Genomic DNA, 144,179 nt, shown 5'->3' on the forward strand with positions numbered 1-144,179 from the left:
TTAACAAATAATAGTTAAAAATTACTTCATTACCCCTTGCTTGTATGATAACATGCTTTATATATTTGGCTTTAAATAACTGTTGTTTGTTTAAATTTCCGCAATTGTTTGAAATACAAACTGTACACAAACCTTTGCACACAACAGTTCCCTCTATACCCGGGGGCATGAGTGATTAACCATAGGGAGTGGATGTTAGTACGGCCGGTTGTCGAATGGGTCTATAGGTGCCCGTAGACCGTTGTCGGAAAACATCACTCAAGGTGATAACCATGAACTTGAGTCCGACGGTGCGTTGGAACTTTCCATCGACCTACGACGAGAGGAATTGGGTCCCTATAATGGGGGCACCTTGGGGGCCTCAGACCAAGTGAGAACAGTTAGAACCTCCTTGAATATGCACTTTTCTGCAGGAGACCCCTACCTCGTGATTCGCTCGTGACTGTTCGTGGATGAGTGAATTGTTTGTGCATTTTTATGTGACATTGTATGAGCATACATTTGCACCTTTTAAACATACAACATTCTTTTTTAAATAAAAAGAATAAATAGAAATAAAGATCTTCTAGTACATGGTGTTAACATCTACCTTCATTGCATTCATATAGGTAGTTTCCCTTTTCACCCAAAAAATACAAAAAAAGATACAAAATATTCAAAAGAAAAATATGTATTTACCCAAACCAAGCAATATCATGCATCATCTTAGGAAAATCCTAAAAACATGATAATGCTTAGTTCAATAAACACAATGCATGCATATTCAACATCATCATCTCATGCATATAGATCATGGAGGGATCTAGGAATCATTCATTTCATACATCCCTCCTAGTAATTCAGTAATAAACATAAATAAAAAGAAAGGATTAAATCGATGCGTATGTTCAAAAATGGATCGCGCACCGTTCGTCATCAAGTGTAAGCCAACAACCGCGCCAAGCGAGCGCACATCAACTCCGTTGTTGGTAATCAAGACGAATAAAGGGGAAGGTCCGACACCATTAAGGATCACCGCTCCAAGACCTTTCCCCTACGAATCAAATAAGGCTGTGCCGTGGATATACGACATCCACTCTTCTGCCGACAGCGATATCTCCAACATCGCTGGACTTGGGGGCATGACTAGGAGTGGCAGGATCTACACTCCCGAAGATCTTCATGATAAAGCCCCCAAGAATAAAGAAAAAGAAGAAAAGAAAACCGAGGAAAAAGAATCCGAGGAGGAGACAGACGAGCTGTTAAAGTTTATCCGACAGAGCGAGTACTCCATCGTGGATCAACTTCATAGGACGCCAGCAAAGATTACGCTGTTGTCGTTGATCCTAAGTTCCGAACCGCATCGGCAAGCTCTGTCGAAAGTCTTGAACGAGGCATACGTGTCGCACACTATCTCCCAAGACGAGTTTGAGGGGATTGTTAGTCACATCAAGGCTAATGATCACCTCACCTTCATCGATGAAGAAATCCCCGCCGAGGGATCAAACCACAACAAGCCCTTGCACATCTCTATAAAGTGCAAGGAGTATCACATCGCTAAAGTCTTGGTAGATAATGGATCTTCCTTGAATGTGATGCCAAAAAGAACGCTCAAGCAATTGGCAATCAAGGGAGTCCAAATGCGCCCGAGCAACATGATCGTTCGAGCCTTCGATGGTTCTAAAAGAGAAGTGGTGGGAGAGATCAATCTTCCAATCCAAATTGGACCCACTATCTTTAATGTCGAATTCCAAGTGATGGACATTACTCCCGCATACAGTTGTCTCCTCGGCCGACCTTGGATTCATGATGCGAAAGCTGTACCTTCTACGCTCCACCAGAAAGTCAAATTCATTGTGGGTGACAAGCTGGTGACTGTACAAGATGAAGATGATATACTCATCAGTTAGCCATCCACCATACCTTACGTGGATGCAACGGAGGAAGCTTTAGAAACCGCCTTCCAAGCATTGGAAATCGCCAATGTCGAAACGTTTCCCCGAGAAATGAAGAAGGTAGCCTCCATGCTCACCAAGAACGGATACTTGCCAGGACAAGGATTAGGCAAGGATTCCCAAGGAATCCCGGAGCTACCCATTATCAAGGATAATCCGGGGAAACAAGGGTTAGGATACAACCCTAACAAAGATCAAAGAACGAAGAGGAATCAAGATCCTTCTCGACGTTCTTTAAGCCAGATCTTTAGGAAGGCCGGTTCACAATCGTCAAGGCCGGTCGTCGTCGTCGTCAAATGTTTTTCTCCTTCCGATAGGGATGTATAGACTCAGTGACTATTAGAGATCACTCCTCGGGGACAGCCCGACCCCCGAGCCTCGATAGGGCACATGTTTCCATTATGATTATAATAAAATCATTCTTCATTAATTGCTTCTTTTCTCGCTTGCAATAAAATTCTAGACCACATTATTTAACCCTGTTTGAATGAACATAAGTGAGGTTAAAATCGTCTTAAATAATCAATAAACCCGCATCATTTTTATGTGGAAGTGTGCATGACAGCTTGGAGCACCTTTTCTTGGCATCAATAAGTGCCATCATGGATAAAAGAAATCCTAAAGATAATAAGCTCGGCAGGAAACCCAAAAAGGGGACTGCGCAAAAATAAGAGCAAAAGACCCGCTAGGAACCCAACAAAAGGGTGACCTAGGCAAAAGTTAGGGTTACAAAATGAAGACAAAAACCCGCTAGGAATCCCACGAAAAGGGTGACCTAGGCAAAAATTAGGGTTACAAAATAATGAACAAAAACAAAAGCCCGCTAAGACATCACAAATGGGTGTTTTAGGCAAAAGTTAGGGCCGTCAAAAAAGAAAAACAAAATAAATCCATGATGGTACCATCAATTGAATTCAACAAGGGGCTCAAGAAAAGCTATCCAAGTTGTCAAAACACAATCATTAATAACAAAGATGTGCTTAACCTCATAAGTGTTTAATCAAACAAGCCTAAACACATAAGCCTACCATGGCCAGCCATTCTTACAAAATCCATTTTTCAAAAATAAAATAATCCCCTCTAAAACACAAACTTTTGAAAATATATATCCTTTCCTTCTTTTCTCTCTTGTCCCAACGATTTTTGAATAATCTAGTGGAAACATGGAGATATAGTGGTCAATAGGAGAGTTGACACATCTTCTAAAGAAAGGGAAGAATCATTTGGTTGATGACACCAAAATCAAATATGCATCATTCCTCGGTAACAGAAATCGGCAGAGCACAGTCCGTCTGGAGGAATGGCAAAATCCAAACACAAAAACGCATCGGTTAATTCTTTTGAAAAAAGAATCAAATAGAATTAGGTGCATCATACTGCATACATGCATACAGATGATAGGTGTACTGGAAGATTACTTATTCTCTGTTCATTGAAAAAACAAAAAATATATAAACTTCAGAAAAAACAATACGCCCGTATCATGTTCAGTACGCCCGTACCAAAATTAGGGTTATGAACAAATTTTCAATTCAATACGGGCATACTGAAATGGATGCGGCCGTATTGGCCATAAAGAAATTTTCAAAGACCTCGTCATGAGGCAACTACATAAATTAGAAAAAATAGGAAAAATTGCTTGTGTATGACAGCAGCAAACAAAATGCAAAGATTCAGAAAATCAACAGCGTCATACAAAATAACTGAGCCTGGAGAGGCTTGCCGAAAGAATACTCTCAAAATAACTGAGCCTGGAGAGGCTTGCCGAAAGAATACTCTCAGAATAACTGAGCCTGGAGAGGCTTGCCGAAAGAATACTCTCTCAAAATAACCGAGCCTGGAGAGGCTCGCCGAAATAATACTCTCTCAAAATAACTGAGCCTGGAGAGGCTCGCCGAAATAATACTCTCTCAGAATAATTGAGCCTGGAGAGGCTTGCCGAAATAATACTCTCTCAGAATAACTGAGACATTTCTGTACAGAAAAAGCCGAAAAACAACAGAAAAGGCAAAAATACAGAAAAAGCCAAAAAATGACAAAAAAGGCAAAAATACAGAAAAAGCCAAAAAATGACAAAAAAGGCAAACATACAGAAAAAGTCAAAAGTCGACAAAAAAGACAAAGATTTCACATCTTTCAGAATAACTGAGCCTGGAGAGGCTCGCCGAAATAATACTCTCAGAATAATTGAGCCTGGAGAGGCTTGCTGAAATAATACTCTTTCAGAATAATTGAGCCTGGAGAGGCTTGCAGAAATAATACTCCCTCAGAATAACTAAAGCCTGGAGAGGCTTGCAGAAATAATACTCCCCCAACTGTATAGAATAATTGAGCCTGGAGAGGCTTGCTGAAATAATACTCTCATCAGAATAACTGAGCCTGGAGAGGCTTACTGAAATAATACTCTCTCAGAAATAACTGAGCCTGGAGAGGCTTGCCGAAACAATACTCATTCAGAATAATTGAGCCTGGAGAGGCTCGCCAAAATAATACTCCACATCAAAGAATAAATGAGCCTGGAGAGGCTCGCAGAAATAATACTCCCCAGAGAAAACCTCAACTCAAGCTCATGGAACGAATCCCCAGCGAAGAGCTATCAAAGCAAAATCGACGCAATCCCCAATGGAAGTGCGATCACCCAAGCAGAATATCCAAGTCAAAGGACTTAAACTTCCTCAGTGGAAGATAGCTCTCCGACTCAAAGCGCTGAGCGAGGCTAAGCCTGTAGAGGCTTCCTAAATAATACTCTGGGATACAATAAGATCCCCAAATCCCCAGTCGCCTACTCAAGAGGCATCCCTGCAAAAAGGAGAAGAAAATCAAAAATATCAATAAGTATTCCCCAAGTGGAATCCGGCTCTTAGCCAAACATCGAACGTCAAGCCGATACGCCTAACAGAAGAGGCTAATCAAAATCAACGACGAAATCCCCCAGCGGATAATAGCCTACACAGAGGCAACACAATCAGAAAATCAAAGAGAGAAACCCGAATAAGGACAACCGGGATGCTCCACTCACGTCAAAAGGACGTCAGCCAAACATAAGGCATCGCTCAACTCAGAGAGAGAGCATCTGTGTCTACACCCCAAGGAGTCAAAAATTCCCATGGGTACCAACTAAGCAATGCAAGTTGGGACACAAGAACCTATGAATGACTGCACATCCCCTAGACGGATCCCTGCGTTATCCAGCCCTCAGCGGCACAAAATCAGAAAAACAAACCGTCGAAGCAGCATTGTGGACTGTGGAGACAAACTATACTCAACTACCTCATCTTTGAGAGGCAAAGTCTGGAGAGACGATACTCAAACGAAGTCTGGAGAGACAGTACTCAAACAAGGTCTGGAGAGACAATACTCAAACAAGGTCTGGAGAGACAATACTCAAACAAGGTCTGGAGAGACAATACTCAAACAAGGTCTGGAGAGACAATACTCAAACGAGGTCTGGAGAGACAATACTCAAACAAGGTCTGGAGAGACAATACTCAAACAAGGTCTGGAGAGACAATACTCAAACGAGGTCTGGAGAGACGATACTCAAACAAGGTCTGGAGAGACAATACTCAAACAAGGTCTGGAGAGACAATACTCAAACAAGGTCTGGAGAGACAATACTCAAACGAGGTCTGGAGAGACAATACTCAAACAAGGTCTGGAGAGACAATACTCAAACAAGGTCTGGAGAGACAATACTCAAACGAGGTCTGGAGAGACAATACTCAAACGAGGTCTGGAGAGACGATACTCAAACAAGGTCTGGAGAGACAATACTCAAACAAGGTCTGGAGAGACAATACTCAAACGAGGTCTGGAGAGACAATACTCAAACAAGGTCTGGAGAGACGGTACTCAAACAAAGTCTGGAGAGACGGTACTCAAAGTCTGGAGAGACAGTACTCAAGGTCTGGAGAGACAGTACTCAAGGTCTGGAGAGACAGTACTCAAGGTCTGGAGAGACAATACTCAGCCATCAGCGTCGTCAAAGGCACGTTGGTGTTAAACTTAGCTACCGAGGTTGTCAGAAGCGCCGAGGTATGCAACAACCTGGAGAGGCTACTCAATAATTTTCCACCGGAAGACGCTACAAGTCAGAAGGTTGGCACATCACCCGGACAATTGGGTCAACTCCTTTACTTGTCAGCCGGTACACCAAAAGACCGTCCGACTAAGTAAAGGGGGGGCAGCTGTAGACCCCTAAAATTGTCCGGGTCGGAAATAAAGCTTGAAGACTCTCGAAGACTGAAGGATAATCAGCCAGAAGGACTCCTCGAAGGCCCTAGGAGGGTTCTCTGTAGGTCCAGAGGTCTTAGAATAGCTCAAAATAAAGAAGTGGAGGGAAAAAGCCCAATACGGCCGTACTGAACTTAATACGGCCGTATTGAAGCTTCAATACGGCCATACTGAAGTCAGTACGACCGTATTGACACTTCAATACAACCGCAGCGAACTCAATACGGGCGTATTGAAATTTCTGAACTTCAATACGACCGTATTGAACTTCAATACGACCGTATTGAAGTTCAAAAATTTCAATACGGCCGTATTGCCCCTGTAGGCCGTATTGCGCCTATTCCCTATAAATATGACGTCAATTGGACGTCATTCGACACTTTTTCACTCAGTTTTGACTCCCTCCTTGAGTATTCTGGGGTTTTTGAGCAGTGTTCTGCCCTAGAAATCTCTCTGGGAGTCGATCCGATGAAGTTCTGGAATTCCGAGCACTTAGCTTGGAGATTCGAACCTAGTCGAAGGGAAATCCTCCGGATTTCCATAGTCAAAATTTTATAGGAGAGAGCGAGCGAGCTTGTAGAGCGAGGGAACGCCAAAAAGCTTCCCAGTTTTACTCAATATATAAAAGCACGCTTCAAGAGGTTTCTTCTTAAATCCTTCCTTTTACTGCTTTCTGTGTGCATATTTAAACTGTCATCATGTAGATAGTTAATTTATAATCGCTTATAATAAATAGGGGTAATTTAGTAATTTTACGCTATTATTTTAGAAATAATCTGTCATAGGGAACCCGAAAGGGGCGCTGTGGGGTGCTAACACCTTCCCCACGCGTAACCGACTCCCTTACCCGACTCTGGTTGTAATGGCCAAAGTTGATTTATAAAATCAATTGCCTTATCCCTTTTTCCAATGTTTTGAGTAAAACATTGGTGGCGACTCCACGAACCCTCCTTTTGCGAAAACCACTAATCCATGGAGGGTCCCGCTTGGGATTAATATGGATTGGTGAGCCTTTTAATAAAATTGCTCGTTTGACGAGGTCTCAGTTTGAGAATAAGTCATTCTAGCAATCCACATTTTCAAACAAATAAAACGAGTCCAACCATCCTTCGCGAATGCCGAAAGCCCGTTTCGGGCCGGTGGCGACAATTCCATTAACAACCTTCGCCATTACTCTCTCTTTCTTCTTTCTTCCTCTTCACAGGCGCACACTGTTTTCCTCTCACACTCGGCACTCAGAGCATAAAGCTTTGATACCAATTTGTAGAAAATAAGAGAGACGAGTAATACTGGTATTGGGTGAACGTAGCAACTCACTGTACTTTTTATTGAATAAGAGATGGTCTTAATTAAATAGTCATTGTACAACGTACCGAATTAACAAGAAGATAATAAAATATCTTATCAAAACAAATCTTATCAAAAACTATCTTATCTAAACTGAAACAAATAAAACAGATAAACTAACTCGGATATCTCTAAAATTTAAGATTATCTAACATGAGTTTAAATTTTAGTCTTGACTATAAAATAAATTATGTCGAAAAAGAATATTTAATTTTGTGTACATCGACGATTTTCAACTAAAATTAATCACTATTTTCAACCAATAAACATAAATTGAGTTGTTGTGGACATGAAGCATAAATCTAATCTATGCATAGCTGTTTTCACGGGGGCTTATTGTGATGGCAATCTTATCACCAACAACAGCCTTATGATGACATCAACTCAATGGATGTGGTTAAATGGAACCAAACGTGAGAAAGTTTCTTAGAATCTACGAGCCAAAACTGTACCTTTGAGAAAGAACCAATGAGTTGTCATATTCTCCAACTAAACCAGAATCTGGACCACAATTGCTAGGCTTCATTGCTCATACCAACAACAGTATATGGAGTGAAAATGACATGCACTTGTGCCATTCAATGGGTACACGAACCACTCACTTATTGCCAATTTGAGATATTTAATAGTATGTGTACGGATAAAAAAAGGTGGAGAAATCATTCAAGTTGTGTTATTCTTATATTTTTGTTGAGAAATGCATGTGTAGGTGAGACACGTAAGGGGTGTGTGTGAAATAAAGAAAGAAATCCGTGCAACTAACATCTCTCGTATTGTTTAAAAATTGCTTCACTTGTCTTGTTTTGATGCTAGCAACCCACACGTACAGAATAATAATCTTCAGTCTTTGACAGGTATTGGACAGTGACCAGCAAAAGGGAATCAATCACTTAGATTGAGCTTGCCCAAAACAAATCACAAAATATAAATACAAGATAAATGTCAACTAGTGCTGATACTTTTTAAGGATTTACAAGTTTTTTTAAAAAAATTACCACATATAAAAAACTTTTACTTTTGACCAAATACTTTTTATTTTAACTCTTTAGTATTTTTCTTTGTAACTTAAGTAATGAAAATTATTGGAAAAATATGAAAAGTTAGGTAGTTGACTTCCTACTATTCAGCATCTATAAGTAAAATTAGAGAGAGAGGAAGAGAAAACATAATTATATAAAAATATAAATTGTATAAATGGACGATAAATTAATTGGTAAGAGAATACTATAATTTAATTAGGAATTTCACATTCAAGTTTATAGAATACACGTGCATTGAGAATTCGGAGAAAGTCTTTGAGGTATATAGTGATATTACTAAACACAACTCATTTTGAGGTATATGTTTAATTTAAAGATTCCACTGGATATGCCAATTTTGGTTGGAACTAGTAAAAAGGTAAGGAAGGAATTAAAGAAAAAACAAATATACACAAGCAAGTTTTTTTTTTTATAAATTTTTTTAATGTATTATACATGTATTTTCAACTTAAAAAATGTAAATCAAAAGAATATATAAATTAAATAAAAATTTCATCATCATCAAACAATTAAGAAAGAAAAAGATATAATAGAAGCCCTTAATCCATATTATTAAGAATCTAGATTTTCTATAAATATATAATACTTTTGTGGAGGAATAAATTAGAATAAATTGTGTAAGTCAAGTATTAATTTGATATGATATGGTATGATAAAATTTAAATTTAAATTTAAATTTATGAACTATGTAAATTTATAAACATAAAATTTTTCTATCAATAAGAAGGTAGATTAAGATTGACTAAAATATAAATAATCATAATGAGTAGATACACCCAAAAATAAACATCTTAGGACAATATGATTGGTTGTTTGCATCCTCTGATGAAGCATTGGCGGCAGTCATTTGTTTAGCATCAAATCAAATGTATGACATTAGATTAGTTGATAGCTTCCACCAATAAAAAGGGCAACAGTACATAATTAACAGATATATTGTTCTTAAAGGTGGCACCTTAACTGAAACTAATCCCACTTACTACCATACAATTGCAAAATTGTTGTTATTTTATCGATCAACACAACCGTCCTACTTATCACAACCTTTCACTTAAAGTTTCTATCATCATCAATTGTTGCTCTATTTTGTTTCTTACTCATTTTTTAATTAGTTGGATTAGATATTTTATCGAAATGTAGCCTACAAGAGCTCATTAGTTGCAAAATCAATATAATATATGTGAGCGTTGAGCCACTATGCTGATAAAGCAATAATATGTTGAGAATTCTGCACATGTATAGAATAATAAATAACATTCCAGAGCCTTCTTAGACTTGTTTAATATAACTTGTGACTTATTTAAAGAGAATTTGCTGGTCTTGATCTTGAAGGGCACCTTGCACTTGCACCTCCAACCACCTCACATTATTTTATTTACTATTTTCTACTTTCTAATTAATCTTTCGGTGAAAAGAAACAGTTTGTTACACTCCAAAACCTTTATAAAGAAAGAGGCGTGAAATTAAACCCAAAATATCGGCCCACGGGCCTTGGGGACCTGGACTAGTTATCCCAAATTCACCTCTTCTAAACAAGACAAGATTACTAGAAAAATATTTTTCTTCTAGAAAAATAAATAAATTAAACTTGTCTCAAAATAAAATCAATTTATACACTTAAATATTTTTCTCTCATATTTAACTTCTCTAAATACATGAATTGATTTCAACATACTTTAAGTTATTTTAACTTGTAAGTAATCTATTTGTTTTCTTCTATAAAAACTTACAACAAAAATATTAAACCAACCACATACTTTATTCACAATTGTGTTTGCAATTCTAACAAGTTTCACATCGCTGAAAATAAATGTTTACAAAAAAATTTCTTTATGGCACATCGAAGAAAATAGTTTTCAAATTATTAAAAGAGACAGGCGTATACTAGTTTTTTTTTATCATACAAAATTATTTAAAAAATCATAAAATATCTAACGCTTAACTTATTTAATATATTTAACATATTTCCCAAATATATAAACTAAACAGCCACAACATATCGCTGTACTGTATCTCAAAGTTGACTGGAAATTCTACTAGGCTATTAGTTGCGGCATTAATTTTACTAAGCAAGATAAAATTTAACATTTGCTGTTAATCATTCAATATCATTTACTAAACAAGAGACAATTTAAAATTTTTAACATATTAATCATTCAATAACATGAAAATTTACAGGAAAAGATATAAAGTATTAATACAAAATAATTAAATCAATTTTCTGATCAAGTATTGCGCGTTATTACATCACACAACATGTAACAAGTCCCACATCGGGGAGGTCTCCTTACCAGGGAGGCCTTATAAGGCGGGAGGTTCTCCAACCTCTTGGGCCGGCTTTTGAGGGATGGTTCCCCTCCTTAGCCTTATGCTCGTTACAATGGTGCTCTCGTTGAGAGCCAGCCAAATCGAGAAGGGCTACCCACGGAGGGTTCTGACCATCGGAGGGTTCTGACCGGACGAGAGTTCCGAGTGAAGTACCGATGAGTTAAGTACCGTGGAGTGCAGCCATCGAGGACGCTGGCTTTCGAAGGGGGTGGTAATGTAACAAGTCCCACATCGGGGAGGTCTCCTTACCAGGGAGTCCTTATAAGGCGGGAGGTTCTCCAACCTCTTGGGCCGGCTTTTGAGGGATGGTTCCCCTCCTTAGCCTTATGCTCGTTACAATGGTGCTTTCATTGAGAGCCAGCCAAATCGAGAAGGGCTACCCACGGAGGGTTCTGACCATCGGAGGGTTCTGACCGGCAAGGGCCGAGTGAAGTGCCGATGAGTGAAGTACCGTGGAGTGCAGCCATCGAGGACGCTGGCTTTCGAAGGGGGTGGTAATGTAACAAGTCCCACATCGGGGAGGTCTCCTTACCAGGGAGGCCTTATAAGGCGGGAGGTTCTCCAACCTCTTGGGCCGGCTTTTGAGGGATGGTTCCCCTCCTTAGCCTTATGCTCGTTACACAACACCAGTTTAATAATGCCACTAAACTTTCACACAAAATGAACACCTGGATGCAGGTGGTAGTATATTTGAATTTGTGCGCGAATATCCCCACATAATCATACACACAACACAAGTGACACAAGGATCAGTTGACACCAATTCAAAATAAGGAAGGTATAAAGCACTGGTTTCCAGCCAACAATCACATTATAACGAAAACCGACTTCATTTTCTCCCCTAAACTATGAACATAACAAAGAAAATAAATTTTTATGTTCACTCGGCAGAATGTTTACACACAACAAAATGAAGATGCTGCTGCCGTGTCTTGGAAAAAAGAAATGGAGATCCAGTGAAGTGCGAATGGTACAGAAACCAAGGAAAGAAAGAGAGTTTTCTGACAAACTTAACCTCAACGTCATTGCCCATAAAAACAATCATTGAAATTCAGTATGCTGTGGTTTTGGAGCAATGCAAAGTGATCACATAATGGTGCAGCGGCTCCTTTCTTCAGTTGGCTGTGAGTTTACTTGCTGGAACCTGTGTGATTCTGATGGGTTGTAAGTAAATTCTGAAGTGTCCAGCCCGTACTGCATATGGAACACTCAATGTCAGACAACCACATATAATTTCACAACCATTGTACAGAACAAGAATAATTATCCGAGTTTTCAATCATCTCTTAAGCAACAAATCAGGGATGGTCCAAAACCAAAACAAAACCAAAAGTAAATACTTAAGTCTTCGCTTCAGATTGCAAAGAGAGTTATTGCAAGAAGTCTATGTACAAAAGGATATCTTGCTTTGCATGACACCTGAGGAACATAAGTGATACGACAAAACAGGTTTAGCATTTATGAAGACATGAAGTCCACAGAATGATCTATATACTTCCTGAGGTCTCGTGAAATTCCTATATTGAAATACTGCTATTATAATGATGCTATATTTGCAGAAACATGTAAAATCTCATCATAATCAATAAACTTGTCAAAATGCTCAATAAAATCATAGATGGAAGAAAATTGTAGACTACTGATCTATTGAAAATAGTTTGTTTTCCTTCCAAAGTAATTTGTTTCAAATTTGATATCGGAATAAACAATTTGAAAGTTTTAGTATGAAATAAATAAGAAAGAGAAATGCTAGCATCACCCTCTTACACCCTTTGACACATTCTTTTAAACACTCTGATTGGTTGAATTTTATTAGAAAATACAAAATTTGGTGGGCCTCACTCTATTTAACTACTCTCTTTTCTGATTTTGTAGTTTTTGATAAATTGTAGCCAATGAAAGTGTGTTAAGAGGAGTGTGTTAGAGAGTGTGTTGCTAGCACTTCTCAATAAAGAAAATAAGGAATAGGATTTCATTTTTAGGATGGTCCTATCAGTTTAAGTGGCGGTGAGAAAGCTTTCCCTGGAAGTAAAAAAGCTCGTATGGTTTTTTCTTGTTTCCTGACTGTGAAAGGTAGTACACTAAAAGTGAATCAAATTTAAACTCTTGTGTTAAAACTGCAATATTTATTCTTTAGTTTTCAGAAAAACATGCTTATTTTTTAAGGAATTGGATTACTTCTAATTATAATTTTAGTTTAATATGAAAACATTAAATAGCACTCATTGTCCTTAAATAGTATACACAATTCATTTGTTATGCATAAAAGATGAACCTCCTTGTCCTGATAAGGCACTGGTTATAAAAGCACAGTTAAGACAAACAAAAGAAAATTTCCCCATAACAAGAAAAATAGATAAAGTTAACTACAAAGATAAAGGATTGCACCTTCTCCCTCATCCGTGTACTCCAAGCATCATTTCTGCTTGGACGCTGATCAAGTGTGCCAGCAGCTGGTGCACCTGATGCTGGGCCTGCTGGTCTGTTGAGCAAAGGCTGACGGGACTGCTGCCTTGGATTAATGTACTCTTCGTCACTATCATACTCTGCTGGCCTATTGGCAGCCCTAACAATAAGGGCCAACACAAAAAGAAGGGCCTGCAATTCCATAAACAACAATTGGTACATCATATTCATATTACCATGTACATCTCTATAACTTTTTCACAGTTGGTCTCTCCTCACTCCTATCATGGTTAAGGAATTCCAAAGGCACTTTGTTTCCAAAACTTCTTAATCTTTAAAATTGAAAATCACTGAATTAGTCAAATTTGCCTATCTTAATCCTGTATGTACTCCATTTCTTCTCCCGCTTCTTGTTGCTTTCTCTCTCTCCTAGCATCAATTAATGAGCAGTTTGTTTAAACTTACTTCTTAGAAAATGCACTTTTTTGATTAATAAAATAAGCAGTTTTATGCTTTCTTAATGTGTCTGTCTAAACTGCTTATTCTAAAATTAAGTAGATTTCTGCTTCTTTTATTTTAAGAAGCAAATTCTACCTGCTTAAAAAAGTTCTTAAAAAGCAATTTTTAAGAAGTGTTTTTTTTTTTTTTTTTTTTTTAAATAATCACCTTTTTTAAGTTTAAACAAACTGGCTCAAGATAAAGCTGCTTTTTCTTGTTCAAAAAGTTAAGTCCCTACAAAACTATATCCCCAGAAGTCCACTTTTAATCAATAAAGTAATACTATAAAAAATGGCTAAAAAATATTATAATTAACAGTTAGCTTAGCTCCCATATAATTATTAAGAGGATGGTGGTAATAATTCAATTAACTCGCATGATCTGTTAATATTTCTATCAACGGAAAAACAGTATTTTCCTGAATCCTGATCAAGGAATCAAACATAAAAAAACAAGGCTATCAAATATCAATTCAAACCATGAAATGCAATGCTATTTTTTTAATTGTAATTTGTGAATCATATGAATTCTAAAGAAGGCACATAAAAAAATAGCTTGAAATATAATATAAATGATGTATGTAGTGTTCAATGCTTGAGTTTGAATGTGTTTACAAACACCTTTGACTGTAAGTCTTGCAAAACAAAATTGTATGTCATGAATGTGTGAAGCCACAACTTCAAAAGAATGAAAACAGAGCACTGAAACACCAAATGAAGTGCATAGAATGAGTGTGTGACTACGTGAGACTACTTTAGAAGAATAAAAAGAGCAGTAGAATAATCTTTCTTTTTTAGAGCAGTAGAATAATCAAATAGGGTGCAGGTGCTTTCATTTGTGCTCCTTCAGTTTCTTATCGGTTACACAATTTAGAATTATGCCTTTTCATTTTATTTGATGATAATTAGTGAAAGAGAATCAAAAAGAAAAGGCTAAAAACCTAATTTGGTCCCTTATAATCTTTTTTTTGTTTCAATTTAGTCCCTCATTAATTTTTTGTTTCAATTTGGTCCCAAACTAATTAATTGGTTTCAATTTAGTCCCAAATTAATTAATTAGTTTCAATGTGGGATTTCTGTCCAAATTATTTAAACGGAGTTAACTTTTGGCCACGTGAATGAGAATTTTTTTGAAAACACCTGGACCGGAACGGCCCGTTCTGAAACCGGAACGGGCCGTTCTGGTTGCAAAATTAAAACACCATCAGTAGAACGGTCCGTTCTGCTTTCAGAACGGCCCGTTCTGGATTCAGAACAGCCCGTTCCAAAACTGTGAATAAAATATTCTTTGCTTAATTGTGTTTTTGATATTATAATTATGCAATTTTGATCTCTAAAGTTTTAATTGAGTAATTTCAGTCCTTAAAAGATTATAGTTGTGTAATTTTAATCTCACAATTTTTAATTGAACAATTTTAATCTCTTAAATATCATAATTGTTCAATTTTAGTCTTTCTCATTAAAAATTTAATAATTTAATAATTTTAATATATATATATATATATATAATGTTTTAAAATTATATAATTGTTTGTTTATTTAAATTAACGTATATTTTTTTTTTTAATGTATCAAATGATATATATTTATTATTACTAAATAAATAAAATTTATATATTATTATTATTTTAATATTACTGATAAATTAATATCAATAATATTTTTACTATATTTATAAATAAACTAATAATTTGATAAATATAACTTAATATATATTAATATACTTTTACAAAAATATAAATATATAAGATCAGATATATATTTCTAATTAATATACTTATATTTTTGTAAAAGTATATTAATATATAACAAGTTATATTTATCAAATTATTAGTTTATCTATAAATATATTAATAATATTATTGATATAATATCGAAAATTATAATATACGTTAATTTGAATAGATAAATAATTATTTAATTTTAAAACATTATATATATATATATATATATTAAAATTATTAATTTTTAATGGGAGAAACAAAAATCATACTATTATGATATTCGAGGGACTAAAATTGTTCAATTAAAAATTGAAGGACCAAAATCGCGCAATTGTAATTCTTTAAGGACTAAAATTATGCAATTAAAATCTTGGAGATCACAAAACTGCACAATTGTAATACTTGAGAGATAAAAAATGCAATTAAACCAATATTCTTGATTAATTTTATTAAAAAATATAATAATTTTGAAAAATATTTTTTTATGGTAAAAATTTTAAAATTACTTATTTTTATAAAATATAATTATCTTATAAATAGAGTAATAATTTTTTCTTTCTCTTTCTGTTTGAAGAAATATTTAAATATCACTTTATAATTTTTTGCAACTTATTTAAGATTAAAAGAATAAAATGATAAAAATTAATAAAATAAACATAATAAAATAAAATATAAAAAAAAATATTAATATATTTATTTTATTAGATATAATAACATAATTAAAATATAGTTAATAATATATATTTTATAAAATTATTAATATTTTATATATATATATAAAATAAAATAAAATAAAACCAGAACGGCCCGTTCTGAAACCGGAACGGGCCGTTCTGGTTGCATTTTCGTTATGTTAATTTTGCACCTGGAACGGGCCGTTCCGGATGCAAAATTAACACACCAAAAGTGAACCCAGAACGGCCCGTTCCGGTTTCAGAACGGGCCGTTCTGGGTCCAGGTGTTTTAAAAAAAATTCTCACGTGGCATCCACGTATGCATCTACGTGGCGTCCACGTGGCCAAAAGTTAACACCGTTAAAGCAATTTGGACGGAAAGTCCCACATTGAAACCAATTAATTAATTTGGGACTAAATTGAAACCAATTAATTAGTTTGAGACCAAATTGAGACCAAAAATTAATGAGGGACTAAATTGAAACAAAAAAAGATTATAAAGGCCCAAATTAGGTTTTTAGCCAAAAGAAAAAAAATGCTGAATCATGAATCATATGAGACAACACCGATTCATCCATGTATCACAATTTAAAGTCCCCTACAATTCTTCACATGATATCAATCGCTAGTTTGCCAAATTGTATTGAAGCATGCAATTCTAACTATGATCCAAAATAGAGTATTTAGTTCTAAGCGTCCTTTCTAGAAATGATTATTTGGCTGAAGAAGTACTTGCACATATTCTCTGTGAGCGCATGCACAACAGCACAAGGACATAAGCATAACCATGAAACAATACTGCTTCTTTGTTTTTAAATGCTGATCATGAATGTACTTGCATACCTCAAAGATAACAATTCCAAGAGCAACCCATTTCACAATATTCCAGTTCTCTCTCAAAAATCCATATATCATGTCAAAATCCCCAGTTTTGTCTGTAGGAATTTCCTGCAAGAAATATAATTATAAGATTAAAAATTTAACTTATTGAATTTCATACCCTAAATTACTAGAGACAACTTACTTCTTTCCAGCTTTTGTCAAAAAATATAAAGCCTGCAAATCCCAGCTCTACTAAGATCAACAACAACACTAAAACTGAATACTTTGTTGGATTAAGGAAGCCAATAACAACTCCTTCAAGATTAACACACACACACAGATTAAGAGAGAGTGGAAGACATATATCATGCCATTAAATTTGCTTGGCAATGTAATTGTAAGACATTCTAGAAGGATACAAAGCTCAGGCAGCACCCGTTCCGTGACACAGCTCCAATACAACCGAAACAAGAAATGACAAAGAGGACTGCACCAATTCCAATAAATAAGTAAATGAACCTGCCAAACAGGATATACACAATCAGTGTAAGACAGTGCAAAGACAATATAGATTGAGCTGGGTCAATGTCTTTTTGTAAAACAATATATATGTGACAACAATTCCATATGGATGAATCCAGTAAAAAACTATCAAGGAGAAAATATACATGTGTCTATTATCAGTATTTGTCCTTATCACACAAATACAAAGGCCGTGTTTGGGGAACCATTTGCATCATTGCAAACAGAGGTTCACTCTTTGCAATGCATCTAATGGAGAAGTAACTTTTTTTCTTTTTTCCGTGGAACAAGGATTTGCAACTTTTCAATGGTAAACCAAACACACGCAAAGATGTCACCAGTAGGTCTAAACATCACAATTCAAATTCATATTTGGTATTGCAATACAAAAAGTGAATAAAGCAAGTTTATTCGAAGTTTGTTTTCTTCAACACTGACAACAAAAAGTAGGGTACCAATTAGCAAGTGATCAAGGATGCTTCCAACTATTACATAACCACAATCAACTGGCAAGCCATTCTTAAAGCTTATTCGAAACATAATTGCTCTTACTGAAGTTGACCAGATTAAGAGCTTAAGATATAGACCATGTCACTGAAACAGATTGAAGAGGTTTGATTCCTATGAGCTTAAGTAAATTTGGTAGCAAGTCCCAATTATGTTTCACCAATTATTGCTTCAAAAGCAAGTTGTAGGGAGTCTTCTCTTTTCCTGAACATTTTATCTTAGACATACAATGCTAAAGAAAATTGACACCCCCCTCCCCAAGCACAGGTGATACTTTCAAACACAAATTACTTCAGTAGATAAAATTAAGGAAACCGTTACAGCAGGAAATACTAATCAAAACAAAAGCATTATTGTCTACTTTATATCCTACAAACTAATCAATACAAGTTACTTATCATTTGATAAGCCCCAAATATTGGCAAGAGATGAGCAGCATTCATACCAAGCCTTGGGCAAATCATCTAAAAAACTGTTGGACAGAGACACAGCCACTAGCATGGGTCGGCCAAGTTGAAGTAGAGTTTGATCACCACCGACAGTGAGAGTATCATCCGAAGCTTTATTGTATTCAACAAACAAATAAATCCCGTAACCCACCATGGCCAGACCAGCAAGGGTCATAATGAAGTTCAAAAGCTTCAAAAGGCATTCCCAGCAACCCCTACAAGCCATCCTCCTCCACCTAATTACGCTTCAATCCCTCAACCAGAACTCTAAAGCGTGACCAGTGCCCACTATGTTTTCTGCACAAAAGACATGTGATTCAGGTTCAATTTTAAGACAGATAAACAAACTTATGCTCCATTTACTACCTTAATAAAAGGCACCAAAACAATACCAACAACTTACATCTTTCAATTTATACACACACGAGTTCAACACCAGGGATTCCAAAAGTCAATTTCACAGGCGTATTCGACACACTAACCTCATTTTCATCAATCATTGTTCATAAACCAAATAGAACGCCTAAGAAGAGGCTCATTCACTGAAACAATATTTTTTTATAATTCTTTTTTTGTGTGAATATTAATACAAACTATATCCCCAATTATTTTATAAAAAAATGATCAAGTCGCTTCGAATGCAATTGAGCATAATCTCCAACAAAATCTAGCTAGGATAACCCTAAACCAAAAAGATATACACAAATCGATAAACTGGGAGAAAAAGTAAAAAAGCGAAGAGAATCGAAAATGTGGACAAAAGCTGCGATTCATAAAAACTGGAATTACTCACAGAAAGAATCGACGATTTGCACAGTAATCGATTCACGAGTTGCGAAGTTGCCCCTTTTCTGAGCCTCTTTGGATCACCCACCCACACCGATAACCAACGAGAGAAAGTAACGGTGACTCACTTCAGAAGAACAAAAAAAACAAACATGAAAATGACAATAGTAAATGACATTAATACCCTTATCCGCTAAACGACGTTTCCTTTTGGATGTATCATGTATTGTCGCTCATATGCACGCTTGCTTTTCAAATTCACACATAATTAATTTCGAGACAGATAAGAATAAGATTTTGGTCGGATAATATATTTATAATTTTTAATGTACAAAAATGTTAATCCGTGGCTTAAAGACGTTTTGGGATTTTATCTTGTTAATTATTAATTATTAATTTCTTAATTAAGAGGGTCCTAATTTGAAATTTCAATTGAAACAGCATATGGATTGACCATCTTGTCAGTCTTTATGTAAAAATTGCCAACTGTATTGTCCATTTATGAATCTAATGATTGTGTGCCACTGTTACAAGTCACAACACTAGAGCCTTATTAATGAATGCAATTAGCTTTTCTTAAATTTTGTTAATCATATTTTTTCTTTTTAATCATGTTACTAGTATAAAAGATTTACTAATTTATTAATAATTGATTTCAGCTTAAAAAACATTAATTGATCACATTTAGTGACTCTCGTTAATGTTTCTATGTTTTCTTTTCTTACTTGGTAATTGGTATCGGTTCATCCGTCCATAACTCCATATGCTTTGTAATAAAATCGTCCTTTTTTTTTTTCTTTCTTCTATTTTGTTGTTTAAAATTACAACCTATAAGTCAATAAAATTACAACCTATAAGTCAATCCAAGAGTGGCCCCATGAAGATGTAGTATGTTCATCTGTCCAACAAAAACCACCCATGTTTATTTTCACATACCTTTTTTTATCTTTCCATTTCCATTTTCTTTTTTTTGGAATTTCCTAATTTAATCACTTATTCACACCTTTTTTTTTTTTCTCACTCCCACTCCTTTTCTTCTGCCGTCTCTTTACATCTTCCATCGTTTTATTGTGTTTTCTTTTATTAATAAAAGTTAGAGTAATATGTATAGAAAAATAATTTTTTTAACTTTATTATCATGTTTTAATTTTTTAGTTAAAAAAAATTACATGAAAATAAAAAGCAATTCATTTTACAAAAATTAAAAATATATTCAAGTCTTAAAAAAAATTTGAGAGCGGAAAATGAAGAAGAAGAAGAAAAAAAGAGTGAGAATAACGTATCTTATGAAGGTTGATGATATATATACCTCCATTTTTTTTATACATACGCCTCCTTTTTTAAAAAAAATATTAAATTCTTAAATTATCCTTAATGTTATTTAGAATAAAAAAAATTATTCTAGAAAGTGTTTTTCAAAGTTAATGATATATACACCTCCTTTTCAAAAAAAATAATTAAAATTTTAAAATATTCTTAATTTTTTGTTTTTTTTTTTAATTTTACATTCACAACATTTAATTTAGTACTTTTTCTTTACAGATCTTTCTTTTTTTTTTTTTTTCAATTTTTACATGCACCCCGTTATCTTTCTTTCACCCCACCTATTTTGGTAGCATGTAAAAATTGAAAGAGAAAAAAAAAGTGTGTGAAAAAAAATAAAAAATTAGAAAATTGAAAGTTAAAGGTATAAAATTAAAAAATATATATAATATTTTATAATTTTTTTAAAAAAATAAAGAAGGTGTACTTATAAAAAAAACACAAGAGGTATATATATCATGAGCCTTCCAAAAAGAACTTTCCGTCAGAATAATTACGGAAAGTACTTTCCGGAATACTAAAATTACTATTTCGAAAATAACTTTCCGTCAAAATAATTATGGAAAATACTTTCTGTAACACTATAATTACTATTGCGAAAATTCTTTCCGGAATATTAACAGTGTGTGTATTTTTTACCATAATTTTGGAAAGAACTTTCCGCAATAGTAATTTTAGTGTTACGGAAAGTACTTTCTATAATTATTCCGACGGAAAGTTATTTCCGGAATAGTAATTTTAGTATTCCGGAAAGAACTTTCCATAATTATGTACAAATACATCTCCGAAAAAAACTTTCCAGGATAATTTTTTTTTATTCCAAATAATATTAAGGATAATTTAAGAATTTAATATTTTTTTTAAAAAGGGGTGTATGTATAAAAAAATGGAGGTGTATATATCATCAGCCTCTTATGAAATGACTAAGGGTCCATTCTCATGAATCTCATCAAAAAAAGCCTAATCTAAATTTTTTTTTTTGCCTAATCAGGCCCACGCCAAGTATCCGTCACAGTTCCTTCTTTTTTCTTTTTCTTTTTTTTGGTTCTTTGATATAATTGCATGACATAACTTCCTATTCTATAAAGTATAAACATTCCTTAATCTTATTAAACCATGAATTCCTTAATCCTATTTTGACTCATGCAAACTATCTACAACAGCAGCATAGATCCAAATCATAGCATCTCCTAATTAAATCTATAATTCGTAAGTATTACAATAGCATAGGCTACATAGCTAAGTCAAAACGCTAAATTTAGTATACAAGTGCTTATGTAATTATCTTATATCAAATTATTTCCTGCAAACAATTTTAAAAAATATGACATTATCGTGCAACATAGCCATAGAAACATTTTGAGTAGGTTGGCTCAATATTTGAATTCCGTTGGAATTGTCATATTTTAATTTCTTGTCTAAAATATATATATATATATATATATATATATATATATATATATATAATGTATTAATATCATGATATGTATTTTTCATTTTATTCTTGTAAAATTAATAACATTCATTAAATGAAGGCGCTCGTATTTATGGTTTGAGGTTTCAATATCCTAAATTGTATGACTGACTTATAGGGTGAGACTTGTTAGTGTCTCCCACAATAGGAAAAGAAATTTCAGCCGTCAGATTTATTAATTTTTAAACTAATGGATTATATTTTTTCAATATTTCTTTTTCTTTTATTTTCACTCATTTTATGCTAATGTCCAAATCAAGCCACCACATACAACCACAGGCCGTAAAATAAAAAATTACACCCAGTTATTTATTATAAGAATATATATATATATATATTCTTGAATATAAGCAAATTTCAACTAGTTTTGCATGATACACTCTTTGAAATGCCCTTTTCTAATGATAATTTTTCAGGGTGAAGTCTCTGATAGGAAAGTTGGAGAAGTGGTCCATCCGTGCTGCATGTGTAAGGTTTATGATGACCGTAGATATAATATTATAATATTGAAGGGTTCAGATTATAATATAATGAGTAAGATGTAATATATTGCAAAGTAGTCCTTGTAAAATTTGTATTTGTCTGTGTTTTAAGGTTTATTAGGGTGTGGTGTTTTGGTTGTGTCAGTTCCGATTACGAGGTGCGATTGGCGTCGTGGTCCTTTTGTGGATCTGTTCGAAGTGGGCCTCCGGTGGCCCGTCCGTTGTTGTTGGTGGTACTCCGCAACCGGTGCGAAGATTTGTTAGGTTTAAGAGGTGACGAATCGATTTTTTTTATTGTTGAAACCTAAAGTGTGGCGTACAAAAGAATCCGTTTTGGAGGTTAACGTTTTTTGTTTATTTTGCATTTGATTTTATATGTATGTGGATTTTTGTTGATACATCTGTTTCTCGTGTGTACAGTTAATAGAGAGATTAACTGCTACGGAAGTGTTTTGATGTTCATAGATTGACTTATTGTTATTAAACGTGAAAGTAGAATGGAGTTTGAGAATTCAAGTATAGAGGTAAGTGACATTTGTGTCATGTTTAGGGTTGTATCCTTTAATATTGCGTTGTGTCATGTGTGTGATAAGTGTGATGATGAAGGTTGATATTGTTTTTAATTTTCTGATGTTCTGAAAAGCTTTAATTGAGGATTAAAACTTTTTAGGTGGCAGTAGCAGTAGATAATTGTGAAAGCATAAATGAAGGAGTAGATAATTTTGAAGGCATAAATGAAGGGGTGTTTAATTTTGAAGGAATAAGTGAAGGAGAAGATAATATAAATGAGAATGAGGAAGATGAGAATTTGGTTATTGATTTACAGGAAATTTGTGATGAAGAAGTGGAAAATGTTGTTAATGAAGGAAGATTTGAGGTTTTTGACAGTGAAAACGGGGTGATAGTTTCTACTTTGGATGATATTTTTAATTTAGATTTGCATTTAAGTCCCCATGAGCTTAGGAATGTTCAATTTGTAAGTGTTGAGATGGCTTATTTATTTTATTACTGGTTTGCAAAAGTTAATGGATTTGCCGCAAGAAAGAGCAAGATTTTGAGAAATATTAAGGGGGAAAAATTACAACAAACCTTTGTTTGTTTCAAGGAAGGATTTAGAGATAACCGTGGTTTGAACATACAGAATCGAAAGCGAAAGCAAACACCGGAGACAAGGTGCGGATGTGAAGCAAAACTAAGAGTGCATATTGATAGCAGATGTGGACTATGGTACATTACATATTTTGTGGATGACCACAACCATAGTTTTTTGGAAGATAAGTATTGTAGAATGTTAGCTTCTCATAGAGATATGAGTGAGTTAGATATAATGCAGTTGAATAAAATGAGAAAAGTTGGCATAAGTACTCCTCAAGTTTATGGGTCACTTGCAGATCACCCTGGAGGGTATGAGAGACTTTCTTTTTGTAAAAAGGACATATACAATCAAATTGGAAGGCAAAGAAGGTTGCAAGGTTTGGATTCAAAATGTGCACTGGAATTTTTGAATGGTTTAAAACGCAGTGATCCTTTAATGTATGTTGGTCACACTGTTGATGAGGAAAACAGATTGCAACATTTGTTCTGGTGTGATGGCATGATGCAGATGGAGTATGAAGTTTTTGGTGATGTGTTAGCATTTGATGCAACCTATGGGAAAAATAAGTATTTATGTCCTGTAGTTGTATTTTCTGGTGTTAATCATCACAATCATACGATAGTATTTGGGAGTGCTATTGTTTCAAATGAAACTGTAGAAACATATATATGGGTACTTGGGCAATTTGTAGAAGCCATGAAAGGAAAGTCTCCAATGTCTATTATCACTGATGGTGATGTTGCAATGAAAAATGCGATAAGAAAGGTATTTCCTAATTCACAGCATAGATTGTGTGCATGGCACTTATTAAGGAATGCGACAACTAACATTAAGAAGCCAGCATTTACAAAGGATCTAAGAAAATGCATGTTGGGTGAGTATGAAATTGGTGAATTTCGAAAGAAGTGGTCTGAAATGTTGAACAAATTTGAGTTGCATGATCATCCTTGGGTTATAGACTTATTTGAAAAGAGGAAGATGTGGTGTACAGCTTATATTAGAGGGGCTTTCTTTGGTGGTTTTAGGGCAACTTCTCGGTGTGAAGGATTACATTCTGAGTTGAAAAAATATATTCATCCGAAGATTAATCTGACAGAGTTTGTTCAACAATTTTATCGTCTTGTGAGTTATATGCGTTATAGGGAAGTTGAAGCTGACTTTGCATCAATTCATGGTGATCCCGTTCCAGAAACAGATTATCATAACCTTGAGCTATCGGGGGCAAAGTGTTATACGAAAGAAATACTAAAATTATTTCGTGATCAGCTTCATAGTTCATCTTTGATGAGGGTGATTGGTTGCAAGCAGACATTTGGTTGTTGTATATACATAGTGAGAAAATATGAAATGATTGACAAACAATGGCATGTGTCATATCAATCAACACCGTGTGATTTGAAGTGTTCGTGCTTAAGAATGGAATCAGTCGGCATTCCATGTGATCATATACTTGCAGTGTTGGTTCATCTGAATTTATCAGAGTTACCTAAATGTTTGGTGTTAAAAAGGTGGACTAAGGTTGCGAAGGATGAAGTGAAGGGCAATGTTAGTAGACATAGGTGGGACTCTGAGAAAGATGCTAGATACTTGTCATTAATGGAGTATTTTAAAGAGCTAAGTACTTTGGCATGTGAAACATATGATGATTATGTTGATAAAAGGGATAAAGTTGTAAATGAATTAGCTGAAATAAGAGGTAAAAAAGGTGATGAATCCGAAGAAGGCAATGCATTGGATGATGAATTAAGTGTAGTGATAAGAAATCCTGCCATTGCTAGAAGTAAAGGAAGGTGTGTTGTTGAAGGTTCATGGCGCAAAGGTAGGAAATCAAAAAAGAGTAATAAGTGTAGTTTGTGTAAACAAATAGGTCATAACATGAGAACGTGTGGAAGACAACAGAATTTGGATGATATGGAACAAAGCACATGTGAAATGAGTATTGAATTTGAAGAAAGTTACGTAGGTTACGAAAATGAAGAGGTAACGAATATAAATTATATTAAAATTATATATTTGTTTGTAAAACAGAGTTAGATGTGATGTGTTTAATGTTGTCATTGTAGGAAGATGAGTACATTGAAGATTTGTTTGACAAATGCGATGAAGTTGATAATGGGGTTGGTGACATGTCTGTTTCACAGTCAGAATCAATATATAGTTATGAAGTGTCGTTATCTCCAGCATTCAGTGATGCAGGTAATGTTTATGAATTAGTAACTCAAGTGTGTTATTGTAGGTGTATGAGAAGTAGTAAGTTAATTTTTATTGTATTAGTATGATGTTATATTATTTTAGTTGTGTATGTGTAATATTGGAACTAATCGATTGCTGATAATTATTGATGGCGGTTGCAGTAGAATGGAAATGCATGAATTCACATAGTTTGGATTGAAAATTTAGATGAATGTGACTTTTGTTGTTATTTATGCAGGAGTTTTATTTTATATTGTATTTAATTGTAGTTGGAAAATATTATTCAGTAATGAAATTATGATACATGAATATTTAAAGATACAAATATTTGAATTTGAAACCAATATATTTTGAATTTTTGAAAAAATTGGGTTGCTATTGCCATTGAGAGTGTTGTTGTATGTTGTTGGCAGGTGGAAAGTGTAATCCCAAAATTGGGGTTTATTGCTGAAATTATTGGGTGAATGACTTCAATGGATATTACGATTTTGAAGGGTGACATGGGTTTTGGTTTGTTTCGTTTAACGTGCCTATAGGTTACCGGAAACATCGTATATATAATATGTATATAGTTGATTGTATTGTAATTAGTTGTTTAATATTATTTTAATTGATTGTATTTAATAATTTATGTTTATGAAATTTGTAATGTGTTTAAATTTTTTGTAATTTTCGTTGTGTTTCGAAACACTGCAATCCCTGCGTCCGACGTCCGGTGGAATACAAGTGTTTATTTAATTTATGCAGCCGTTGATATACATTTAATTTTAGTTTTATATAGTTAAAAAAATTAATTTAAATAAATACATTTTTTTTTGAAATTCAAACCTTAACCAGTTAGAAAAATAAGTAGGTAAAAAAAAAACTTATATAATATAGTTAAAAAAAATTTATTTTGAAATTGCTTTAAATAAAAAGTTATAAATTACTTTCTAAAAAGTTATATATAATTTTAATGAAATACAAATTGTTATTTAAACATAATTTTGATCATATGTTGTTAGTTTATATTAAATAGAAAACATATGATATAATATTGTTATTTTATTTGTTAACATGGTTTGCACCAACATTGAATAACATTATAATTTATGATGGTCTTATCATATGTTACTCTCAAATCATATCGTATTATATATCCCGACTACCAAATACAGTGTCAAGAATTATCCGTCAGCTTATTACATTTATTACAAATTATTTTTAAATTACTAAAATAATTGAAGTTGAACCATAAATTAATCTTTAGAGACACCAATAAGGAATGTTAATTCAACAAAGTGTCATGGATGTGCAATTTGCTTATAAAGTGAAACAAAGAATCCAACAGTAAGGGAGAAAACCACTGGTTCGTAAGTATGATTTACATAATGTAGATTGAAAAATAATCTGAAGCACATCATTGTATTTATCCCTTAAAATGATGCAATCAAAGAATGGAATGAGAAAATGTAACACCCTGTTATATTCGTATGATGAAAATACCTATCTCAACGTCTGATTGAAATGACGATCATATAAAAGGCTAAACATATATAAAAGGCTAAACATATATAAAACCCTAAACATATATAAAAGGCTAAACATATTTTAAAAAACATCAGGAACCAATTATGATATAAATTAAAAAATAATACTGTAAAAAAAATGAAGTTGGTTTAAATTACGCAATAAGTTAAATAGATTTTAAAAGTACCGTGAAATTGTCATGATTGTTAATTGGGATACTGATAAAAAAAACAGAATGTCATGATACAGAACCAGTAAAATGAAGTGAAAGAGTTATAAAAGATGCATAAAATAAGAAGGCCAAGTCAGGGTTTCGTAACATGGAGGATCAGGAACTTGAAGTTTCCAAGTTTTTGAATCTTAAGTCGTATGCCTGTGTTGTATTGTTGGCCTTTAATAAGCTGCCCCCATTCCTTGCCAACATAAAACTCCCTTTTGTTTCGTTGTGTTGATGTTTTTTTAATCTCAGCTTCAACCATCTGTCCATGTTGGTTGATTAAGACACAAGAATTGTAATTGTCTATGCCCCAAACATCAACGTATTTGACCGGAAAATACTGGAAATAAGAATGAAAGTGAATTATTAACATCATTATGTATATTGATTTTAGAAATAAAATATTTTGTTAATTTAAAAACAATGATGTAATTCCATACCAACGGTTGTCTTCCAGTCGCCGCAGATTTTGTTATAGTATGAAACCAAGGAACAGGATGTGTTGGCATATGATCTGTTGGAAAAGGCAGTTGTAGAAGTTGTTCTTCGGGTGGTGGTGAATCAACCTCTGTTAAATCTATAATCTCATTCTTAGGGTGGAGAAGTGGGACATTAACCTTGCTGAGAAAATTCAAAGTGCAGATTAATAAAAAAATAAATAAATAATGAATAAATTAAAGTTAATGAAATATAGTTTAGGATTATATGTACCTTTTAGAACTCTGGCCTTTTTCGTTTTTAATTTTAGGATAGGATATTTCCTCTTCAGCAGCAGTATAGATACGCAACTTAAATTCGTTTGACCCCTTGTACCAAAACTCAGCAATATGTTTGTTTTTTATACCATAAAAATCAATCATGTCATTTACGCCTTTGTTAAATATAGCAACAGTTTTACATAAATTTTTGAGGTAAACCTTGAAGGAGTTTCCTTGTGGGTCTGTAATCAGACACTCGCCTGGTTCAATTTTACAGATCCAATAGTTGTAAAATTTTGCATTTAAATAGATGCGACCCTAAAGAAAAACAAAACAAAAATATGGAAGAACATAAGTTATGAATACGTTGGAATTCTGTTATTGAATTTGATTTAACATAAAATAAGTTAACCTTATTTGGGTAGACTTCAGATCTGAAGTGTGTTGGTGGGTTTTCCTGATCAGCGTCTTTAAAAGTGTCCATTATATGTCTTGAACAGGAACAAAGGCAAGTAAATTGAAGGCTTCAATTCCACAATCGAACATAAACCCTAAACCGTTGACATAAAAACAACCTTTGACAAAAATAATATATGCAATGTATGAAATGATTATTAAGGATACATGCAATGAAGAACAGTGCTTTTTTATTTTGTATTAGACAATACAGACGAAGAACACTGTAATGGACGAATTTAACATGTAAAGTTTTGGTTTTTATATCAAGTAAAGTATGATAAACATTAAGCCCTAAAAAGAAAATAATTTTGTGCCTCAACAACGATAATGAAGATGATGAAGTTAACTAACCAAGGATTTTGAAGTTTTTCAGATGACTGTGGGCAGAAGATGATTGTTCAGAGAAGATGATTCTTCGGAGAAGATGAAAGTGGGTTGTTGTCTTGTATTTGTTTAGGGTCGAGAGAATGATGAAATGATGGCACTTGTGTGTGTATTGCCGACTTTGTGTTTGTAAAGTGACTGATGTTGGCTGATTGTGTTCAATGGATTTTAGGGTTTACGGATACGCAATAGGAAGAATATGAAAAGGTTGATTTTTTGTTGTGTAACTTTATTTGTGAATTGGTGTTTTGATATTTTGAATTTGGACTTTTGTTAAATGAATTAAAAAAAATATGAATTTACAGTAATTTTAATTATTATCGTTGGATACTGCGTTGGGGTTTTGGATTTTTAAATGCATAGGTGTATGTATGGAAACCAAGTGAAGGGTCAAATCGGTTGATGAGTGATGACCGTCATGAGTAATCATTCTGATTCTTTCGTTTTACGTTCCATTCTGTCTCGTTTGACGTTCCATTCTGTCTCGTTTGACGTTCCATAAATAAGCCATTTTTTTTTTAACTTTTTCCTTCAAATTGCATACAACAAATTTTTTTAAAAAATTATATAATATATAACATATATTATTGAAATACCAATTGATAATATGTTTAACAGATGATGTTAAATATTAAAATAAATTACACATAATAATATAATGTTGTGTTTTTGGTGGTTGATAGATGGAGTTAGGGAGCAATACTCGAAAATGATTTGTAGTATGGTTATTTGTTGAAAATAATATTATATTAGTATAATTTTAAAAATAATTTATAAACCCAAATCTAAAAATTGAGTTGCGATTGAGGTTGGTGTTGTGGTATGTTGTTGGGCTGTGAAAAGTATAATCCGAAGGGTGATTATATATACAGATGGAAAGGTAAGAAGGTGCATGTAAAAATAGAAAAAAAAAATAGGGAAGATGTATAGAAAAAAAGTACTAAAATAAATATTGTACATGTTTAAGTATAAATTAAAAACAAAAAAAATTCAAAACATTTTTGAAATTTTATTAATTTTTTCAAAAAGGAGGTGTAGTTATAAACAAAAGGTGGTGTATATATCATGAACCTAATCCCAAAATTGTGATTTATTGGTATAATGATACTGACAAAATTTAAGTAAAAAATATAAACATGCATCAGAGTAATAATAAAATAAATGATATAAAAATTTAATAATAATTAATAAATAAAAATTAAATTTAATAATGAACAAACCTTTATTATTGTCGACCTGTATTGTTATTTCGTGTGACCTTCAAAGAGAAGCAATGTGTGACTAGGATTTGAGTCACATTAATATCGACTATCGATGGTTGAGTTTAGTCTCATAGAACCAAATATATATTTGGCGAACATAGAACCAAAGTACATAATCCAATTCATGCAACTATTAATGAAAGACATAAAAATTAGTTATAAAAGAATGACAATATTAAAGTATGAGTACCAAATAAAGTAATTACAAAATGTTAAATATTGACTTGGAACAGTGTACGAAAAAACAGAAGGAATCCGGGCAGCATAAACCGTTAAGCCGGCCCCAATAAAAGTATAATATAAACTACTGAATTAAGCTTTTTGAACATTTAAAACTAAATAATTAGGGTGATTGAGTTTTTCAACTTTCAACTTTTGGTGTTGGTTGTATCCTTGTCGCTTAATTAGCTGACCCCACTGTTTGCCCAGGTAAAACTCCTTTTTGTTGCGCTTACTAGACTTCCTGTTAATGTCAGACTTGATCATATTTCCATGCTCATCAATCAAGACAGAAATTTTGTAGTTGTTAATGTTCCAGACATCAACATATTTTACTGGAAAATACTGCAATAACGCAAGTACAAGGTGTTGGTCATAAACATATAATTGATTTAATAAAAAAATAACTACAAATATAATTCATGTAATTGCTCACCAAAGGCTGTCGTCCGGATGAAGCGGCCTTGCTGATGGTTGGAAACCAAGCAATTGGATGTTTATGAAGTTGGGTTGCAGGATGTGATTGAAGTTGGGTTGGTGGAAATGTTTGACGATTGTCAAGTAAATCTTCCTTTTGAATTTCAGGTAGCATAATTTTGACAGTATCGATGCTGAGAAAATGAAAAGTGTAATTTAGTAGTACAAAATACAAATAGTATTAAAATAATAATACATTGGGGTTTATGAGTATGTAAAGTTTACCCCATATTTGTTGAAGTGTTGTTGGTTTCTTTTTTCAACGGAGGATAGCATATTTCCTCCTCAGCAAAATTATAAATACGCATATGAAAAGTGTTAGTGTCATTGTAGTAGAAGTCAACTATGTGTTCGGATGTGAGACCATAGAAATTTACAATTTGTTTTACCCCATAAAACATGCCAACAGTTTGACCTAAATTTTTCAAAATAAGTTTAAACGTATTCCCGTTTGGGTCTGTTATGATGCAGTCGCCTACATCTATCTTACCATTCCAGTGTCTGTAAAAGTTAGCATTTATAAAAATTCGATCATAACAATAACAAAACAATTGAACGAAGAATCAATATTAATATTAATATTTGAATATACTGTTAAATCATTTATATCCAATTGCAAAGAAAAAATATAAAAAAAGATAACCTTATTTGGTGATAACGGACATCTGAACTGTTTCACTATGTTATCCATATCAGAATTCATAACAGGGTCCATTTTCTGCATTATAAATTTTTTTATTTAATATACAACATGCAACAAAGAAAATACATGGGACGAACAAAACACTTTTACAGTCAATGTTTTGTTCATAATAACAGTATAAAAAATGATGAAAAACCCAAACTTACTGAAAGCTAAAACAACATACATACATTTAAGTGTTGTTAATATTTTTGTGTTAAGAAACAAAAGTTAAAAAAATAAAGTTGAAATATGAAGGGGTTTGGAATAAAATAGAACGATACAAGTAGATGTTGTTTACCTTTGCAAAGACAAAGGTGGTGAATTTCAGTGTTTGTCTTCAATGGATATTACCAATTTGGCAGAGGAAGACGAAGAAAAAATTGTTGTTTTGGCCTTTACGATGAGATGCTTTGTATGCCACTTCTGAAAATAAATTTCATTTTGTAGAACGTGTAATTATGGTGTTTTCATCGTGGTTTGGGCAGTTTCGAATTTGAAATGGTTACGTGTATGTATGCAAAGCACATGAAGGGTCACATGGGTTTATTAGCACTAATTTTTTGGTTTACATTTTTGTTTTTTAATGATTTATGTATAAAAAATACTGTATACGTATAAATTATTATTATATTTGTTAAATTTTATCATAATGTAGCATGTATTATATTTGAATTATTTAATATAAATATTATGTTAATACGTTTGTAATTTATTTAAATATTATTTAATTTTATTTTATAATATACAAGAGTTTTTCAACTTTATTATTTATAATTGTTTTTGTTATTTTAAATGTTTGACAATATTATTAAATTATTTGTTTTTCAGTTTCAATACTGATTGTTTGGTTTAACGTTTCGATGTGTGTTAATGTTGGTTAACGCTTAATTTTAAAATAATAAATTCTTTATAAACTATTAATGAATACTTTATAAATAAAATTATATTTAATATAAATTGGTTCAAATTCCATATACAAATGAAATAATATAATATATATATATATAATAAAAAAAATTAAATTGATATATTATATACTGTATACATTACAAATACCAATTGATAACATGTTAAATAATTTATGCTAAACATTAACATACAATGCCTACAGGAAATAAACCAAAAAATTACAGTAAAAAAAGAGAAAAATTACATTAAGTTTAGCTTGAAAGAACTGTCTCTTCACAGACTATCATGTGGTGTTCAAATGGGAGTACATGGTCAAAAGTCGTATATTCTAATGTCTCGTCTATTACATTCCATGTGGCCATACGTCCGGTTTCAGTGTTGACATATACAAGGCAATTCTCAGAAGAACAGGCGGGTAACATATACCCTGGAAAGTGATTACTGACCTGCATACATGTCAACTTAGACCAAGATGTGGTGACACCATATTCCTTCATTTCCCATATGTCCACCGTGTAGTCCCAGTTGTGATCCTGCATGACTGTACATAAAGCCAAATTGTCTCTTATATTTCTCAAACAACACAGCCTATAGTGTTCTAATTCAACTTCATCAAGAATACTTAGTTGATAAAATTTTGACTCAAATAAATTATAAGTCAAAATAACATCAGCATGTGTTTCATAGTTGAAAGTAATCCAGTGAAGAGAATCTCCAAAATACAGTCCCATACATCCCTCATGAACACAAACAGAAGGGTGTGAAATAGTCGAAAGGGAGTCATCTTCGAAATCCCTCCATGAATCATCATTCACAGAATACAGCAAACCGCGATGGGATGAATCTGTTTTACTAAGATAAATTTGAAGGACAACATAATTGTCTTCAGATCGGTCATAACCAAATCCATAGAAGTTCAGACCAAAGACATCACCGCAAATACTGTTTGTACCAGGTGCCCATGGAGAAAATGATCGAGTAAATCCGGTAGAGGGATTCCAAATCAACATGGATGTAGGAACCGATATTAGTACGAGACCCCTACATGTACCAACGATTTTACTGTAGCGAATGGATTTGGCGATTGGGTTTTGAAGAATGCAACTCGCGAGTGGAGCAACAACAGGGTGCGTTACCTCTACGCATAGTATTTCATTTACGAAACAAGAGAAAAACATAATCTTTTTGGCCATTCTATTTTGTGCTACTGCTAGGGCATAGTGCCTTTTGGCCACCACAGATTCAGCAAACAAAGCAAACCAAACCTTACACACGGCTTTGGCTCTGCAAAATGATTTGACTGGTCCCCGCAAAAATATCTCCGTTACTATCTCCAATGGAAGTGCCATTTTTATTCTGATGTTCAGTGTACAAAATGAGACGACTGTATTGGTCCACAAGTGAGACAATGATGAGTAAGAAATGACGATGATGATATTTATACAAAAATCACTTTTACGAACAGTCATAACCATAGTAGATAGAAGTTGCATCTCTTAGTTTCCAAACAGTGCAGTCCCTACGTGCGACGTCCGGTCAAGTACAAGTCTTTGTTTAATTTATGCACCCCTTTGTATACATTTATTTATTATTTTTTATTTTAACTAGATTTAAGTGGATGAGGTTGCAGGGTTTTTACTATTTAATAAATATAAAACTGTGTATTCCAGTAAAAAGATATTATTAAATAAATAAGATATATAGAAGGGTAAATTTTATATTTATTTTTGAATTATATACTGAAGTAATGAAACAAAATGACTTCAATTTGAGAATTTTAAGAGTAAATGTACAGAGAAAAAAAAAGTATTACTTAACATTAAAAATGTAATTTTTAATAATATTTTTAATATTCTATATTATTTTGTGTTTTAAAGTAATTTCCGAAAATCTTACAGAGATGACATGTCTGTCTCATAACACGTGTACTATTGTTAATACTGAACCGCCGTCCTTACTGCGTGTAACACTGTATGATTTGATTTTTACTTTATACTTCTGAAATCATAATTGGTTCTCGATTTGTTAACCGCAGTGATAGGAAGAAGAAATTTATTACATTTTGGCTTTACTGTCGATTGGCCTTATTATTATTTTTTCTTTTTTACATCATTAATATCCAATTATCCATTTGGGTAAAGGGTTGTACCATTTTAGTGTAAAGTACGAACCGTTCATATTTGGTGTTTTCTGTGAAGGGTTTATTGTTGAAAAGAAGAGTCATTTTTTTTCCAGAACACAACCGTTCATACGAGACACGGTATTCATATTTCACCAAAAATATAAAACATTCAAACTGATATTGTATAAAAGTGTTGCGTTGGTTTGGGTTTTATTCAGACTTCAGTTCATCCTTGTGTCATCCAGGTATGTCTGTATTCAGTCTCATTTGGAAATTTATTTTAAGTACAGAATCCAACACCATATATAATTGTTACTAAACAAACATTTTTGTTGACATTTTTAAGATGGCATCTTCATCGACATCTGTTAACAATGGGAAGTTCAAATACTGGTTTAAAACTTCGGGTTCAAAATTAACTCCAGGAGAGGTAATTCATATTATTTATAATGTTAAGTAACAGTGTTTACCAAGTGTTTTCGTTGTCAATGAAACTGTTTATTTTTCAATATACAGGATTCAATGAAAATATGCAAGTACTTTAACAAATTCTGGGGTCATCATCTGGTTACTGATTTATGTTATGCCATGGATCCGAATGGGAATGTCAGCACTCTTGAAATTTCTAAAAGAAAACATAAGCATTGGTTTAGAAGTGGCTGCACTCGAATGGAAACTTTCTATGAAATGAAGACAGTGCATATTATTTTGATGCACTTTATAGGAAATAATTATTTCCATGTACGTATATTCAATGACAAATATGTTGAAATAGATTATCCAATTCCAAACGCATTCATAGACAGAAGTAGTATTGATTTTTCAACCAACTTTTGTCAAACATTCAAAACCAGCATAAATAAGGAACAGGTATTCATCATTTTATACTTAGTCGTCTATAAATAAAATGTCTGCACTTGTCTGTATCAATATGTAATTTTATTTGTTGAAATTTTTCCTTTTATTAATTTATACCAGGATATATTGCCACTTGGAGGAACTTTTAATTTCTTTTGGCAAGATAAGATGAATGTTGGGGTTGCCGTCATTACTGATCCTGCAGGAAATGAATTTTCTTTGCAATTAGCATACGACTCAAGTGGAGTTGATTACCAGTTGACTGGTGCTTTGCAACTAGTACAAAGTTATCATCTTAAAAACAATCATTTGGTTTGGATGCATTATTTGGAACATAATAAGTTCTTAATAAGGGTTTTTTCTGCAAGCAAATTTGAAATTAATTATGAAATTGTAAATGATGAAGAAAATTTACAACAGTTTATGGTTGACAAAAGTTGGATCAAAATAATTACTGAAGATGATTTATTTCAATTTGAACCCCTGGTGAGTTTTTTAACTAATAAAGTACTGACAAGTTTGTTAAATTTTAATTACTAATTTTCATGACTAATAGTTAAAATATGTTGCTGTTGCAGACTATTCCATGTGATGTGGTTACAAATTTTATCCCAGATGAACAACAACAAATAGTCATACAAGATGAAGAAGGTAAAGAATATTTGTGTCAACTTAAGGGAAGTTGTGATAAAAGGTACATGGGTGGAGGATGGTATCACTTCGTCTGCTCAAACAACTTTTTGGTGGACGATGTCCTTCAATTTTATTTTACTCATGATCCGAAAATACTATATGTACAAAAAGGGTAACGTTGTTTCTCTTCATTTGTAAGACATTGTGTATTACATGACTTTCTTTATGTCTTATAATTTGTAATGATTCACTTTACAATTATATTGTTAGGGTTTATAATCAAGTTGACTACATTAAATTAACATAAATTATACACAGAATATGTTTATATTTAACCACTGAATTTAAACATGCACACTACAATGAAATATTAATGAATTTGTCCATCTAAAAACAAAAGAAAATGAAATTAGTAGTATGTAACATATGCCTTTGAATGAATAATAATTGGAGCGCATAAAACAGTGAATGTTAACTGCATAAATAAATAAACACAACGTTGGGTGAGTTGAGTCGGAACTTTAACAATTAAACATAAAAACATACAGAATATGATAAACCAAACGAAACAGCGAATAACCACGGTATGCAAAATGTTCGAAAACCAAAAACAAAAACATTTATCATGTTCTTCAAAATTGAAACAAAATATCCACCCACTACGGGGGAGTAGGATACATGTTTCAGACAATCATTCTTCATCTTTTTCCTTCGCAGCTGTCAAATTTGCCATCTGTTGATTTAACAGACAAACCTCCATCTCCAGCTCCAGATTTTGATTCATTGTTTTTTCAAGTTGGTCCTCCAGGATTTGAACATTATAGTAGTTGTAGTCACGAATCTTTTTACCCGTTGCTGCTAGTAGTCGACGAATCAATGAAGCGGAAACATCCTCTTGAGCATCATAGTCATTTGGTGCAAATTTACCCAATGATACAAGGTTCCCAACATCAGTCGTAACCAATGTTCCGTAGTATCTACGATACTCAACTCCTTCAACAATCTGTTTTCGCTCGACTGTGAAAATTGGCTCCGAATAACCACGAACGGAACATATGTGACACAACAATATTCTCATGCTTTGATGAACAAGAAACACATCAGAATTTGTGTCCTCTGCAATATCATGTGCCTTAAAACCTAAAACGAACATAAAAAAATTAAATATATAATTTCTTCTAATAAATAATATTTCTATAAATTAATGGAAAAATTCACCTTCTCCACTACTGGTTGATTCTTTTGGACATTTTCTGTGACCTTTGTTTTCTTTTTTTTTTCTTCGGTGCGTTGTTTGTTGCAGTACATCATCCAAGCGGACCATGCTTCTTCATACGTCGCATATGATTTATGTTTGTTACCCTTGTAGCCCCTAACCTGTGATTCACATTCTTCCCAACAGTAATAAATTCCTGGGTTCCGTCCCTCAAAGACGACATAAACCTTTGGCTGAGAGCTGCTTGTACTCATGTTTTTGGTGTTCAATGAGGAGGACTCAACCTCACAATACACAATTAGCATTTATAATAAAATTATGACATTGACAAATGCAAACATTATTTTATGTATAAATATTGTACAACACGTATATAATATAAAAAACCATCAACCCATATCATTTCATATTTTCTTTTCCCATCTTATTTGGTCAATGACAAAACCAAAAAAAAAGGTGTACACACTGGAGAACGAATTTGAAAGTTGAAACAATTGCAAAAGAGAAATGATTCAGCTTCCGAATCGTTTCTCCGAATTTTTGTCCCAACAATTAAAATAATAATAATATTTAATTAATTTATTATAAAATAATTATTTTTTAATAAATTTATTATAAAATATTATTATTTTAATTGATCGGAGGATGAGTCGGAAGAAATTTCATACTCTGTATCTAAACTCATTGTAAAACCATTGCCATCATTCAATACAAATGAAACTTGAATCCACGAGTATGCGGGGACTACCTTCTGCGGATGAAGTTGTCACATAATCATGACAATACAAATGATTTGATGTCCTCGGGTTGCTCTCCATCTTGAAAAAATATATCATATATGTATTATACATCATACCTTAATAATACATTAATACCATCTATTATAATTAAATACTTCAATATTAATATTTCCTAAATACATTTTACTTATTCTTTGCTGCTAATTTCTTAAATTTATAATATAAATAAATTTAACACTTGTAATAATTTTTAATTAATTTATTTGAATATTTTATTAATATTAATTTATTTTTATATTTGATTATTCTGTCACATATAACTAAAATTTGTAATGAAAATTTACCTTTTCATTATTAATTTTTAATTCATGTTTTATATTTATTGATGTTATATTAATTTTGAATGTTAAATTTTTATTATATTAAATATTTTTTGAAATATTAATTGTTGACATAACTTAAAGTACCAAAACCTATTAATTTTCATGGATACCATAATATATCATGTTTATATAATGTGTATATATACGAATAGTGTTATTTATTATATTCATTAAAATAGTATAAAATGTACTATAACATTACGTTTGAAATTATTAAACAATAAATTCAACCAAAATTTGTTAAACTGTTAACAGTTGTACAACCTATGAAATTTAAATTTTAATAAACTTGTTTAATTTAGTTAACACGTACTAATATAGTTCTGCTGTTGTGCAATATGAGTGTCTTAAGTGTTAATTTACTTGACTTGTGTTGTGTAGCACATGTTGCCTACCATTGTCTTAAAATACATACCAAACGCATGTCCAATTTCGCGCCTTTTGATCTTTTATTGCTGCATGACGTGACTACTCACCACCATCTGACTGCTGACCAGGGACATGCCGCATCAACTGACTTATGACTAGCCTTTGACCAACCATTCCATTGAAACTCATTAATGTATTTCATTCTCTATTTATACATGATGCATCTCATTCTCTCCACCAACTCTTCCTCCGTTGGTTTGCGTTAATTTCGTCTTCTCCGGTAGACTTCGTTGCTGTGAGTTTTATTTTGTAACACTTTATGTTATGTATATAATCTTTATATGACATTAATATAAGTTATTCATAGTTGTTTTATATTTTCTGAATATATTTGTATTCTTCGTTTGCAGGTTACAAAAAACTATCATCTATTTACTACTACTTTTTACATGTAAGTATAATATAAAAATTATATATTCTCGTTTATCCTCACATTATTGGTTTAATGAAATGTGATGTATGTCAACCAAATTTTAAAATACAAAACTATATTTATTATAACGAATATTCTTACGAAATTCGTACTTAATTTATTAACCATAAACATAAAATAATTGTAAATTCACTTTTTACATTTCAGTATAAAAAATATGTCTTTTGCTATATATAAGTTATATTGCAAGTTAAGATAAATAATATATGTGATGACAACTTTAAATAATTTTTAATAAAATTCCTCAACATACTCAAAATATATTATTTTACACATATTATAAACTATATGACTTTAATTAATTCAAATAAAAGTACATACCGTGTTAAATTTAATTAATAAAAACTATAAATATCATAAATATATATATATATATATATATATATATATATATATATATTGAACGACTGAACGTAGTTATTAAATATTGTAAATAAAAACCATACATCAAATTTAATATCTAAACCCCAAATTCAATAACTTCATAAATAGTAAATAATTTACAAAATTTATAAATATTATTAGAATCATATTTTTTTTTCTTTTATATTAGAAATGTCTCGTAGAGGAGTGGATTACGTACCAGACAGCGATGAGGACGAACACTTAGTTCCCTCAGAGGAAGAAATCATACATCAACAACTACTATCTGAATGGAGAAGGATTAGGGCAGGTAAGGAAGTGGCTGAGGCTACACAACAACAACCATTGTCTCCATTATCACCACCACCCGAGGAACTTGGAGATGACAATGATGACGACACATTTACCTCATGTAACATAGCCACTATTATGCCTGGACCTGCTGGTTTGGTTGAAGCTGAGATCAGGAACAGGCAGTCTGATAATCCTTTGACAACGCAACAACTGCATTCAAATATTGCCCGACTTGCCAACATGGCCTTCAACATTAAACCCTGGCGTTATGCTCTTCATTATGTCATATCCAGAGGTTTTTTCCATTATTCACCTCTGTCTCTTTAAATATTCCAACGCACTTTCAAATTATTATTTTTTGTTTATTAACAATAGGGCTACCAGAAGTGACACCATTGATTAACATAGACCATAATTTAGAAAGAGTTCCAACTGTTGTTGCTTTTGTCGACTCCATGACCCCAACAGGCAACGGCAATTATACAATCAATTTGAAGGTACCAACCCTAAACTTTGGTAAACTTAATACAATGTATTCATTTTAATTATAACATTATCTTTCATTTAGGACCCAACTGCAACGATTGGGGCAAGCTTACATTATAAAGCAAAAGAACACCCACAATACGGCCACCACATTGTCGTTGGTTGTGTTTTAGTTTTGAAGCAGGTAATATTTGTACTATAACAAAATATATGAAATTAATTTTACTTATTTGTTCAATTAATTTATTTCAATTTTGTTCAGATAGTCGTCTTTGCACCAGCGCGTATTCGTGGTCCATACTTTTTGAACATAACACAAAATAATGTGCAACGGGTGAGTATACGCACTGAAAGTATAACTTAATAACATTTTAATATTTAATATAAACCAATTAATATTTTTTTGTAATTGTTTGTTCCATGTTTGTTTCAGGTCATTCAAAAGGATATATGATTTAATGATCATAACATTAATGGATTTTAAGACTATGTTGTTTTTTAATGTCGATCACTGTAACTTAATGTTTTATTTTCATTATTAACTTTTCATTTTCTGCGAATTTATTATTAAATATTACTAAAATTGTCATATGCTGCCTTACGAAGTCATGAATAGTGCATTGTACATGTGTGTACTCTTAATTGAAGTATGTAGTTACCGAAATGGATCCCCTGACTTTGTGGAGGGAAAGTTAGGGTAACTTAATACATTTCAACCATTAGATTTGTAATAAATCATCACATTGTCACACGTGTACATTTAAGTTAAAATATATATTGTACACGTGTCACAATCTGATTTATTTTTATACATCTAACGGTTGAGATGTATTAAGTTACCATAACTTTATTTTCCCAAAGTCAGAGAATCTGGATCCGTGTAGTTACCCTAATTTATATCACTAAAGCCTTTAATGTTAACAAATAATTTAATATATATTATTACAACATATATAAATTTAATATGTTTTATTTAACAATTGTATTTTTAATATTTTACTTCCAAAAATAACCAATATTATATATTCATAAAAACATAAAATTTCAATAATAAAATTCCATAACTAAAAAACTTTTATTCTAAACAGTATAAATTAATAATTTGTATGTAGCGTTTAACATTTACGGTTTCTCATAATAATGACTTGTTTGTATAAAATGTTATATATATATTTTTTTTAAAATACAAATTTTGTTATAATAAATAAATTACCAATTCATTTACCAAATGGCAAAAATATTGTATTTCATTCTTCTATCAAATTATTGTTATATTAATTTTTATTATAAACTGTTATATAAAGAAGTATCATAATGAAAAATTGTACATTTTTAGACTACAAACATCAAATTAATATCAAATTTGTTATCTATCAGACAGAAAATTTTCACTATTTAAAATTATAATTTTCATCTATTTATATTAACTTTTATCAAACTAAATTGATATACTAAAACTTGTCAAAACGGAACCCCAAGCAAAGCAGGTTAATGATGGACGGTGTTACGTCGTTTGATGAACGTTTTACTTTGCCGAGGAGCCTCATTAAATTGCCAACACAGCTGTTTCCCTCCCTCTCATGAATATGTTTGCGTGTCAACAAAATAAATGAACAACTTACAACATCACTGAAGGCTTTTTGGAAATCATAAAATAAATTAAACAGCACTACTCTGTTGTCATTAGACACATGACATGCATATAGTTCACCAATCACCATATCACAGTAGCTGTCACAAAAGATTAGATCAATTAAATAAATTAATAAATTTAATTATTACGCTTTACGGTACAAAAATAGCACACATTTGTTACAAAATAATAATATCACTGCTGCTTGCAATAAATTCTTCCCTCAGTGCATGTCAAACATTCAATCAACTATTAATGCATTTCATTATTAAGCCTAAGTCTAGTTTTTTTTTTATTTTTAATAAAATCAAATCTCAATTACGATAAATAAGCACACTTATATTCCTTTACACACAAATAAACTACATTGTTCACCACTTGCTATGGCTTCTCCTAATGCCAACCGCATGAACATAGAACCAACTACTATTGAAATGGCAGGGCCTTCAACAAAAAAAAGTCCAACCATTACGTCGTCAGCAAATGCTGAAGCCTTTGAAACCACTTCCACTTCTTTTGGGTTAGTTTAACAATGCATTTATTGTAAATCACTTATATTCATTCATGGAAGTTGGATGCTTCCTAAACAATACTTTTTATACAGGCCAATAGAAGTTATTGCTTTAACGAATAATCCTGACACAACCAAACAACATGAAAATCATTCCAAGGTAATACTCTTTATTCTACTACATCTCAAAAATCGTTGTCATTATGTACATATATATGCTCAAACCATTTAATGCTTGATTTTGTAGACTGCACTTGAACTACTGCTTCTTGACAAAACTATTCAGGCCATATACTCCGCAACAAAACTCATTTCTAACATCAGTCAGGTTTGCCATCAAACATTTTATAGTTTTTTCTTTACGCAACAACCTCAATCATATATACTAACTTCATTTTTTTACAAACTTCTTTTATAGGGTGTTAATGATCGTCTGCAGGAAATGGAGAAAAAACAAAATGAAATACATACGAAGCTTGCAAAGATTGAGTCTCAAATTAATATTACAAGAGACATAACTATGACTGCAATTTCTCGCTCAATGAATGTTCAACAAAATTCTCCAACATTAACAACAACAATTCCAGATACTGGACTGAACACCACACCTAAGCGAATATATTCTCGGAATTCATCTCCATTGACAAAGCAATCCCAACGGAAATTTATCAATCAGTCACACATTCTGAATCAAGTTGATACAAGACCAAGTAAGCGTAAGATGATTGGTAAAAGCATTTTGAGCAATAACAATATAGTTGGATATTCATCTTCGAACAAGACGAATGCAATTCAACTGGAAGTTCATCATCGTCAGTCAACCCAACCACCCAACTACAATGAAAATAGTAGTTTTTCCATTCCACTCAAACGGAAGGTCGTATGTATACTTAACTTTACATTTTCTTTATAATACATTCAATTACTTGTCAATGAAATTAGTTTTTCCATTGCACTAAAACTACAATTCCTGTTTTTTTAGCCAACAATTAACGAAGGCTCATTGGAGTCAGCGTTGCCATCCAATGTATACAGAAACTTGACATTTAACGACTCAGCTGCACAAACCAATGTTAAAAACCCTAACATACCAACTGAGTTAACACAGGATGCAAAAAAGCAGGTTCAACAACCAAACAAGACAGATGTGCAAGATATACCATCAAGTGATGATGAGTTAGATGGTCTAGTTGCTGTAGGGCACATTTTGCCACGGGTAAAAATCTTTACATTTACAATTTTTTTTAATTCAACTCCTCTAACACATGTCTATTGCAGAAAATCAACTCAATTTTTAGGCCTACCCAAGACATGGCATTAACAAAAGAAGAATTACTACTTTGCACCTATATTTTTTACCCTGACTATAAACTCAGGTTACCATTTTCATAACTCTTTCATAATGTATTAAATATTTACAACTACAATTTTTTTATTTTTTGTTTACTTATTTTTCTATTTCTTTTGTTCTAGTGAAGTACTCCTAAAAATGAATTACACAGAGGTTACAAGACAACAATTACAATGTTTAAGTCCTGGAAATAAAATCAAACGTCAGGTATACATATAAATTTAATATTTCATAATGTTTAATCATTTACAACATTACTCATTAGCCTTTCTGCTCTCTAACCTCATTAGGTTGTTGCTTGGATGTCAATGAAGATCACTCATATGCAGGACAAGATTACTGACCAAACCATTTGGTCTCTTCCTCCTGAATTTGCGGTAACCTTTCATTGTTATTATTCTTGTAAGAATTCTTTTTTTTTTCCAACTCCACAACCAAATACAGTTTACTTTTCTTTTCTGACTAATAATTTTCACAATTTGTAAATATTATCATATAACTTTTACACTAAAATACTGTAAATTTAATTATCATTTCTTTTTAATGTACAATTATCAACTTTATATAACATCTATTATCAACATTTTCATCATTAATTTTCCTTCCTTACTACACCTAATAACATGTATCCAAATTGTCATATTTCCAGAGAGCTATCATTGAAGGAGACACAATTGAAGACCTATTGGAAACATATGCCAAACACTGGATGAAACCATATAAAAAATTAAAATATGTATACTCCATTCCATATTTCTTTCAAATCAAATACAAAACTATTTATTTAACTACATTTAAATACAACATTTTTGTGTTCATAGATATATGTGCCAATTGAGGAATATAGCGGACACTGGTATTTGATGGTTCTTAGCTTAGAAGACAATGTAATATACCATTTGGATTCTTATCTGAAGGAGGAAAGAATGGCTGGTAGACGTCACAACATGATGCGAATAGTATGTCAGAATTAACTCCAAATAAATCAACCATCCTAACTTCACTATCAATTTGTCACATACTATTTTCCTCTTTCAGTCCAACGTCATAATACAAATGATGGAATCAAGTTTTTTTCCTCAACATTTTGTTAAAGAATTAGTACATGGAGAAAGCTGGGAGATTTTGCAAGGAAGAGCAGTTCCAAATTGTGGACATAGGTAACCAATACTATTCCAATACTATTTTACTTTACATTTTTTTTTCGTAATGAATTTTATATTCACAAATTTTTTTTCCAATGCATAACAGTAACAACTCTATTATTTGGGTTTTACAATGGATGGATATGGAATATGCATTTCAACCAAACTTAATCAAAGTGGTGAGCAAATAATGCAATACATTTGAAATTTCATTTTATTTTACTTATGCATATTAATATATGTCAAACAATGTAACATTTTCAGAGCCTTGATGAAGAAACTGTTCGAATGAAAATTGCGTTAGATTTGGTTTCCGGTGATCATAATGAATGTAAACGCACCATCCACATGAGAGCTGCAGAATTCTGTCAAAGTATTGGACTATCATAACTTCAATTCAACAAAACAACTTGACGAATGAACCTACACCTTTCGGATTAATATCATCGGCTGGGCTGCACATTTTTTTATCCTTATTCTGCAACAAAAAAATTGTATCACTTGGCCCAATTATTTTTTGATTCCTTTTTTGGATACATATATTGCAACAGATCCAATGTAATTCTATCTTTCTTCGCAACTTTCTAAGACTCACCCAAAAACAATCACATTTTTGTGTTTCATATTTTGTGATTTATATTATGCAATTAATCAAATATAATTATAATTTTAATGTACTATTTAAACATGATTTTTATTATATTCTACATCCAAAAACACACGAATCCATTTTTAATCACATGCTTTTAATAAGTATTCCATACTGACATTATTAAACCAGTATTTATGCAATTAACAACTTCCAATCAATACCTAAACACCAATTTCATCTGCTACAAACATGCACAAATCCATACACGGTTACCAACTATCAAAATTTAACAAACCAATATATTCTAAATCTAACATACACTAATCACATTCAATTCTCCACATCACCCAAAATACGTGCAACCAGCACTGTCATTTCTAAATGTTTTACATCCTAAATGATCTTCAACTAAAACCACATACTAACTTAAACCACACCTTACAACACAAATGACCATAACTATAACATATCTATCATGTTTCACATAACCAAACCAAAAAATTTATACTTCCCATACCAAATCCATACTAACTAATCTGTTCAATTTCACGTTTCAACAAATAAACATAGAATATCAACTAACAAATACATATTTTCATTTCATCAAACTGCTACATATCATTTATAATTCCTAATCAATGGTTCTTTAAGCAGACAAATATAATGAACCTGAGTTTTAAACACCATTCTCCTTAAACCATGAATTCATTTGGCCACGACTCTTGTAATTATTAATTACAGACCTCAAAATAACGTATTCTGCTACAATTGTCATTCATCAACTATGACAAAATTTGTATTTTGTTAACAAACCCAACATTCTACAACAATTCACAACATTAAGGATTACACAAACACCACAAACACCTAACCATCACCACCACTTCCTCATAAAGTCTACCTACTTAGTCCACCTTCTTTAAGCTGCAGCTGTGTCTCTGCATTCTCTGCTTCAACTAATCAAATTTTGTGTTTAACAATCTATGGGGCCACATACAGCAATACAAACGTATACACACAAAATCAGGGATCAACTAAACCAAAAAAGGTATAACAACCACATATGCTATCTTCAAATTACAATTTAAAAAAAAGGTATCACAACCAAACAAAAATGTTAACAAACAACTAAAACAAAAAATCCCCAATATTGGATGTTCAACTTCTTTAAGCTGTAGCTGTGTCTCTACATTCTCTGCTTCAACTAATCAAATTTTGAGTTTAACAATCTATGGGGCCACATACAACAATACAAACGTATACACACAAAATCAGGGATCAACTAAACCAAAAAAGGTATAACAACCACATATGCTATCTTCAAATTACAATTTAAAAAAAAGGTATCACAACCAAACAACAATGTTAACAAACAACTAAAACAAAAAATCACCCATCATCAATCCGCTATTCAGACTCCACAATCAACAAACCCTTTACCTCAAATCTCCGCCTCACGGAAAGTAAAATACCGACCAATAATGCATAATGCCTTTGTCATTTGCAAAACACTTCGTTCTTTACAACCCATTTATTTAGATCTAAAAAATCACTCAAACGGATGTTCACAGGGGTTGCTAACTGCGACAAACAAAACACCATCACCGTCAACCGCCCTACTTCAACCATGTCACTCAAACGGATGTTCAAAGGGGTTGCGGACTGCGACAAACAAAACACCACCACCGTCAGCCGCCCTACTTCAACCATGGTTGCCAACAAACTACCCAGACAATCGTAACACCCCCACATGCTAAATGAAACCCTAAACACAATACAAAATGTCCCTCAATAAAAAATCTCAAGGGACTACTCTGCAATTGTTAAAACTTACTCATTAAATTAAATCTCAACCGTTTACTTTTCTTAACACTTAATCTACGGTCATTATTCATTCACCACCCATGCACCACTTCTTTAAATGGTCCGTCAGAGAATTTACCATTTTTCAGTTATATTACTTCTTTTCACATTTATAATCAGAACAATTTAAAAAGAATATTGCAAAATTAATAAGATTTAATACAGATAACTAATTTACTTAATATACACAAAATTAGTATTTTTTATTCTTATAATATAGAACAGTTAATAAAAATTTTCATGCATGATAAATTGCCCGCTCGATCTTATTTATTTTCGCCCCGACCTCTATTGAAATTTACATTACATGGATATAATTCTCCAGTTTTGACCATACCAAACAAAGGGTACTTTTAATCCCTTTTTCACTTCATTAATTTATTTTTCCTTTTCTCTCTTGAACCAAAGAGTGTTATTTTCAGTTTGCATTAAGCATATTATTAATAATTAAAATTTTCTCCATACAAAAGAACAAATACCTAATAACATATTTAAGATATCCAACAATTTACCGTCTGTCCTAGATCTTATTGGTTACATAAAAAAAGTGCCTACTCATTAAAATACCTATTAACAATTGTCTTTGTTAAAAAGCTGAAAAAGTAAAATTGATGAATGAATTTGAAACAAGTCAATTCTAAATTTAGGCAAACATGGGAACAAATTGATGTAGAGAGTCAGCATCCGTCAAAGTGGTGTACTCATCTTTATTATTCACAACGTGCATCCTATCCTCTGAATTATTATTAGGTACCCCACACCCAACAACACAAAAAGAGGCCCCCCCCAAAAATTACTGTTATGGACCATTGTTATTACTTTATGCCCCCCAAAAATCACCACATTTACAACAATAACCCCGTCACAAGTTTGCATGTATTTACAACCACAAAATTGTGTCAAACGATGCGTGGCCATTTCTCAACCTAACGGGTGTCCTGCACAGCATTAAAGCACCTGACTTTTCTCTTCATTTATTTTTGGCATGAAGCTTCGGATAGGAACAATGTCTACTTGGTTTGTTGCATCATGGTATTGTAAAAACAGCATAGGAGAGAACTTAAATTGGTTGTGGGGGTATTGGGACCAACTAAGGCAAAACAAATGGTCCCAACTCCTATTCCCACCAAACTACTAGTTGAAACCTCATACATTTGAGAAACACAAAAATTATTTCAACAGGGTGTGGTGGACCCTGGTAGTTGGTCACCATCAGAACCGCTCTTTCTTTGGTGTCAGCCAGAGTTTGAACCCTTAGGAGGGATGCTGCAAATGCCTTGCCTTGAAAGCTCAACCAACACACTATCTGTGGATGGAGGTTTGAGTCCCAAGGGCAAGGGTAGCCATGGCTTGCTTATTGCCTCTTTCACAACCTTGTCAACCACCTCCTCTGCCTGCATGCATGCATGGTGAGAGATCATGGGGAGTTTGCACTTTTACTCGGACACTAGTTGAATTAGTTAACTATTTAAGTCTTAAGACTCAACAAGTTCAGGCCTGTTCCCATGCAAGTTTGATTTGAACTACCACTTGATTCAGCACTCAAAGGAGATTGATAGAAACTAACAAGATTGATTGGACACAAGATACATGGTCTTTTCCAACTCTTCAAAAGCATCGACATTTAGATGATTGTCATTTCTAAGACTCTACTCAGATAAATTTCTCAATAAATACTGACGAGAAAGAAAAAAAAAAAAAAGAGGTAAAATGAATATAAACTAAAATCAACTTAAACATAAACTAATTTTATCTTATTTCCTTCTCTTGTTCTGATAAGTGTTTACCGAGAAATTTATCTAAACAAGACTTAAGTCTATTGTAACTTGTAAGATGCATGCCTAGTAGAGAAACATTTCGCACCTTCTCAAGGTCCCCAATATATATGTTGCAATTCTACCAAGGGAGTAGAAAGCACTCAAGTTTTCCTGATTTTTAATCTTTTAAAGGCTTTTAGGTAGAGTTTCATCTCAAGATGGACTTAACAGAGGTTCGCAGAAAACCAACAAGAATGTATGTACGTATGAACTGGTGACTGGCCAGTGGCCAGTTATCTCACCATATGATAGAGTAGAAAAAAACTGAAATGAAAGTATTGCATTACCGGATGATGCTCAAAGGAACTTTGTGACATGCTAAACGTATGATTCACCATATCAGCATTGAGCAACGCAGGCATATTCTAAGGTTTGATGAGAAATATCTGATTAGTATCACTCTGATAAATAACTAGCAAGAATGAACTATGCAGGCATAGACACATTAACCATTAGCATGCAAAATAGCATAGATACTAAGTTAAGATCTTCAGTTTGATGATTCTCACCTGAGAGTAGGGAAAACAAGGAGCTTGAGGAGGTGGTACTGGTAACACTGGGCAGCCCCATGCATCTGCATGCACCTGCAATATCAAGTGATCGCAAGTCAAATGGCATAGATAAACATAATTTCTACAACACAAGCCAAAGAGCAAAGTTTGCTAACAATAATATAGAAGAAAAACTTCATATCCTCATTTTTGAATTCAGAAACACAAATATTACCCCTGGAAATGGTTTCCAGTGCCAACTTTCAGCAGTAGGCTGCCACATGGGATAACCAGGAGAGCCCCAGATCTGCATGCCAGCCGTTTGATTTCCAGATTGTCCCCACATAGGATATACAGGAGCCAAAGGAAGGGTGTGATTTGAATGATATGGAGGAAATGCCATAATTGGTCTTTGAACACAATAGCTCTTTTCTCTTGGATTCAACCATTTCCTATCTTCTTCCTTGGGCAAGATTTGTCTCTTATGCATTCTATACTTCTGTTTCATGCAAAAAAGAACTTATCAAGTCTTAGCTAGCAAGGAAGATATCAATATCCACTTTCTATTGCCAGTACCAGATGAGGTGTTGAAAAATAGCTACTCTGCTTACAGTTGTTGATAAATAAGAAACTAATGAATCATATAGGGTCTGTTTGAATAAACTTTTCCAGAAACACTTATAGGAGGTAAAAATAGAAAAGAAAAATGAGATAAGTTTCTTTATAAATAGAAGCCCTCTCATACTAGCTTCTCCAAAAAACTTATTTTTAATTTATTCATAAACTAGTTTTAGTTCATGTAGAAATTTATTTCATTATTTTTTTATATTTTTTTTCTTCTAGAAATACTTCAAGAAAAGTTTATCTAAACAAGTCCATAATCAATAATGTAAATAATGACCTGAAGATGGCTTGCCACATTATGCCTTGTCAAGCCCTCCACTTTCATTAACTCCAATATTCTAGAAGGAATGGCTTGATCAATGCCTAGTTGCTCCACTGCCTTCACAAATTTTTTGTGCAGTTCAGGCGTCCAGTCTACCTGAGGCCAAAAACAAGTACCAAAACTGTAACTTCTTGGAAAGAGTATTTCCTAGATTTCAAATCAAAGACTAGTTAAGATTTGACAATTCCATTACTGATTAAGCTCAGACATATCTCCACTTCATGTTCATAATCATGAATGCATACACTATAAATTGAGAATATCAACAGATTAAACAAAAAGTTTGGAAATATCTTTCAGTTGTGTGCCACAGTCATTGTAATTTGCAAGAAAACAGTATGGGCAAAAGGGTTAGAGGAACAGAAAGATTGTAAGAAGAATGAACAGTCATAAAGCAGCTTACTTTCATCTTTTTCCGATTTGTTCTGATCTCACATGCATCACTATGAACACCTGCTTTATTTGGAGATTTGATATTTCTATCAGTGTTGCTTAGAACTTTTCTTTTTTGTGCATGCAGAGAAGCAACAGTCTCACCCTTGGTAGCATCAACTAAATCCACTTCCTCCTTAGCCAAAGTAGTTTCAGAATTCCTTTGCTGAGGAGTACTTTCAGTTTCAGCATTCAAATTACCACATGTAGTTTCGACAGATTTAGATTCTCCATCATGTTCCCCACATTCTTTCTCTGCTGAGCAATTAATCTGCTCTTGGCAATCACCATCTTCCAACAATCTTGTCCCTTGCCTAAATTGTTCATTGCTCTCCAAATTTCCACATGTAGTTTCGACAGATTTAGATTCTCCATCATTTTCCCCACTTTCTTTCTCTGTTGAGCAATTAGTCTGCTCTTGGCAATCACCATCGTCCAACAATCTTGTTCCTTGCCTTAATTGTGGGGTTGAAGGAGCTGGATATTTATCATTTCCAGGAGACTGCTCATGATCATTATCAGTAAACCTGTATACTTTCTCTATATCAATGGATACTCCACTTTCATGTTGTTCATTGTCTGTTTTGAGCTGCAACATGGACACAACAGATTCCTTGACTGGTTTAAGTGATTCACACAGTACGCTTGCCCCAGCGCTGAATGCCTGCTTGAGTTCAACCACATGAGAAACTATTTTGATCATATTATGTTATGGTTAATGCCATTGTAATATCATCAATATCAAGTTATTAGCATACCTTGTGAACCACATGCTGCCAGATATTTCTGAGCTTATCCTCAGAGAGTGGCTTGCTGAGGAACTCAACTGCACCAAGCTTAAAAAATAAAATGGACCAAAGAGTCAAGAAGTATGCATTAACAATCAGTACAGAATGAAAATGTACTCTGTCAGAAGAGTTAAAGATCATATTTTGGGCAAATATTGAACTGAAAATCCAAATAAGTTATCAGTGGACTGATTTTAAAGGAGAAGTTCAAACTTTGGTCAATAATTTGAATGAATCAAAAGCTAGACTTAAAGAAAAACACAAAACAATGAAATACAAGATTGAAGTTATGTTAGTTCAAGGAATGTAGCATAATCAGATATTGACCTATAAATAATTGGGATGGAAAAACTAAAATCTTACCGCTATGCACTTCATCATGGTGTTCAAGCAATGATTGTTTGAAGTCACTACATAAAAAATTGGAAGTATCAAGGGTTAGAAAATTTATAATTAGCAGAAAATAGCCTTGAAGTAAACCTTCCCTATATTTTCCATGTCATGCTCTCTTCTAGACCATTCATCAATTTCAATAGGTAAAAGCTACTATAAAACAAATGGTTGCAGGTATAAAAGCAACAGCAATCAACAATCACAAGACATATGAAAGAGAAAAGAAAAAAGAATATTACTATTATCCAAATGCTATGTAATATGTGATAGCAAAGATTGAACTTTGGTCTCTGGTGCAACTGGTTTTGGTTCATCTTTTAGACTAGATAATTGACTTTTAAAGGCCATTAAAACAGAGTAAACACTGGAGATTTAAAAAAAAAAAAACTTATGCCCGCGAATTAGGTGTTGGTCTATGTACTTACTAATGGTTGGCAAGTCCTTGGCATTCTCAAGAAATTTGAAACCTCCCTGATTACTGCTTGAACTCACCTGCAATTAGGATGAATGAATATGGTTAAAAAGGACATCATCAAAGCTGTATTATTTTAACAATCACAAGATTAAGATATAGAACTTGGACAAAGAGATACAATAATTCTCATGATTATTATATGAGCAAAATGTATAGGATGATAAAAGTCATCCCTCATGACTAGCATTTCAAAAGTTTCAAGACATGTTATGCCTTGGAAAAAATTACATTTTTTTTTGCCTAAAGTTTGGCAGCAACGAATAATAGTCGGGAGTATCATTCCTCCTCAAAGATGTTCACTTTATTTTCAACACAAAAGCATACAAGATAATGTCATTTTGATGTTTGTTTTCTATTTTTAAATTTTACAATTACTGCATATGATATTTCATTTATATAGAAAATGAAAGTTCATTACCTCCACTATGGCAATGTGGAAGCTTTCAGATCTACTTGAGATCGCTGACAAGGCTTCATTCTCATCACAGAATGTGGAAACTGTACATAAACTCAGAAGCTTACTAAAAAATTTGATAGAGGACAGGCATGTGCAGGAAACAAGAATGTGGGAGATGCAGGAGACAAGGAGCAGAGTAAAAGAACCATGTGACTTCAATAAAAAACAAATTGTACTTACGCTAATCCCTAAGCCATAAGATATAATTTCGGTAAACTTGTTCATGAAAACTTTTGTTTTTAATAAAAGATTCCTGTCTTCAGCAACCAACTAATCCATATTGGCTTGGCAACTGAAAAGCCACTGAATATGCATAAATAATATAGACTCAATAGTTCAGAGTCAGATAACTGACAATTCTTTTATGCTTCATATCTTTACAATTTAGACCCTGTGAATCAGATAACTGAATTCTTTTCTACTTTATATCTTTACAATTTAGACCATATTCACTTTTGAAAACACTTATAGTTGAAGCACAAATGAGAACTTTAGCAGCTTCATAAGATGTAAAGAAAAAATGAATGAGAACGTTGAGCATTGAAAAAAAGGTAAAAGGTATTAATTCTTTCAAATTTCCTAGGCTCCAAAGTGCAAATAAAATCTGTCAAATTTTCTAGACTCCACTGAGCAACTAAGATCTGAGACCACAATTTTACAAATAACCATACAAGGATTCTAAAGCAATGTCACTTTGCAAGATGCCATAGATGGGGACCAACTTTACCACTATGGGGTATGGGCCATAAGTGGGAATTTTAAGATGTAGATAAAGAAGTGAGACATGTCAAAACAAATAGAAGGAATCCAAAAAGTCTTACCATTATAGTCCATGGCCTCAAGCTTTGCCCTTACCTCAGCAGCAGAAACGCTGTCTCCCTCAAGGAGAAGAACCTTGAGTCCTTTGGGAAAATCTTTCCACTCTTGTAAATCATTGGCAGTGCAAACCATAGCTGGCTTGGCATCGTTTCTCAGTCTCCCACAGAAAGTAACAGATCAATGAATACCACTTATCAGCATCCAATTCCTTCAGCACAACCATGAGATCAAAAGTTTGATTCAGTAAGCTAGACTTCAGCATAAGATTACAGAACATTATGGCACACTTAAATTTGTTTAAATGGTAAAAACAGTTCCCAAATAGCTAACAGATAATGCAGAACACTAGCATAGTAGCATGCCATCTAAAGATCACCCCCAGAACAAGATTCAGATCAAAACTGGCATGCCCTTTGATCACCAATGACAGCTGGTAAATCACAAACAACAGGTTCCACAATTTTTTTTTTTTTAGGAATATTTTCTACACAAAACAGAATCAAAAGCCCCTCCTTTTGTATTGCCAAGATCTCATTGGCAGATGCCACTTTTCACAGAACAGAAAACAGGCAAATATCCCATCCCGGTAATTAAGATCTCATGAATACCAAAAAGAAAAGCTCAGCCATCACAAATGGTAACAAAACAAAAGAAGAAAACTTTACAACAAAAATTGGGCCAGGCAAGCTGTTCACAATAGTGAATCAATAATACAAGCAGGAAGCTCAAATGGGTAGACATGCATGCACATATTCTAATCCAAAAAGTACAAAACTCAAAGAAGCAAAAAAGGTGAACCCTTGATCCGAGAGAGAACTGGCATGCACACAAAAAAAAAGATATTAAGAAAAATTGCTCCAGAGCCATTTTCACTACCTTGGCATAAAAGAAAATGCTTCTTGAATTCCATTGCTGAAGCTTTCTCCGTTCTCCTCTTATTGCATTGTTAACAAATAGAAGGGTGAAGAGAGATGAGGAGGGTGAAGATGGGAAGAAAAAGGAAGAGGGAGGTTTAAGTGCTGGCTTTGGAGGGTGCTTCTTGTGACCACTGAATAGTTGCCATCAGCAGTTACGGACCACAAGTAAGCCTCTCGAAAAAGGTCAATGAACCTTTCTGTTGCCACTTCTCCAAAGGTTAATATTCCAACACTACCCTTCTTCTGAGAGTACCAACCAGCAACTTCACCAATCAACTGAGGAAGACATGGTTGCAGGAAAACACGCTCAACTCATTATAGTAAAACATTAAGAGGAATAATATTGGTGTTAGAGGTTTTAACCATTTCTGATAAAGTAAGGTAACTGCATAACGTGTCTTCTTATCAATTATCAGTTTCATTAATGGAGTTATTTTTATTATAATTATTATGCATTTATTTCTCTTAAAAAATAGTTTGTGCATTTAAAGTTGTTGGGTACCCAATCATCGTGCATTGATATTATCTGATGGAATAATCGTCGAGTAACAAGTAGGTAAATGTTTCATCATCTCAGCTCAGGGGGGCCTAGGCAATACAAGGAGTTAAGTTAGTAAACGTTTTATTCGGCTTTCTTTTTAAAATACTTATTGTTTATTAAATAGCTTTTTATTTAGATTTAAGTTGAAACTAGACCTAAAAAAAACACATTATTTGATTTTCTTAGTATTGATGTAAAAAATTACTTGTTGTTAAAGAATACAAAATACTTAAATGTTATACTTTTTGTAAAATAACATAACTTTAATCTCTATAATTTTGATCAAAGGTGATTTAGGTGGATTCTTTCATATGAATGAATTTAGTTCTCAATTTTTTAGAAAAAAAATATGTAGATTTAATGTCTTTTAACTTTAAATAGCATGATGAATTTTTATAAAAGTTTTGTAACGATTGAACAAGTTTCTATAATTTACAGTTCGACGATTAAGGTAACAAAAAATATAAAATTAACTATTATTATCATGTAAATAATTATTGAATATACATGCAACAATATATGTATATATATATATATATATATATGAAACTAATTAAAAAATCATAAAATCTTAGTTATTGGTTAAGTAACAACTATAGAAAAATAACTATACTGAGGTACCTTAAGTAACACTACTATCTTCTAACATGACTCCCAAAACTGGTTCATCCTCTCATCTTATCCTACCTTGTTCTCATAATAAATATGATCATCATAGTTCAACCATAAAGAAACATGCAAGGGTAAACTTACAAAAAATAACATAACAAGTACAAAAGTAAATTATACTTATACTATCAACATCTTCATATCAACTTGTAAGATCAACTCAACTCATAAACCACACATTATAACTCATTAAGGTTTTCTGCTTTAACAATACAAAACCTTTCAACTTAGAATATGAATACTATAATTATTCACAGCACAACATGTAATCAACATCATAGTTCACAACCAAAACTATTTCACAACACAAGAACTTAAGCAATATCACCATATGTCAACACATATGAACTTTACAACATATCAACATAATAACATAATGTATTGTCACACATTTCAACTAAGAGATCTCTTACAACACAAGTGAGTAGTCTAAGTGGTTTGACCCTATTGAACCAACTTAACAACATGATCTTTTTGGGTTTGCTAAATTAACAACAAATTTGGATAAAAATCCACAATAAAACATAGTTTCTCGAATTTCGCCACTTAAATTAGGAAATTTCCAGTATTTATATCAAGGTTAGGACAACCTGGGTGTGAGTCTATCACGATCTTAACATACATAACCAAGCCTATTATAGAATTAGTTCATCAACCACCCTTCAAGTATTACGTCCCTTATAGTACTTAGTTAGAGATTTTGGTCCTCGACCTCGTACCTTACTCAATTTGGTCACTTTATACATGTATGACTTGATTTTCCCCATACGAATATATATTTGGTCATTTTATAACCAGTATTGATAGACCTAGCCCCCATATTGCATCAACTAAGAACTCAAAGGATATTCAGCACTCCATTTCAACAATCAACTTCTCAATTAGGAGTTTTCAACAACTAGGTTCGAAGAGCACCACAATACCATATTCTCACAATGAGATATTCATATTAAAAACATCTCTCCTATAGTTATAAGTTAATCAACACAACTCAACTCCATGCATTAAGCATTCATAACACAACTACTACAATACTACACATCACATAACTCTACTATAGTTCAATCTTCAATCTTAATCAACTTACAACTTTCAACAATTTAAACATCAATATACATCATCCTAGATCAATGTATTAAGTATTACAATCACACAACAATATTTTTTTCATTTAGAAATCCATACATGGCATCATTGAGACAAAGAGTCTTTACCTCGCCCACACTTGATGCCAATCTTCCTACACCTGGTGTAAATGAGGCAAAGAGTCCCTATGACAATCACGCTCGACGCCATAAAATTGCACTTGACACGATGATGAATTTTGCACTTGTTAGATTCATATTTTTGCTCAATCCACCTAAAACTCAAGATTTCCAACATGCAACTCATGAAAACAAACATATACTTCACAATCACTTAAATTCCAACCAAAAACACAACACATAACCAATATTTAACCTCAACAACATGCTTCAAGAACAATAAAACCCCAATCTCAACTCAAATCAACAAAATAATTCAGCCAATCCAAGAATGATTCAAGAAGAAAATCAACAAGAATAACACAAAATCAACAAGTTACAAGTTTCCTTTACCTCTAAATCCACTAGAACCAGGCAAAGAAGAAGAGGAAAATGGAGTCTCTTGAGCTAGCTCCACACGACTAGTACCACATTTTGATTCTCGACTTTAAAGCTTCGAATCAGCAACCAACAACTAAATCTACACTTAGGGGAAGGTGGCAGAAGTTCATGAAGTCAAAAGGGAAATGGTTCACTTCTATCTCTAAAGTTTTTATCTTTAAGTTTTTTTTAAGAAATGAACTTTTGAAGTTCACTTTTTAAGAAAAATCTTATATACTCTTCCTCTAATAGGTCAACTTGATCTCTACTTAAAATATCTCTAAAACAACAAAACTCATTAGAATTCCTAACTTAATCACAACAATATTTAAATTAATAAAATCAATAATATTAATAAAATTGCACAGTATTACATGTTTTCTTTAAAGTTTGAGGGATAAATTCAATCATAGAAGGATAAATACTTTGACTTCTATATATAATAATTAAAAACATTTTTTTTATTTTTTATTTTAAATAACAAGTATCTTTTACATAAAAACAAGGTTAAATTATATTTTTAATATTTCTATTTAGTTTTAGGATTCAGTTTAATCTCATTATTTTTAACATGTTCAATTTGATCATTTAATTTTTAAAACATATTCAATGTTATTCTTCCATCCAAATTAACATTGACACTAATGACATTAGTGAAATTAGGTGAATAGATAATATTGAACATTATTTTTTAAAAATTAAAGTACCAAATTGAACATTTTAGAATAGTGGGATCAAATTAAATATTTTTTTTTGGTTCGTCAAATTAAATATTTTAAATAATTCAATTTAGTTATCTAATTTTTAAACAGTGTTCAATGTTATCCATTCATCGAATTTCATTAACGTCGTTAATATCAATTTAGACGGAAGAATAACATTAAACATTTATAAAAAGTTAGATGACCAAATTAAACCATCTAAAAATTGTAGAGTCAAATTGAATTTTAAAAATAAATAAAGGAACTGAAAGTATAATTTAACCTAAAAATAATTTAGTTTAAATCAATTAAAATTATTAGACAAAACCCTTCTTCTAAATATTTAAAACAATTATATAATGAAATTTCAAATTTAAAACCTGAATAAATTACAACAAAGTCCCTTTAGTTGATTAGTATATTTAATGATATACGTAAATTATCGTGTAATAAGTATTTTATTTTGCATAATATAAAAAAATATTTTCAATTCTTTAACGCAAAAAACCTGTATGAAAAATATATATTAAAATGAGTAAAAGTCAAAACATTTTAAAATACATAAATCATAACTCATAAGTGTATACAATTTTTTAAAAACCAAATAAATTGACATACATATATGAGAGCGAGAACTGGTCCTAAGGTAGGTAAGAGGGACGACCACCCGGGGCTCACGGCTACAAGAAGAACCCCAAATTTAAAGAATATAATTAAATGATTAAAAAAATCAACATTGTACTATTATATATATATATATATATATATATATATATGAGGGTTCAAATGATATTGATGTAATTTTTACAAGTATTACACCGTTTAATAATTTTATATTAAATGTTAATTTTATAAATTCAACCGTTATTTACTTTTAGTTCATATATATATAAAAAATTTTATATTAATCTAAGATAATTTGATATTTCATTCTTATAAAATAAAATTAATATATACATTTAAAGATATAATAAAATATGAATTATAATATGTCTAACTAATTAATTTCAATATAAAATTTATTCAATTTATTTATCAATTTATCATATTACTTTGTATTAATATATATATTATAATATTTAAAATATATGTAAAAACTTATCATTAAATAATATATTTAGAAGAATTTAAATTATTTAAAAAAAATTGATATATACAGCCGTATATTATTACATAATTTAATAATTAAATTGATTAAATTTATAGTTTAAAAAATTATTAAAGATAAAATTCACTAATTTGATACATTTCATCAACTAACATTGTCTCTCTACGTATATGTTAAAGGACTTATTATTTAAAAGTGGCGGTGGCGGTTTCGTATATATAAAAGAAGAAAAGAGTCAAAACTTGAAAGATATATACACAAATTTGTCTTTCTTAAATTTGTACTGAAAATGAAATGAGAGGAAATGCGTGTACTCCTCTCGGTCTTCCAACCAAATGAAATGATACATATGCATACTTTTGGTATAGTGTATACTTTGTACATAGTTCCATTTACTATTAGATTCCTAAGCAAGTAAAACATAAAGTTTCGTGGATACTCTTATAACATGAAGTTGGATTTCCATTGAAGTATGCATTCCAAAGAAGAGACCTACACAAAGAAAATTATCTAAAATTTATACATATAGACACCATCAACAAAAGTAATATACTTTGAGATGGAAAATTTTTGCATGGAAAATTAGAAAGCAAGTTTGTAACTTGATTTTAACAACATACTATTTTTCAGTTGAATTAAATTTATTCTAAAATATTAATGTCCAAATTGTAACATTGTATTTAGGTTGAGTTAGGTGAATTGCGCGGGTCTTTGGTCAGAGGTTTAGTTGACTTTGAGAGAAGACAATATATGGGGTCTCTGATAAGAATTGAGTCTCATTAACTCATTTTTTCAGTTTCTAGAAAGAAGTTTTAGAGATAAGTATTATGAGTTTGTGAGTTTTCTTCTTCTCCCTATACCTTCTCTTAATAAAAAAAAACTCTTCCTCGAGATTACTGTTGAGATTTCCGTTAAAACCACTTTTGTTATCACTTTAAATTACTTTTGTTTTGTCAACGGTCTCAAACACGGCAAGTATATCGGCCGTTCAAGTAGTAAAATTATCGTATCCACAGGGATTAGAAGGTAACATAAGCATTTATTGACTATTCGTGACTAAAGAATGATTCCAATTCGTAGTTTGTCATGTGAATGTGAATTAAAGATCATGACTACTGGAAAGTTAAACTATAAAAATATTTGTTTGTGAGTGGAAAGGGTAGAAATGGTATTATGGTTTTGTGAGATTGTGGGGTCAGATTTTACCAAACGTCAGACTAATGAATCCTTAATCTCTTGTTACATACATTGCTTAGTCAACCCATAAGTTTATTCAAACCTAATCCCTTAAAGCAAGAGCCTAGATGCGGATATTGAATATCAATTCCTTGAGTACCCAATATCTACACCCGCATTACGGGTTAGGGTTTAAGACTACTAATGGGCTAAGCTCTATTCCTAGATACATTTCCCACTAGGCATTTGTTTCAGAGCTAAGTTCAATGGTTATTTTCCAACACCCAATGGAACTTATATCATGCAAAGGAGAATCAATCCAAGCAAGCATTAAGAATAGAAACATACACAACAATGAATGAACAACATATATATATATATATATATATATATATATATATATATATATATATATATATATCATGGAAAACGTAAGGATTACAATAGAATTCGTTGGTTACATTTAACCCCACAAAAATGGGTAGAACCACTCAACAATGAGGGTAAAGCAAAAATAGAGATGGAAGAGAGAAATGAAGAAACCGAAGGAAAGATCCACACACGAACGTTCCCAAGCTCTGAGTGTAATGACCCACCCTAGGCCGTCACATCAAAACCAACTAAAATAAAATGATATATAATATAGAAAATAGAGCAAAAGCCAGCTACGCTAGAGTGTAAAATTTGTCTTCATAATATCAAACATAATTATATCAGAGTCAGTCTTAGTAAAATTATACAGTAATCCCATAATAACATCATATAAGACACCCTAGGTGCTGGTCAAGCTCTAAGCCTAGCTACTTCTCAAAGCAGCTACCAAAGACTTCTTGCTATCCCAAAGCCTCACACCTGATCTGCTCCCCCACAAAGTGAGATCATCACAGTCCAAACCACATGGAAACATAAGGGTTAGCACGTATAAAAACCAACCATAGTACAATAAAATGAAATATCATTAAACTAGATATTCATCAACAATACATATCCATACCAAGGAAATGAACATTAAAATAGTTATTTCCATGCCAAATATAAACCAATCCAGAATCTAAGGTATACACATCCATACCAATGTATACATATTTAATAAAGAATCCATAACCAATGTATACAATCCATACCATATGTATACATATTCCACATCCAAAAACAAAGTCACACCACTGTATAATACATGATGTAACCAACACATCCAAACCAAATGTTGGCCTCAACACCATCCAAACCAAGTGTTGATACGGTGAAACATGTCAGCAACCCATGTCCCACGCCTAACCTCTCATGGAAAATATACAGTTGGATTTACGTCGTCACGTAACCCTGGTGGAGCCACCTCATCCATCGGTATGACTCGGCCCAGACCCATACCGGTAGCAAATAGAATACTTAGAGGAGTACTTCAGAATCCACCAAACATCTGAAGTGGTTTTATTATATAATCTTTGGAAAGGTTCCATATTGGAATCCTCACCATGGGACTCCCATATTCCATATTTTCCCAAAGATTATACCCTGATCTCACTAAGAAATCTTCCAATCCATACCATAACCTTACTCCTCTAAGTTCTATTAGCTTTCCAAACCACATGCATATAGCATATTCCATAATTACATGCAATATTTTCCATAACCATGCCAAATTACTCAATATAACAAAATAATTAAATAAACACTCAAAACAACTATCAATTTAACCAAATTACCCTTTTGTGAAATGACAATCTTCATATAAAATAGCATATTAAGAGTTATACTCCTCCAATCATGCTCATACTTATCTCATATGAAAGATAAGAATATTTCCTACAACTCTTATGAAGACATCAAGTCCTAATTTCATCATTTACTTTGTTAAAAATTCTAAAAACCGCAACAGCTATAACCAATGCTGACAACTTGACCCCTGTTCACTAAAACAGTCATATCTGGAGTTCTAGACCTCCTTTTTGGGTGATTCCAACGCCATTGGAAAGCTAAGATCCAAGGCTACAACTTTCATTTAGATTACAAAGTCCAATTCGGAAAACAAAAAGGCGCTCAGCGCCTCCAAAGCGCTCAGCGCTTTACCTCCAGAAACTCTCCTCTAGCTCTCAGCCTCAAAAGCGCTCAGCGCCTTAAAACGGCTCAGCCGTTTGGCTCCAGAAACCCTCCCCTGTCACGAGAACCCTCAATGGCTCAGCCGTTCAAAACGGCTCAGCCGTTTGTGACAGAATTCCTCCATTTTTGAACAAAATCTGCAAACAGGGGATTCCCAACACATACAAACCATCCCAAAATGCTACCATAAGTGATAAAAATAAGTATAAATCATTAATCCACGAAAATCATAAGAAATCATGAAGAAATCATGAAGACCCTAACCAAAACCCTTTCCCCTCAATCCAACCTCAATCATGCATGAAACATGGAATCAATGTGATATTTCAAACCCATACATACAGATTAAGTCTTATAAGTACTACTCTTACCTCAGAAACTTCAGAAATGCAAGATTTGGACAAACCCCCAAATTCCCAATTCAAACTTCAATCTCAATTTTCAAGGCTTTAGAGGCCAAATCTCCTGAAACTCCAGTTGTGAAGATTGATCCTGGCTTGATAAGCTTCCCAAATATGTCCTCAGCTTCCCTCCGGACCAGAGCCTTTCTCTCTCTAAAAACTGTCTCTGTCTGACAAATGAAATCCTCCGGTCCTAAGTCCCTATATATAGCCATTTTTCAAAATTTCCAAATTTCACCCTTAGCACCTATTCACCTCAAATATCCTATTCCTTGAAGTATTTCAACTCCCTAAGCTCTGAAACAACCTCAAATTCACTCAGAAAGACCAGATTTATCTTATGTTCCTATCCTTCGATCTCCTACCCATCTTATTCCTTTCCATGCAATACTCACAACTCACCACCATATGAAATGCAACATGTGTCAACACACAAACAAATATCACTTTCAGATATAGATGCTTGGAATAATGAGTTGCATGCCATAATACTTCACTTAACCAAGATGAGGAGGAAGGTGATCAGTCTTCTTCCCTCTTAATACTGGTTCAGTATAATGGTGTACAATGCATCATTCACCAAATTCATGCACACACATGCCTATACAAACTATCAAAACATCAACCTCTCATCTCATACTATAAAATCACTATCATGCTTAAATAACTAATCAAAATCACATTAACATACAACATGCATAGAAGTAAGTACATTCCAAATCCACATAAATAACATATACATACATACATATATACTAAATAACTTAGTATTTTCCATGGTGTTACACTGAGAATCCCTTCTACAACTCCAAGGAGGCGCCCCTGCGTGAATAAGGAGAAAAGCCCCGAAATTGTCTTCAAATACGAGCTTGAGGAGTCAGATTAGGGTTTATGCGCCCGACGTATAAGTCTTCGCGCCCGACGCATGGCCTTCCAAATACTCTTTGCAAATACTCTTTGCCTTTAGGACACGCCCGGCGCAATTCATTTTACACCCGGCGCAATGGCTTCCAGAGGTGAGATACTTTGTTTCTCTCGCTCGGCGCGGGTCATCTTGCGTCCGGCGCAGAACCTCTTCTCTGCTCCTTAGCCTCTTAGATTTCCAATCCTAAGAATCTTCAATCCTCAATTCTCTAGCTCAATACCTGCACAAAAATGAGGTGTATTAAGGTATTGTTAGCTAAATTTGGGTTAGTTATATCTGCACACAAAATAAATCCAAAAGAGAACAATTATCTTGCAATGGTGCAAAGGATGAGTGGAATTGTTCAATAAGTCTTGTCCAAAAAGAAGCATAATTGAGACTTAACAACTCCCCCAAACTTAGAACCTTGCTTGTCCTCAAGCAACAAGTAATTAATCTAGCAGATAACAAGCAATGCATGTGTGTCAAATTCTACATCCTAGTTCACTTGTATTTTCTTTTCGCAAGCATGAACCTAAGATGGATCTTCAGTCACAATTATTGCAATAGAACATGACAAGGTGCAAACAAAGGTTTCAAAAGAGATCAAAGAGCTGAGAAGAGTAATGACTATCTGTGTATGCATCCTCACTAGGAAAGTGTTTCTCTCTATGCACACTAGTGTCTCAGGGTGAGTGTTTCTCTCTAGTCTACTACTCACGCCACATGATTCAACTTTGCTCTTCGTTTCCAAATGGAACCAATGGTAAAACAAATGCAGGCACTTATCACAAGGTCTTTATTAGGAAAATCTGGGTTAAGCAATAGCAATATCTTATGGTTTTTCAAGGATTCAAGTTGCTATAGCTTAAGAGAGCAATTGAGATTTTTACAATGATATCCCTCTCCATACCCCAATACAACAATTCAGCACATGTCCTTTACCGGATCCAAGCCATTAGCCTTTATGAGATGCATATTTACACTTTTGCATCTTAATATTTTTTGTTTTGTTTTGTTTTTTTTTTGTTTTTTTTTATTTTGAATGGCTGACCACATACTTTCTTCTTCCCAAAATTCCTCATTCTTCAACTCCCCCAAACTTATTTGATGTCATCAATTTTCTCTCTTAACCAAAGCAAAGGTTATGGTTAATTTTTCATGGTTTGGGACAAGTGGAAGGTGTGGTGTTTAGGCTTAGGAAGGTATGGGTCAAGTGAAAAGTGGAGATGGCTTTTTGGCTTAGAAGGTTAACAAAATAAAGGAATATGAATGCCTTGATCACATAAATGCACAACATAAGCAAACCACCAGGGAAACGCAAGCAAAATCTATCATGCAACTTAAGCGTAGTTCACTCATTGGTATTTATGCTCAAACCTCACCCGGCTATGCATCCACAAATTATCAAACTCAGCTCAGTTCTATGATCAACATTGAAACCCGTATGCAACTAGTCATGGACTAAAGATCTAACGTGACTTGAAAATGTCTAAGGTACACGCACCACAAACATCAAGCAAACCACAATCTAGAATCGACCACAAGTAAAACAAGTATCAACAAGATTAAAAATCGTGCCAAAGCAGAATATTCACAAAAAGAACCAACAGAGTAATCACCTAAAAGAACTAAATATAATAATAGAGTTTTGGGACAAAAACAGTTAAACAACTAAAAATAAATGACAGAAAAATAAATGACAAGAAACAATAAAAATGGCTAAGGCAGCTGGTCATCATCCTCAGCAGGTGCTCTATCCTCCTCAGCAGCATCAGCATCAGCAGCAGCTCCACCTCCCCCAAAGTGAGGAGCCTGGTCCCCAGGCCACCCAGTGTAAGCATGATAGTCAGCAGTGGTGGGGAACTGGTAGGCAGTAGTGGCGTGCAGGGATAAACTCCTGAAAGTATCCAATATGAACATCTGGCTGCGGTGGAGGGACTCCATCCGGTCCTCCTGCCTCTGCATATAGGTCTCCATGCGGCCCTCCAGTGCGTCAAAACGCTGATGGAGAGTGAGTGGAGGGCCTGGAGCAGCAGCATCCTCCTGAGGTCCGGCGGCATGAATAGGCTCGGGGGCAGGGACGACCGGCGGTGCGCGGTCCTGGCAATAGGCAGAGATGTATCTGCTGTCAATGGCCTTGCCAGGACCCTCAAAAGGTGGTGAGTGAACATCTACACCAGCCAGCTGGCATAACTGCGTGATGAGCGACGGATGTCCAAGGGCGGAGGAAGGAGCCGAGTTGGCGTAGCCCGAGATCTCCATGCAGATGATGCTGCCCAGGTCCACGGCAACGGCGTATAAGTCTTCAAGCTCTAAGAATCCCTTCTGCAGCTCCAAGGAGGCGCCCCTGCGTGAATGAGGAGAAAAGCCCCGAAATTGTCTTCAAATACGAGCTTGGGGAGTCAGATTAGGGTTTATGCGCCCGACGTATAAGTCTTCGCGCCCGGCGCATGACCTTCCAAATACTCTCTACCTTTAGGACACGCCCGGCGCAATGGCTTCCAGAGGTGAGATACTCTGTTTCTCTCGCCCGGCGCGGGTCATCTTGCGCCCGGCGCAAAACCTCTTCTCTGCTCCTTAGCATCTTAGATTTCCAATCCTAAGAATCTTCAATCCTCAATTCTCTAGCTCAATACCTGCACAAAAATGAGGTGAATTAAGGTATTGTTAGCTAAATTTGGGTTAGTTATATCTGCACACAAAATAAATCAAAAAGAGAACAATTATCTTGCAATGGTGCAAAGGATGAGTGGAATTGTTCAATAAGTCTTGTCCAAAAAGAAGCATAATTGAGACTTAACAATTACTAATATGGTTGTGTGATGTGATTCAAGTTTTGAGAGCCTTGAATCTTAGTTGGAAAGTTTTAGAGCTCGTAAAAACTTAGAAGTTCATATTTTCCTTACTTCTCATTTTTTATTGCTTGTAGTGAGGTAATGGAAGTTAGGAATGATTTACTGTTGTTTTGTGGAGTTACTTGTTGTTTGGTTGTGATTAAAAACATGTTTATATTGGTGGATTTCTGAGTGGCAAGATGAAAATATTGAACTAGAATGGGTTGGGTTCATGAAAGTGAGAAATGGATGATTTGTTGGATTAGTGGTTTCTGATGTCAAAATTGAGTCGTGGATGTTGTAATTGTGTGATATGATGCAATGCATGTTGGTTGTTTTATGAGTTTCAAGTACTTGGAGCGATTTTTGTGATCTGCATGTGTAGATTTCTAGTATTGCATCAAGCACGACTTCATGACACCAGACATAGTTCCAACTATAGAGAGCTTTGTCTTTGTCTCAGTCACATTGGGCGTAGGATCGATGACATCAGGTATGAGAAGATATACTTGTCTTGGGTTAGGATGACATCAGACATAATTTGTATGGTGTTAGGCGTGAGAGTATGAAAAGTCTCTAACTTGGTGATGTCAAGCGCCACTAAGGTGACACCATGCAAGAGTTAGGTAAAGGCTCACTACCTGATATGAGGTCGAGTGTGGGTGTATAAAAAGCTTGAAATAAAAAATAAAGAAAATATAATATGTAGAAATTTTAACAACAATCTTTTATAACAAATTGAAACATGTTTCTTTTAATCATTGAAAATAAAAATTACTTTTAATTTTATATATAAAATTAGTGAATATTTTATAAAAAAATATTATTTATTAGTAGATAAATATTCAAATAATTATTAATAAAAATATTCAAATAATTACATAACAAGAGAAAAAAATGGCCTCCTTTTTATAGGTTTTTTAATCCACTTCTCCATGTTGGATAATAACTCTTTCTTTTTCATCCCTGACTAAAGATTACTCATATGTCAACTAAGATTCAAAACTTGTCCTAATGGGTCAACTTTCTAATCCTCAAGGTATACATGTTAAGGATTTTCTCACTGAAAGTTTCAAAATCACAATTCTTAAGAACTTTAACACTTTCACTTGTATTTTGCTTAATGATTTTTTTTATCAAAAGGCATCTAAGATCTTTGTACCCACCAAATTTCCAACTTATACTTCTAAAAAAAGTTTTTGCAACTAACCAATTCATCCAACCTTAACAAGACGTGCATACTTATCGTGTTCACTAGTCTATGTAACAATAATTTATACTTAGCTTCATGCTCTTCTACCTTCCTTAATTATCAACATAAACACTTTCCAAGGTGACCCACAAAGTCTAACAACTATTTGTCTACAACTTCCTCTATTCTTCCTTAAGTCACCCAAACACATACGCACCTCCACACCACAAGGTTTACAGAATTAAGAAAGATTATGACAAGTACAATAGTCCATCTTCAACTCTAAGGACTATCATCACATCCATCACATTGCACAAAGGTATTCCTATTCCACTTACAGAAACTTTATTCTTTCTCCAAGTGGTAAACTAAACACATCCTCTAGAAAAATAATTAGGAGTTCTCTAACTAAAGGGATATACATCTCTATCACCAAGGCTCCTTAAATTATTAACAATCAACTCACATTAAAACTTCTTTACAATTGTTCTTTATCATGATTTATCTTTCCTAAATATTGATATGGGTATCTCAAATCATTCATAAGATCAAATACTTAAAGGGTAAAGTTATTTATTATTATCATTCACAAACTTCATTTTCATAACTTAATCTCCTATGACTTTGTGTGGCCCAAACACAATATCTAAAACTATATACATTCTATCAAGTTGATCTTAATTTTGTTAGAAAGCTAAGACAATTATTTACAATTTTTATGCTACCTTAAAAGTTAATTATGCTCTCTACTATTTTTAAAAATTACAAAATCGCAATGTTTCAACTTAAATATGATGATTTAACATTTGTTCATTAATTTGATCATAACTTGAGTCCTAAACTTCTTTTTTAGGTGATTCCAACGACATTGAAAAGTCAAAATCCATGACTACAATTCATATGAGATCACAAAACTTGATTTTGAGGTTATTACACCCAACACGACATTTTTCACGTTTGGCTCGAAAAGGCAAAACCCATCTATTGCACCTGCGCTCGATGTGACTAATGTCACACTCAATGCAAAAACTTGTAAGAATAACGTCAAGTGGCACCCGATGCGATACTAGTTTGTGAGGAACCTACAGATTGTGCAAAAATCACACAATACAAACCCAAAATCTCAAAACTCTAAACCATTCAGCAAAAATTATGATTAAAACTTAAACATCATTCTATTATACCATCAATTACTCAAATATAACCTCAATTTCACATATACATGTAATTGATATCAATCTTAACTTTGCTCTATAAATGAAGGGTTTCTTACAAAAACTACAAGCACTCAAATTCTCAAACAATTTAAATAAAATGAAATTAATTATACATATAATTCAAACATCACATATAATGCATATAAGAATAGTTCAAAACAAAAATTCACAAATTACAAGACAAAATTTTGATTCCCCCTTCATAACATACAAGAATACATAAAAAAAATTGGGGTCAATTTCATTACTCAACATATATCTCACACTAAAGTAAGACTACTCGCACTAAATGCAAGGTCCAAATCTCTAGAGTGATCTCTAGTAGTCTTTGATTCTCTCAGGTGAAAAATAATAAGCTTAAACTGACTACACTTAAAATCCCTTTTTTTATAATAAAATAATTCCTTCCCTTATTTCTTTTAATTTAAAACAAAAAAAAAAAAATATCCCACAGTATAAAGCATATTTTTCAAAATACATTTAATTATATAAATAATTAAAACATATATTTTTTTAAATACTTTCTATAACAAAAATAATTTCGTAAATCTTATTTATTAATTATAAATATTGATAATTATTTAAAAATCTCTAAAATATTTTTTTAAAACTTATTTAATGAATTAACACATTCTTTTTAATAATGAAGTTAGGGTGTTGTTATAATGTAATGTGATTGTTAGAAAAGTGTGCGTGGAATCCAGAAAAAAGATGAACAACTTTAAGCCCCCACTATTTGGTATGGTAGATAAAAACAAGGACCTCAGTTGTCTACTTCATTGCTTTTTATCTTGGAGTTAATTAGTGGTAAGTCCCACATGATCACACCGTAGATATCTTTGTCTCCCCCACGACTTTCAAATGCCTCAATCGTTTCTAGGTTTTAATTAGACCATTCTCGCAAACACCCAGATTTCAAAAACCACCTAACGTCCTTGTCCATGTTTGAATAATTGAGTTCTATCTGCTTTGTTCAGTTTACTTCCTCACCAATATCATTATTCTTTTGGGTCTCTTCATTCCATCTTCTTTTTTCCGCTATGATTGAGAGCCAAAAGTGCTGAGGACGGATACTTATTACGACCTTGTTTCCTTCTTTTCGGAAATATTCTTCCCCTCAAATCTTTTGTTAATCATAATTATGCTCCTAATCATTTTTCTAGAGAAGTAATCCTCGCAACTTTTCCCTTGTCAAAGAAATTATCATACATAATAAATTTGTTAATTTTTTCTAATAATTATCTTAAAAAATCGTTTATTAATATCTTCATTTAAACTTTAGATAAAAAAAAAAAAGTATCCTATATATTTCTCTTGTCACATGCAAGCCAAATAAAAGTTGCTATTGAATGAACATATATCATCAAGCTATTCACAGTCGATTAGATTTAGGTTTAACAGATAAGATTGGACTAGTCTCCTATTTTCCACTTCTGGATGATTCTTTAATTTAGAGTGGATGGATTGGACAGCTCAATTGGATAATTCAAACTAAAGAAAGACATATATTATATATGAAAATCAAATCATCAATAAATGGATAAAGCCATCATCAAGGTCGTGTGACAGATTGATATTAGACTACTAATTTTGTGGGTGTATCACGAAACTTCATATACCTTCCGATGCATGAGCGTTAAATCTTACTTTTTTATATAGGAAGTCAACGTTAAATCTTACTATTCACAAAACCTTGCTAAAATCTCGGATTTTGATAGAATAGTAAATTTAAATTCTCCACATGCAAACCATGAATTCCCACATCAATGCTAAGAAAAAAATCCTAAAGAGAGCCTATAAAATCTCATGCTGGAAACAGAAAAGAATTAAAGAATAACAATTCAATTTGATATCTTTTATTTTAACCAATAAAACCATACAAAATTTTGGTATGATGGCCTTGGTTCCATTCCAACATCTAGAATAATCTCTGGATTAATTTCATTAATCGTTACAAAAAATAAAGGTGGTCAAAATTGGGGTTTATTGTCGAAAATAATTCCTGATGCATAGATTTTGATATCTAATTTTAAAGGATAATACCATGCAAAATTTACGTCAGTCGCAACGTAGTGTTTAGAAGAAGTTCTCTATTAATTTCAATAACCATTAAAAAAATTTAATTTTAGGAGAATTTCAGTAAATCAATGGTAAAATTTAATATTATATAACAAAAGTATAAAAAAAATAGAAATTAAATAACTAAATTAATTTAAAAGGTAAGTTAAAGGGAAAAAATTCAAACCCAACCATATATTTAGAAGATTAACTAATTTTACTTTTTAACTGAAAAACATGGGTGAAACCATCCAACAAAAGAAAAAGAAGAATTAAAAGACATGCTTATAAAAAAAAATTGAACACCAAGAAAAGATAGAGCCTCTCAAGTAAGATTTATGAATAAAAAATAAAAATAAGAATTTGAGGTATATGTGTAAATGTAAGATCTCCAATTTTGATTAGAAATAAATTATAAGGAGAACTTTTTTTAGTACCCCACTTTTATGTCTGATAGGAAAAACACAACACAATCTCTTAACATTTTTTTTATTATTTCCATAAAGTTATTAAAAATCGTAAATTTTATATTAGATCTTATTTAATGAACCTCTTTTAATTTAGCGGTATGATTCTTTAAAATTTGTAATTTTTAATTAATAATATAAAAAAATTAACAAAAAAGTGTTAAAAAAAGTATGATTATCATTTGTTGTACTTGAGAATACATATCTTAAATATTATTATTTCTATTTTATTTATAAAATTTAATTTAAAAACAATTATCTATTTTTTTATATATAAGATTCGATTTATATTGTTTTATATGTTAATTATTTTTAAATTAAATATTCATAATTAAAATTTGATATCTTAATTTAATGGAATATATTAATTATAAATTCTATAAAAAAATTGCCCCTTAATTTTATTCTTCTTATATTAATACTTTGGGAATTGACAGGGGCGACAAAAAGATTAAATTATATATATATATATATATATATATATATATATATATATATATATAATGGATAGTTTATTATTATCAATTAATCAATTTTTTTTTTAATTTTGATAAATTATGTACGTAAATTTTAAATTTTGTTTTTGTGTCAAATAAAAGTTTAAATCAAGGCAAAACATAACCTTATATAAAGTCAAAATTAATTATCATCTTGTTTGAGAATTTTTAATGAAATTACAAATCTTATATCTCATTTTAAGTATAAATCTAAATGGAAATATATTAAAAACGAAAAAATATTTAAATTTAAGGTTGTTCTAACATTTTAACTGTTTTTTTAAGAAAATAAATTAACAAGACCCAAATACGATTTAGGATCACAAAACAGGCTTGTGGCCACTTACACGTACACATGTATTATAAGGGAGAAAGAGAGGAAGAGGGAAAGAAGAGAACGACATAGAAACCCAACCTCAGAACCTGTCTTCCAAAAACTAAAATCAACACTCTAGGAGTGTTATTATTAAGCCAAGAAATAAAAAATTCAAATATGAAATAAGAATGTTATGGACTTGTTAGTTTTTCTTTTAAGCAATCTATAATTTTTTTCACTGATGATAAACTCCTTTAAAGATAAAATAATATTTTGAGTCAGTGTTGATCTAGTTGAGAGTTAGTGGTGTGTTAGATTTTCTGGTACAAAACTTTTTTCCCCTCCTCGAGTGCTGAGTGGATGAGATGGAGTGCGAAACCACATCTGAATATTAAATGTGTGAAGTTGGTCTGATTCATGATGAGCGAGTTGCATATATGTCCCGCACACTGGCTTTTGTTGTTCGATTGTCTTTGTTTCGATACTAACCAGAATAGAGTTAAGGTTAGGAGTTGGGGATGGTCCAAGCAATTCACATGTGAGAGTAACAACGCTAGCTCCAGGAACCTGACACAACTAAGAAGCATTATTTGTTGTTCCTCTGCATGAGTGTGCTTATTATCTTATATTATTTTATATATATGTCTTGTGCATTGCATTGCTTAGAATCGAAGTGCAGAGAAAAAGTTAGCTTGGCATTTTGTGCACTTGTCCAACATGCAGCAATGCATCTGGTCGAGGATACTGGAAAAGAGACAACACCCACTCATACACTGCACACCTCTATTCACTCTTAATTCACACCCACACACTTGGACCCAGTTACGTGGATCAATCTCGCCCACCAATGTAATCACAACCCATTTAATATTACTATAATCATATTAATTTAATTACTAATATGTAATATCTAATGTCCACGTATATATTATCACCTTATATGATGCAAACCGATAAGGATTTCAAATAATCTTTAAAAAAAAAATAACCATAGAGATTAAAAAATAAAACAAAATAATATATACATAAACTTAAATGAAATATTTTAATTATAGAAATTAATAAATAAAATTTATAAAAGTATATACTTATTGGACCAGAAACAGAAAGTTAATGGATATATAGAGTACTTTCCATCTGTCATGATAAACAATTCAGAGATATGCTTCCGCAATGTTTTGGGATTGTTGAAAAAATAAACCACATTTATACATGTGAGACATGTTAAGGTGACAATTTTAAATATAAGAAATTTTACAAAATTTAAGAAACTATTTAAAAAAAAAAAAAATTTGGTACAGAGGTCGCGAAAAGGAGTGGTGTAGTGTCTGGGGGCGAGGCATCCCTTAGGAAGCTAGGACCGCTTAATGGATGAATGTTCTTTTTAGATAATTATTTGGATTTGGATGAGATATGAATAGAATATGTTTATTGCAATGTAGGTCCAGCCTAATTAATACTAAAAATTTGTGGTCAGTTTCTTACTATATATGAATATCGAATACTTCAATGTCAAACATTACACATTTAAGTCGCACCACGTGGGAAGAAGATAAAAGTGTAATACTTGTCCATGACTAGGTTTAAATGTTTTATATAAGGTGAAATGATATGTTTAATATACATAACATTTTAAGTTCAATTTTTCTTACTTCTTTTATAATCTTTATTTATTCTGTGAAATAAATAGATATGAACGAATTTTTTATTTATTGTTTTCATAAGTATTTATTATATATAATCAAAATTTATAATAAATTATATATAAATAAATATTATAATTAAATATATAAATTATATTTACAATTTATATAAATGAATTTTAACTTTATTCTGTGAACAGAAAAATAACTATAACTTACTAATATCTTGGATGAGAAATGAATGTTCTTTTTAGATAATTATTTGGATTTGGATGAGATATGAATAGAATATGTTTATTGCAATGTAGGTCCAGCCTAATTAATACTAAAAATTTGTGGTCAGTTTCTTACTATATATGAATATCGAATACTTCAATGTCAAACATTACACATTTAAGTCGCACCACGTGGGAAGAAGATAAAAGTGTAATACTTGTCCATGACTAGGTTTAAATGTTTTATATAAGGTGAAATGATATGTTTAATATACATAACATTTTAAGTTCAATTTTTCTTACTTCTTTTATAATCTTTATTTATTCTGTGAAATAAATAGATATGAACGAATTTTTTATTTATTGTTTTCATAAGTATTTATTATATATAATCAAAATTTATAATAAATTATATATAAATAAATATTATAATTAAATATATAAATTATATTTACAATTTATATAAATGAATTTTAACTTTATTCTGTGAACAGAAAAATAACTATAACTTACTAATATCTTGGATGAGAAATGAATGTTCTTTTTAGATAATTATTTGGATTTGGATGAGATATGAATAGAATATGTTTATTGCAATGTAGGTCCAGCCTAATTAATACTAAAAATTTGTGGTCAGTTTCTTACTATATATGAATATCGAATACTTCAATGTCAAACATTACACATTTAAGTCGCACCACGTGGGAAGAAGATAAAAGTGTAATACTTGTCCATGACTAGGTTTAAATATTTTATATAAGGTGAAATGATATGTTTAATATACATAACATTTTAAGTTCAATTTTTCTTACTTCTTTTATAATCTTTATTTATTCTGTGAAATAAATAGATATGAACGAATTTTTTATTTATTGTTTTCATAAGTATTTATTATATATAATCAAAATTTATAATAAATTATATATAAATAAATATTATAATTAAATATATAAATTATATTTACAATTTATATAAATGAATTTTAACTTTATTCTGTGAACAGAAAAATAACTATAACTTACTAATATCTTGGATGAGAAATGAATGTTCTTTTTAGATAATTATTTGGATTTGGATGAGATATGAATAGAATATGTTTATTGCAATGTAGGTCCAGCCTAATTAATACTAAAAATTTGTGGTCAGTTTCTTACTATATATGAATATCGAATACTTCAATGTCAAACATTACACATTTAAGTCGCACCACGTGGGAAGAAGATAAAAGTGTAATACTTGTCCATGACTAGGTTTAAATGTTTTATATAAGGTGAAATGATATGTTTAATATACATAACATTTTAAGTTCAATTTTTCTTACTTCTTTTATAATCTTTATTTATTCTGTGAAATAAATAGATATGAACGAATTTTTTATTTATTGTTTTCATAAGTATTTATTATATATAATCAAAATTTATAATAAATTATATATAAATAAATATTATAATTAAATATATAAATTATATTTACAATTTATATAAATGAATTTTAACTTTATTCTGTGAACAGAAAAATAACTATAACTTACTAATATCTTGGATGAGAAATGAATGTTCTTTTTAGATAATTATTTGGATTTGGATGAGATATGAATAGAATATGTTTATTGCAATGTAGGTCCAGCCTAATTAATACTAAAAATTTGTGGTCAGTTTCTTACTATATATGAATATCGAATACTTCAATGTCAAACATTACACATTTAAGTCGCACCACGTGGGAAGAAGATAAAAGTGTAATACTTGTCCATGACTAGGTTTAAATATTTTATATAAGGTGAAATGATATGTTTAATATACATAACATTTTAAGTTCAATTTTTCTTACTTCTTTTATAATCTTTATTTATTCTGTGAAATAAATAGATATGAACGAATTTTTTATTTATTGTTTTCATAAGTATTTATTATATATAATCAAAATTTATAATAAATTATATATAAATAAATATTATAATTAAATATATAAATTATATTTACAATTTATATAAATGAATTTTAACTTTATTCTGTGAACAGAAAAATAACTATAACTTACTAATATCTTGGATGAGAAATGAATGTTCTTTTTAGATAATTATTTGGATTTGGATGAGATATGAATAGAATATGTTTATTGCAATGTAGGTCCAGCCTAATTAATACTAAAAATTTGTGGTCAGTTTCTTACTATATATGAATATCGAATACTTCAATGTCAAACATTACACATTTAAGTCGCACCACGTGGGAAGAAGATAAAAGTGTAATACTTGTCCATGACTAGGTTTAAATGTTTTATATAAGGTGAAATGATATGTTTAATATACATAACATTTTAAGTTCAATTTTTCTTACTTCTTTTATAATCTTTATTTATTCTGTGAAATAAATAGATATGAACGAATTTTTTATTTATTGTTTTCATAAGTATTTATTATATATAATCAAAATTTATAATAAATTATATATAAATAAATATTATAATTAAATATATAAATTATATTTACAATTTATATAAATGAATTTTAACTTTATTCTGTGAACAGAAAAATAACTATAACTTACTAATATCTTGGATGAGAAATGAATGTTCTTTTTAGATAATTATTTGGATTTGGATGAGATATGAATAGAATATGTTTATTGCAATGTAGGTCCAGCCTAATTAATACTAAAAATTTGTGGTCAGTTTCTTACTATATATGAATATCGAATACTTCAATGTCAAACATTACACATTTAAGTCGCACCACGTGGGAAGAAGATAAAAGTGTAATACTTGTCCATGACTAGGTTTAAATGTTTTATATAAGGTGAAATGATATGTTTAATATACATAACATTTTAAGTTCAATTTTTCTTACTTCTTTTATAATCTTTATTTATTCTGTGAAATAAATAGATATGAACGAATTTTTTATTTATTGTTTTCATAAGTATTTATTATATATAATCAAAATTTATAATAAATTATATATAAATAAATATTATAATTAAATATATAAATTATATTTACAATTTATATAAATGAATTTTAACTTTATTCTGTGAACAGAAAAATAACTATAACTTACTAATATCTTGGATGAGAAATGAATGTTCTTTTTAGATAATTATTTGGATTTGGATGAGATATGAATAGAATATGTTTATTGCAATGTAGGTCCAGCCTAATTAATACTAAAAATTTGTGGTCAGTTTCTTACTATATATGAATATCGAATACTTCAATGTCAAACATTACACATTTAAGTCGCACCACGTGGGAAGAAGATAAAAGTGTAATACTTGTCCATGACTAGGTTTAAATATTTTATATAAGGTGAAATGATATGTTTAATATACATAACATTTTAAGTTCAATTTTTCTTACTTCTTTTATAATCTTTATTTATTCTGTGAAATAAATAGATATGAACGAATTTTTTATTTATTGTTTTCATAAGTATTTATTATATATAATCAAAATTTATAATAAATTATATATAAATAAATATTATAATTAAATATATAAATTATATTTACAATTTATATAAATGAATTTTAACTTTATTCTGTGAACAGAAAAATAACTATAACTTACTAATATCTTGGATGAGAAATGAATGTTCTTTTTAGATAATTATTTGGATTTGGATGAGATATGAATAGAATATGTTTATTGCAATGTAGGTCCAGCCTAATTAATACTAAAAATTTGTGGTCAGTTTCTTACTATATATGAATATCGAATACTTCAATGTCAAACATTACACATTTAAGTCGCACCACGTGGGAAGAAGATAAAAGTGTAATACTTGTCCATGACTAGGTTTAAATGTTTTATATAAGGTGAAATGATATGTTTAATATACATAACATTTTAAGTTCAATTTTTCTTACTTCTTTTATAATCTTTATTTATTCTGTGAAATAAATAGATATGAACGAATTTTTTATTTATTGTTTTCATAAGTATTTATTATATATAATCAAAATTTATAATAAATTATATATAAATAAATATTATAATTAAATATATAAATTATATTTACAATTTATATAAATGAATTTTAACTTTATTCTGTGAACAGAAAAATAACTATAACTTACTAATATCTTGGATGAGAAATGAATGTTCTTTTTAGATAATTATTTGGATTTGGATGAGATATGAATAGAATATGTTTATTGCAATGTAGGTCCAGCCTAATTAATACTAAAAATTTGTGGTCAGTTTCTTACTATATATGAATATCGAATACTTCAATGTCAAACATTACACATTTAAGTCGCACCACGTGGGAAGAAGATAAAAGTGTAATACTTGTCCATGACTAGGTTTAAATGTTTTATATAAGGTGAAATGATATGTTTAATATACATAACATTTTAAGTTCAATTTTTCTTACTTCTTTTATAATCTTTATTTATTCTGTGAAATAAATAGATATGAACGAATTTTTTATTTATTGTTTTCATAAGTATTTATTATATATAATCAAAATTTATAATAAATTATATATAAATAAATATTATAATTAAATATATAAATTATATTTACAATTTATATAAATGAATTTTAACTTTATTCTGTGAACAGAAAAATAACTATAACTTACTAATATCTTGGATGAGAAATGAATGTTCTTTTTAGATAATTATTTGGATTTGGATGAGATATGAATAGAATATGTTTATTGCAATGTAGGTCCAGCCTAATTAATACTAAAAATTTGTGGTCAGTTTCTTACTATATATGAATATCGAATACTTCAATGTCAAACATTACACATTTAAGTCGCACCACGTGGGAAGAAGATAAAAGTGTAATACTTGTCCATGACTAGGTTTAAATGTTTTATATAAGGTGAAATGATATGTTTAATATACATAACATTTTAAGTTCAATTTTTCTTACTTCTTTTATAATCTTTATTTATTCTGTGAAATAAATAGATATGAACGAATTTTTTATATTGTTTTCATAAGTATTTATTATATATAATCAAAATTTATAATAAATTATATATAAATAAATATTATAATTAAATATATAAATTATATTTACAATTTATATAAATGAATTTTAACTTTATTCTGTGAACAGAAAAATAACTATAACTTACTAATATCTTGGATGAGAAATGAAAAACAATCGCCCACCGTGGGGCTCGAACCCACGACCACAAGGTTAAGAGCCTTGCGCTCTACCAACTGAGCTAGACGGGCACATATTTATTAGGGCTAGTATTTGATACAAGGCTAAAATTCACTTGTTATTGTCTTTTCCATTTCACTCATAGGTGTGGGTAATTGTTGTCACTTCACATACTTTATTTCTTATATCCTTTTCACATTTTTCTAATCCCTTGTTTGATAAAGTGAAAGTTAGATGATGGGCAAAAGAAGAAAGTGTAAGTGAAGAGAAATTGATTTTTAATGGTGTTTGCTAAATTGGAAATTGTGTGAAAGTTTTAGAAAATTGAAGTGGGTCTCACTCGAGTAAAAATGTTTAGCCGATTTGCCAAGAATTTCTTCATTCGTCTCATTCTACTCTTAAACTCTTAAATCTATTAACCACCTTCAACAAAACACTAAAAAATATTGCTTATGCACAGTACCTATCCAACTCACCTAAAACCCTTTTCCAGAATAAAACAATAACAAATATAATATACTAATATAATAATAATTAATAAAATAATATAACTATAATAAATAAATATTTATTATGTTTAAATAATAAATATTTATTTAAATAATAATAATAATATATTTATTTATTTATGAAAAAAATATTTATAAAAATAATCAATTTCTACTCTATTTTTCTTTTATTTCTCTTTTATCAAATAATTTTTATTTTTACTCTATTTTTTTTAATACTTTCCTACACTTTTTTCGTTTTGTTTTTTTTCCTCTTTATCAAACACAGCAGAAATGATATTTCTGTATTTAAAGAACGTAGTTGGTGGGCTCCATTTAAATTAATGTGATGTGCACACTTGTAATGAGAGATACAGTGTTGGGTGATATTACTTCTTAGGGTATAATTCTTCAGCTAATTGATACTATTATTGTGCAAACTAATAGTGCTGTAGGAGATAGTTTAAGGTGTAGAGCTTAATTCCAAAAGTAGCGATATATTTGTACCTAATGTTAAAAATTTTATTTCTAATAATTGTGGGCTACATATATTATTGTAGTATTTATATTAGTTATTTACATTTAGTTGGGCTCAATAAAAGTGATCTAATTTTAGTGAGTTTTTAGACTGCCAACAGAAAAAACTGATATGGGCCCAAATAAGTGGAAACCAGATTTGGCCCGTTAGGGGTTAATGAGAATCCTAATAGGTTTAAAATCAGATGGTCATAGTCCCCAATATGCCAAATCAGAAACACACGTCTCTCTATCTCCCCATCAGAAGAGTAATATCAAGTCCCATCAAGGAATCTAGTGATTTGGCTGAGGAAGATCATTGCACCAAAAGACTATTCCGCTGCAACCTTTTGATCAACGTCAATGGATACAGGTACGTATTATTAACATTAACTCTGTAATCTGAGACAACGATTCTTAATATTGATTAATGGAAAATTTCTATTTGGCTTATGAAATTTATCCCAACAAGTGGTATCAGAGCCGCCATTGTTATTAGGTTATGGGGTTCTAAAGCGTATTGTTACAATTTTTTTTCTCTCTTCATTGATAATACGTGTATTTGAATGCGCTGGTCATTTTTTTTTGCTTCAATTTAGTTTAATTGATTATACGGATAAAGAGATCGATTAAAAATTGAATTTTTATTAAAGAAATTTTTTGTGAAATTGTATAATTTTCTGTGAATGTTATAAATTTGTATATGTAACAATTTTGCAATGATCCTGAAGACATTGTCAAATGTAGAAATATTTTAAAATTTTAATTTTCTCACCGGAAGTGAGATAATTGTGCAACAATACAATAAAGGAATATTTTCTCACCAGAAGTGAGTTAATTGTGCAACAATGCAATAAAGAAATATTTTCTCACCAGAAGTGAGTTAATTGTGCAACAATGCAATAAAGAAATATTTTCTTACCAAAAGTGAGTTAATTGTGCAACAATGAAATAAGAATATTTTTATCACGAAGTGAGAAAATAATATTATGTTTGATCCTTTGAGTACCACCAGAAGTGGGATTTTTTTTGTTTTTGTAAAAATCATTGTTGTTATATTAAATGATATTTGGGAAAATTATATGATTAATATATTGAATTCCATATTATCGATTTTTTTTAATGGCTTTCGCGTAAGAATTATTTTCTTGAAATTTGATTGATATTATGTTCAAATTTAAATTGATATTTTTTTATATATCAAATTTGAGTGCGAATGTTAGCAGATTATAGACCCTCTTTATTAATTAATTTGTCTAGTAGTTTTTAATTAAATAAATTGATGTAATATATTGTCAAAGCAATCCCTATTATACAAATTAATTTGATTAAAAATTACAATAGATGTTAGTATGAGATTATTTATGCAATTTGTGCTCATCCCAAAGGAAGAAACAATTTGGCCAAATAATAACATGCCTGTGATGATAAATATGTGACAATTATAAAGTCACAATCATGTAAATAATAGTCGGTCCAAAGAAAGGCTATTATTTGACATAATTAATTGTCAATATTTGATCGTTGCATTGAGAGTACCACTAACAAGTTAATTTGTATGTCCAAAGACAAAGGATTAATGTTGTATTCGGTATCTTGTAATGGGTCTATTATGTAAATAATTTGCATGTTTTATTTATTTTATTTTACTTTATGAGCATGTAATTAAATTAAATTTTTTTTCTATGTTCTATTACAGTTGCTGTTGCTAGTGCTGTTAACTTATCTACTCAAATTAATTGTATACCCATGCTTAATGGGACAAACTTTAAGGCCTGGAAGGAAGCAGTTGAGATAATTCTTGGTTGCATGGATCTTGATCTTGCACTTCGGGCTGAGAAACCCACTCCAAATCCGGAAAACCCGGATGAGGATAAGGTTGAAAAGTGGGAACGCTCAAACCGAATGTGTTTGATGATCATGAAGCGATCTGTTCCAGAAGTTTTTTGGGGCTCTATTTCTGAAAGCCAAAATGCTAAAGGTTTCCTTGATGTTGTTGAGCAATATTTCACCAGTAATGAGAAAGTTGATGCAAGCAGTTTGCTTGCTAAACTTATCTCTATGAGATACAAAGGTAAAGGAAACATAAGGGAGTACATTATGGAAATGTCTAATCTCGCGTCAAAACTAAAAGCACTAAAGTTAGAGTTGTCTGATGACTTGCTCGTGCATCTAGTTTTGATTTCTCTTCCTACACACTTTGGACAATTCAAGGTGAGTTATAATACTCAGAAAGATAAATGGACCTTGAATGTATTGATTTCTCACTGTGTGCAAGAGGAGGAAAGGCAGCAAAGAGAAAAGACTAAAAGTGCTCATTTAGCGTCAAGCTCTCAGAATAGGAAGAGAAAGAATAATAAGGATGTTGTAGAAAGGACTTCTCAACAAAAGAAAGTCAAAAAGGATTCACACCTACTTGCTTCTTCTGCAAGAAGCCTGGGCACATGAAGAAAGAGTGTCCCAAGTACGCCTCTTGGCGTGTAAAGAAAGGTAATTTTCTCTCTTTTGTTTGTTCTGAAGTTAATTTAGCTTTTGTACCACGTGATACTTGGTGGGTAGATTCTAGTGCTACTACTCACATTAGTGTATCCATGCAGGGTTGCCTTTGGAGCTGACCGCCAAGTGATAATGAAAGATTTATATATGTGGGTGATGGCAACAAGGTCACAGTGGAGGCTATTGGAACATTTAGATTACAGTTAAAAACTGGATTTCATTTGGATTTATTTGAGACTTTTGTTGTACTGTCTTTTAGGCAGAATTTAATTTCTATTTCTAGTTTGGAAAAATTTGGTTTTTCTTGTTCATTTGGAAATAATAAATTTAGCCTCTATCAAAATTCAAATGTTGTTGTTTCTGGTTCTTTAATTGATAATTTATACTTACTAGATGTAGTTAGTTCCAATAAAGAAAATTTTAACATTGATTCTCGTGGTACGAAGCGTAAAATAAATGAGAACTCAGCCACCTTATGGCATAAGCATTTAGGCCATATCTCTAAACAGAGAATTCAGAGGCTTGTGTCGGATGAGATTCTTGAATCCTTTAACTTGTCAAACTTTGAGGTTTGCGTTGAATGTATTAAGGATAAACAAACAAATTCTAGAAAATTAGGTGCCGAAAGGGCTAAGGACGTTTTGGAATTAATTCACACAGATATTTGTGGACCATTCCCTACGACATCTTGGAATGGACAACAATATTTCATTACGTTCATAGATGATTATTCAAGGTACGACTACCTATTTTTAATTCATGAGAAGTCTCAATCCCTAGATGTTTTCAAATCTTTTAAAGCTAAAGTTGAGCTTCAACTTGGAAAGAAAATTAAGGCCGTCAAATCTGATCGTGGTGGTGAATATTACGGTAGATATGATGGATCAGGTGAACAACGTCCAGGGCCTTTTGCGCTTTTTCTAAGGGAATGTGGCATCGTTCCTCAATATACTATGCTTGGGAAACCAAGCATGAACAGTGTTGCAGAACGTAGAAACAGGACTCTTAAGGATATGGTGAGAAGTATGATTAGTCATTCTTCCTTACCAGAGTCATTGTGGGGAGAAGCGCTTAAGACGGCAGTCTACATCCTAAATAGGGTACCAAGTAAAGCAGTTAACAAAACTCCTTATGAGCTATGGACGGGTAAAAGGTCAAGTCTAAAACATTTACACATTTGGGGTTGTCCGGCTGAAGCGCGTCCTTATAGGCCGCATGAAAGCAAGCTAGAGTCAAGGACTGTTAGCTGTTATTTTTTTGGTTATCTCGAACGCTCTCGGGGCTATAAATTTTACAATCCCACTACTAGATCATTCTTTGAGACGGGGAATGCAAGATTCCTTGAGGATGTTGAGTTTGGGAAGGAAGAGAACATAAGAAATGTTATCTTTAAGGAAGAACCTGTCATTGACAGTGATCAAGTCCTCGTGCCTATTACTATTCCAGTACCTACCCCAGTAATAGGTGACAATCATGGAGTTATTCCTGACATTGTCCCTACACAAGACAATATTGAGGTTCTCCCTCAAATACCTATAGAGCAAGCTCAACAATCTCAAGAAGTGTCATTAAGGAGATCCACTAGAGAAAGGAAAAGTGCAATTCTAGATGATTACATTGTGTTTCTTCAAGAACATGAGGATGACATTGGTTTAACAGAGGATGATCCAATCAACTTCTGTCAAGCTATGAAAAGTTCTAGCTCTCAAAAGTGGATTGATGCCATAAAGGATGAGATGAAATCTATGCAAGACAACGATGTTTGGGATCTCGTTGAATTACCTGAAGGTGTGAAACCTATTGGTTGTAAATGGATATTTAAAACCAAGAGGGATTCAAAAGGTAATATCGAGAGATATAAGGCTCGTTTAGTTGCTAAAGGTTTCACTCAAAAAGAAGACATTGATTACAAAGAAATCTTTTCTCCGGTTTCTTCAAAGGATTCTTTTAGAATAATAATGGCACTCGTAGCTCATTATGATTTAGAGATCCATCAGATAGATGTTAAAACTGCGTTTCTAAATGGTGACATTGAAGAAACGATTTATATGATGTAACCAGAAAATTTTGTGTCTGGTGACTCAAAGTCCATGGTATGCAAACTAAGGAAATCCATCTACGGTCTCAAACAAGCTTCCCGTCAATGGTATCACAAGTTCCATCAAGTTATTACCTCATATGGGTTTGAGGCAAATATAGTTGATGATTGTGTTTATCATAAGTTTAGTGGGAGTAAATATATATTCTTGGTGTTATATGTCGATGATATACTGCTTGCCAGCAGCGATATAGGCTTATTGCACGAAACCAAGAGATTTTTATCAAAGAATTTTGAAATGAAAGATCTTGGTGAAGCCTCTTTTGTATTAGGTATTAAGATACTAAGAGATCGTTCTCATGGTATCATAAGGTTATCACAAGAGAACTATATCGATAAAGTTTTAGATAGATTTGGCATGAAAGATAGTAAACTAGGAGATACCCCTATAACCAAGGGAGACAAATTTAGCCTCAAATAGTGCCCTAATAATGACCTTGAAAGAAATGAGATGCAAAAGATTCCGTATGCTTCAGCTGTGGGAAGTCTAATGTATGCTCAAGTTTGTACTCGTCCCAATATTACATTTATAGTGGGAGTTTTGGGCAGATACTTAAGTAATCCTGGGATGCAGCATTGGAAGGCAGTAAAACGTGTAATGCGCTATTTGAAGAGAACAAAAGGATATATGCTCACTTATCAGAAGTCTGACAGTTTAGAGATCATTGGATACTCAGACTCTGATTTTGCCGGATGTCAAGACAGTAAACGATCCACATTTGGATACATCTTTATGTTGGCTGGAGGAGCTATCTCTTGAAAGTCTATTAAACAGACTATTATAGCTTCTTCAACCATGGCTGTGGAGTTCATTGCTTGTTTTGAGGCATCCAACCATGGGATATGACTGCGAAATTTTATCATTAATTTACGTGTGGTTAATGGCATTGAAAGACCATTGAAAATCTATTGTGATAATAACTCTGCAGTTCTTTCTTCCAATAATAATAGGAGTACAACCAAGTCAAAATTCATTGATATGAAGTTTCTGGTTGTTAAGGAAAGAGTTCAGAATAAGCAAATTTCTATAGAACATATAGGGACTAATTTTATGCTAGCTGATCCACTTACTAAGGGTTTGGTGCCTAAAGTCTTTCATGAGCACACTGCTCATATGGGTGTAATTCCTTATAGTACCTCAGTTTAGTGGGAGTCTCATTTATGTTGTGTCTTCTTTATTTTTAATTTTTTCAGATATTTGTATTATTTAGATTTTCTACAGAAATAAAGTTGATGTTTATAATTTTATTCTGAACTTGTTTTTGTGCAATATATATATGTTGCGTTTTGAATGGATCTCTATAAAGAATAAAGTTTGGAACAGTTGGAAATAGACATGATTAAGATCACGTTGCATGTAATTTCCATGCCACTTATCCATATTTGATCTATGTCATTGAGTGCATACAATTGTGGTGATCATTGTAGTTTAGTCACATTAGATAATGATGAAAGCTACAGTGGTTCCTTATTGTTGTATGAGATGGACCAGATTGTTTAAGGGGAGTCTAAAAGTAAATAGCATACAGTTGCGCGCCTAAAGAATTTTGTGATATAAATACTTAAATGAATATGAAGCCAAAGTGGGAGATTGTTAGAAATTTTATTTCTAATAATTATTGTGAGCTACATATAAATATTATTTGTAGTATTTATATTAGTTATTTACATTTAGTTGGGCTCAATAAAAGTGATCTAATTTTAGTGAGCCTTTAGACTACCAACAGGAAAAACTGATATGGGCCCAAATAAGTAGAAACCAGATTTGGCCCGTTAGGGGTTAATGAGAACCCTAATAGGTTTAAAATCATAAAGATGGTCATGGTCTCCAATATGTCAAATCAGAAACACACGTCTCTCTATCTCCCCATCAAAAGAGTAACATCAAGTCCCATCAAGAAATCCAGTGATTTGGCTGAAGAAAATCATTGCACCAAAAGACTATTCCGCTGCAACTTTTTGATCAACATCAATGGATACAGGTACGTATTATTAACATTAACTCTGTAATCTGAGACAACGGTTCTTAATATTGATTAATGGAAAATTTCTATTTGACTTAAGAAATTTATCCCAACACCTAAATCTACAAGTTGGTACAAACTTATAATCAAAACATTAATGCCTCCCTCCCTCTCTATATATAAAAGAATTAGTTCGGTTGTAAAGGAGAAAAACTTTATTTTTCTAAATGCTTGTTTAGTTTATCATCCAATGTCACCCACCTCACATGAGTAATATACACTACTCCCTTGATCCAAAATTATTTTCTTCTTTTTCTTTTTTCCCAAAACTATTTATATTTTATGAATTTTAAGTTTAATTAATAATATTTTTCTCACATATACTCCTATTCAATAATCATGTCTTACACCACAAATATTCTTATAATAAATATTAAATAAGAGTAATACAGTCTAAATATATTAATTTATAAATAATATTAAATATTTCATAAGATATATATTAACTTAAAACACTAATAATTTTAGACTAATAAAAGGTAACTTATGTGCATTAAACATGAAAATTCATATGAAAGTGCGTTATCAAAGTAAAAAATCAAAACACTCTTAGAAAAGCGCACATGTACCAAATTTTAATTAAATTCACTTAATTAATCACTAAAAACAGCTTAGTAATAATAGTTAAAATAGTATACATTGGATCCTATGTTCAATGTTCAAACCTTATTGTTCTCTTTAATCTTTTTACTGTACTGATAAAATTAAATAAAACCCATTAGTTTCACTAACGTCTTAAATGAGGCATAAAGTTTTGTGGATTCTCTTTCAAAAATGGTAAAGCGAGGTACAATAAATGTCCAAGTGTACAATATGCTTGTACTTTCTTTTTCTTTCCTTTTTTTTTTACACCATATGCTTATTTGTTAGTTGTTTAATTTGAATCCCTTAACCCCAGATGAAATTGGGAAAACAAAAAGGCTTCAGAATTCAGAGAATAACCAGAATTATCCTTGAGTTTGAATGGGTTTAGGTGAGTATGTTTGTATTTTTCCTCGCTACGTACACATCAAAATAAACCCCAATGTGACAGCACCAAATGAACACAAACAAGTATTTTAAATAACGAACTGAATAAAATTTCAATATTCTAAAATTACAAAAACTCATGTCTCACCATCAACACAATGCAATATCTTGGGTTTAAATTATTCATGGAACTAAACTTGCTGATCCATATCCTCCAAAATTAATTAAGAGTACTTAGAACCTATTTTATCTACACTTCTACACATGGTATAAGGCAGACGTAGAATAAACTGAAACAACCAATCTTTGCTTTTACTTTGCTCTGCAACCTTTTTTCAATTTTCACTATTCATACTTTTTTCCACCATTTTTTCTTTGCTTTGGATTTAGAGACCCTGAAGGTTACTGCATGCTGAGGTATAAGTTTCACACAGGAACAATAGTGGTTTTATTTTATTCGTCATTGGACGTGTTGTTTTTACTGCTGCCAACCCAATACTCTTTGACAGCAACCAAAATCTTCTCAGGCACAAGTGGGCCATCCTCATGATCCACCATTTTGGCATCCCATCTCATGCCCCCAACAATTTTCTTAACCTTGTTGAGGACATCAACTTCATCCCTGATGATGATTGCTCCTTCAGGCCTTAGGATGCGATCCATCTCTAGAAGGATGTCTTCTAGGTTGCACCTGTTGATCAAATCAGCAACATTTTCATTAAAGGTCCATTTAGATGATACAATCTGAAATTCTAATTTCAATTCCAATCATGTCAGGATTGAAATGATAGAAGGATGAAATAATGACATTAACTTCTATTTACCACTTGAAATTGTAATTTTAGGATTGAAGCTGTCTTAATTCTAGGAAATTGGGATTACTAGTAGCATGTTAAGGACCAATTATCTCAAAAGCTTGAGTTGTTAGCTGAAAGCTCCTGAATAGTTTTATATCTCACACTAGTAGTAGTATCCATAAACTATGATTTATGGCATATGGAAGAAAAGGAAGAAACTTACTTGTCCTGGTACAAGCTAAATAAACCATTAGCATGAATAAGATCATATGTCCTTGGATATGTAGAAAAGCCTTCACACCTGATGAAAGAAAAATAATGTCATTGTATTGGGATATAAACAAGTCTCACATCAATAAAATAAAGAAGAAATAACAACTTATAAATCACACACATACTTCAATGATTGAGAGGCCTTTTGAGTATTGATCAAAAGCAAAACTGTGAGCTTAGGTCCAAAGCGGATAATATTTTATCATTGTGGAGTTGTGTGTGAAATAACCTTATAAAATATTCCCTCAGATAAAAACCATAAAATAACCCCATCACATTGCAGTTTCATAGGGTACATAATTTGCTTTCTCCAATAGGCATATAAAAAACTTTAATTGCCAGTTGAATTATCTTTATCAGTGGAGGAAACAATCAGCAGTATTATTGAATTGCTCATCCATGATTAATTGCTTAATTTAAGCATAGTGAAATACCATGCACTCTTACTCAATGGTGAAAAACCAGCAGCAGCAACAACAAACAACCAGTGTAATAAAGTAAATTCCAATATCTCTTTTCGAGTAGGTCAAGAATTAGGAAAATAAATAAATAAATAAGCTGTCTAAAAGAATATAAAGAAGCCATTTTGCATTATAGTATTCATAAATAAAAGATCATAAAACAATTAACCATACATCTTAGTTTATAGGAAGCCAACTTGCAAGAAAAAATTTCATGAAATTAAAAGACTCCTACAATGTTTAAGAGAATTGTAGAAACTTACCAGTCATGATAAATGCCGATCAGACCTCTCTCATAGATAACACCCAGAGTGTTCTTGGCAATTGTGGGCACAACATTCATCACCCAAGACTTTTGTGATTCAATTGCAGCAGCAAATCCTCCAAGATCTGCATTCATGTCCATCAAATTCCGATATCTAGTGGTACCAATCAATTTATTAATTCTTTTGTAAGTGTTAACATGCTTTTTCCATAATTTGTTGTCGTCTTGATAAGATTCAGCTGTAACCCCTGGTATAGTGCCCTTGGCTATTCGAGGAGGGACTGCAAAAAGCCTAGCGGGAAACTTCTTTAATTCCCCTCCAGCAACTTCATTTTTGCTGCTTACCTTTGGGAAAGGGGTTTTACAAACCTCCATTTTTTCGTACCTATAGAAAGATTCGTTGAAACCAGGAAAAAAAAATCAATTCACAAACATATATATCGAAAATTTGAAAGCAAAGAGAATGAAATCCTACATAACTTCAAAGATTAAGCACAAGTTATTTACAAAATAAAAAATGAATATTCAAGGCATTACCCAAGTAAAGTGTTTATTGATGTCTCCCATTGTGAGAATATCCAAATCTACTAAAGTTAACTAAAGAAGTTGAATTGTCATATTATCATTTTCCTTGAATTATTATTTTATAACCTATACTTTTTATTATCAGGAAACACCAGGAACTTTTTGGACAATGATGATAAAATGATAATACAAGGAAAATGAGAATATTCAAGACATTTTTGGACAATTATGTTCTTGTCAACAACATTATGTTCTTCTCAACTTAGTCTAGTTCATCCCCTGTAAACTTGCCACATTTTGGAGCATGGCATGATGTTATTGACAAAAACATAATTGTCCAAAATTGTGAATAACAAATAAAAAGAAGAGGAACGAAGTGTGAAATCTTGTGTAACTATTCAAATCCCTTCAACTGCATTTGCATGTGATAGTAAGAATAATGATCATGATGCCTGAATGAAGTGCATAGAGATGAGGACTTACCACACATCATCAGCATTATCTAAATCACATACATTGGGAGACTTTCTTTGGCAAGATTTATCATTTATTTTCTTTCTCCAAATAGCAATATCACCCTTCTCATACTTCTTTTCCCAACAAAGACTTTCAGCTAACTCCTCAATTTTTCTCTGTTCTGCCTTCAGGTCCTCCTTGGATCGCTTCCATGTTTGGTAGTATGTTTTCCAGTTAATTGGGGGGCCAGACAAAATCCAGTATCCACCAGGCCTTAGGACTCGATCAACTTCCATTAGATACATGCCCTCTGCATTCAATAATGGGGTGGACATTCATTAACTTTGGAAAGCAATTTCATTGACTTAGTGGACAAAAGGATATCAAATTTACAACACATGTTCATAATTTTGTTTGGAAGTTCAGGTGTATCATCATTTACACAAGAAAAGGATGATATAAAAGTATTCTTGATGAATTGTATTGACAGTCCAATTGTGCACTAACCATTTGAAGTCCATGGTATTAGACATCGAGAACACTGGGCCATATCGAAGGCTCTTGATGGGTATGGAAGGCGGATGGTGCCAAGGACACCAATAACAGCTGGTACCCCTCTTTCTAGAGCAAACTGAACTTGTGCTTCATGGTTATCCTTTGGAGCAAAGGACATAGCAAGCACATTTCTCTTTAGCAAGTAGGCTCCCCAGCTCGCAACCTGTATAATTTTTCATGTTTACACTGATAAAGTATTCACAGACCAAATGAAAGGTACCTATTGAAAACAAGTAACTTGTGCAGCCAAGCATAACAAACAACAAAATGGCAATTGGTTCTGAGTATACTCAAATTAACTAAGAAATTTGAATGCAATAGACAAAAGGACATTATATATGTAGGTGGCCAACATGAGATTCCCAACAGTAGCCATCAGAAGTAATTCTTAAAATTGTTTATGCTCAATTACATCAGGAAGCTACAAGTATTAGAGAGGGAAAGACTTCAAAAGAACATGGGCACAAGGAGAATGATTTGAAAATGTACACATATAAAGAAACCGAGTTATAAAGCATGATTAGTCATTTGGGATAAGGATCTTCTAAAGGGAATTTGTCTTTAAAGTGAAAAAGTAAGGGTGCATGCATCCATCAATTGACTTATAAAGCTTCCTGATCTTAACCCACGTTAGTGGAGCTTTTTCCATCTAAAGAAAAAGAGCATTCTTTCAGAAGGACAACTTAAAACATTAAAACTTACCCCACAACCAGTATCCAGTGCTGTTCTAACAGAACCATCTGCAATTGGAATAACTGAAGCAAGTTCATCAATATATGCATCTGCTCCTTGAGGGAACATGGTCCCTCCACCTGGAAATTTAAACACATTTCCCTTGAATTGCACCCAGTTTTGAACAGCCTTCTCCACTGTCAGGCTCTTGTAAGGAACATTAGCATAGTAGGCATAATCACGGCTTTTAGGCCATGGAAAAGGAGTCGTGTACCCTTTGGGGGCTGGAATGAGGCAATGCAATTTTTCATTTTCAGCAGGACAATGCCTTTCCCTATAAATCATATTCTCTCTTGGGAAAGTCATTGCTCGGTCCTGCTCTTGGCAAGGTGTATAATCAGTATATTTTAAATCACATGGCTTGAATACTTTGGCTTTTGGTTCAGAAGGTTCAACAATTTCTACATCATTGTGATGGGAATCAAAACTCAAATTGGGTAGAACACTGCAGTCAGTCATCATCTTATTAACTTTCAATGCAAGGTTATCTCCCTTCCCAGACCCACTTCTCTGCCATGCTCCCAAAAGATAAAAGAAGCAGCACAGACCAAGCACAGCAAATATTGACAGTGGCCTTCGTGCTCTTTGGCCTGATGCATTGGTTTTAGAACCCATTAATTGGTTGGCAGTATCCTCTCAAACCTATGGCACTGTACACTGAAATTAACGAATCACGAGTTATAGTAGATCATCACAAATCAAGCAAAGCCCCAAAATTAAACTAATAATTGTCTAAGCACAAATAATTTATATGTTAACTCTTTCAACCGTAGACATGCAAACGGATCTAACGTGTGATTGCTAATGATTTTACACGAAATAGAAAGAAAAAAAATCGTTGCCACTAGTGTCTGACCCTCATAGAATCCAAAAACCCACTTTCAAACAATCTCATTTGTATTGCATGGCACAACATTCCCCCAACCCCCAATCTCAACTGTTTAGCTGGATCAGCTAAAGATCTAAAAAGTTGAAACTTTTCAGAGCAACGTGAACGAACTCAAACCATGAAGAAATTAGAGTTTCAACAAAATCCAACTACTTTAGCAATGATAATAATAGTACTAGTAACAAGGCCAAATAAATGGTACATGTAGACAAAATCAATAAAAGAAAGCAACAGCTGCATGAATATATCATTTGAGAAACGACCCAGAGAAAAAGGTACACTCAAAAATGCACTTGTACTTCTCTCTCACCTTACAAATCTGAATCACAGAAGAGGGAGAGTAGCAAGCTGACTTACCATAGACAGAGAGAAAGAGAAAGTCAGCACTAAATTTGAATGTGTTTCTTTCAGTGGATGTAGAGTTAGTGGAACAAAGTTGGAAAGTGACTACTAAATGAGGATGGGTTTTGACAGTTGGACATGCACCTATGAACCCTTTATTAGATTTATTGCCGACAGAGTCATGAAGCTAAAGGGTCAAGGTAAACGAATTTCTTGCTTCTTAACTCCATCTACCCCTATGCTACCGTTGTTCACACGCCTTCATATACATCCAAATTCGAAGTTAACAGGAATTATGCCCCTAGGTGAAACTTTACCCAACCATTTCAGCATATCTTATTAATTTACCCTTTTTCATAAAAATTAATTTAGTACGTTTGTGGTACTGTTTTTTTTTTTTTTTTTACGAGAAAAAAGTATGTTTGGTAACAAAATGTAATGTTATCTATCCATTACTAAAAAAATGTAATGTTAGACAATTCAGCTTTCATTTACTATGTTTAGTATAAATAATATTGTGCGTTCAATAACCAACAAGATCCAATATGGATAGTTGAGTTACTTGGTCATGTTGTCACGAGATTAATTCCTATGTATGAAAAAAAAATATTTAAAAAGTAAAATTTATTTTGGTGGTTTCAATTCTTAATAGAGAATTAGTCTCTGCACTATAGTTGAAAAATATTTCAGTGCAATCAAAAGAATAATAATAATCACATGATATTGTTTAAATAAAAGATATTGAGAGATTATATTTAACTTCTTTCACAAGAGTTAAATTACGAGAATTACTATATACCTTGATAAATATAACTTATTTGGAACAGTTAGGTTCAAGATCAATAACATAAGTTGTTGTAATATTATATTTTAATATTTTGTAAAAAAATTATTTATTTTAATCTTTAACTAATCATTTTAAAATTTAAATGTGATTATTTTAATTCAAAAATATAATTATTATTTTAAAAACTTGTTAAATATATGTTTTCATATGATTTGATTTGAAATAATTTCTTTGTAAATAGGAAAAATTGTATAATAAAAATTAGGTATTTTAATCTTTATTATTCATTATTTTTTATTTTCATATTTTCTTATTTTGTATTCTTATTCATTATAAATAAAGGATTACATATATGGTAATACACATATTTTCTCATCACTTCTACATGATTTCAATAGTATAATAGTGTGTTTGGATGAAGAATTTTACAAATTCAAGGAATTTTAAATTCTTGGTATTTAAATTACTTTGATTTCAATTTCTATCATTCTTAAAATATTTTGTTTAGATAAGCTAATTCAAATTTCTTAAATTTTAAATTGTTAGGTTGGATATGATAATTTGATTCCATCATGGTAAAATTGATTTTAAAAATATATTTATATGTTAAGATTTTTGAATTAAATTTTATAAAAATAAATATTAGCTAATTTTTAAATATTTAATAATTTTAAAAATTAATATTAAATAATATTTCATAGTTTTAAAAATATTTTTGAATATTCAATAATTAAAAACATGAAGAGAAAAAGATAAGATAAAATATATAAGTGAAATAAGAAAAAAATTATATGAGAAAATTGAAATTCTTACTTCTTTTTGGAGAATTTGAAATCCTACTATTTCAAGGAATTTCACAAATGTTTGAATTTCAAATTTTTTATAAAGTCTTCATCCAAACAAGGTATTTCACCTCAAAGAATTTGAAATTCTTCAAACAAATCAATCACTCCATTTAAATTCTCTATCCAAAAACAATATAAAGGTTTGTTTTTTGTTCTTTTTTCTTTTAACACATGAACAATAACCGTGACCACTATGTCACTATTTATTGCTCCACCAAGCTTCCATTTGTTGCTGTGACCATCTGACCAGCAAGGCATGCCTCCAAGAAGAGGTTTACATGGATCACCTATTAGGTTTTAGAGTTTCAAGTGAGTCTTGCTTGGTTTGAAGCAATTCCATTGTTTTAACTCTACTTTACTTTAGTTTCACATGACTCGTTGTAAGGTTAATCACTCGATATTTTTCTTCAATAATCCATCTGACCTTTGCATCTACTTGGTTATTAACAATGACTTAAATGTTGATGATATTGTCATTATTAACAATGACTTAAATGGTATCCTTCGACTCAAATCTCATATTCAGAGTCAATTTCAAACAAAAGACTTAGATCTATTCAATTACTTCTTAGGAATTGAAGTTTCCCAATCCTCCACTAGCATCGCCATTTCCCAACTTCAGTATGCTTTGGACATTTTAACAAAGATTAACATGCTTGATTGTCGTTCTAGTGATACACCTATGAATCCCAATGTGAAGCTTCTTCCAAGTTAGTGGGAGTCATTGAAAGACTTTAGAAGATATCATCATTTGGTAATAGATTTAATTACCTCACTATCACTAGATAAAACATCTCATTTGTTTTCAATGTTGTTAGTTAGTTCTTAAACGTCCCTTATGATAGACGTCATTGGGATGTGGTGATCTGCATTCTTAGATGCATTAAGAATGCACCAGGTTGGAGATTATTTTATGAGGACCAGAGGCAATGTCAAGATTGTCTGCTACTCTGATATTGATTAAACAGGAGCACCATCAAAGAAGAGGTCTACCTCTAAATATTGTGTTCTTATTAGGGGAACTTGATCTCATGGAAAAGCAAGAAGAAAAAAATTATTGCTAGATCTAATGATGAAGTTGAGTATCGTGTTATGGCAACAACTACATACAAGATAACATGGCTTGGGGAACAACTAAAATTTGGAGACATTTAGGATACTAGACTAATATGTGACAATAACCCCACTCTCCATATTGTGTCAAACTCGGTCTTCAATGAACGAACTAAACACATAAAGATTGATTGTCATTTTGTGTGAGAGGAGGTCCTTTCAGATGAATTCATCACTAACTTTGACAGATTTAGTGGCTAATTGGAAAATATATTCACCAAACCCCTAAAAGGCTTCTGAGTTGATGACAAGAAATGTTATATATAATGACATACAAAAAGTATCATTATAGATATAATATCTGTAGATATAAATCTATTTGGCATATACTCATATATAATTTTAGTGTTGATTTTGAATGAAATTGAACAACATATATTGTGTGTCATTATAACTTATATATACATTTTTTAACAATATACCAACATATATTGTATCTATAGGCAAAAGTGATTTTTAGTGACAAATATTATGTAACTATAAGGTATATGTCATTTCAAGACAATTTATTTATAATAATATTAAGAAGGTTAGTTTTTTGCATTAAATTTTATTAATCCCATAATATTTTTTCCTAATTGTCCTTCTTATAAATACAAAAAAAAAAAGAAAAAAGATAGTGTAATTGAAAGACCGTACATTAAAGAAAATGATATTTTAGAGATTATATCATTAAATGACACAAAAATAATCAAGGTTTGCTTATATTTAAGAATAAAAATTATGCATTCTTTGTTGCTTATAATAGAGAACAAATGAATAATATTTTTTTGTGGAGTAGAAAATTATTGATTATATTGATAGGCTTAATTATATATATTTTTTTACTTATCTATTTATCTTTTATAAAAAAAAAATTATTACTTAATTTTTAAAATTTTGTACACTTCTTTTGTTAATTGACCATCTATTGTCATTAATTGATAATTGATATGACATATTAATTGTTGATAAGACATATTGATTATTACCATATCACATTATGTTATATGATCATATATATGTCACATTAATAATCAACATCATTGGTCAGTTAAAAAAATGATAAAATGTACAAAAATTTATAAATTATAATAAAATATGTAATTTTAAAAATTGAGTAATAAAATTTATAAAAATATAAAAGATAAGTGATAAAAAAATTTCACTATTATATACAATAATATAGATTTAAATGTTTTTCCTTAGCATAGTATATACTCTCAATTCTTTATTAAAAGAAAAAAAATAGACACATTTCTTTTACTGTTTTTATATATGAGTAAATTTTAATTATTTTTATTTTATTTATAATAATCTCTAAAATATCTCTCTTTAATACATAATTTTCGGTTCTATTACTATTGTTTAATAATTTAAAAAATATATTATAAAATTAATAAAATTTAATATAAAATTATTTTGTGTAAAATTAATTTTTTTTTATAATAAATAACATAGGAAGTACCTATTTATTATCTAACCTAAGATAGGATATCGACGATTCTTATTTGATATTGATTTGGGTAAGAACACAAGTCTATCAACCGACTGTTCTAAAACTCCTAAAATTTATTAAGAGGGATATTGTAGAATTTATCTTCTAATATAATGTATAAAATTTAATTGAGAAAATCGGTGGTGACTCCCACTAATTTAATTAAGCACCGACAAAGAATTGATATACTTAATTTGAGGGATCGAATAACTAATTCAATGAAAACATCATTTAATGCACGCATGTTATATGAACTATATAATATAATTAAAAATAATTAAACTCGCCCATAAGTATGACTTATGTTCAGTAATATATGTTAAAAAAAAACACATCACTTGTAGAAGTAGAAATATGTCTTAACGACTTAAAAAAAATTTACATCTTGGTAATATTAAAAGAGTGAGCACTATTACCTGGACACTTTAGTTTAATTTTCTCTCGCATTAAATCTTCTTTTTCGAAAAAGATTCTTAAAGTACGGTGATTTGTCGTGGAGATGTGCATACATTTATTACCGGATTAAAAAGTTTCAGAAAAAGTTGCATAGTGCCGGAGCTCCCAGCAGCAGATCTATAGTAGAAAATAAATAAGGCAAAAACCCTATTTTAGTTCTTTATATTAATTATGTTTAAATTTAGTCTTATTTTTATTTTTGATTTTAATTTGGTTCCAAATTAATTAATTAATTTATTTTATTAGATATAATAACATAATTAAAATATAATTAATAATATATATTTTATAAAATTATTAACATTTTATATATAAAAAGGATAAAACCGGAACGGCCCGTTCTGAAACCGGAACAGCCCGTTCTGCTGCACTGGTGGTGTGTTAATTTTTGCATCTGGAACGGCCCGTTTCAGTTGCAAAATTAACACACCAAAAGTGCAACCAGAACGGCCCGTTCTGGTTCAGAACGGACCGTTCTGGGTCCAGGTATTTTCAAAAAAATTATCATCCACGTGACATCCACGTATGCATCTACGTGACATCCATGTGACCAAAAGTTAACTCCGTTTAAATAATTTGGACGGAAGTCCCACATTGAAACCAATTAATTAATTTAGGACTAAATTGAAACCAATTAATTAGTTTGGGACCAAATTGAAACCAAAAATAAAAGTGAGACTAAATTGAAACAAACAATTAATATAAGAGACCAAAATAGGGTTTTAGCAAATAAATAATTATGATATCAATCTAACAACTGAATGCGAATACATTTAATATAACATTTATTTCACATAGAAAACATAAAATAATCGATTTTATTACGATTTTCATACAATAAATTTTGGATATTTATCCAATAAATATTCATATAAGGTGTAAAAAATATATAATAATTTTTACCAATATAACTAAAAAATATAAATTTTTTCATGGGATTACATATAACTCTTGTACATATATATACAATATATATTGTACATATATACAATATACATCAAATATATACTAGTGTGTACAAAATAACTATATTGTTGATCAAATGTCTCTATACAACAATATTATATAAGAGAATCTTAGAATAATGGATTTAAGCCTAATTCAACTCCACAAAATCGGCTTGTAAGGTGAGGGTTATTTTCTACTTATATACTGAGTAATTGCCTAATCTCTACACCCTCCTCACGTCCAGCACTATTGGGCTTGGTATGTAACTTATAGGTAAGGGTTATTTTCTACTTATATACTGAGTAATTGCCTAATCTCTACACCCTCCTCACGTCCAACACTATTGGGCTTGATATGTAACTTATATACTATTTAATTGGCTAATCTCTAGACCCTCCTCACGTCCAGGCTTGATACGTGGATAAATGGTAGGTGACCCTTTTTTAAGAATCAAGGATAGCTCTGATACCATCTTAGAATAGTGGATTTAAGCTTAACTCAACCCCACAAAACCGGCTTGTAAGGTGAAGGTTGTTTTCCACTTATATACTATTTAATTGTCTAATCTCTAGTCGATGGTTGACTTGAGTTTTTCCTAATAGAGAAATATACTCAAAAGTCATTAAATTCCTGCAAAGTTTTTTCAAATTCACCAATCTTTTTTGTGCTAATTTTTTTTTTAATGAAATCTCAAACCAATACATCTCCTTACTTTTATAAAGAAAAAAATAACTTTCAAAAATTAAAATCAATTTGAAATGAATAGATCATATTGACACAACACAATTTAACCATTTATAATTGTGTTAATTTGATTTGAAATTTTTATCTTCACAAATTTAACTTAATTCAACTCTTAAAATTTTGATAATAACAAGTTTAATAAAATCCAGTCCATACCGACAGATGAATACTCCAATAAGAGGCCCTTTTGTTCTTTGCCACTCATTTACAAATTCTGCATTACTTTCTTCCTGGGCCCAAATTTATCCGTATACCAAATTCAATTAATTACTTATATCCAAACCATTCCACAAGTCAAGAGACTACCGAAGGCTTTTTGACCCCAATAAATAAAAAAAAATAAAAAATACACGAAATAAATTAAAAAAAAAACAATTTACCAAAGTAGGTGATTTTTGACAGCGTGGCACCACGTGGATCAGAAAACGCAGGGGGGAGGGCGTTTTTCAGAAAAAGCCTCCCCCCATGCGCCTTGTATGGCTGACGTGGCACCTGGCACACGTGGAGAAGAAAGAGCAGGGAGGGAGGCATTTTTCAGAAGGAGCCTCCCCCCAGGCGCCATCTGTTACACGTGGCAGGTTGGAAAAGAAAGAGCAGGGGGGGTAGGCGTTTTGTAGATGGAGCCTCCCCCCCAGGCGCCACCCGTTCAGTGTCTGACACGTGGCACACCCTCCCCGATTTTGTGTTAAGAGGTGAGTCCGGGACGAGAGGCTCAAATTTATTTTTTTGAGAAAACGCTTGTACTCCCGGCGCTCTGAGAAAACGTTTGTGTTCTAAAAAATTTTATTGCACCACAAAATTATTTTCGCACGTTCTTATCCAGGTATGAGTTGTAGTTTATTTATTTAAATTTAGAATTAAATATTAAAATTAAAAATGTAATGGGTTGATTCGTTTATGGTTTCTGGGTGTGGAACGGGCCGTTCTGAAGACAGAACGGGCCGTTCTGAATGAATTTGCGTTAATGAAAAATTGAAGGGATCAGAATGACCCGTTTTGCTTTCGGAACGGGCCGTTCCAGAACCCAATTTAAGACACGTTTTGTGCAATGAGAACGGCCCGTTCTGGTTTCAGAACGGGCCGTTCTGGTTTCAGAACGGGCCGTTCTGATTGCACTGATGAAGGATTTCAATTGAAATTTTTTAATTATTATGAGGGATTCAATTAGGCATTTAGGCATTTCTAAAATTTATAAGTAATTAGTTGTTTGAGTTTAATATTTATTTTGTTTGTTTGTTTAATTATATCAGGATGTCTACACAGATGATTCATGCAGGACCTATCGACGATTCGTTATTAAGGCTTCAACCATTCCATATATCTGAGCATATGGAATGGAGCTAAAGATAGGGTTTTGAAGGTTAGGAGAGCAACACAACTAGAGTTGCGTGGTGTTGAGATTCCAACTGCTATTCAGGATCTTCTACAGAGGGCTGATTTTAATATGTTAAACAATATTAGTTACAAAATAAATTATATTTGACTAACACTACTCACCCGTTGTACATTATTTTTAGTTATATTAAGGAAGTAAGGACCACGGAAACGGTTGGGGGCAAACACGACAACCTGAAGAAAAAAAAAACAAATTCAATTCAACACATAAATAACATATAATTTAATATTATACAACAAATATTACCTGTTTCAGAACTAACACACATCCCACAACAATGTCTTTCCCATATTGTTGGTGTTGCTTAACTTTGTAATGTAAGCTTGCACCAATCGTTGCAGTTGGGTCCTGAAATAAATATTTACAATTAATTACAAAACAATTTCTTTTAATGTATAAAAAATTTACTAACCATACCTTTAAATTAATAGTATAATTTTCCTTTCCAGTTGGGGTCATAGACTCCACAAAAGCAACAACTGTTGGAACTCTTTCTAAATTGTGGTTGATATTAATCACTATTGTCACTTCTGGTAGATCTATAGTTAATAAAACAAAAAAAAATTTAACATTATTTACATCATTAATTTTACATACATGAAACTTAATATGCTAAACAAACCTCTAGATTTGACATAATGAACAGCATAGCGCCACGGGTTAGAGTTGAACACCAACATCGCAGGTCCGTTAAGATCAGACAAGAACTGTTGTGTTGACAAGGGATTTTCAGATTCCCTGTTCCTCATGGTAGCTTGGACCAAACCAGCTGGTCCAGGAATAAGACGGCCAATGTCACGTGCACTAGATGTCTCTTCGTCATTGTCATCCCCAAGTTTTGGTGTAGGGGGTGACAATGGAGACAATGGCTCCTGTTCTCTAGCTTCTTCAGCCTGTTTAGCTTCCATAACACTTTTCATTATTGATAATAATTGCTCATCTGTCAATACTTTCTCTGATGGAACAATGTTTTCTTCTTCGTCACTATCAGCGCGCAGGTACATAATCTATTCCTCTACGAGACATTCCTGATAAAATATAAAACAAAATAAATATTCCATTAATATTGTTTCAAATTCTAAAATTTAAAATATTCAGTATAATATCATAATTTTTAACATTGCAATAAATACATATATTCAATTATAAAAATCAAATTATATAACTTTTTCAATTAAAATATAAATTTTATATGGCGCACTGGAACGGCCCGTTCTGATTTCAGAACGGGCCGTTCTCATTGCAACAGTGGTGTGTTATCTATGGATCTAGAACGGGCCGTTCTGAAATCAGAACGGCCCGTTCTCATAGCGCTCATAAGATGTTCATTTTAGTTCCGGAACGGCCCGTTCTCGTTTTAGAACAGGCCGTTCCAGAACAAAAACTAACAAATCTTCAGTACAATAAGAACGGGCCGTTCTGCTTTCAGAACGCCCCGTTCGTATTGTACATAAACTTCCTTACTTTACCATCCGGAACGGCCCGTTCTGAATACGTACGTTTTCAGAACGGTCCGTTCCATGTTTAAAACTTACGTATTGACCTTTCTATTTAAAAAAAAAAAATAAATTATTACACTACTCTATTTTATCTTTGAATCACCATACAATATATTATAAAAATTAAAATTTAAAATTACAACAAATAAAATATGTTACTCACTTGCACTACCCTGAACCACCAAATAAAATATGATAGCACCTAGACCACACCAGAGGAAGTGAATTTTGTGAAACCCAACAACATGTTCTACATTTAACTATTAAAAGGGAGTGTTTGAATTTGATAGGGCCTGGGGCTGGGGCGCCACTTATTATGGTGTGTACAACGCGCCTGGGGGAGAGGCGCATTGCCACGTGTTAGCACGTAAACAGATGGATCCTGGGGGGAAGGCTCCTGCTTGAAAACGCCTCCTCCCTGCTCTTTCTTTCTCCGCGAACCACGTGTCACCACGTAAACAAACAGATGGCGCCTGGGGGAGGCTCCTTCTAAAAAACGCCTCCCCCCCTCTCTTTCTTCTCCACGTGTGCTGGGTGCCACGTCAGTCATACAAGGCGCATGGGGGGAGGCTTTTTCTGAAAAACACCCTCCCCTGCATTTTCTGATCCATGTGACGCCACGCTGTCAAAAATCACTTACTTTGATAAATTGTTTTTTTTTAAATTTATTTCATGTATTTTTTATTTTTTTTATTTATTGGGGTCAAAAAGCCGACTACCAAATCTCAAGGACTTCATTTTTCTCTTCTAAAAACATTTCATTGTCTAAGCAAGCAGATCTCGTGAATCTACAATTTTTTCAGCAGAAAAAATATGCTAAGAATTGGTCCATCTGCTATTCTCAGTCATTTCATCATTGAAATAACTTTGGAAGCAAATGGTTGCGGGGTCTCTAATGTTGTGGTAAAGGATATTTTCCACTCTCCAAAAAATGTTGTTGCTAACTGGCTATTCACCTAAACCATTACATTAGTATCACTTCTGACCTTCTAAAAAAAAATCAGAAAATTGCAATAATTCTTGTTTAAGGCAGCATTCGAACCCAACAATTTAAAATGTTTGAAAGCTTAAACATGTTTAAAAAATATATAAGTGATTTAAATAATTTTAATTTGAAATTGAATATACAAGATCTTAAGTTCGAATCTTAGTACTGTGAATATAATAATGAGGAATCAAATTTTTATTAATATATTTTAAGATTTTAAATAAAATCTTAACTTTTATTATTTGGTTTATACAGAAAGCTGAAAGATTTTAAAAACTAATTTATAATTTATCTTTATATTCTTTTAGTTATAAATTTAAAAATATCCTAATAATATTTTAAACATTGTATTAAAAATGTTTAAATTTATTTCACTTCCCTCTAAATTTCAGTAATATTATCAACCTCAAGCGTGTGATTCAGCGGTAGGGGTTGATCCATGCTTAAGCAAGGTCAGGGGTTCGAATCCTGCCTTGTGTATGCAACCGCGTTAAATTTTGGGGTCAGCTATCCTACCCTTTGAGGTGCCTCCCTCGTAACGAGGATCAGGGATAAAATTAGATGAAAGCCTTCCTTCCTTTCCCTTCCAACAACAAATTGTTATAATTTTTTTCCCCATTTTTCATATTTCTCCGACCAGATATTATGCTAGTGAGAGAAATAGATAAAAGGTCACCTTTATCAAGTTTTCTTGTTCTGACACATTTTTTTTACATTTATAAATTTGAAATCAAAAACGTTAAAAGAATTGAGTCTACTTTCTCTCAAATCAAAGAATTATTAGTAGATAAAAGTGTAAGTATCCTAGAAAATATAATAAAAAATATTAAATAATAGGTATTAACTAAGCATACTTAGAGTAAAATGTTAATCACGAATCATTACTATTAGATATTTCAAAAGCTTGTGTCTATAAGTTACTATTCGTCATTTTTATCACATTATTTCTTTTATGCGTATCTCTCTCTTTTTTCTTTTGGTAAAGTTATGCGTATCTCTCTTTGTTCCACGTTTACATTCAAATTCACATTTATACTCAAAAATAAAAAAACATATGAATATCATTTATATAACACTTACGGTTGCAGTAAAATAAAATAATTAAAAAAAACGCTTACGGGTAAGATAAAACTATATCTATCATAAATGTTAACCCAAGAATTATATAGAGGGTAAGGCTTGAAGAAAGTAAAATCAACAAACGATTTTTAATTTCTTTATTTAGTAAAGATCTACCCTTCAAGTATAATTAAGACTGACAAAACAAAATGCAGTGGTATACAAATTTCTTTCTAGGTGGGAAAAATGATAAGCATAACTCTAGTAAAAATTAAAATATCAGTTTGATCCTTTAAATATGAGAACTCAAGATTGATTTGTTTTAAAAAAAGTTTAGGCGGTTGAATCTTAATAAGGACACACGAGAATTAACGTACGCTATTCAATATCTATACACAAGAGGATTTGGAAGAGGGCATAACAATTCCTTTGGACTAAATGGTTTGAAAACAAATTTAAAGATTTGAGTATTAGGTTTAGTGTTTAGTAATAACAAACAAATTGAACGTTAACTTTCTATAAAACCACACAATTAATCTCCAAAAAATTAATAAATAAAAATGAAGATACAATTTGACGAAACTTTTACAGTTGACTACTGTCTACTAGAATCTGACTGGTAGATGCACGCACGCCGAAGCAGTAGTTGTAACTTGTTGGTATAAATAAAAGTAGTTCCAACCGTTTCAAAACCTTAGCAGCTGCAGTGCAACAAAAAATCCATAGGTTGTTGAAGCATTTAGATTTAGATTTCAGGTAACAATTTGGTGCCTTTCTATATATACATTTCTTCTTCGGTTCTTGTACTAGATTGGGTTATTTGTGCATGTGTGATTTTCCCCACAATAAATGATATAACCTATGAATGTTGTGTCTTGCATTAATGTAATGTAATTGTTAGAATTAATTGCTTCTTCATTTAGTATTTTCTTCTTATCTAATACTCTCATGGGCATAGCAGTATATGTTGTTATATTTTGGCAATTTTGCTTCAGATATTGTTCTCATGAAATGAGGTGAGTTGGAGATGGCAGAGTTTCCGGGATATTTTCGTTACTGCTTGAACACAGGGAAACTCGTCCTTTTGGCAATTTTGGTCTCTGGAGGAGTCGTCTTGCAAATTTTGGTCAGTATTTTTTTTTCCTCTTCTTAGTGGTGGTATGTGTAAATATGTGATGTCACAGGAGAAATCTGCATGTTGGGTGGCACAATGGAAGCAATCTGAGACAGGACGTGTTCAATTCCTGAATAAACCTTGTAGAAGCTAGAAGAACCACACCATTTCACTTCAAAAGGGAATTAAGATAGCATAAAGGAGAAATTATTATATGCTCCGAAATTACCAACTAATCTTTACTATGTAGTCGACTTTTATCAAATTTTTTTTATCGTAAATTGAAAATTTTGACTACTTATTACACAAAAATTGATTGAGATTGTGGACGGGTAGTGGTCTTAGACCACACAATAATTTCTCCAAAGAGAGGGTTGTGCATGGGCACTCTAATTCCCTTTTAACATATAATGTGACAAGTAATTGGCAAAAAATATTAACTGTTTACTTACTTAGATCTGTTCTACATGGCAGGCATGTGCATTGTATAATAATTGGTGGCCAATGCTAACTGGTGAGATAATCATCATTGAATTCGATTCTTCAGCATGCTATTAAATTGTTTATTTTTCATTTATGGGATTGTTACATGGCAAGAAAATCTTGTAAGTTATTTCATCTTTTTTTTAATCCTTTTGCAGCGATAACATATGTGCTTCTTCCAATGCCTTTGCTCTTCTTTGCTGGATCTGAACGTTCCTCTTTATTTTCTGAATCAGATAGCAGGTAAATCTTTAAATTTTGTGTGTTCGAATTCTCCTAGTCCAAGCTGGGGAATTGAATCATTCAATTTTTATTGTATTTTGTCTTTAATTTTGTGGTTTGATGAATGATGGAGCAGCTGGGTGAATGCAACCAAGTTCTTAACTGGGGCCTCAGCTGTCGGAAGCATTGCCATTCCAACCATATTAAAGCATTCTGGTGTTATAGGTTGGGGAGCTCTGGCCATGGAACTCTCTTCCTTCTTTGTGTTTGTATTTGCCATAATGTGCTACATACGGATGAATGATGAAGATGATTATAGTACTCTTTGAGATGGGAGCATAAGGGGGTTTTCTTCATCAGTAAAGTTGTATTTATTACCTTTGATTATAGTATACCTATAAGATGATTTAATGTTAGTTGATGATTGAGGCGTCTTCTGGTTGTGTTTGAGTTTTGATTTTCTACTATAATTTGCATCCTTTCCCTCCTAGACTCTGTTGCGCCTTCTTCCTTCACTCATGGATATGTTATGTAGAGGACTCAGAAAGGTGGGGTTCCTGCTGTGATTAAAATCTTGTACTAAATGGCACCAAACAAATAATGTTGAAAAGAGGCTATGAGACAAGATAATAATTAGAAATTATTGAAGTAGGTTAAAAAAAGTTCACGAGTAAATGGTTTTACCAATGTTAAAGACTGGGACAAACAAATTGACAATTGATTACCCACCATGAGAACACAAACGACTCTGACCCCGAATTTACGTGGCAACAACAAATTAAGAGAAAGAACATGCGGCACGCAACAGAATTTTGGTAAGAAAATACTCAAACTGTCGTGTTGCTTATGGATTTCACAATAGTAACACTTATGAGCTACAGAAAAGTCCACAACATGATCAACTTGTGAATTCAAACTTTTATTTTGTCGGCTTTAAGCTTACTTCTATGGTCTACATATAATGGAAGGAAGCGTTGTGTATCTTTATCTTTCAAAATTGGCGGCTCAATAACGCTTTGCAAGCTCCACTTCAAATCTTTGTTATCCCTATAGTTTTTATTACTTTTTTCTAATGGAGATGGTTCAAGAGCAGCAGCTACAAAATACAGGTTAGTTTCTCAATCATACTCGCTTCTTAAAAAGTAATTATTGCATTTCTTGAAAGGGAGAGGGAGGGCTGGAACCTACTTGGTTATTCTTGAAACAGAAACAGACACAAAACTAAGATAATTCTATATGATAATTCAAAATCCTCGTCCTTTTATCTCATGCATAAGAATCACTACCATGTGTAAACGGATTTAAGGTACCCCGTGTACCTTGTTAATATATCTTATCTTTGCTGTTCAAAAAAAAAAAAAAAATCATAAGAATCACTATGTTCCTCTCACTAGGATTTTATACTATGCTAGCTATTATTGCAAACGGGGTGGATGATGAGCCTCTCTTTGTTTGGTCAATTCCTCATGGGAAATGTACTTATAATTGGCAAATAATATGGTCATGTCCCATTTCAATATATAGAAGATGAAACTTGGAAAAAGTTAGAGATTGTTTGAACTCCCCATGCCTTCAGTTTTATGTACATTTTCACCGCAAAAAATTTAATGGCATGAACAGAGATATAAGGATTCAATTACGCAAAATTATAAGATTTAGTGTAAGGATTTCTAGTAACCTCTTATGTGAAAAAAACTGTCTCCAGAGTCAAGGTACTTTAATAGCATATGGAAGCTATAACTATTAGCTTCTTAGTAAATGTGAAAAACCACGTCAGGCATGTCGAGTCAAACACACTATAAACTAGTTTTTAGTTCTAATTATGTAAGATAGAAGTCATTGAACTAATCTGAGTTTAATGTTTTTCTCAGATGACAGAAAAGAACACAACTCAGACAGAAACACAATTGTCAAACAGCAACTTCAAGGTCCACGATTCAGGAAATACAAACGGTGGTTGCGTATGTCCGTCTACATAATCTTTTTTCTGGCAGGCCAATCTGCAGCTACTCTTTTGGGAGGGTTATACTATGACAAGGGTGGAAATAGCAAATGGATGGCAACATTTGTTCAATCAGCTGGATTCCCTGTAATTATTCCACTCCGTTTTTACTTCTCAACACAAACACATGCCAAATTTAATAACAATAATCTCAGCAATGATTCCTACAAAATCAAACCAAAATTTTCCACCCTTGTTTTCCTCTACCTAGCTTTTGGCCTACTTCTCACAGGGGACAACTTGATGTACTCGTATGGACTACTATATCTCCCTCTTTCCACCTATTCTCTACTATGTGCAACCCAATTAGGCTTCAATGCATTATTCTCTTTCTACTTAAATTCCCAGAAGTTTACAGCATTCATATTCAATTCTGTAGTCCTTCTCACCATATCAGCCTCCCTGCTTGCAATCAATTCAGATTCTGAGGACCAAAGGGGTCTTTCCAGAGAGAAACACATCATTGGATTCTTCTGCACCATTGGTGCATCAGCCACATTTTCCTTATTCCTCTCTCTTGTGCAGCTTTCTTTTGAGAAGGTTATAAAGAGAGAAACTTTTTCTGCTGTGTTGGACATGCAACTGTACCCTTCATTCATTGCTACATGTGCTTCTGTTGTGGGATTGTTTGCAAGTGGAGAGTGGAAAAGTTTGGACAAGGAGATGAAGGGATATGAGAAGGGAAGGGTGTCATACATAATGACTCTACTTTGGATTGCTGTGACATGGCAAATATCTTCCATTGGAATGTTAGGGTTGATTTTTGAGGTGTCTTCATTGTTTTCGAATGTGATAAGTACCTTGGCATTGCCCATTGTTCCCATCCTTGCAGTTGTGTTCTTCCATGACAAGATCAATGGGGTGAAGCTTATAGCATTGTTGTTAGCAGTGTGGGGGTTTCTGTCTTATGTGTATCAACATTATCTAGATGACAAAAAAGTCAAGGCAGATAAAAGTGATGGCATTGAGGGCCCAAAAGGTGAGGTAGAAATTTGTTGATGGGATGGACCAAATTTTGATGGTGTTATAGCAATATCTTTGAAAAATTGAGTTGATGAGACCGTGGGGAAGGGTGAATGGGTGATGTTGCTGTTGCAATTTTATGAATTGTATCTTTCTTGATATTTGAGGTTTATATATATATTCTATCAAATACCTACTATTTTTCTTTCAAAAATGATCTATAGGAACAGCAAATGTTATTCAACATCCGGTACTAGAAAGAGAGAACAAAAAATGTTAATGGGGGTGTTCAAAAAATATGAATGTTTTATTTATTTATTTTTTTCTCTTTCTTTTCATCATCATCTCATGATGAACTTTGACCTTTTTTTTTTTTTTTTTTTTTTTTTTACTATTTATGGGTGTTTTTTTTAAGTAAACAATAGAAATTTTTTATAAAAAAATTCTAAAGATGATTTAGTCGTGTTTTTTTTTTTTAAGTAAAACACTGAAATTCGTGTTTCACAAACCTAATTTGCACTTTTTATATATAAAAAAATTGAAGTCAGGTTTTTTAAAATGATTTATTTTATTTTTATTTTTATTTTACGTAAAAATATTATTTTATGTAAAAAAGAGAAAAAAGTTAAGCAAAGACCAGTAATGTAAAACACAACTTTGTTATATTATTGATATATATATATATATATATAAAAGAAAATTGTGCATATAAAAAAAGACTTTTATATACAGTGTGTTTGTATTTACGTTTCAGACGTGAAAATCCACGTTTAACGTGGAAGCTAATATTATTAGCTTCCACGTTAAACGTGGATTTTCACGTCCGAAACGTGAATACAAACACACCAATAAACAGAAGTAAAAATCACGTTTGAAAACACTTCAAATGAAAGTCGTGTTCAAACACTACTTACTCATTCTATTTTTTTTTAAACCTACTTATTTTCAAAACTTTTTGAAAAAAAAAAATTAACTCTTTAAAATAAAAAAAAAGCCTCACATTTTTTTGGACATGAAGCTAAATTTCGTTGGTAAACCTTTATTAATTTTCAGTTCAACAAATAAATTCTTTAAGCTAAACTGGACGTTATTGAATTTCAGCTCACTATTAAATATATATATATAGCGGTGTCTAGTCTAAATATTTTTAACATGACATTCTCTCTTTATCCAATAATTTTTTTTTTGTGTAATTTCCTATTTATTATTTTAAGGATAAAATAAGTCTCACATTTTTTTTTCTCTTTTTCATTCTCTATGTATTGAATAGAGTTTGTCCACCAAACTTTTCTCATATTCTAGCACAACTTGATTGTTTTCTCTTTCTTTTAGGCAAACATACTTTTAGGCCTTTTTATTTAAGTCAAAACTAATAACATTATTTTAGCCACGCGATCAAGTCGCACTGTTCTACTGTTTTTCTTTAATTTACATATAAGGATCATGAGTGTTGCATTGTTCTGATATTTTTGCTTAATTTACAGTCTACTAAATTAGCAAAAGTAAAAGAAATAAAACAGAAGGGAAAGGGATTCTTATTTGAAATGGAATAACAAGAATTTTTATATAACTAATTCAAGAATGTTTTGAGCTGAATTTGGTTGAAATTTATAAATTATTAAGAGTCAACATCTACAATAGTAAAAAAGGAAATAATAAATACTTTAAGTTCATTCTTTTTTTATATTTTAAAGAAATCAAAACGAATTTATATTGAACATTTTTTAATTGACACATGAATCAGTTTTCCGGTTATTTGATTGAAAATTTTGAGGTCAGTTCTACATATTATTTAGACTGGACACCATACTGGTTCGTTGATTTTTCAGTCCGTTTGGTCGATCCAATTTTCGAACACTTGATAAAAACAAAATTTTATGTAAAATTATTAATTATGTAATAGTTAGTGTAATTTATAATCAAGTAATTTGATCTCTTCTTATACGTATGCATACATATATATATATAATTTCTATTTGTAAAAATATTTACTTTATATGAGTGACTCATGATTTTATTGTTTAACTTTTATAAAAAATAAAAAAAAAATGCTCAATCATGCTTATTTATTGATTTATTTTAATAAACATATTTATTTATTAGTTTAAATATCAAATATGTATTAATAAATTGTTAGTTTAAATAGTTAGTTTAAGTCATATTAGGTCTTTTTAAACAAGATTTCGAATTCATGTGATTAAAAAATAAGATTTCACTAAAATTAACAAATGAGATTTTTTAACAAAAATTAGTTATCAATAAAATTAATAAGTACTGCATAATAGATAAATATAGATAATAGATTTGATAAGTTATTATATTTCTTAATTATTAGGAATTAGCTGTTATCTTATTTTTTCCTATTTTCTAGGAATCAATTTTGTATCTCAGGCTTTGCTGTGCTTATTTATACACTTGTAATTGATGTTAATAAGATGCAAAACCCTTTTAACTTGCCTATTATTTCGTTATTTTCTGATAATGGTGGTGAACGTATAAAATTGAAGTCATTCCTTTCAACACATGGAATCTCTCAAGAACATGGGAGTGCGGAGGAAGTGGCATGGTGACCAGGGCAGGGAGGCGTACGAGGAGGGTCTTGCTAGCTTCTTCTTCACAAGGTTTCCGATCGGGTTCAAGGAAGTGGAACAAAATTTTCCAAAAATATGGAAGCGTTAAAGAGGTTTTCGTAGCCCAACGGAAGAACAAATGGGGAAGGGAATATGGCTTCGTGAGGTTTGCGGGTGTCACGGATGCCATGGCGTTGGCAGATCAGCTGGATAAGATCGTCATAGGCAATAATAAAATGCATGTCAATATACCCAAATACCGGCGGGGAATGGAGAAGAACAGAGCATAAGGCTAAGACTGAAAGAAATGGAGGTAAGCAAAGACACTACAAACCAAACTTCGTGAGCAACGGGAAGACATATGCACAGGTGTTAAAACAAAATGGTGGGAGGAACCAAGTATGGAAGGAAGTCAGAGATGGAGGCGTGGAAAAGGACGACGAACAGTGGAAGGGGTACGATGTCAAAGTAGAAGAGAAAAATAACGTGTGGCTAGAAAGTAGTTGGGTGGGGAGGATGCTCGACCTGTCCCTATTTGACAAGATACAAGAGACGGTTGTTCCATATGAGTCACGAGATATAAAGTTAAGGTATTTAGGGGATGACTTGGTACTTATAACAGGCTTAGATGAAGAAACGATTAAGGAGAGGTTACATGAAGAAGATGGTTGCCTATCTATGCTGCACTCTATTCAAAAGTGGAGCCCGGATGTAGCTGTAGGAAATAGAATGGTCTGGGTTCGTTGCTATGGAGTTCCACTCCAAACATGGGGAGTGGAGGTTTTTTCAAAGATTGTGAGTATACATGGGTCCTTCATTAAATTGGATGATGACACAAGCAACTTCCATAGGCTGGACTATGCTCGGATCCTTATTCAATCATCAGACTCAAAGCCAATCCATTTTAGCGACACTATGCGTGTAAATGGGCATATACGTCGTGTCTCCATCATTGAAGAATTTGGTGCGCAGGTAGCTACGTGTCATTGTTGGAAATGGGATTCAAGTGAGTTCAGCATGTCTCAAGGAAGTGACTCAGGGGGTGATAGATGGTCCTTTGAATCGGGATGGTCTAGAAATATGAACGAGATGGGCGACGAAGCATCTCAGGAGGTTACTCAGTTCAAGGCAGAGATGGTAGGGGAACCGGTGGAGAATTTTTCAAACTTTGACACGTCGTGTAAAGACCGTCAGTCCAACAGCAAAGCTGACCTATTAGATGGGACAAAAGATAGCCAAAAGTTGACAAGCACGAAACTGAAAAGTATAAGGGACGAAAAGGATGGAGCAGTGGCTGCGGAGTTGGTAAATGCAGAATGCAATAATGGCTCTGACATAAGGATTAACATACAAAATACTGGGGAAAGTGATGGGCAACTAGATGCTGATGGGCTAGCTACTAAAACGACTGAGTGTGGGCCTATAGTTTGCAGGCCTTCTATGGACCAAGCGGTGGGAATGAGCCTCCAACAAATAGTGGCCATGGAGACGAGTCCAAAAAATATTGATCCACATCAGGAACACCTCTCGCAGCCAGGCAATGAAGAATGCTGCATTAATTCATCCCCAACGAAGATGGGCCTCACACCTCTTGAACTTGACCATCGGCCACTAAATGGCCACGTTTCTCCACTCGACGTGGTTAGCCAAGGTGGTGCAAATATTCCACAGATGACCGATATGAGGCAGCCATTCATAAGAGTAAATCCTATAGGTACTACAATGCATTATGCAGGTGGAAGAAACAAGGCCGTGCAGAAAGAAGGGGGTAGCACCTCTGCAGTGGCTATGCGAAAGAAAGGAAAGGAAAAACCACTTACTATCTCGCTTAGTAATACGCTTTCTGACTCAAACTTTGTTAACTGCAATGCTATTTTTTGGCTGAAAAGAGATGCAACTGAAGCCCACAAACTATGGGAACTAGGGAAATTTTTGGGGGTAGCATGTGAAGGAATGGAAGCAGAGGCAATTGAAAAGGTTAGGATGATGGAATTTCGTGACCAAAAAGAAAAGCAAAGATCAAATGGGGCATTTGGGAAGGGTCAAGTACAATGTGATCAATGAGAATAATGTCCTACAACATAAGAGGTTTGGGAGCCAAGATCAAATGGCGATATATAAGAAAGTTGGTGTGTAGGGAGAAAGTTCAGGTACTGTGTCTACAGGAAACGCAAAAAATTATGTCAAACTTTGTGGGGAGATACCAATGTTGAATCAGCTGCAATTCCTGCTATCAACTTGGCAGGAGGGTTATTATGCTTGTGGAACAACGAATGCTTGGAGGTAACTAATACTTTTATGGGACCTGGTTATTTAGGTTTGGAAGGAATCTGGAAGCAGGATGGGCATCGCATAGTAATAGTGAATGTGTATGCTCCATGTGGATTAACATAAAAACGAGAGCTATGGGGACAACTAAAACACAAGAAAGATCAAAGTACTATAGATAATTGGTGTGTTTTGGGTGACTTTAACAGTGTAAGACGTTAAGGCAAGGTATTGCAGCTGGAGATCATGGGGCTGTGGACAGAGAGGAGTTCAACTCTTTCATCTTAGATATGGAGCTTGAAGACATACAAGTAGTGGGAAGGAAGTTTACTTGGTATAGGCCTAATGGAATGGCTCGAAGCAAACTGGATAGGTTCCTCATCTCTAATGGTTGGGCGACAGCATGGCCAGGAAGTACACAATTCATCTTATCAAGGAATGTGTCAGATCATTGCCCTATCCTATTGAAAGTTGCTAATTTGGAGTGGGGACCTAAACCGTTCAGATCATTGGATTGCTGGTTCCAAGATAAGAATTTCATGGAATTTGTTCGGAAGGCTTGGTCGGAGATACATGTACAAGGGACAGGGGCATTTATTTTAAAAGAAAAACTCAAAGGACTGAAAGGGAAGTTGAAACAGTGACACAGGGATAACTTTGGAAATATTCAGAAGCAGCTGAGCCAGGTGGAGGCCTCCTTAGATGAGATAGATAAGAAAGCAGATGATAGAGAGCTGCAAGATGCAGAGAGAACCGAGAGAGTACTATTGCAAGAAAAGTTCTGGAGTCTAGCAAAGCGAAATGAATCCATCCTCAGACAACAATCAAGAGTCAAGTGGATGGCAGAAGGAGACTGTAACTCAAAGTATTTCCACTCGATAGTCAATTGGAGGAGGAAACAGAATATGATTAGTGGATTGAAAATTGCAGGTGCATGGGTGGAGGACCCACAACAAGTTAAAGAAGAAGTGAGGAACTACTTTAAAGATCGATTCTCGGAAGGAGGTTGGAGAAGACCAAAAATAGACGGTGATGTCTTTAATCAAATAACAGAGGCGGATAATGATGATCTAGTAAAAGTCTTTCAGGAGTCAGAGATAAAGGAAGCAGTGTGGGAGTGTAATGGAAGTAAAAGTCCTGGCCCAGATGGATTCAATTTTAAGTTTATCAAACAATGTTGGGACATCTTGAAGGAGGATATCATCAGATTTATTAATGAATTTCATACGTTTGGGAGACTTCCGAGAGGGTTAAACCCGTCCTTCATTGCACTTGTGCCAAAAAAAGTGGACCCCCAACAACTGAGTGAGTAGAGACCTATCTCGCTCATTGGCTGCATGTATAAGATTCTGGCTAAATTGCTTGCAAAACGTCTAAAAAAGGTTCTCCCAAAAGTAATAGATCCAGCTTAGTCAGCCTTTGTTGAAAATAGGAATCTTCTCCATGGGGTGGTCGTACTTAATGAAATTGTGGATGAGGTTAGAAGGCAAAAGAAGTCATGCTTAATATTCAAAGCAGATTTTGAAAAAGCATATGACTCTGTGAGCTGGGAGTACTTGAAATACATGATGCAGAGGCTTGGTTTTTGCGATAAGTGGATAAGCTGGATATTGGAGTGCCTCCACACAAGCACCGTGTCTATTTTAGTTAATGGGAGTCCTACAGAAGAGTTTATTCCACAGAGAGGTCTCAGGCAGGGTGACCCACTAGCACCGTTCCTGTTCACTATCGTGGCTGAAGGCCTTACAGGGCTCATGAGGATGGCAACTTCTAAAGGTAAATTTGCTGGGTATCAAGTCAGGGAGAAAAAGGTGCCAGTCAGCTTATTACAGTATGCAGATGACACAATTTTTATCGGAGAGGCAACCATGGAAAATGTAATTACAGTCAAGTGCCTCATGAGGAGTTTTGAATTGACATCAGGACTCAAAGTCAACTTTCACAAAAGCAGTGTAGGCATTTTAGGTGTGAACAACAGTCTTACAGAAAGGTATGCAGACTTGCTAAATTGCAAATCACTCCACTTTCCATTCTCATACTTGGGTCTGCCAATCGGGGCCTCAGCTAGGAGTTCAATTACATGGAAACCGGTACTGCAGAAGATTAAAGATAAGCTTGCCAATTGGAAACACAGGTTCGTATCTATGGCTGGGAGAGTCTGTTTGATTAACTCAGTGCTATCAGCTATCCCCCTCTATTACTTGTCTTTCCTTAGGATGCCAGCATTAGTACATAAAAAGTTGATAGCTATTCAAAGGCGATTTCTTTGGGGCATGGACGAAGGGACAAAGAAAATCTGCTGGGTAAAGTGGGAAACGATCACGTCTCCAAAAAGTCTAGGAGGGTTGGGGATAAAGGACATGAAATGTTTCAATGCCTCTCTACTTGCAAAGTGGCGATGGAACTTATTCTATCAAAAAGATACCTTGTGGAGTCGCATCCTTGACTCAAAATATGGTGGCCATGGTAGCTTGGGAGGGGGACAACGAGGTCGACAACATAGATTCTGGTCTGAGTGGTGGAGGGATCTACAGAAATGTTGTGGAAGTCATGAGCAGTCACAATGGTTTGATAAAATTAAGAGGTGGAAAATTGGGAATGGGGGTGAAATTAACTTCTGGGAGGATGTGGGGATAGGAGAAGAAAGTTTGTTGCAAAAGGTTCGGGTGTATGTCAACTCAAAGCAAAAAAGTTATAAGCTGGCTGACATGGGCTGCTGGGAGGGAGATGATTGGCACTGGCAATTCCAATGGAGAAGAAACTAGCTAGAGAGAGATCAAGAGCAATGGACATTCTTTCAACATGCAGTCTCCACAGTGGCCTTGCAAAAACATGCTAAGGATAGATGGGTGTGGCCTATTGATAAGTCAGGATGCTTCTCGGTCAGCTCTACCTACAAGGCATTACATGATCTCAAGTACAATGGTCAGGTGGACGACTTATTGGCTCACATTTGGCATATGAAAATCCCACCTAAAGCTGTGATCTTGCAATGGCGTCTGCTACATAATGCTCTTCCTTCGGTTGATAATCTTCTAAGAAGAGGCATCGTCTTGCCTCCTCTAGACTCAATGTGTGTGATGTGCAATGAGCAACCAGAGACATTACCGCATTTCTTTTTCAGCTGCTCAATTGCTGACCAATTGTGGAAGTACTATTTTTCTTGGGCTTCTATCAGCACAGTCCAGCCTCAAACAATGAGGCTACATTATTGTCAGTACCCACAACTATGTTTTGGTCTTCTCCAAATGAAGGGTTGGGATATTGTTAGGAGTGCTGTTGTATGGTGTATTTGGAATGGGCGAAACAACAAGATTTTCAGAAGAAGGGTGACTGCGCTAGAGGAATTGAAAGCCAACTTACACCTTACTGTGTGGTTGTGGCTGAAGCTTAATGACCTCATGGACTTTACCTTTGATCAATGGATAGCGTGTCTATCCTAATGCTGGCAAAATGGGTGGAGAAGTCAAGTCTGAGATTTGATATGGTGGCTAGACGTACCTACCGGGCTACATGTGCTCTCTATTGGGATAAACTATACCTAAATATGTAGACCTTCTTGATTGCTGCCTAGTTTTGCTCATAAACTAACTATACCTTACCTTGTTTTTCATTGTAATTGTGGGTTTGTGGCACCCCTAGTGCCACATATTCAATATATTATTGGCTTTTTCGAAGAAAAACACATGGAATCTCTCATCCCGTCACATGCAAACAGCTTAAAGAAGACATGGACACATTGTTGTAACAGGCCACACTCTTCTCCATCATGCAAAATTACCCACTAATCTTTGGAGCTGTCTTTCTCACTGCCACACTCCCAATCTCAACACGTCCTCTCTTCAACCACACTACACAAAGTCGCTCCCTCCCTTATATCTTCATAGGATACTCTCTCCCACAACACGCATTTTTGTGTTAAGAACCCAACTCAAACCGTATCTACAACTCAAGGCATGTCAACTTCATTGAAACCCTAAACCAACAAAATAAGCCTACCTCACCCGCTCACCTCCAGTTAACACAACATGGCATACCATCATATCAACAAGTACCTCAAGTCCACTCCCTCTAGTGCAACAACTCTCCAACACCACAACTCAATTCCAACAATGAATCAGCTGCCCTGGATCTTGCGCTAGTGCCCAATCAGACTTCAAACAACCTTAATGCAACAATAGGTAATGATTTCTTCACTATACCATCCTATATACTTTACTACCTATTATAACCTCTCTTGTAGTCATTCGATGATCACTAGATCTCAAAGCAATATTTTCAAACCAAAGAAAATATTTGCTGCCACCAAACATGTATATATTCCAGAAAAATCTTGAACCTTTAATTGTGACTCAAGCCCTCAAAATATATCCTCATTTGTGAAAGGTCTGTTCAAAATAGTTTGATGCCTTGCTACACAATGGAACTTGGTCACTAGTTCCAAGAAATGATACTAAAAATTTGGTGGGTTGCAAGTGGTTGTTTCGTATAAAACAAAATCCTGATGGTAGCATTACTCGGTACAAAGCCAAACTGGTTGCAAAAGGATTCACTCAAACCCCAGGACTTGATTTTAAAGAGTTGTTAAACCTTAAACTGTTAAAGTTGTTCTCACTATTGCACTTGCTCGTGGTTGCTCCATGCACTAACTAGATGTTAATAACGCGTTTCTTCAAGGACACCTAATTGAGGACGTTTACATGCAACAATCTCCTGGTTTTGTCCACAAAGAACATCTAGATTATGTTTGTAATTAAGTTGATCCAAGAAGGCCATTTACAAAATCTTTGAAAGAACACATAAATAACTTATTTGTACTTATCTTATTTTATAAGTATCTATAAAAATATATAGTTAAATTTATAAAATATTATATGAGTATCTCATGAGATATGTTTTAAATTTATTTTGATAAACCGATTAATATAACTTATTACTTAGTCTATGTTAGAATTTACTAAGAAATATCTAAGTTTGAATCTTGTCCCGATATAAATAACTTTAATTTTTATTTTATTTTTCATTCTTTCACTAAAAAATTAGTTTTATACATTTTTTTCATTATTCTTTCCAAATATTTTTGTTTCTCCATTTAAAAGTTTTTTGTTCTTCTTTATATTTTTTTTTCTCTTTTCCATGTTTTTTAATCTTTCCCCCCATATCTACATTTCCCGATTATAAAAAAAAAAAAAACACTCACAACTTTTTTACTCTTCTCTAAAACTAAATAGCACATTGGAATAGTTTTGTTGTTAATATTTATATAATAATTTTTTAATCATGATTTTATACAATATATATAATTTATTTTTAATTTTTAAAATTTAGGGTTTTTAATTTTTAATCATGGTTAATATAGAATTGATTTTTAAAATTTTGACCTTGTAATTTTTTTTTTTGTTTTTCATCCTTCTAAAATTTGTAAACATTATTTTTGGTCTTGGTAAAATAAATAAATCATGTGTAAAATATTTTTCTTTAATTTTTATATCTTCAAAATTTAAAGTTACTATTTTTTTGTCTCTAATAGTTATTTTAAGGTAGATGAATAAATAATAATTATTTTAAAAAGATTTATACGAATTTTTAGAGATTTCAAACACTGACATGATATCACTAGTAATTTCATGTAACATCTTGGACATTCACTTACTCTTACTCTTTTAAAAAACATAGAGATTAAAAACTATAGTTTCAATTTAGTGGGATGAAAACCAAAGAGGTATTTTTATAGGGACTAAAATAAAAAAATCAACTAATTTTGTAGGACTATAAATGTTTTTAAGTCTTTTTATTGTTTTATTTTCAATCAAAATTTAATCTATATTTTTTAAAATTTTAATATAAGATAATATCTTATAAGTGCTTAATACATCCAAATACTTTAAAATTGTATAACTATTTGTTAATATGTATATCTAAATACAATAACTTATTAAATTTTAAACACTCATAACATAATTTTTTATTATATAAGAGCTTATTAAATAAGATCTTAAATAAATTATTTGTTCAAATAGACTATGAGACAAGCTCCACATCTATTTATCTATCTATTTATAATATAAAAGTCAAGCTACTTTGTATTACATTGATACCTCATCTTAAAATATTCCTAACACGCTATTATGTCAACAAAATTGCTTATGTATTATTCTGAATTACCTCTACATAATAATTACAAATCCTTCTCTTTTTACCTAATATCTCTAATATGTTGGCATGTCAACAAAATTACATATGTGTCATTCTGAATTACCTCTACATAATAACTACAAATCCCTCTTTTTTTACCTACTATGTCATTGAGTTTAATAAATAATAATTGAATATTATTTATTATTTTCTATGATTGACATTTTAATAATCAACATTCCATTCGGTTAATTTGCACAATAACATTCAATATGCTTTCAAATTTTGCAAAGTTAAACATTGTCTCTGCTAGAGAAAATAATATTATTACAATTTGAATTTCAATTGATTATAACACTTATTCTCACATTATTACTATTTTATATAAAATATTATTTTCATCAATTATACTATTGGAATGTAATTATATTTTAATAAAACTGAATAGTAATAAATTGATAATTAAACTATTCTTATTTTCATAAATTTCAATACATATATATCATGTTAATTTAGAAGAAAATGGATTAACGCGAATGAATAAGTAATTTGATTTCTAAATTATTTAGTTTATTATGAAGAACCATGTTCCAAAAAAGATGATGCATTAAATTAGTAAATACGAATATATACATGTTAATTAGTAATTTAGCATGCACGATTTTTAATTGAAACTGAAAATTAAAATTTCAAGTAGATTATGCTTAAAAATCATTAATTTTATTATTTTATATTAAATAATTTATTATTTATTAATATCATCCATTTAGAAATAATTTTATTTAATTAATTAATTATAGTCTTAAAAATTAAAATATAGAGGTGGATTTTGTATTGTAATATTATTCTCCATAATTTGGTCTCCTAATATTTATTTTGTTGAATATATGAATCTCTCATATCCCTTTCTTTTAATACTAAAATTTAAAAAAAAATTGTATCCTTTAAAACTTATCTTAAAGAATATCAATATTATTAGTCACTAATTATATTTTAAAATTCAAACAAGGAGCCTAAATCACCACAACCAATTTCTTCCTCGGATGAAGAATCCATTATAAGTATAAACAAACAACTATCCAAGAAGTTAAAAGATGGATTATCATCAAATAAAAATGCTTATTCAAGGAGAAAGACATCTATACGAATTGATTCCTCGAAAAGAGACAATTCTAATTCAAAGTTTAAAGAAAAACAAACAAAAAAAATAATAATTCAACAACCTAACACCAAAAAAGTAAATTACTAAATATCCATCTAAATAGTGACATGTATTCATTTTAATATCATATTTGTTTCATTGGTGGTTTGTTATTTTGTAATCAATTTTTGACTTCAATAATAAATTCTTTCAATTTTCCTCTTACAAAACTAATTTTATGTAATATTTATTTTTGTACATAATGTCAATACATAATTTTAATGTTTTTTTTAATATAGTGTGAACACAGATTTGTAATATAATGAATAAAAAAAATAACATATAACAATTATAATATATTTATTTCATATCTTTATATTTCAAAATAATAGTTATTATATTACAAAATTTAAATTTACATATATTAAAATATTATATATAAAAAATAGAAAATTTCAATAAATGGCGCATGTGGGTACATGTTTAGCGATACATTATGTTGGATCTTATGGCTTCACAACGCAGCAGTGAGTCCTCGTTATTTGTCTAGAATAAGGATGGGGTGTAAGTTTTTTGACTGGTTAATGTTGATGATCTTCTACTCATCGGTAATCTCGATTTCTACGCCAATTTATGGAAGAGCTATCCAACAGGTTCTCCCTAAAATATATCGGTTTAGGTGCCTGTTGGTACCGAAAAATGAATTCGGAGGCACTCGAAATACAGAGGTGCTTTAAATCCTAGGTGATCGGAAAATGGCAAAGAAGTTTCTGAGGAAGGACACGAAGACACTTTTCGTGAAACTCTCGAAATCATTGTACCAGGAAGGACACGAAGACACTTTTCGAGAAACTCTCGAAATCATTGTACCAGGAAGGACACGAAGACACTTTTCGAGAAACTCTCGAAATCATTGTACCAGGAAGGACACGAAGACACTTTCCGAGAAACTCTCGAAATTATTGAACTAGGAAGGACGCTGCTCAAGAGAAAGGCTCACAGCCTCGCAACCTCTCAAAGTATAAGAAAAATCAGGAAACACTCGAGTAGTATATTTTTCGTTGGTTACTCGAAATCCCAAGAATCCGGACATACACGAACACACCTCGCAACCTCTCGGAATGAAGAACTTAAAGGAGACACGATTTAAGAGCGGTTGAAGTAAATCATGGGATAAGTGTCAAAGGCTGCAGAACGGTTTGGGGAAGTTAATGAGCAGTTCCAAGAGTTATCCAAAGACGTGCCCGGGAATAAGCCACGAGGTCGAGGTGGAAGTTTAGAACGGTTATGCACTTCCGGGGCACGTCAGAAACAGTTACCTTTCCCAAATATTTTTCTATAAATTAAACGAGCCATGCTCGTAGCAGAAGGTCGAAAATCTAATTCCCACAATACCTCACATGCACTCCGCAGCCTGTGCATAAGGCATACTGTGCGTACGAGACAACTTTGGGTACGATTTCTCGACCACCTTTCTTTTTCCTTTTTTAGGAGTAGCATAGCATAGCGTAGCATAGCATAATCTAGTCTAGTGTAGTGTAGTCATTCTAAACACGTTTCGTTACCCTTACGAATTGTAATTCTGTTACCATTTAATGAAAACTCTATTTCTTACTTGTACGGTTTTATTTTTTCACTGAAAGTCTTCAATTCTGTCATGTCACGAACACGCATAAATTGAAACGTGAAATCGTGCTAGTTCGAATAAAAAGGATCCATAAAACGAAATCCACCGTAAACAAATTGGCACGCCCAGTGGGACTCGTTTGGTGAACTTCATTGAACTAATTGAACTAGTTTTGTGTGTGCTTCTATTTTTATGAGACTTAGAAGTGGGACAACTATGTCTACATCCAGCAGAAGAGATGCGCTTAATGAAGAACAGGGTAATGGAGAAAATCGGAATACAAATCAAGAAAATGTGCCAAATGAAGCCAGGGGGGCAATGTCTCCACCTCCTGTAAATATTCCGAACTCCGCGGGATTTCTGAATGCGTCACAAGAAATGGTGAACGCTACCCGTGAACATCCATGGGGAATGCCTCCGAATTGGAGAAGTACCCAGCCCATAAGCGTAGAAATGCCAATACCATATTCTGGGCACAATCCTCAAATGCAAATATCATCATATGGGTATAATGCAGTCCCAAATGGAATGAGCTTTATCATGCACGATCCTCACCAGCATGTTGGCACAAGCCAAGAAGGGTCATTGGTTCGACAAAGTAATTATATACCCACGGGTATAAGCAATGAAGCCATGATAGCCCTTCGACAACAAATGGATCATAGTAACCACGATATGGTAAATTTGTTGTCTACACAAATGCACAACATACTCACACCCCTATACGAGCTGATGAGCAAAATAGGAGATAAAATTAATGATAATCGACTCTCGAGAGATACGAGTGTAAATCTGAACGGCCTCGAAAATCCAACCATCAATGAGATGAATATTCGAGAAATTAGAAATCGTATCAATCTCAATCAAGGGGGACCTCTGAGAAATGTCGAGGAAAATTTGGATCATATAGTCGAGAAGGTACTGAATAAGCACGGATTTGAAACGGGGCGCAATGAGCACCCTTACTTTGTATCTGCCTTTCCTGACTATATTACCCAATCTGAGCTACCCAGGGGGATGAAAGTCCCGAAATTCTCAAAATTCGCATGAGAGTTAGGTGAATCCACCGTAGAACACATAGCCAGATATCTAGTCGAGTGTGGAGACCTAGTGGGTAATGAATATTTGAAAATGAAATATTTTCCAAGTTCACTAACCAAACATGCTTTTACGTGGTTTACGACTTTGCCATCTAATTCGATTATTACTTGGGCACAATTGGAAAGGAGTTTCCACGAAAACTTTTTTCGAGAGGAAATCAAGGTGAGCATAGTTGATTTGATGAATATGAAGAGGCAACATCATGAGACATTGGACGAATATTTGAATAGATTTAGGAAACTAAAGTCTCGATGTTACACGAATATTCCTGAGCATGAGTTGGTAAAAATTGCCGCCACTGGGTTAGATTTTTTGATTCGAAAGAAACTTATAAATGAACAATTAAGAGATATGGCTCAACTAGTAGAAAAAGTGAGACGAATTGAACAAATGCGAGCAGAGAAAGAAAGGTTGAGAAAATTGACAAGTTTGTTCGAAGAGAAAAAGTAGCATATTTAGACAATATGAACGTTAACGATGATAATTTCGAATCTCTAAATGAAGAAATGGAAGTGAACTTAGCCGAATTGCAACCTGGGCCAACCTATCAATGCCAATTATTAAAACCTGGGGAAAATGATATAGAGGCCGGATCAAATAGAAAATATAGTTTCGATATAACAAAAGTCGATAGAATATTCGATATTTCCCTGAAAGATAAGCAAATCATACTTCCAGAAAGTCATAAAATTCCTCCTTTTGAACAAAAAAAAAAAAAATTTATCACAACACATGTATGGTCATTGGACTAACAATTGTGTACGTTTCAGGGATATGGTCGAGAAAGCGATTACTGATGGTCGCTTGGCTTTCGAGGAGAAGAAAATGAAAATTGATACTGATCCATTCGCTACACAAGAAGGATATGTGGAACCTCTCTCTATGGGGATCAATGTAATGTTCTTGGAATCGATATGGCTGACCTGGTTGCGAACGAAGAGGAAGTTGTCGAACTTATTACGGATGAAAAAGCTGGAAGAGCTCTTAGATGAGTTCGCGAAAGAGCAAGAACCTATGTATCCGAAAGAGAGGGACAGTTTGCTCGATTTTCTTTCGAGGAAGAAAGATGATGATCGGGAAGTTATGCTTTATCCGAGATGTAGCGTTATGTTTGACAGATCAGCAACTAAGGCTTTCGAGGAGTCTGAAATTATGAAATTATAAAGCTGAGAAGGCTCGAGGAAAATCGAAAGTCAACAAAACATACCTCAGGACGTTCAGGAGAAGTTGATTCACGAATTTCGATAACATCCCGAGAAAATGGAGCAGCTGGTACGAAAATGAGAAATTCATAATTAAAAGATGTCAGGGGCATTTAATTCTCGCGAAGAGTACAACGCTCTAGGGTCTTATCAGAGAAAGAAAGTTGAGGCGTTGAAAAACATTCTTTCTCAGTTACTTCGAAACAAATGTTTTCCAGGGGGGCATTTGTTGGTACCGAAAAATGAATTCGGAGGCACTCGAAATACAGAGGTGCTTTAAATCCTAGGTGATCGGAAAATGGCAAAGAAGTTTCTGAGGAAGGACACGAAGACACTTTTCGTGAAACTCTCAAAATCATTGTACCAGGAAGGACACGAAGACACTTTTCGAGAAACTCTCGAAATCATTGTACCAGGAAGGACACGAAGACACTTTTCGAGAAACTCTCGAAATCATTGTACCAGGAAGGACACGAAGACACTTTTCGAGAAACTCTCGAAATTATTGAACTAGGAAGGACGCTGCTCAAGAGAAAGGCTCACAGCCTCGCAACCTCTCAAAGTATAAGAAAAATCAGGAAACACTCGAGTAGTATATTTTTCGTTGGTTACTCGAAATCCCAAGAATCCGGACATACACGAACACACCTCGCAACCTCTCGGAATGAAGAACTTAAAGGAGACACGATTTAAGAGCGGTTGAAGTAAATCATGGGATAAGTGTCAAAGGCTGCAGAACGGTTTGGGGAAGTTAATGAGCAGTTCCAAGAGTTATCCAAAGACGCGCCCGGGAATAAGCCACGAGGTCGAGGTGGAAGTTTAGAACGGTTATGCACTTCCGGGGCACGTCAGAAATAGTTACCTTTCCCAAATCTTTTTCTATAAATTAAACGAGCCATGCTCGTAGCAGAAGGTCGAAAATCTAATTCCCACAATACCTCACATGCACTCCGCAGCCTGTGCATAAGACATACTGTGCGTACGAGACAGCTTTGGGTACGATTTCTCGACCACCTTTCTTTTTCCTTTTTTAGGAGTAGCATAGCATAGCGTAGCATAGCATAATCTAGTCTAGTGTAGTGTAGTCATTCTAAACACGTTTCGTTACCCTTACGAATTGTAATTCTGTTACCATTTAATGAAAACTCTATTTCTTACTTGTACGGTTTTATTTTTTCACTGAAAGTCTTCAATTCTGTCATGTCACGAACACGCATAAATTGAAACGTGAAATCGTGCTAGTTCGAATAAAAAGGATCCATAAAACAAAATCCACCGTAAACAGTGCCACTTCCCTAAGCGCTAATTCAGTTTTTCACTCACGGATGAAACACACAGTCCTTGACTATCACTTCGTCGGGTATGTTTAGGGTTATTTTATGATATTTGGTTGAATGAATATTTTATAAGTATTATAATTTTTTATTTTTATAAGATTATTTCGCATAATTCTATAATGATGAGATATTGTCTGTATTGAACCTTAATTCTCACAATTTTACTTTTGATTATCATCTAAATTTTTTTTTAATTATTGGAGTATGTGTGATTTATAAATTGTTATTTTTTCTTTTATTTTATCAATGTGTAATCTTGTTTGTATCCTAACAAGCTAGTCCAACAAGGCAAATTTCTTGTGTCTCATATATCCATAAATGATTAGCCTGTAGACATTCTCACTAAGTTAGCTTCTGCTTTCTAGATTTGCAAATATCATTCTCACCAAGTTAGCTTCCACTTTCTAGATTTGCAAATATCATAGACAATTTGGGTGTCACAAATGATAATCCTAACCCTATCTTATTAGAGACAATCCACATACAAACCCTAAATTCTATTATATTAAATTAAGTTTTTATTTTATCGCTTTATAATTCTTAGAATTAGATGTTATCTTATTATTTTCTATTTCCTAGGAATCAGTTTTATATCTCAAGTATTGTTGTCACTATAAAAGAAACACATTTTAGTGACAACAGGTTGCTAAATGAGGAAAATTAGTCGCCAAATTCTTTAGCCATCAAATATAGGTAATCGAAAAATCTTATTTGCCAAGTCAATTTGTAATCGATTTTAATGTTGTTGTTATATACCATCAAAAATGTATCTATTATTGTGATTTTGGTTACTTCAAGTGTTGAGGGTCAAAATAGTAATCGGAACTTTCAAACATAAAATTTGTCCCTGAAATAAAAAAAATAAAAAACATTTTGATGTTTTTACCATATTTAGTTGTTATTTCGCTCGCTAATTTAATTGTACTTAATTAATTTATTTAAGTATCTTTTATAATTTTAGTCACAAATTTGGTTGTTGATTTTAAATAATTGTTCTAAATTATATTTAATTATATTTACTTATTTACTATATTTAAAAAATGCATTAATTTTTTTTAAAACTTTTATTAAGAAAATTAAATATTAGAATTAGAAAATAAATGTATAAAAGTAAAATATTATTTAAAAATAATTCATAAATCAATTATTGAGTTACACAATTTAAATACACATAACATAGTTACAAATTTATTCATAACATGAAAATTTAAACAACTAATTGCTTCCTGCATATATCTTCAAGCATAATTTGACTAAGAACATCTCCATACTTCTTGACAATTCTTAGTTACCTGAATAGAAATAAATTACAAATTAAATATGAACTACTATTTACACAATAAAGTAATGATAATTTAACAAATTTTTTTTTAATAATACTTCCTTTATGTAAGTTTCCCTTATCTATCTATTCATTACAAAATCATATAAGAGTGAACAAACTAATAAGGAGTTTATATTAAGAATTTCTTAGAAGAAAAAAATAATTCATTCTCCTATGATCCAAAAACCAACACCCCACCAAACGGAAGAAATTAACCTAATGCAATTTTTGTTGTTGTTATTTACTTTTAAAAGTCTCTTAAATGTCAATTACAAAACTATTAGTGTATATTCTTGATTGTAAAATTGAGTAAATTTCACATTCTTATACACTAATATGTTAGACCGAAGATATAAAAACACCAAGAAACCATAAAAAGGCTTTTTCTCCCAACTAGGTACGGTTATAGCTAACACCAAAAAAATGAACTAAAAAAAATATTCCACCATATATAAAAGTTAAATGCTTACATATCTAACTATAACTTTAAGCACATTAGCATTTGATAACATCAATACCACCCCATCATCAATAAAGCATCTATTGCAAGTCATAACTCCTAACAATCATATTTAGGAAAATAACAGAAAATAAGTCATTTTACCTTTGATTTTTCGAAGTTGATTTCACAAGAGGAATAAAGAACACTAAATAAGTGTGGCTACATGGATCGCAAAATTTAAGCTTGGAAGAAAATTTATATATTTGCAAATTCCTTTAAATTTAGGAAAAAGGAACGAACTATTTAAGGTTGACAAAGATGGACAATATGAAGTGAAAAGATTAAGAGATTCACGCTTATTGAAGAAAAAAAATATTATTTAGAATAAAGTTGTGACTAAATAATAATGTTACTTTAATAATAACATTAGATTTCATTAAATATCATTAAAAAAATAATAAAAATATTATTTTTAATAATTTAACGTAATAATTTAAATATCATTAAAAAATTGATTTGTTAAATGTAGCAATTTAAAATCCAAAATTTAATTTGGCTCAATTTAAGTAATAATTTGGTTTTTATAGAATATATTAATTTAATAATCATAAACTTTACTAATAGTTTATTTTTAAAATATAAATAATTTTCTAAATAATATCAACTCAATATAATATATTTTGATTATACATAGCATATCGTACGAATTTTTAAAAGAAAATTAGGAAAATTAAGGGAAAAAGTTAATCTTAAAAATTCAAATTTATCCTTAATTTTAGGATATATTTTAGTAATAATTTAATTTTAAAATATAAATAGTTTTCAAAAATATATTACTTTAATTATAATTTATTTTACAACATAAATAAATTAACACAAAATAAGAAAAATTAAAGGTAACAATAAAACAAAATATGAAACTTCATAAGAATGAACATTTTTATGAACTATTTTTTTAAAAAGAATGTTTTTAATTGTTTTTCTTTAACGATAGAGTTTTAAGAATTTTTTGTCAACTTGTTATCTTTTTAATTTATCAATATCATTTTTGTTTCTAAATTAAATTACAATTTTTTTTAAAAGAGTCTAGTATTTGAGCTTGTTTAATCAACATATTTTTATTTTATATATGAAAATTTATAATAAATAAATACTTTTTATATATAAAAATTGTATTATAATTTAAATTTATAATAAATAAATAATTATTTATCATATAATTTATATTTTAATTTTACGATAAATAATTAATATTGTGATATAATTTTTTTAACTATCAATATAAAACACACAAATATTAAATTTTTTTAATTTAATAGCTAGGTTGTTAAAATTTAGTATAGAACATCGGTTATTGAATCACATAAGAATAGTTTTTAGCATATTTTCTTCAACTAGAATATTTAACACTTGTAATTGATGTTAAATAATAAGATACGAAACCTTTTTATTGCATAGCAATGATGTGGTTATCAGAAAAAGTATTATATAAATATATATATATATATATATATATATATATATTTATATATATTCTTTTTATATTTACTTTATTATTAATTAAAATTAAAATTAAAATCTTTTGTAAGGATGAAAAGTTCAATAATTAAATAAATGTTAAAGAAAGAATACGAAATAGTTACTAACAAATCTTATCTTTATCATACTCATTTACTCTATAAAAAAATCCTTTGAACGTATATATTCATATCTAATTTGAATATTTTTAATAAATTCAGCTGTGCACATTTTCATTGGTACTGATTGAATTATTCTTTTATTTTTTTCAAAAAATCCCGAGTTATGAAAAATACACAACTGAATATTTATCTAAAACGATTTGATTTAACAACCAAATAATAAAAAGTATAGCTGGATATTTATCTAAAACTATTTGATTTAACCACAAATATAGCTGGATATTTATTATAAAAAAATTTAGATATTGTTGAACACCAGCTTAAGAAACAAGATCTTGTGTAGTTTCGTATGGTTGTTGAGTAAATTTCTTACAACGGCGTCGGGTTTATACGAGGATGTGGTCACTTACAAAGATTTCCACACCCAGATTTTTTTTTCATCTTTATAATACTTTTCTTTCTTAATTAATACTTATATATTTTTTAACCAATTAAAATATATGTTTTTAGTGAAAGATTTTATATCACTGTATTTTTGACAAGCGGACCAAGCTTCGTTGTAATAATACACTATCGTCTTCAGGGATTGGTAATTCTTATTCTAATGATTTATAGAGAAAAATTAATATAATTGAAAGTTGATTCAATATGAGCTAATTTAATACAACAAGGTAAAATCTAGAAGAACAATTATATAACAAGTGAATTGAATTCAGTTGTACTTGCTAACTCCTAAATCTTTTGTAAAGAAATATGATTTCAATTTCATTACTTTCACGTTCATTTATAGCATGTTTGGAAACGCGTTAGAAAGTAAAAAAATCACGTCAATTCATCCTAAAACATGGAAGTAATAACTATTCGCTTCTAAATAAAAGTGAAAAATCGCATAAAAAACGTGCAACCAAACACACTATTAATAATTCAATAAGATTCCTCAAAGTTGAATCCTAAAGTGATTAATCATAAACATGATTCTTCTATGCTTTGAGATTAACACTTTGTATTAAGAACAACAACTTGAACAAAGGTGGCTAGTCAAATCCAGTCTATTCCTAGATCAGGAGATGACTAGGTACAAGATTCAATTTGGATTTTCAAAAAAGTTTCCAAACAGGATTCAAAAACCAAAAAATCATACAATGGGTGATCAAACCGATATAAGCATTAAGAGAAGAATCAAGTACAAGTAATGAGAGTGAAATGCATATATATTCAAGAAGAAGAAGAGTTAGTAGTTATACCGAATCCAATCCTAAAGAGTTCAACCACTCATGCTGTTTACAAGATCAAAGGAGAAGAAGAAGAGATTACAAAGAAAAAGATGAAGAAAATGAATTGATCCTCGTTCCCAAGCGATCCAGCTTCGAGCTTCGAGATCTTCTCTTCAACTTTGTTTTCTCCTTTTTCGTGAGTTCCCTCTGTTCTCTTTCGTCATGCCATCTCTCTCCTCTTTTCCCCTTTGATATTGGCCTTTAAAACAGGGGAACATGTGGATTTTAATCCCATCGCTACAACTGTGGAGAGTCCTTCATGTTTAAGAAATCTCCATGGTTGCAGCTGTGAAATTTACAGCCATGGTTGTGGAGAATCCTTCATGTTTAAGTAGTCCCAATGTTGTAGCTGTGAAATTCGCAGCCATGGCTGCAAATCTCTAGAACTTCATTTTTGCATTCCAAGTTTCCACGGTCATGGTTGCAAAATTACAGCCATGGTTACAAGTCTCTGGTGCTTCATTCTTGCTCTCTAGGTTTCCACAACCATGGCTGCAAAACTACAACCATAGCTGCAACTCTCTAGTCCCTCCTGATTTCACTCCAGATTCTCATGGCCATGGCTGCAGAACCATGGCCATGGCTGCAAAATTCTGACTTCCAATTCTGACTTCCATTGTTTCTACAAAAAGAAAGAGAACTTTTCATTAAATTCTACTACTCTTCGAACCTTCTTGTATTAACTTTTCATTAAATTCTACTATTAGTATAAGGTTTGATATAAATTTCTAAACTTATACATTGCGTCAACACACACACAAACACACACACACACATATATATATATATATATATGAAGGGAGATCCACTTACTCCTAGGGTAAGTCTTGATAAACTTATTTCATTCGATCAATAACTCATATTTTATATCAAATTTCAATGATTCAATCGTTAAATTAAAAGTTCCTAATATATAGATAAGATTTAAAAAATTTTAAAATATTAGAAAATTATTCATTAATTTGAATTAATAACATAAATTATCAAATAATTATTAAATGTATTAAAAATTTGTAAACTTGAAATAAGTGGATCCTCCTATATATATAATCCATAATCATAAGATTTATATAATTAGTTATCTACGAGAAATATTACATATAATGACATATAAAAAAGTGTCACTATAGATATAAAATATGTAAATATAGATATATTTGATATATAACTAAATCCAATTTTAGACTTTTAATATTAATTTTGAATGATATTTAAAAGTATATATTACATGTCACTATAGTCCATATCTATACTTTTTTAATAATATATCAACTTATATTATATTTATGATATAGATAAAAGTAATTTTTAGTAATAAATATTACATTATTATAAAATGTATGTCATTATATATGTAATTTTTTTTAGTGTGCAAAAGATTAAGCTTAGTCGAGGTTTACCAGTTTTTCTTTTTAAATATTATTATACCGTATAGTGGCCGACTAGGCCGAATACCCGAGCCCGCGAACGAGTAGGCCGAATACCCGAGCCCGCGAGTGATTAGGCCGAGGATCCGACCCCTTAATAATTACGCCGATCACCCTAGCCCACCGACCACTTATAAGCGAGTGAAACGTGTCGGGTTGGTCGGTCAATTTCTGTGCCTTTGCTAGACCGATTGTAGAGTTTAATTAGCGTAATACATTGGATTAGCCCCCTAATTTTCCGGGGGTGGTCTTTCCTTTCAGCAGATCGAGATCGACGGCGTCGTTCCCCGGGCGACGACGTTCTTCGAGGGTATTGGTCTCTCCCTCTTGGTCGGTGGTCTTGGGATGAGACGAAGCTCCTAAGGTGACCTTGCTTGATAAGGTCTTCAAGTTTGTCTCTTAATGCCGAGCACTCCTCTGTTGAATGGCCTCGATTTCGGTGGAATCTGCAAGTTTTAGCCTTGTCGGCCCTCGGAGGAGTGTTCGCCCTCTTCGGTATCACCAAAATCTCCGACGCAAGAGCCTGCTCCAGCACCTTGGCCCTGCTCGCATTAAGGGGAGTATAAGCCGTGTAACGCGGTCCTCTCGGCGGTCGAGTGTTCGAGGGCTCGGTATTCGCCCTTTTCATCGGCTCCCGACCTTGCTCTTTCCGGCTGTAACCCTCTTCGGCCCTGGCTTGGTTTCTTGTCTCCGCCAATTCCTCCATCTGCATATACTTCTCGGCACGTCTATGGAGGTCGTTCATGTCAACCGGTGGCTTTTTGCATAAACTATTCACAAACGGTCCCGGCCTAAGTGCCGTGCTCAACCAGTCCAGGGCCACGGCCGGGTTAAAATCACCAATCTCCATCGCAATCTTGTTGAATCGGTCCATGAAACTCCTCAAGCTTTCCTTCTTCTCTTGACGAACCCCCGCTAAAGCTAACGAGGTGGTCCTGTACGGCTTACTCGTAGCGAATTGCAAAGTAAATTGGGATGACAACTCGGCGAACGAGTCGATGGAGGAAGTCGGCAGTCTGGTGAACCAGCTTAGAGCCCTCCCTTTCAGTGACGTGGGGAATATTCGACACAATGCCGAGTCGTCTTGAGTGGAGAGAGTTGCCTGAGTCAAGAAAACATTCAAGTGCTCCTCGGGGTCGATCGAACCATCGTACTTCTCGATTGGCATGCTCTTCCAATGGTCCAATAAAGTTGCTTCCATTATTCGTCTGGAGAAAGGGTGCCTTAGGGAATGGCTGGATGTATCGGCCTTGTTGGCTATCAAAGATGTCGCCGGAGTCCGAGTGACCTGGTCGGTTGGGGCGTGATAAGCGGACTCTTCCGCTAATGTGGGAGTAGACGACACATTTGTTTGATTCAGGCTTCGGAGCTCGGCATTTTGCCGACGTAATTCGACCATCTCTCGGGCATCGGCCTCTCTTTGCCTTCGGATATTTGTCATTTCATCACGCAGTGCGCGCAAGTCATCATGAAAGTGGGGCGGAGGTTGGTTAATGTTCGGCTGGACCTGTTGTATTACGGGTTCCGGTTGGGTTTGAGGCATTCCGTACGGGTAGCGTTCTTGGTTGGTCATGGGGGGATTATCTTCAGCATTAGTATTGGGAATCGGTTGAGTTGTCGTCGATTGTCCCTTGCAGGTAACTACCATGTCTCGGTCTCAGTTGGTAGAGTTGAAAAGGGGCAGAAAAGTCTCTTCGGCCCCACGGTGGGCGCCAAATGTTCCTGAGTTAGGACACACACTTCAATTATCTTGGTCGTCTCGGGTCAGGTGTAGGGTTGCGGTCTTCTCGTTCTTGTCCGGGTGGTCCGATGTGAGGGGGGGTGTGCCTGCAAAGACACTCCAACGCTCAAGTAAGTGCTCGGCGTAATAAATGCGGTAGTTGAAAGTTAATTACATACCTCGTTGGGGCTCTATTTATAGACGCTAGTGTTGGGCCGTGATTAAGGATTGGGCCCCAGAAAATTAGGGGGCTAATCCAATGTATTACGCTAATTAAACTCTACAATCGGTCTAGCAAAGGCACAAAAATTGACCGACCAACCCGACACGTTTCACTCGCTTATAAGTGGTCGGTGGGCTAGGGTGATCGGCGTAATTATTAAGGGGTCGGATCCTCGGCCTAATCACTCGCGGGCTCGGGTATTCGGCCTACTCGTTCGCGAGCTCGGGTATTCGGCCTACTCGTTTTTTTTTTAAGTTAATTATGTGCATGTACGTCATAAATGTTCAGGTCCGACCTCAGATAATACTTGTCCGGGCCGAGCACCACGCTCGGCCGATCGCTCAAATGTGCACCCGCACCGAACAGGTTTCCCTCCCGAGTACCCTCATCGACTAAGGACGTACCTAGGTCGGGCACTATGCATGAACACCTACGTCGCCGAACTACGCTCGGCCGATCGCTCAAATGTGCACTCGCGCCGAACAAGTTTCCCTCCCGAGTACCCTCCTCGGCTAAGGACGTACCTAGGCCGGGCACTATGCACGAACACCTACGTCGCCGAACTACGCTCGGCCGATCGCTCAAATGTGCACTCGCGCCGAACAGGTTTCCCTCCCGAGTACCCTCCTCGGCTAAGGACGTACCTAGGCCAGGCACTATGCACGAACACCTACGTCGCCGAACTACACTCGGCCGATCGCTCAAATGTGCACTCGCGCCGAACAAGTTTCCCTCCCGAGTACCCTCCTCGACTAAGGACGTACCTAGGCCGAGCACTATGCAGGAACACCTACGTTGCCGAACTACGTTCGGCCGATTGCTCAAATGTGCACTCGCGCCGAACAGGTTTCCCTCCCGAGTACCCTCCTCGGCTAAGGACGTACCTAGGCCGAGCACTATGCACTAACACCTACGTAGCCGAATCGCGCTCGGCCGATCGCTCAATTAAAGCAAACTCATGAAAAAGCAAAAGCCGAACTCTCGTACGTCTACGTAGATTATCCAAGTTAGAAACGGAACGTCTTTAAAACCGAGCACACTTGCTAACACATGTTACGGTCAGACATGTAAGCATATTATAAGTAGACTCAAGAAAATAACTACTCGGAATAGTATACCAAGCAATGCGCTTTACTGTGGCCGATCAAAACGACATTACAAAAAATTGTATCAAAACCGACGCCATTGGCCGGAACTACAAAAAGGCTCTAATGGCCAGGTTACAAAAAAAAAAACCCCTAAGTACCCTTTGCCCAAACCGGTCTCTACACCGCGGCTGAGCTCGGTGGATCCCCGTCACCAACCACATCTATGATCGGGTCTTCCTCCTCAGTTGACAGTACCGGGGCTCGGGTAGACACACCTCGTCCGGGGGCATCGAAGTCGGGCTGAGCCCCTTGGGGGAACTCACCGTAACTCATGAACTTCCCACCCAGGAAGTCCCGGCCAACATCAAATTGGAAATCAGCCGGAACCTCACAAAAATGGTACGCTTGCCGGACTGCATGCTGGAAGCCGGCATCATGCTGAGAGAGGAATTGATCGGTGGCCTCGGCCTCGAACTTAGCAGCAGCCTCTTTAAGGCGAGCAATCTCCGCCGCAGCAGCGACGGCGTCGACTTTCATCCGCTGCACGGTCAGCTTTAAGTCGTCGGCTTCCCTCCGATGGGCGTCGGTCACTTTCTTCAACTCTTCGGCTGACTCCGTAGCCTTGGCGTTAGCACTCAAAGCCTCTTTCACGGTCGTCTCGGCGTCTTTCAGTCGGGCCTGAAGCCTCTCAGTCGAGACAGCCGATCTCATCATGACGTGCTTCGCCACAAGGGAAGTCCGAGCGTCGAGCTCACAAAACAGCTTGTACTCGGCTTCCGCGGACATGCCCTCCGGGTACTGACGTCCCCCACCAGTTGTTATATCCAGATTGATGAGGTTCTCCACTTGCACATCCGAGGCCAAGAAGTTTGACCCGGCCACAACAGCAGGAATGGCGAAGGCCCCACAACCCGACTGTTCCAACGACAGTTGTTTCGGCCGTTTGGAAGAAGAGCTTGGATGCTCCGGCTCGATGTCTTGCTCAGCAGCCCGGGTCCGAGACGTACTCCCCCGTTTCTTGGGGTCGGCCAAGGGAATGAGAACTTGCGTGGGTTTATCCCGCTGAACCCTGAGGGCCAACCTCGCCGGCGGCACCTTCCCACTCTTCTTAGCCTCCTTCGCCCTCTTGGTGAGCATCGCAGTTACATCTAACTTGCCTCCGGCCATCAATCCTGCAGTAAAGCAAAGTTTAACATCAATTTAAAAATTGATTAAACAACCGAACCCTAATACACATACCTAGCAAGACCATCTCAACATGAGACGTCTCAAAAATTTCCAATAGTTCTCGGACAGGAAGCTCTTTCGGCAACTGGTCTAGCAAATCCACAATCTCCTTATCCTCGGCGGGGAAATTTGATGCAGGGAACGCCTCAAAACGTGTCGGACGCCTCGTCCAATAGAAGGGAAATAGCGGGTTGTTCTCTCGGTCGTAAAAGCAATCCCGCATCTCCAACCCCCATCGGACCTTAAAAAAGCCACTTTTAAATCCCTTGTAAGAAGAGGTGAAAGCCCGAAGGAACCCACGTTTTGGCACCCGAGCTAAGGAAACCCACTTTACCGGTTTGCTCGGGCGGCAGGTGTAATAATAGAGGAAGGCGAGCGGCCGAGGCGTGAGGCCGAGACATAGGCACAAATTCCGAAAGGCTTGCATGGCCGCCCAAGCATTAGGGTGCAATTGGGTCGGCGCCATGTTTAGTGTCCGGAGAACCCCAATCTGAAAATCGTCAAAGGGAAGCTCTATGCCGAGGTCATCGAACCAACAAACGTACGCGTAGAAGTAGTCGTCTTTGCCGGGACCCGCCTCCAAAAACACAAAGTCGGTGTTCGGCCCATCGTCTTCGCACGCCTCGGCCAGCAGCGGAAACTCCTCGCCCCCTCCACCGAAGCATTTCTCAGAAGAGATGAACGTATCTAACAGACCTTGGTCGGAAAACTTCGAGAAGTATATACCGAATTCTCCGTCCACACTCATATCCTGGCATTTCCACGCTACCATAGTCGACTTTTGGTAAACCTGTTCGGGAGGGTACTCGGGAGGGAAACCTGTTCGGCGCGAGTGCACATTTGAACGATCGGCCGAGCGTAGTTCGGCGACGTAGGTGTTCGTGCATAGTGCCCGGCCTAGGTACGTCCTTAGCCGAGGAGGGTACTCGGGAGGGAAACCTGTTCGGTGCGGGTGCACATTTGAGCGATCGACCGAGCGTGGTGCTCGGCCCGGACGAGTATTATCTGAGGTCGGACCTGAACATTTATGACGTACACGCACATAATTAACTTTAACAAAAAAAAAGAGTAGGCCGAATACCCGAGCCCGCGAACAACTAGGCCGAATACCCGAGCCCGTGAGTGATTAGGCTGAGGATCCGACCCCTTAATAATTACGCCGATCACCCTAGCCCACCGACCACTTATAAGCGAGTGAAACGTGTCGGGTTGGTCGGTCAATTTCTGTGCCTTTGCTAGACCGATTGTAGAGTTTAATTAGCGTAATACATTGGATTAGCCCCCTAATTTTCCGGGGCCCAATCCTTAATCACGGCCCAACACCAGCGTCTATAAATAGAGCCCCAACGAGGTATGTAATTAACTTTCAACTACCGCATTTATTACGCCGAGCACTTACTTGAGCGTTGGAGTATCTTTGCAGGCACACCCCCCCCTCACATCGGACCGCCCGGACAAGAACGAGAAGACCGCAACCCTACACCTGACCTGAGACGACCAAGATAATTGAAGTGTGTGTCCTAACTCAGGAACAATTATAATAATAGGGTTTTCAACAAATTTAAAGGTCAAATCACATTTTAATGCATGTTATACCCTTAATAAAAGACCACTACAAACAAGTAAGTGTGACTAAAGCTTTGTATTTTTAATGAGATACGGACTCAAATTTACCAAAACTTAACCTGGTGTAGCTTGTTTATACTTTTAATGAAAAAATTATAAGAAAATAAAATAAAAAGTAAGGACATGAAATAAATTAAATTTATTATTCTAATATTAAAATCATTGTCTAGAAATTAAATGAAAAAAAGGTAAAAATAAATATGAAATGAATAAGTTATTTATAACAATTTTTTTTTATATATTTTACATCATTGATATATTTTATTTTGTTCTCTTTATAAGTATTTGAAAAAGAAGTTTATTTAAATAACCTTTACGTTCATATATACATTTTTTTAATAAATATTTAGCAACCAACATTGTATTGTCATTTGGTTAAATCAAACAAGTATTTCAACAAAATTTGAGCAATAAAAAATTACGGAGATGTATATTTTCAATTTTATTTTATTAAAACAATGGACGGTAAAAGCAGTATACGTATATGAATATTTAATCAACAAAATTAAAACTAGACGTGGACAAATTCAATAACTTAATTAATTTTCATGAAGGCCAAAAGTTTTTTTTGTTTTTAATAAAATAGATGGAATATTACATCAGGAACAAAAGAGTCAACGGGCATAGTTGAAAATAATATTAAAAAAGGGTGTTCAGAGTAAAATATTGAATATAAAAGATTATATGAAGACTTATGGTCCAAATAATGATTCAATACTCCAATTCAGGCAAGTTATTAGTTAGTAGACAGATTAATTCGGTGAAAATCAAGTTAAAAAACTCTCTCCCGTCTCCTTATTATTCGTCATCTCATTTGTGAATGAATTCTATATTAGAAAGAAAGTAAAATTTTTATCTGTATCCCTTATAACAGTTAACACTACGAAGTGCACAACTTGCACAGGATGTCCACAAGCATAGTTCTTACTGAGCAACCTCAACATTCAAGACTCAGAGAATACAAACGGTGGTTTCGTGTGACCATTTATATAATGCTTCTTCTAGTAGCCCAATGCACAGCCACTATTTTGGGTAGGTTATACTTTGAGAAAGGTGGTAAAAGTAAATGGGTTGCAGCACTTGTTCAATCAGCTGGATTCCCTATACTAGTTCCACTCCTATTTTACTCTCAAAAATATGCCAAACCTAGTCATTCCTCCGAACCTAAACCTAAAATCCCCATCTTACTTTTCATATACCTAGTTTTTGGCTTAATTACTTCAGCAATGGACTTGCTGTATGCCTATGGACTTTCATATCTTCCTCTTTCTACTTTTGCCCTAGTGTGTGCATCCCAATTAGGGTTTAATGCAGTATTCACCTTCTTCCTCAATTCCCAAAAGTTCACCCCATTGATATTCAACTCCGTAGTCCTCCTCACCTTGTCAGTTACCCTACTTGCAAGCAGTGCTGAATCTGAGGACACAAAGGATCTTCCCAAAGAAAAGCGAATAATTGGATTCTTCTGTGCCCTAGCTGGATCCGCCGCATTTTCTTTACAACACTGTCTTGAGCAGCTTTTTTACGAGAAAGTTATGAAGACAGAAATCTTGCCTGCAGTGTTGAGCATCAATTTGTACCCTCTCATCATTTCTTCTGGTTGTACCTTAGTGGGGTTGTTTGTCAGTGGAGATTGGAAAACTGTGAAAATGGAGATGATGGAATTCGGAAATGGTAGGGTTTCATATGTGATGACTCTGGTTTGGACTGCTGTGACGTGGCAAATAGCATGCATTGGTATGTCGGGGTTGATTTTTGAGGTATCTTCGTTGTTCTCAGTTGTAATAGGTAACTTGGAATTGACCATAGCTCCTATCCTTGCAGTCATAGTGTTTCATGACAAAATCAATGGGGTGAAGGTTATAGCCTTCTTGTTAGCTATATGGGGGGTTTTGTCATATATGTATCAACATTATCTGGATGACCGAAAGGTTAAGGAAGATAAAGGTGAAGGCTCCGAGGTATGAAAGGGAGAGAGACAAATTTGATGATTAGATAAATGGACCTCAAATCCACAATAAAGTTATATGAATATCTATATTTAGGAATTGAGTTTATATACTATAGCCTGGATAAGGGCGATACTGATCATGCTTATACAATATATATCTTTTTGGTATCTTTCTTTAGGATATAAATAATTAGTTAAGTATATTGTGAGATATCAAAGAAATATAGTGTGCATATTTATTGGTAAAGGCATAAAGTTTAGGTCGAATGAATGAGGATATAATGTATGTAATTGAAAAAAAAAAAGTATATTTTTTTTATTGATGTTAACAAAGAATAAATTATAATATGATACATAATTATCCTATTTTCTAGAATTATATTTTGACGACTAAACAGATCTTTAAAGTAATTATTAATGTGAAACTCGACAAAGTTATTATCATGTACATGTCAATCGATGAATGAATGATAGTGTAAGAAGCCTTTGCGCCGTCAGTGCATAAAATGCTTTCATTGATGTTCATTTAGGCTAGCTCATGCTTTGAATACAAGATGAAGAAATGAGTTTCAAAATTTTTGAAGCCATGCATAATCCGAATGTTAAAAACAGAAAATTGTCTCAGGGTAAAAATGGTAGATGTAGTTAATGATGAATAATGATTTTAAATAATAGTAATAAAGGTGTTCGCAAGTCTGGTTCTAGTTTAAGTAAAAATTTAATTTAAATTAATTAAATTTAATTGTTTGATTAAGTCCGAGATCAAGTCATTTTATATCTAATTAAAATTATTTATTAAAAATGCTTTTTTTGAAAAGTAAATAGATTTTTTTAATATTAATTAAATTGACAAATTGTCAAAATTAACTAAATTGATAGACTATTTGTAATGTAATTTCTTTTAGTTTCTTTTCTCACTTTACTTAATAATTTCAAATGCACTATATTGTGAAGATGATACTTAATATATTATAATATTTTTTTTATTAGTTTCTTAGTCTTTGAAAAAAGGAATCAGAAGGTCTATGTCACTACAAGAAAAATATAAATTATCGATGGATAATTTTTTACGGATATAAACCCGTTGGAATATTTATATTTCCGATGGATTTTACTAATAGAAAAAAAATTTGTAGGAAAAGTTATATTAACGACAGATAATTTCTGATGGATATAAATCTGTAAGAAAATTTATATTTCCGACGGATAATTTTTGACGAATATAAATCTGTCAAAAAATTTATATTTCCGATAGATATATCTATCGGTAATTTTCGACGGATATATCCGTCATTAATTTCTGACAAATTTATCTGTTGGTAATTTATGACACATATAAATCTGTCGAAAATTTTATATTTCCAATGAAAAAAAATTTTCGTAAGAAAAATTATATTACTGATAAAATATTTTTGATAAATTTATATTTGTTGAAAATATAAGAATTTTTTACGAAAATTGACAATCATATATTAAAAAAGATTAATAAAATTTTAAATATCTATATATATATATATATATATATATATATAGAGAGAGAGAGAGAGAGAGAGAAGGAATCAAATGACTGACAAAGGAACTCTTGGTAAAGTTATTCCATTCAATAACTCATGGTATATGTTGAATTTCATCGATCCAATTGTTAAATTAAAAGTTATTAAATTTTACTAATAATTAATATAGAAAAAATTAATTAGGTTTAGAATAAACTATTTGCTAACAATAAAGTTAAAAAATTAATTATTTTAAATTATTTAACTAAAATCTTATTGACAATTTACTGTATGATCTTGATATTTTTGTATAACTAATATCTGATTTTCAATTTGATATGAAAATATTATCATATAATTAGATAAGATTTTAAGTTAGTATTTTATTAATGATTAATAATTAGAAAATAAAATAAGGATAAATAAATTTTTTGAATTTTATATCTTAGATTTAAGATAAATAAATATATTAAGTTAATTAATAATTTATTTAAAATGTTAAAATTTAATTTATAAGTATGTAATAGATAAATATTTATAATTTTATAAATTATATTATCATAATAAATTATAAAAATAATATTTTAAAATATATAAATTATTATTTAAACTTTTAAATTTATAATAAATAATTTAAATTATAATTTTAAATAGAAATAAGTAAATTGTTAATTATTAAAGTAAGAATATATATAAATAAAGATTAATTAAATATAATATAATAATTATTATATATTATTATATTTTTATAGCATTCCGGACATACCAGAATGAGAAGGATCTAGAGATAGTACAAGTATATATGAGATTGTATAGTTGAAGATGACTTAAATGAATTAATTTGTACTACCATACTAACAACATGCATCTACTTTTTAGTAGCTTATTTCATCAAAACTCTACGGTTAAGCATGCTTAACTTAAAGTAATATAGGGATAGGTGACTTTCTGGGAAGTTTCTCAGAAATTGTGCAAGTAAGGATAAAACATGCTGAAAAGTGAAATGTCGTGAAATAGAACTCTTGAGAGTATGATGAGTGTTACATTAATAAATTTATTAAAATTAAATAGAAATTTTTCGATGGATATATCCGTCGGTAATTTCTTATGGATATATTCGTCAGAAATTTTCAACGGATAATTAGCGACGGATTAAATTATTTCCGACGCCTCTCTTTTCGATGGATTTGCATCCGTCAGAAATCCATCGGAAATTCTTTATTTCCGACAGATATTCCTTTTTACCGACGGATTATGTCCGTTGAAAATTTGTGTTTTTCTTGTAGTGTGTATTGTAACACAAAAACATCTTTAAAATAATTAAAACAACACATACACATGTTAATT

General features: G+C 32.8%; 9 protein-coding genes and 1 non-coding gene across 15 annotated transcripts; 6 read left to right on the forward strand and 4 right to left on the reverse strand.

Annotated features, from left to right (window-relative positions):
• Positions 1-11,531: 11,531 nt before the first annotated feature.
• Positions 11,532-19,436, reverse strand: LOC109792770 (tobamovirus multiplication protein 2A). Its single transcript, XM_020352201.3, has 7 exons — positions 19,277-19,436; positions 18,480-18,780; positions 17,425-17,524; positions 17,208-17,288; positions 17,027-17,131; positions 13,271-13,480; positions 11,532-12,076 (listed from the first exon to the last, which is right to left on the reverse strand). Exons 2-7 carry the CDS (start codon positions 18,707-18,709, stop codon positions 11,969-11,971), a joined length of 834 nt encoding a protein of 277 aa, XP_020207790.1. The 5' UTR covers positions 18,710-18,780; positions 19,277-19,436; the 3' UTR covers positions 11,532-11,968.
• Positions 19,437-22,538: 3,102 nt separating this feature from the next.
• LOC145958364 (protein FAR1-RELATED SEQUENCE 5-like) lies at positions 22,539-28,705 on the forward strand. Its single transcript, XM_083075347.1, has one exon. The coding sequence runs from the start codon at positions 23,537-23,539 to the stop codon at positions 25,676-25,678; it is 2,142 nt and encodes a 713-aa protein (XP_082931473.1). The 5' UTR covers positions 22,539-23,536; the 3' UTR covers positions 25,679-28,705.
• A 16,744-nt stretch (positions 28,706-45,449) lies between these two features.
• LOC109791214 (two-component response regulator-like APRR2) lies at positions 45,450-55,609 on the reverse strand. 4 transcript variants are annotated; one of them, XM_083075349.1, is made up of 12 exons: positions 55,203-55,609; positions 54,329-54,534; positions 53,469-53,548; positions 53,001-53,067; positions 52,546-52,592; positions 52,153-52,230; positions 51,366-52,058; positions 50,918-51,058; positions 50,252-50,515; positions 50,035-50,109; positions 49,813-49,890; positions 45,450-45,731 (listed from the first exon to the last, which is right to left on the reverse strand). In XM_083075349.1, the coding sequence occupies exons 2-12, from the start codon at positions 54,456-54,458 to the stop codon at positions 45,651-45,653; spliced, it is 1,734 nt and encodes a 577-aa protein (XP_082931475.1). In that variant the 5' UTR covers positions 54,459-54,534; positions 55,203-55,609; the 3' UTR covers positions 45,450-45,650. The 4 variants fall into 4 exon arrangements, with proteins under 4 accessions (XP_082931475.1, XP_020206070.1, XP_020206071.1 ...); XM_020350481.3 differs by lacking the exon at positions 45,450-45,731 and adding an exon at positions 48,392-49,102 and having other exon boundaries at positions 55,203-55,607; XM_020350482.3 differs by lacking the exons at positions 45,450-45,731; positions 49,813-49,890 and adding an exon at positions 48,392-49,102 and having other exon boundaries at positions 55,203-55,608.
• A 24,423-nt stretch (positions 55,610-80,032) lies between these two features.
• On the reverse strand, positions 80,033-80,105 carry TRNAK-CUU (transfer RNA lysine (anticodon CUU)). The gene has a single exon. It is a non-coding gene; the product is annotated as a tRNA-Lys (tRNA).
• A 5,978-nt stretch (positions 80,106-86,083) lies between these two features.
• On the forward strand, positions 86,084-86,392 carry LOC145958073 (secreted RxLR effector protein 161-like). Its single transcript, XM_083074534.1, has one exon. The coding sequence runs from the start codon at positions 86,084-86,086 to the stop codon at positions 86,390-86,392; it is 309 nt and encodes a 102-aa protein (XP_082930660.1).
• Positions 86,393-88,696: 2,304 nt separating this feature from the next.
• LOC109791215 (S-adenosyl-L-methionine-dependent methyltransferases superfamily protein) lies at positions 88,697-94,144 on the reverse strand. 2 transcript variants are annotated; one of them, XM_083075351.1, is made up of 7 exons: positions 93,889-94,144; positions 92,660-93,346; positions 91,910-92,120; positions 91,430-91,712; positions 90,420-90,806; positions 89,646-89,723; positions 88,697-89,316 (listed from the first exon to the last, which is right to left on the reverse strand). In XM_083075351.1, exons 2-7 carry the CDS (start codon positions 93,302-93,304, stop codon positions 89,079-89,081), a joined length of 1,842 nt encoding a protein of 613 aa, XP_082931477.1. In that variant the 5' UTR covers positions 93,305-93,346; positions 93,889-94,144; the 3' UTR covers positions 88,697-89,078. The 2 variants fall into 2 exon arrangements, with proteins under 2 accessions (XP_082931477.1, XP_082931476.1); XM_083075350.1 differs by having other exon boundaries at positions 93,936-94,143.
• An 11,725-nt stretch (positions 94,145-105,869) lies between these two features.
• LOC109791217 (vacuolar protein sorting-associated protein 55 homolog) lies at positions 105,870-107,501 on the forward strand. Of its 2 annotated transcripts, none has more exons than XM_020350485.3 (5): positions 105,870-105,988; positions 106,228-106,358; positions 106,821-106,860; positions 106,988-107,072; positions 107,188-107,501. In XM_020350485.3, exons 2-5 carry the CDS (start codon positions 106,260-106,262, stop codon positions 107,378-107,380), a joined length of 417 nt encoding a protein of 138 aa, XP_020206074.1. In that variant the 5' UTR covers positions 105,870-105,988; positions 106,228-106,259; the 3' UTR covers positions 107,381-107,501. The 2 variants fall into 2 exon arrangements, with proteins under 2 accessions (XP_020206074.1, XP_020206076.1); XM_020350487.3 differs by lacking the exon at positions 105,870-105,988 and adding an exon at positions 106,035-106,117.
• Positions 107,502-107,643: 142 nt separating this feature from the next.
• LOC109791216 (putative purine permease 11) lies at positions 107,644-110,230 on the forward strand. The gene is made up of 2 exons (XM_020350484.3): positions 107,644-108,160; positions 108,923-110,230. The coding sequence occupies exons 1-2, from the start codon at positions 108,124-108,126 to the stop codon at positions 110,050-110,052; spliced, it is 1,167 nt and encodes a 388-aa protein (XP_020206073.1). The 5' UTR covers positions 107,644-108,123; the 3' UTR covers positions 110,053-110,230.
• Positions 110,231-114,693: 4,463 nt separating this feature from the next.
• LOC109791211 (uncharacterized) lies at positions 114,694-118,297 on the forward strand. Its single transcript, XM_083074535.1, has 6 exons — positions 114,694-114,715; positions 114,832-114,941; positions 115,064-115,429; positions 115,526-116,082; positions 116,287-117,500; positions 117,663-118,297. The coding sequence occupies exons 1-6, from the start codon at positions 114,694-114,696 to the stop codon at positions 118,295-118,297; spliced, it is 2,904 nt and encodes a 967-aa protein (XP_082930661.1).
• A 21,676-nt stretch (positions 118,298-139,973) lies between these two features.
• LOC109790410 (putative purine permease 10) lies at positions 139,974-141,656 on the forward strand. The gene has a single exon (XM_020349553.3). The coding sequence runs from the start codon at positions 140,294-140,296 to the stop codon at positions 141,353-141,355; it is 1,062 nt and encodes a 353-aa protein (XP_020205142.2). The 5' UTR covers positions 139,974-140,293; the 3' UTR covers positions 141,356-141,656.
• Positions 141,657-144,179: the final 2,523 nt, after the last annotated feature.

The sequence above is a fragment of the Cajanus cajan genome, chromosome 5 (assembly GCF_000230855.2).
Source record: "Cajanus cajan strain Asha chromosome 5, NIPB_CcT2T_4, whole genome shotgun sequence".
NCBI classification, from domain to species: domain Eukaryota; kingdom Viridiplantae; phylum Streptophyta; class Magnoliopsida; order Fabales; family Fabaceae; genus Cajanus; species Cajanus cajan.

Excerpts from the sequence above, each read along its gene's own strand:
- LOC109792770 (XM_020352201.3), bottom strand. The coding sequence starts at position 18,709 with ATGGCTTGTAGGGGTTGCTGGGAATGCCTTTTGAAGCTTTTGAACTTC. Across the intron at positions 17,289-17,424 it reads ACGGGTGCTGCCTGAGCTTT|TATTCAGTTTTAGTGTTGTT; the intron begins GTATCCTTCTAG and ends AATCCAACAAAG. Across the intron at positions 12,077-13,270 it reads GTACACGGATGAGGGAGAAG|TACGGGCTGGACACTTCAGA; the intron begins GTGCAATCCTTT and ends TTCCATATGCAG.
- LOC145958364 (XM_083075347.1), top strand. The coding sequence starts at position 23,537 with ATGGCTTATTTATTTTATTACTGGTTTGCAAAAGTTAATGGATTTGCC.
- LOC109791214 (XM_020350481.3), bottom strand. The coding sequence starts at position 54,458 with ATGGTTTGCACTGCCAATGATTTACAAGAGTGGAAAGATTTTCCCAAA. Across the intron at positions 52,231-52,545 it reads CCATGATGAAGTGCATAGCG|CTTGGTGCAGTTGAGTTCCT; the intron begins GTAAGATTTTAG and ends TTATTTTTTAAG. Across the intron at positions 50,110-50,251 it reads ACTGGAAACCATTTCCAGGG|GTGCATGCAGATGCATGGGG; the intron begins GTAATATTTGTG and ends TTGATATTGCAG.
- LOC145958073 (XM_083074534.1), top strand. The coding sequence starts at position 86,084 with ATGCAAAAGATTCCGTATGCTTCAGCTGTGGGAAGTCTAATGTATGCT.
- LOC109791215 (XM_083075351.1), bottom strand. The coding sequence starts at position 93,304 with ATGGGTTCTAAAACCAATGCATCAGGCCAAAGAGCACGAAGGCCACTG. Across the intron at positions 90,807-91,429 it reads GATAATGCTGATGATGTGTG|GTACGAAAAAATGGAGGTTT; the intron begins GTAAGTCCTCAT and ends ATCTTTCTATAG. Across the intron at positions 89,724-90,419 it reads ATCGGCATTTATCATGACTG|GTGTGAAGGCTTTTCTACAT; the intron begins GTAAGTTTCTAC and ends TTCTTTCATCAG.
- LOC109791217 (XM_020350485.3), top strand. The coding sequence starts at position 106,260 with ATGGCAGAGTTTCCGGGATATTTTCGTTACTGCTTGAACACAGGGAAA. Across the intron at positions 106,359-106,820 it reads GAGTCGTCTTGCAAATTTTG|GCATGTGCATTGTATAATAA; the intron begins GTCAGTATTTTT and ends TCTACATGGCAG. Across the intron at positions 107,073-107,187 it reads TTTTCTGAATCAGATAGCAG|CTGGGTGAATGCAACCAAGT; the intron begins GTAAATCTTTAA and ends ATGATGGAGCAG.
- LOC109791216 (XM_020350484.3), top strand. The coding sequence starts at position 108,124 with ATGGAGATGGTTCAAGAGCAGCAGCTACAAAATACAG. Across the intron at positions 108,161-108,922 it reads GCAGCAGCTACAAAATACAG|ATGACAGAAAAGAACACAAC; the intron begins GTTAGTTTCTCA and ends TGTTTTTCTCAG.
- LOC109791211 (XM_083074535.1), top strand. The coding sequence starts at position 114,694 with ATGGCGATATATAAGAAAGTTG. Across the intron at positions 114,716-114,831 it reads GGCGATATATAAGAAAGTTG|GAGGGTTATTATGCTTGTGG; the intron begins GTGTGTAGGGAG and ends TCAACTTGGCAG. Across the intron at positions 115,430-115,525 it reads AGGCTTGGTCGGAGATACAT|AAGCAGCTGAGCCAGGTGGA; the intron begins GTACAAGGGACA and ends GGAAATATTCAG.
- LOC109790410 (XM_020349553.3), top strand. The coding sequence starts at position 140,294 with ATGTCCACAAGCATAGTTCTTACTGAGCAACCTCAACATTCAAGACTC.